Raw genomic sequence first — 144,179 nt, 5'->3', positions numbered from 1 at the left:
GGCAGAAAACCAAGCCATATTGACTTTTTACAGAAAAGGCTTTTTCCTGTCATTCTCACAGTTCATCGTTTATCTGGAGGCACTAAAATTCCTCTTGTTTCTAAATGTACCATCTCCCTGGATGGTGGTGAAGAATCATTGCATTTTCTGGGTGGAAAGAGTCATTTTGATCATACGCCCACTGTTTTATTTTACAGATGAGGAGATCAGAGGTATAGTTCTTAAGAGGATTCCTCAAGGTCACCAAGATATTAGGCAAAACAGGGACTAGGCTGTAGGTCACCTGTGTTCCAGTTCCACTAAGGCAGGGAATATTCCATGGCAATGAAGCCTATTTGATTCTGAAATCAATATTTGGTATTGACTTATAGAATGAGGTTAATCTTCACCCTACATCACTTTTTTTTAACCTTGGATGGTCACTGCTTCCTAGAGTCTTCATAACACTGTTTCAAATCCACTGTGAATATTCCTTTAAAAAATTTCAATTGTACATCTCTAGACCCTATGTGAGACCTTCTAGATCAGAATGTACCATATACACTAAAGTTTCAAACAGTTGATCCTTAAATAAGATAGCTTTGAATTGCATGGGGCCATTTATAAGTAATTTTTTTAATAAAACTTATGTCAAGTGTGCCTGCCTCCCCTTCTACCTCCTCCACCTCTTCTACCTGAGACAGCAAGATCAACCTCTCCTCTTCCTCCTCCTCCTCGGCCTGCTCAACCTAAAGACAACAAGGATGAAAACCTTTTTGATGATCTACTTCCACTTAATGAATAGTAAATATATTTTCTCTTCCTTATGATTTTCTTAATAACATTGTCTTTATCTTACTTTATTGTAAGAATACAGTATATACTGTATATAACATGTAAAATATGTGATAGTGGACTGTTTTTGTTATTAGTAAGTCTTCTAATTCTTTTTTTGTTATTAGTAACCCTTTTGTAGTTAGTAAGACTGAAGCCTGAGACCTAGTCTCTCCCCTCCTACCTGCACTTTGGCCCCTGATTGTTTAGCTGGTGCAGTGGTGCTACCTTCAGGCTTGATGGCATGATAGACATGATACAGTGACCACTACCAAACCCTGAAATGGTGTTGGTTCATAATGGAAATCTGCATGTAGGGTCAGCTACATAAATTGCAGAGCCCAGCACAAAATGAAAATGCATATCCTCCTGTGCAAAAATGATTAAGAATTTCTAGATGGTGATGGCAAAGCATTAAACCACGTACTGAACACTTGCAGTCAACAGAAGGCTATATAAGTAGTTAAGTTTGGAAGGAGTCAAAAGTTATATGCAGATTTTCTAATGTATGGCAGTGGGGTTGGTGCCCCTAATTCCCATATTGTTCATGGGTCAACTGTATTGCTCTTCCCCTATAGCTTTCAGCCTGGGTGGAATAGGTTGAAGGATTATATAGACATCATCGAGGTATCTTTTCTGAACCACACATATTTAGCACTTCTCAAACAGGGAGCGAAGGTAGTAGCTAGGGTACTCTTAAAAAGAATATCCCCCGCTATGAAAACTATTGCTCTAAAGAATACCAGGAACAAAGATACATCAGGTTAAATATTCCACAAGTAGAGTAAATGGGTTCTATGTATTTATTTCCAGCTGCTTGTACTAAAAGCCACAGATATGATAGAATGATTGAAAAAAAAAAGAGCCAATCAATGTAATAAAGATGGCCGGGGAGAAAAAAGCTGTACCAAAAACTGAGGTTAATGAAATTTGCTAAGATAGAGCATGTAGCAACCTCTGAGCTTCGTGGCATCCAATGCAAAAAGGAAGTGCAATATGCCACAGTGCTCTCGCAGTCTAACTGCAATACAAAAGAGTATTGGATTTTTTCCTAAGCATAAAATTCTGAGATATTTTAATGAGAGAATTTATGCACTGAACATCACTGGAGCTGTGTCTGTCCTCACAGCCTTTAGAAAGATACAGAAAGAGGCCAGGAGCAGTGGCTCATGCCTGTAATCCCAGCGCTTTGGGTGGCCGAGGCAGGTGGATCACCTGAGGTCAGGAGTTGGAGACCAGCCTGGCCAACATGGTGAAACCCCGTCTCTACTGAAAATACAAAAATTAGCTGGGCATGGTGGCCCGTCCCTGTAATCCCAGCGACTCTGGAGGTTGAGGCAGGAGAATCGCTTGAACCCAGGAAGCGGAGGTTGCAGTGAACCAAGATCACGCCACTGCACCCCAGGCTGGGCGATGAGTGAGACTCTGTCTCAAAAAAAAAAAAAAAAAGATATAGGAAGATTGTCTGCAGGGTTGTTCCAGCACAGGTCCAGTACATAGGTCAAAGCAGTAGGATTCTGGCCCCTTCATATTCCTTGATCTCATGTTATTGTGCATCATGAGGAAACAAGAAGCAGAAAAGGACACTTAGGAAGGGTAGTACAGCATACCTGGCTTTGCCTGTGTCATGTAGATAAAAATTCTCCGCATAAAACAGTTGCCAGGCACAGGGAATATAGCAGCTCCCACAGCAGCCTCCATGCTGATGATTCCTACAGAGACCCAATCAGGGTAGCTTTGTATTAGACGCATGGCAATTCACCAAGGCCTCACCCATGAACAGGGTCTTAAAGACACAAGCATCCAACCAATCATACACTTTAGATAATTTTAGGGAAATTCAATCTTTACTGCAGTGGCTAACTGCAGCACCCCTTAAATTACCATCTCAAATATGTCAGTGTAAAAACCAAGCTGCTGCTGCCTTTGGCTGAAAATTGTTTGACTTGTTTGTTATTCTGTCAAAATATTTCTTAAAACCTTTCTTAAGGCTATAAAACAAAACAAAATAACTCCTCCAGGTCAGAAGCTCTCCAGAGAGCCATAAAGATAATGTTTTGTTCACCTAAAGGGGGAAAATTATTCAAAACAAAACCTCATAACCTGGCCTATAGGTTTTACCTAACTCCTTTTGAACAGTGCAGTGGAACTCTAAAGTATGGTAAGATTGTCCTTCAAAGGAAGAGGCTATCAAAAGGAATGTGAAGAGTCTAATTTAGTAATATTTTATCGAACAACTAGATTAGGACTCACATAATTTTACTCTTACCATTGCAACTTACTGTGTGTTTTTCAATTTTGTTTTTAAACCCTGGGCCTATGACACCAACAGACATTATCAGGCATATCACTGTATCATCTCCCAGGGAGGAGGTGGCCTCAGGACCAGCAGACAATTTTGTCTGAGCTGCCAAGTGCTCTGGGGAAAGAGAAATGTCATTCCCTCACCAAGGGGATTTCACTGTGGACCATGACTCATGTTGCTAATTGCTCCTATGCCTAATTCTCAGGCCATGCTTGAAATCATTGAACTCAAAGGGGGAACTCCTAAGAGATTATTCCTCTTTTGCAAGTTTGGTACTCAAATTAAAGAATGAAAGTTACAGGTCTCCAGGCCTTTCCTTTCTTTACTGATCTTTACACAGACTTTACTCCTCTGCTGTTCCATCTCAACCAGAGAAGACTGGGGCTCTATGTCAGTCTCGACTTGATACACTGAAGATTTTCCATGAGAAATTCACAACTGAAAGCCAGCACTGAGTTTGGCTACTTTACTCAGGGTTGGACTGAACAAAGAATTGGATGGTTAAATCCAGGAAGCTGTCAGAGCCTTTTGAAGCCTGATGGAAGATGGTGTCTGCATAACATTGAAGACTGAAGCTCGAGACTTAGTCTCTTCCCTCCTATCTTCACTTTGGCCCCTGATTATTTAGCTGGTGCAGTGGTACTACCTTCAAGCTTGATGGCATGATACAGTCACCACTTCCAAGCCCTGAAATGGTGTTGGTTCATAATGGAAATCTGCATGCAGGACCAGCTACATAAATTGCAGAACCCAGCACAAAATGAAAATGCATACCCTCCTGTGCAAAAATGATTAAGAATTTATAGACGGTCATGGCAAAGCATTAAACCAAGTGCTGAACACTTCTAAGCACAGGACCCTGTGACCATGAAGCCAGCCCTATCTGTATGGTTGCTCCCTAGAGACTGAGAAAGTTCTCAGCAGCTTTTTCAACGTAAGACCAGGGTTTTTCTCCTGATCTCATAGACTCTCAGGATGGAGGAGAGCTTGGGGTCAGCAGGTCCTTATCGCTTTTTCGTGACTAACCCTCTTCTACTGCACCCTGCTTTGTGCTCTGCCCCTCATGATTCTAATTTGTAGCCAGGGTTGCAGTTTCTGTTTTAGAGCACTAGCTCCTTAGATCTTCCTGGCCTCCATAGTTGAAGATTCTCTTTTCTTGGGTCAAACATCACTATTGTCTTCAACGATTCATTCTGATACGATTTGAAGTCCCTTTCCTGGGTAATGAGTATTCACCTATGTTTCCTTTATCACGTTGCACCCAGATCAGAGGATAATATTCTTGGTGCTGTCCAGCTCACAGAATTGCCTACTGCCTCAGCCATTGTCCCAGATATGAGTTTTGTACTCTTAAATAACTCATGTCACTTCTCTGAGACCCAAGAATTCTCCCTTAGAAATGAAAGCATTAATAAGGAGGATTCAGTTGACCATTAAAAATCCTTCTGTCATTCTCTCACTCTCCTACAATATTTTAAAGTTATGTAGATGGGTGTAAAATGTTTCCCCAAATCATACAAGAATGTGCAGATTCTCAGAGGCTAAGAGCTCCTAAGATGACACATCCCATAAAATCCTTTTGATGGGACCATTTCTGGAAGAAGTGTAGCCTTGAGCATCTCCTGCCTCCAGTACTAGTGGAAGGGAGAGGGCTCCATCCGAGCACACTTCCCACCTTCTTCACATTGTCTCATAGGGCCAAAAATGCAAATTCCTCCTTTCATTTTGAAGTGGCGGTAACTTCTACCTTATCCCTGCAGGAGAACAGGCTAGAGAGATAGAACACAGGACATCAGGACCACAGAATGGAAAGGGTGGATCCATGAGTCACACAAAAATCAAAGGCAGTGTTTGTCCAAAGATAAAGCTCCTATTTTTAGTATTTTTCCCCAGGCCAGACTAGCTGGTTCCACTTAGACACCAAACAAACAAAAAAAAACTCTGAAACGCTAAATATGATCATCTTATTGTACATTTTACTAAGGAATTCCAGATACAATATTCTATTTAATCTTCACAATATTAACACTGGTCAATATTATTATCTTCTTTTTACGATGAAGCCTGGTACCATTCTCATATGTTGCTTTAAGGATATCATAAAAGGTGTCCGACCAACCCAATAGTATTGTACTTGAAAACACTACATTTATAACAAGAAGAAAGAAAAATAAAATTCATTGAAGTTAGAGGAGTGGGAGAAAATGCTAAGACACTCAGAGAAAGAGAGATAACAATATAAATGGGATGACTACTAAGCACCTTTCTAGTTCTTCAGCGTTCTAACTCAACATTTCCCAAAGTGGTATCCTAAAGAACACTGGTCCACAGGCTATTCATAGATATGCTGAGAACCTAAGTGTTTCATGCTCAAACAGGCTTGAGAGACCAATAAACTAAAACCAGCTAGGTACAGTGGCTCATGCCTGTAATCCTAACACTTTGAGAGGTCGAGGCAGAAGGATCACTTGAGCTCAGGAGTTCGAGACCTGCCTGGGCAACATAGGAAGACCCCCACCTCTACAAAAAGTCAAAAAATTAGCCATGCATGGTGGCGTGCACCTATGGTCCCAGCTACTCGGGAGGCTGAGGTGGGAGGATTGCTTGGGCCCAGGAAGTCAATGCTGCAGTAAGCTATGATCACGCCACTGCACTCTTGCCTGGGGGAAAGAGTAAAACCCTGTCTCAAAAAAAAAAGTAAAACCAGGTACTTTCCTGTATGACTCCTTAGGGTCATGGACTTGTATTCTAAATCTCCTAATGGCAAATATTAGGCATAATTTAGGAAACATTTTTCAAGTTCTTGCAGGCCACTTGCCTGCTTCTTTTTACATCAGGAATCCAGGACCTGTGGTGTAATTGCTGATCCTATTTCCAGATAGCTGATAAAGTATCTCAAAGCACTAACTCTGAGTCATTGCATCTTTGCTGCTCTCCACCCTGAGGAACTTGGTTAAGTAAAACCTGTAAATAATGCAGGAAGAAAAGAACAGCCAGTCACATCTCCATTGGCTAAATCAATGCTATACCCATCCCAATTAAAATGCAACTTCAATCTGATTCAAGGACTTTGTGATCTCATATTTGAAACAAGAATCTCTTCTGGATAAGTAAATGATATTTGGATCTGAGGCAATCGTCATCAGTTCCTTAGGGTAAAAGGCTATTTCCAATGATTTCCATATAATTAGATGTTTAAGGTCTTCTTCCCTCCAACCACCCCACATAAAACCGATGCTCAAACTGAATGTTCATGAAAAATAAATATCAGAAATATGTTTGTATGCAATTTCAAGAATATCTGCTACATGGGCCTCTCATCCTTTTATTCTTGGTTTAAGTAACTTCTCCAAAGTCACTCAAAGCCATTTCTCAAAAACCATCATGGAATTCCAAGTCCTTGGTGTCGGTGAAGGTACTGGGATGGTGCAAAGTGGTAATGGAGCCAGGTGGGAAAGGGTGATTGAGAGCCCTTTATGCTTTCTAGGTGAGGTTGAGTGATGGTCATTAATACGGTGTTACTGGGAAAAATTAAATCAGGCAGACCAAATGGAACAATCCTTTAAACAAGAAGAAATTGTTTGCAGGTGTAAAGAAGCATGAAATAGGATTCTGCTAATGAGTTTTCATTACTAGCTAAATACATAATCAAACAATTTGGGCCCTATTCACAACAGTGAGAAATCAATTATTCATCATAAATCTTAGGGTATGTATTGACCACCTTGGTATGTGTCTAACCTGGTCTATAATGAATGAATATTTCAGTTTGATCAAGGGTATAGTATCATTAGCACATAGGTAATGAAAAAATCAAAAACAGCTGAAAAGTTCTGAGTTTATGAAAATCCAAATAACAGTTGAAAAATTTTCTTCAAGACTTTTCTTAAATAAAAGAAATATTGATCAAGGTGAAAATTAAATGAACTGCTTTTGAGAAATTGCTAGAAGAATTGGACATCTATGTTAGGAAAAATGAACCTGAACCTAGATCGTATACCTATAAAATTTTAACATGAAATGGATCATAGACCCAAATGTAAAACTTCAAACATAAGATTTCCAAAAGAAAACATAGAAGAAAATCTTTGTAACCTTGGGTTAGGCAAAGATGTCTTAGAACACAAAAAGCATAAATCATAAAAGAAAAAAGTGATAAATTGGACTTCATCAAAATTTAAATATTCTAAAAATACTATTAAGAAAATGAAAAGAAAAACAATAGGCTGGGAAAAATATTTTCAAAATACATACCTGATAAACAACTATAGTCCAGATTATACAGAGAACTCTCAAACTCTATAATAAGAAAACAGCCTAATTTTTAAAATGGGTAATAGGCTGAGCATGGTGGCTCATGCCTGTAATCTCAGCACTTTTGGAGGCTGAGATGGGAGGATCGCTTGAGGTCAGGAGTTCAAGACCAGCCTAGCCAACATGGTAAAACCCTGTCTCTACTAAAAGTACAAAAATTAGCTGGGCGTGGTGGTGCATCCCTGTAATCCCAGCTACTCTGGAGGCTGAGGCAGGAGAATAGCTCGAACCCAGGAGGCAGAGGTTGCAGTGAGCCGATCACACCACTGCACTCCAGGCTGGGCGACAGAGTGAGACTCTGTCTCAAAAAATAATAACAAAATAAAATAAAATGGGTAATAGATTTGAACACTTCACCAAAGGAGATATATGATGGCAAAGAAATAAATGAAAAGATGCTCAACATTATTAGTCATTAGAGAAATGCAAATTAAAACCGTAATAGGCACAACCATTAAAATAACTTAATTCTTTAAATTGACAGTAGTATGTGCTGGTGAGGTTTTGAACTCCGGTAGACAGAATAATGCCCCCCCAAAAATGTCCGTATCCTAATCCCCAGGACCTTTGAGTATATTATATTACATGGCAAGGGAGGAATACAGTCACAAAGGAAAATAAATTCGTGAATCATCTGACTTTATTTATTTATTTATTTATTTATTTATTTATTTATTTATTGAGACAGAGTCTTGCTGTATACCCAGGCTGGAGTGCAGTGGAGTGATAGCAGCTCACTGCAACCCCCTCCTCCTGGGCTCGAGCAGTCCTCCAACCCCAGCCTCCCAAGTAGCTGGGACTAGAGGTCCATGCCACCCCACCCAGCTAATTTTTTTTTTTTTTTTTTTTTTTTTTTTTTTTGCTGTGGAGACCGGGTTTTCACCATGTTCCCCCAGGCTAGCTGGTCTTGAACAACTCCCACCTCAGCCTCCCAAAGTGCTGGGATTACGTGCATGTGTCACCGCACCCGGCCCCAGTGTCATCTGACTTTAAAAGAAGGAAATTCTCCTGGATTACGCAAGTATCTGATGTAGTCATAAAGGCCCTTTAAATTTGGAAGGAGGCAGAAGAGTAAGTGTCAGGGTGATGCTGTATAAAAGACTCAACCAGCCATTGCTGAATTTGCAGATAGAAGGGGACACAGGGCAAGGGATGCAGGCAGCCTAAAGAAGCTGGAAAGGCAAGGAAACAGATTCCCCCACAGGCTTTCTAGAAAGGAATGCAGACTGCCCCAACCTTAATTCTAGCCCAGTGAGACCCATTTTGTATATTTGACCTCCAGAGCTATAAGGTAATAAATTTAGGCCACCAAGTTTGTGGCAATTTTTATAACTGCCATAGAAAACAAATACATAAACTAATGGAAACTCTCCAAAATTTCTGATAGGCATGCAAAAGGGTACAGCTACTCTAGAAAAATCCTGACAGTGTCTAATGAAGTTAAAAATACATCCACCATATGACCCAGCAATCCCATTCCTAGATATTTAAACATAAATTCACTGAAATGTTTTTTATGGCTTTTTTCATGATGCATCAACTGGTGAATGAGTAAACTGTGGTACAGTCACATAATGGAATTCTACTCAGCAATATAGAGAGCTGAATTACTGGTCCATGCAACAAGATGGATGATGCTGAAGTGAAATGAAGTAAAGTGAAAAGAAGCCAGACTCAAAAGTCTATAGACTATATGACTCATTTATATGACTTTTTGGAAAAGGCAAACCTAAAGGGACAGAAACCATCAGTGGTTGCCAGGGGCTGGAGTGGGGTGAGAAGATTGACTGCAAAGGGGCATTGTGGAACTTTTTGGGGTGATGGAACCATATCTTGATTGTGGTGGTGGTTCCTTGGTGGTATGCATTTGTCAGAACTCATGGAACTGTACACCAAAACAGGTGAACTAAATTTATGTGTAAGTTTTACCTTAGTAGGCTCAATGATAGGTGATTGATTGATAGATAGATAGATGATAGATAGATAGATAGATGATAGATAGATAGATAGATAGATAGATGATATCCATAAATAAAATTCTCAGCAAACTACCACTTAGAAGTCAGGCTGCACTTGAAGTCAGGGAATCAGAGAAGCCCCATCTATAAATGGCTCCTTTATGCTGTTTTACAATAGTTACTTTTCAGAAAAAAAGAATTTAGAACTGGAAGGAATTTAGGCCAGGAGCAGTGGATCATGCCTGTAGCCCCAGCACTGTGGGAGGCCGAGGCAGGGGGATCCCTTGAGCCCAGGAGTTCGAGACCAGCCTGGCCACCATGGTGAAATCCCCATCTCTACTAAAATTACAAAAATTAGCCAGGCATGGTGGTACATGATTGTAATCCCAGCTACTTGGGAGGCTGAGGACAGGAGGATTGATTGAACCCAAGAAGCAGTGGTTGCAGTGAACCAAAATTATGCCACTGCACTCCAGCCTGGGCCACAGAGTGAGACTCCATCTCTTAAAAAAAAAAAAAAGAGCTGGAAGGAATTTAAAAGATCATTTAGCTCATTGATTTTCAAACCAATTTTAGGTTTCAGAATCCTAAAATTGTTTTGTAGGTAGTGTGTGTGATATGGGTTGGCTATGTCCCCACCCAAATCTCATCTTGAATTACAATTCCCAAAATTGCCATGTGTGGTGGTAGGAACCCAATGGGAGGTGATTGAATTATAGGGGCCAGTCTTTCCTGTGCTGTTCTGACAGTGAATAAGTCTCATGAGATCTGATGGTTCTACACAAGCTCTCTTTGCCTGACGCCATCCATGTAAGACGTGACTTGCTCTTCCATGCCTTTCACCTTTGCCATGATTGTGAGGCCTCCTCAGACATGTGGAACTGTAAGTCCATTAAACCTCTTCCTTTGTAAATTGCCAAGTCTCGAGTATTTATCAGCAGAGTGAAAACAGAGTAATACAGTAAATTGGTACCAGTAAAGTGGGGTACTGCTAAAAAGATACTTGAAAATGTGGAAGCGACTTTGGAACTGGGTAACAGGCAGAGGTTGAAACAGTTTGGAGGGCTCAGAAGAAGACAGGAAAATTTGGGAAAGTTTGGAACTCCCTAGAGACTTGTTGAATGGCTTTGACCAAAATGCTGATAATGATATGGACAATAAAATCCAGGCTGAGGTGGTCTCAGATGGAGATGAAGAACTTGTCGGGAACTGGAGCAAAGGTGACTTTTGTTATGTTTTAGTAAAGAGACTGGTGGCATTTTGTCCCTGACCTAGAGATTTGTGGAAGTTTGAACTTGAGAGAGATGATTTAGGGTATCTGGTGGAAGACATTTCTAAGCAGCAAAGCATTCAAGAGGTGACTTGGGTACTGTTAAAGGCATTCAGTTTTATAAGGGAAGCACAGCATAAAAGTTTGGAAAATTTGCAGCCTGACAATGTGACAAAAAAGAAAAATCCCATTTTCTGAGGAGAAATTCAAGCTGGCTGCAGAAATTTGCATAAGTAACAAGTAGCCAAATGTTAATCCCTAAGACAATGGGGAAAATGTCTCTAGGGCATGTCAGAGGTCTTCAGGCAAGACCCTCCCATCACAGGCCCAGAGGCCTAAGAAGAAAAAATGGTTTTGTGATAATGAATGAGTCTCACAAGATTTGATGGTTTTAAAAAGAGGAGTTCCCCTGTGCAAACTCTTTTTTCACCTACCACCATCCGTGTAAGACATGACTTGTTCCTCCATGCCTTTCAACTTCCACTATGATTGTCAGGCCTCCCCAGCCACGTGGAACTGGAAGTCCAATAAATTTCTTTCTTTTGTAAATTGCCCAGTCTTGGGTATGTCTTTATCAGCAGCATGAAAACGGACTAATACAGTGTGGTAGACACTGTTGCAAGCCCTTTGTATTACCTCTTTTAACCCCCGAAGACATCCCTATGACTACAGTTAATAATAAAAAATAATCAATAATATATCATTAATAATAAGTTTGCAGATATGGAAACTGAGGCTTATATAACTCACATAGCTGGAGTTGTTGAATGGACATTTCAACTCTGTTGATTTGATTCTAAAGCACATTCTTGTAACCATTACATTTTACAGCCTCTTTTCTATGAAATCCCTATGTGATATTCCTTTAAAACAAATATGTGTGGGGCTACTTGGGCTGTGAATGTGTGTGTTTGGGTGTGTGTAGTGGGGGTGGGGGTCTGGATCCTGTTGGTGGTTTCACAATAACAATATAACTTGAATACTACTGATCCAGTCCAACTGATATCATTACATAAGGAAGAATTTGAAGCCCAGAGAGGTCAAGTGACTTGCTCTAGGTCACACATCTGGTTAGTGACTAAGGCACACCTCTTGACTCCAGGTCTGTTACTTCCTCAACATAATGTCAACTTGCAATACAAAGCCCATTTGGAAATGTTAATACAAATATTCCCTTAACGCACCCAAAACAAAAATCAGTAGGAAACTTAACCTGTTAAGTTGGCTTTCCTCTCTTTGTGCCATACTTTACCATTTTAAAAATAAAGATTGTTATATTTAAAGAAACAATGTTGATCTCCCAGAAAAACTGGTTGTAGGCTGGGTGTAGTGGCCCATGACTGTAATTCCAACACTTTGGGAGGCCAAAGCTGGAGGATTGCTTGAGCCCCAGAGTTTGAGACCAGCCTGGGCAGCATAGTGAGACCCTGTATCTACAAAAAATAAAAATTTAAAAATTGGCTGGGTGTGGCAGTTGCGTGCCTATAGTCCTAGCTACCCAGGAGAGTGAAGTGTAAAGACCCCTCTGAAACAGCCAAGTATAAAGGGATCCCTGGAGAACTTCCCACCAGCCCACGCACTGGGAGGAATGCACACTGGGGTGGAGCCACAGAAGTTTGTGCCATTTGCAGGGGTCAGTAGCCTGGCCTCTCCTGTTCCTGGGTGCTAACCTGGGATTCAGTCTGTGAGACAGGAAGCCTATCAGCAGGACTCTCTCTTTGCTGAGAGTCCCTGTTTCCCTTTTTTTTCCTTTTCACCCAATAAACCCTGCCCTTCTCGTCCTTCAAAATGTCGGCGAGCCTAATTTTTCATAGTTATGTGACAAGAACCTGGCTTTTAGCTGAACTATGGAGAGAGTCCTACAACACCTTGAGCCCAAAAGGTAAAAGCTTTTCACCTTTTAGTGTGTGCCATGATTTTGCTACTACACTCTGGCCTGAGTGACAGAGCAAGACCCTGTCATTAATAATAAAATAATAATATAATAAAATCAAAATCAAAACTTTTATTGTAAAATGGTTTTTAAAAAAAAGGCCAAAGTTACCCAAAAGACTTCCTTGACCAGCTGATTCCAAAATCTAGTCTTTGGCCATCTCATGATTATCTGATTCTTTCTAATAGTGTTTGTTACATGTTTTACAATCCAAATAACTTTAATTGAGTTTTATAATGGAGAAACGAATTTAATTTGTATTTCATGGGCAATACTTCCTTGTATTCCTCACTCTGTTCTCAGATACAAATTCTTTCTGTACCCTTGAAACCTGCACTGTACTGGAGTCCCATATCTGTGTTATTTCCACTGAGAACTGCACAGTAAACCTAGCTAGGAACAAAGGTTTGGCTGATCTTCCTGCAAGTAAATTCCGGGAAAATACTATAGTAGTAGATAAAGTAAGGCAGACCAATTTAAAGCTCAATATAGGAAGCTGCTAAAACATGAAGTATGTGAATTTAACTGTGCCTATTCACACATAAGGCAAGAGCAAATGGATCTCTACTTATCTCATTATAGAGAACAGGGATTGTGGCCTTACATAGCTTTCAATAGAAGGTGGGTGTGATCTGGTCTCAGTTCATTAATATGACTCTGATTCTGTTAGTTCTGCTGACTTCTCTTAGATATTCTGGGGTGTAGTCCAGGAGGCATGTCTTTCATTGGGCACTGGCTATATAGTGGGGATATACTCACTTCATTTGCTACATCATTTGTTGAGTGCCTACTATGAGTTGTATACTGTACTCAGTGTTTTACATCTGTTATCTTACTGAACTCTATGTAACATTCCTGGGGTAATCATTGTTATTCATATTTTTGTCCTTTTAACTTTATATTTTGATCTGTTATTCTGATTCTAAAGATGTTGAAGAGAGTAAGTAAATTGCTCAAGCTCACATGTCTACTAAGTGGTAGAGAGAATTTGAGCACAGCTCTGCTGATTTTATATCACAGGCTCTTATTATTTTTTTTTTTTTTTTGGTAGATCGCATCATCTTCAGAGGCAGAAGTGATGGCAGTATAGCACAATCAAACTAAGCTGGCCAAGAATATATCCTTTACCTAAACCTGAATCTTTCTACTCCTTAGAGACCATCCAGTATTTGAATTTTGGTTGGGCTAAGATATTAAAGATTCATTAGTATCCAAAGAATTTGGGAATCAGAAAGAAGCTCAGAACCCATGTGGTCCAACTCCCCTATTTTACAAATTGATTATTTATTCAACTCATGTTTACTGAGAACCTGTTATATGCTGTACAGTGCTGAGGATACAAATTCTCATGCCTTTCAGGAGATTTTAGTGTAGTAGTAGCAAATGACAAGAATAGAGATGCCTTAGAGCCCTGGCAATGTGAGGGTTGGGTGGCAGGGGGCTTAATGGAACACAATGAATAGGCATTCCATGCACATTTTGGAGATTTAGAAAATGTCTTTGTTAAGTACGGGGAAAGATACAAAAGAAATAGAAGATAGCAACTCAAAAGGATTAGAATTAAGGCCCCAGGGATAAAGGGACTTGAATTAAATATCTAAGAACTAGACTGTTTGAATCTAACCTTTCCCTCTTCCCAGCTCCTTGACAGAGGCAAAAGGATGTTGTCATTAGACCCGCGCAGCATTTGCCTTACCAAGAGCCTGGCCAGGGCTGTAAGAATCCGTGTAGCTAGCATGAAGGATCAGGCGAGAAGGAAAAACATATGCAAGCAATTTTTGGTGGATGCTACTGTGGTTTGTGTAGTACAGCCTATATGTGTCATGGAATTCAAGGAAATAAATAGACAAATGGGCAAGGACATGTAGTTGGCTCTTTCGGACTACTCAATACATTTATCACCCATCTAATTTCTTGTGACGACAGAACCCACCTTCTTGACACAGGGTTGGGCACTTGACCCAAGCATGGGTAGTCACCGTGTTACCAGAGTCCAGGGTTCTTTCAGTCTCCCGGGATAGAAATCAAGAGAGATCACCAAACATAGCAGCAAAGATGATTTGAAGTTTATTCCAGCTTGTGCACAAGGTAGCCAGCACTAAGAAATGACAAAGGAGTAGGCTGCTCCCTGAGAACACTGTGTGGGTTAGTTTTATAGGGTCTTTGTATAGAGAAAGGTCACATCAGGGCATGTGTAAGAGGAGTTTTCCTAGTGCCTGTGTAGTGGCTCAACATGCTTCTTCATACATTGTATACAGCATTAATATTTTAAATCTCCACCCTGGGCATTAATTTTAGCATTAAAATGAAGAAGCAGTAACTAGGTTGGAGTTCAAGTCTAGCTGCGCATGCAGGGCTCTGAGGAACCCTAGCCCCCTGAAATAGGAACTTGCAGTAAATGATTTCTTGGATCTCTTGTAACTGATTGGATGAGAGTTACAGAAGATAGAGCTTGAGAAAGGGCATTTATCCTTTCCCTCCAGACCATCTTAAGATAGTAAATAAGCCGGCTTGCCTGTCTCAACAGTACTTCGTTTTCCTAGACACAACTGTTGTCCCAAGCAAAACCAACTACAGTGCTTCTCTGGGATTCACAAACAGAAATTGGAAAAGAGACATTTTCTTACCACTGAGGTTGCTAAACTGGAAGAAGTGAATCTGGTGTGCCAATAGCCATTTTCTTTGCCTCATCAAGAACTTGACTGCTGCATGAATCCAAGCAGAGACCAGCAGAAATGAGAGATGAAGCCCTGTGACTTCATCATCCAGTCCACAAGATGGGTTCCTGTAGTTCTTCTTTCAGTTTTGTGAGCAACTCTGATGTCTCTGCCAGCTGGGTGAGCCAAGATATCCCATTTTTCCTAGTTGGTTGGTTGGTTTCGAACCAGTTTGAGATGGGTAACTGGTCATTACAAAACAGTCCTGACAAACAGGAAATTCACACATAGAAAAAAAAAATCACAAAAGAAGAAATCCAAATAGTCTCTCTCTGTATATGAAAAGTTCTTCCATTCTACTAATTAAAGAAATAGAAGTAAAACAGTAATATTATTAGCTCCCCATCAGACTGAAAAAGAGCAAAAAGTATAACAATGCTCAGGGCTGGTTAGGGTACAGGAAAGGAATTTTCATATACTTTTGGTGGGAGTGTACCTTGAAAAGTAACCTGACCATAGGTATCAAAATGTGAAATGTGCATTCCCTTTAATGTAGCAATTCCTACTCTAGCAAGTGATTCTAAGGAAATCATTGCATAAGCCTATAAAGGTGTGCGTACAAGAATGTTTATCACAGACTTGTTTCTAATAAGAAAAAGTGGAATAAACTTCAATGTCCTTATTTAGGGAACTTTTTTTTAATAATAGTATGATGATAGGGTAGAATTTTCTTCAGTTGTTATTATGATGATTATGGCAGATCCTATGTAGTGATACAGGAAAATGTCTGTAATATACTGTCATGTGATCAAAATAGAATATAGAATAGCAAGTGTAGCAGGATGTATTATTTTATTTAAGATATATGTCTTTACACCTATGCAAAAGCAAAATTGGAAGTCTGGTTATCTCATGGGGACCCAGAATAATGAAAGCAATTTTACTTCTCAAGTTGCTTAAATATTTCACAATATTTTTCCATTATTCTAAATTCATTTTCTTTTGAGAGGTATTATGGATGGAATGCTTGTGTCCCCCCAAAATCCGTGTTGAAACCCTGCCCCCTAATGCGCTGGCATTAAGAAGTGAGGCTTGGGGGAAGTAATTAGGATGAGATGAGACTGTGGGAGTAGAGCCCTCATGAATGGGACTGATGTCCTAATAAGAGTCCCATAAGAGCCTGCTTCATCTCTAAAACATGTGAGGACAAAATGAGAAGGTGCTGCCTATGAACCAGAAAGCAAGTCCTCATCAAACATAGAACTTTTCATAACCTTGTTCTTGGACTTCCTAGCCTCCAGAAGTGTGAAAAACAAACTTTTATTATTTATAAGTCACTCAGTCTATGAAATTTTGTTATAGCAGCCTGTGCTGTTTAATTCAGGGGGAGAGGATATAAGGGAAGCATCAGATCCGTACCCCTGGGAATCATCACATTACGGAAAGAGTAGGCCAGTTAGACTTTGGGTAAGCCTTCCTGGAATGAAGAATAGCTACAGATTGATGGCATGATATGGAAGGAACATGTAACATTTTCATATAGTCCAAAAAATTGGAGCTAACCTAGAAATGGCTTAAATCGCCATGGCTTTTCCTCCTTCTGTGCCAAGCCCACCATCATTAGAAGTAGACCTGTATTCCCAGGTTCTACTACAGCTCTTCACATTTTCATTAATTCATTTCATTGACAGGACTCCATCCTTGGGATTTCTAGAAAGCTGGCGATATTTACTGGGCTACCAGAGAAGTTTCAGGTTGCCACACTTTTTAGTTTGAACCATTTTTGCCTCACTTTTTAGGTTGAACCATTTGAAATGGCTACCACCAAACCACTTTGACCTACAGAAATGAACTATATATGGTTCATTATAACACACACTGATACAGAAATTTATATTCCATATGATGTATGAGATGGTGCCTTCAGCAGCCCATTAGTTAAGAAGTGGCATGTATTTAACCTGACCAGGTATTTGGCTCCCCAAGTTTGAGTGATGTAAAAAGTTGCAGTCACACAGTGGGTACTGTGTACTTTTGCTAACATTGGTTTAAAACCTTTAGTAGAAACTCAGTTGTTCTAGCCATGGGTCTCTCCTCCACTTTATTGCATCTATATTGCAGTGCTCATCCCTCACACTCACCACAAGAAGCTCTTACCATAGGCTTATTGTTTTTACTTCCAAGAACTATTAAACACAAGGCATAACATAAAATCAGACTGTGACGGCTCTCTGAAGCTGAAGGATGCTCTGTCAAAGATGAGAGAGCAAAGCTAAATCAAACAATGACTTGGACCTTTTAGGTGGCCTAAGTTATAAATTGCAAGGCAGCAAAGATAATTGAGAATAATGTAGGAAAAGCTAGAATCAACATAAATCATTTAAAAAGGATAACAAGATATATCAACTGGACCGATTTTGAGGCAGGTTTGAAGTCGAGTATGTTTGGAAGGCACCAAAACAGGTGATTAGATACAATATTCAGCTTAATGCGCAGGAAAAGCAATCGGATGAAGCAAATCAGTTTCCTGGACCCTAATGCAGGGAATGTGGAGGGTTTTATTAAACATCAAATTAAATTTAGATTTATGGCTGCTGTTGATCCATTAGATTTAAACTGACATTATCACACCATTATTTTTTAATTCCTTGCTGTAGATGCTTTATTATACAAACAAAAAATAGACTGGAAGCAAAAGTCAGCACCAATTTCTAAATAATTTTTGCATTTTCTCATAATTATTTCAATCTGTGCCCATTTATTCCCTACATTGATATCACACAGACTGCACTGCTAGTAGAGAACATTATGTTACAGTGTAGATGAGACACAGGGGGAAAGACATTTTTTAACATTGACCTTTTTTCAATAAATGGCCCAAATTATTAACATTAAAAAAAAATCTTTCCATGACTGATGATGCTGGAAGCAATAGAATTTGTCCAGAGAAAGTAGCACTGGGGTGTTGATTTCCTAGGAGGTGGTTTTTAGGAAAGGTGAGATGCATGGAGGCAATAATGCAGCAGCCAGAATGATAGATGTGAGAGTTTTCTGAGAGAAATTGTCATTCCCAAATATGGGGATGAATAGAACTCAGTTGCTTTGTTCCAGGAGATATGTCTGATTCCTAAGTGAGACAAAGCAGTCTCCTCCATTCTTCTGCTTTGCTGAGGAGACCCGGCACAGACGCAACCAGTAGCAGAGTGCAAATGAAGCCAGTATAAGGCAGAACCACACAGAGGGAAGAAGCTGGGATTTTACCCCCTAACAGGAGAAAAGACAGCAGCTAAAAGGAACCTGAAATGTGACTAGGTCATGATGTGCAGCTGTCTGAAGAAACTGGAGAAAAAGAAGTGGCACGTCTACCCAGGAATAAGGTGCCTTCACTGGCCCCACTGCTATGTGAGTTTCCTTTCCAGAGCCATCTACCAGGACTCCATCCTCAGCTCATAACTGGCAGGAATTTCCAATCATTGCATTCTCACCTCTGAATGGGGCAGGTCCACCGAGACACCTTGGAGCATTCCTACATCCTCCATTCCCAGGTGCAGATATCAAATGGGACAGGGCTCCAGTGATGCTGCTCTTATCAGCTTTTGTAGATTTCTTTCTCTCTCTTTCTTTCTTTCTTTCTCTTTCTTTCTTTCTTCCCTTCCTTCTTTTTTTTGTCAGAGTCTCACTCTGTCGCCCAGCCTGGAGTGCAGTGGTGCCATCTCAGCTCTCTGCACCCTCCACCTCCTCGGTTCAAGAAATTCTCCTGCCTCAGCCTCTCGAGTAGCCGGGATTACAGGTGTGCAGCACCACACCTGGCTAATTTGTGTATTTTTAGTAGAGACGCGGTTTCACCATGTTGGCCAGGCTGGTCTCAAACTCCTGACCTCAGGTGATCTGCCCACTTCAGCCTCCCAAAATGCTGGGATTACAGGCGTGAGCCACCACGACTAGCCAGACTTTTGCAGATTTCCTGTACAACCTGGTCCTGCCAGGCTTACATGCCTGGTGCTTCCACGGCTGAACCACCATGGCTTCATGCCTTGGTTCCCTGACCTGTAGTATCTACAAATCCCTTTTGGTTAGCAGGACTTGTAGTCATTACCGTCTCAAGGCTATCTTGTCCTTTTGCCACCTATTGCTCATCAGGGAAATAATTCAATCTTCCTCTGTTCCAAGGGGTAGGAAAAGAGCACCTTCTACCCTGGAATGTTGGAATAAGAAGAGTTTGGGGGGCAGAGGGGTGGAGATTGGTGTTTTTCTTGACCTCTTGCTAATATTGTTAGCATTTAGTAGAAAAGGAGCTTCCAGTCCCTTTCCTCACCCCGTAGCCCCAGCTCAGAAGACCCTAGCATGCCACAGTGAGCCCCCAAATCCCATATTCACAATGGCAGTGTTTGTTTCCCACCGTGCACATGAAATACAAAATGATAAGTTGACTGTTGATGGTACCCAGGGGAGTTTTCAATGGCATAAATACATGCAAGGGACCATTTGAGTAACAGAACTATCCTCTTACATCAAACTTATGAATTTTTGGGTTGTTTAGGGCGAAGCTAAGGTAAAAGAAGTGAGTGTATTTGAAGAACAATAGTACAGGAGGTACAGAGATACAGAGAAAATACTGAAGGGCTGTGCAACTGCCTGGAGGTTAAGGTAACTCTGCTAGAAGATTTTGTGAACAGAGGTGAAACTACCGCAGCAGCTGGCCTGGATGGTTTTATCAGGAGCCTTGTGCCGGGCTAGGTCCTCAATTTCATACACTGCCCTAGAGATTGTCATAACGCCAGGCTGAGCAATCCACAAGCCAGTGTCAGAATGCAAAATATAGATGAGCTCAGGTTGTGCCTGCCAACTAAGAACCCAGACCCCAGCCTTATCCCACCTGATTGGGTAGCTTCTCCTTGGGACCCCAAACATGAAGGTGTTGATGACTGTCCCTCCCAGTGCCATGGCATTGCTGACCTATCCTTCTAGGGATGGCTCCACTGATTGCATCTGGAGAACCTGAGGGGGCAGAAGAAGGAGCTCAAGGGTGAGTTCCACCACCCATCCCCAAGGGGAAATCAATGTAGTTTGGGGATATCAAACTCCATGGAGTCAAAGTGGTGAGAATTCTCTCTATTGGTCTCTATCATAATAAGGACCAACAGTTAGAGTGCTCCTCTGAGTGAGGATCTGTAGAGTAACATGTGAAAATATATTCGTGGATAAACATTGACATGGATACTCAGAAATGTGACTTGCTTTCTTTCTGGTTCTGGTCTCTATTACGATTGCTTGAGCTTTTTTGACTAATAAATGAATAGATACTGAATAATAACAGCAAATACCTATATAGTTAGCATATATCAGTCTCCTTGAGCTGCTGTAACAAATTACCACAAACTTGGCAGCTTATAATAATAGAAACACATTCTGTCACAGTTCTGGACAGCAGAAGTCCCACATCAACCTATCAGTGGGACCACACTCCCTCTGGAGGCTATGTGGGAGAGGCCATTTTTTGCCTCTTCCAGCCTCTGGGTGGCTTTTGGCGTTTCTAGGCATTCCTTGGCTTGTGGCTACGTCTCTCTAAACTCTGCATCCATCTTCCCATCACTTTCCCTTGTGTTTGTCTGTCTTGAAGTCTTCTGCCTGTCTATACGTCCTCTGTCTGTCACTTATAAGGACACATGACTAGATTTAGGGCCCACCCAGGCAATCCAAAGTTAACTCCCTGCCTCAAAATCCTTAATCACATCTGCAGAGACCCATTTTCCAAATAAGATAGCATTCACAGATTTCAGGGAAGATTAGTCAGGGTTCTCCAAAGGAACAGAACCAACAGGATGTGAAGAGATAGATATTGATTTTAAGGATTGGTTCACACAATAGTGAAGGCTTATAGCAAAATCTGAACGGGTAGGCCAGGAAGCTGGAGACCCCAGATCCCTGGGACGAGGGGCACTTTGAGTCCAAAGGCATTCTGCTGGTGATACAGGAGCTAAAAAGAAATTATTTAGGCAGTTAGTGAGGGTAAGAGAGTCCTCAGTAAGGCCTCCCTTTTAACAAAAAGCAGCCCTGAAATCATTTCTTTTATAACAAAAAGCCTGAAAAATCAAGCTGCAGACATAGAAAAGCAAGCTAGAAGCTTGCACAGTGAATGCCAGCAGCTGTGCCAATAAGAAAAGGCTATCTGTGGGCCAGGCATGTTCAACATGGCAGGTTCATCTTCCCTTTTCTTTGTCAACCACATGTATAGTAAGGAACAGAAAACATGGCGCAAGCCAGGTAGAGAACCCATCTGCATAATAAAAGAGTAGAGTGGGATGACCAGCTTCCTCGTACACTACGCAAACCTCATGCCTGGTCCAACCAATCTCTAGGGCCCTATGTAAATCAGACACTACCTCCTCAAGCTCATTTATAAAAGCCTGTGCATTTCACTAGAAAACCAGAAAACCCACTAGGGTGCCCCTCTCTCTGCAGGAGAGAAAGCTATTCTTTTTTCTTTTTTTACTTTCACCTATTAAGGCTCCACTCTGAAACTCACTTCTTGAGTGTCTGTGTCCTTGATTTCCCTGATGTGAAACAAAGAACCTTGTGTATTTACCCCAGACAACAATGCTGCTTCACTGGTAGCATTCTTTCTTATTTAAGGGAAGTCAGTCTTTGATCTATTAAGGCCTTCAGCTGATTGGATGAGGTCCACCCACATTAAGGAAACAATTTAAGAGTTAATCTCGGCCGGGCGCGGTAGCTCAAGCCTATAATCCCAGCACTTTGGGAGGCCGAGGCGGGCAGATCACGAGGTCAGGAGATCCAGACCATCCTGGCTAACAGGGTGAAACCCCGCCTCTACTAAAAATACAAAAAAAAAATTAGCCGGGCGTGGTGGTGGGAGCCTGTAGTCCCAGCTATCCAGGAGGCTGAGGCAGGACAATGGCGTGAACCCAGGAGGCGGAGCTTGCAGTGAGCTGAGATTGGGCCACTGCACTCCAGCCTGGGCGACAGAGCAAGACTCCGTCTCAAAAAAAAAAAAAAGAGTTAATCTCACCCCAAAAACACCTTTACAGAAACATCCAGACTAATGTTTGACCAAATATCTGGGCACCATGGCCCAGCCAAATTGACACACAACCTTGACCATCATACAGGTACTGGATGTGGATGTATTTTGGGGAGCCATTATCAGCCTACCACAGTCAATTAATACATTATAGGCACTGTTTTAAGCTGTTACATGTATTAACTGATTTAATATGTACAATGACTTTGAGAGTAGAATTGCTGTTGTTATCATCATCCCCATTTTACAAATGAGGAAGCTGAAACAGAGAAGATAAGGAATCGGACTAAAGTCGCACCGCTTGTAAATGATAGAGCCAGGATTGGACCAAGCAGTCTAGCTTAATCCAATTAAGTTTGGAAAAAAGGGTCACATTCTGGTAAAACTCCGTCTTTATTGTCTCATGGACAATTCCATTCAATATTTGCTATAGCTGTCTGGATATTTTTGCTTGCTAATTCATTATGTGAGAGTGATCACTACTCTAAGGGTGGGGTAGTTTCTGCAGTAATTTCTTCTTTCTTTTCCTCCTACTGCAGTGATTACCTTACACCCTATTTTGACTTTGTGCAGCTACGTCAGATAATAGCCTCAGTCATTTGACATTTAATAAACATTCACTCAGTGCCTGTCTCATGCTAGACCCGGCTCCAGGCATTTTAGGTGCAGGGAAGAACTCCAAGCTCTATTTCAGTGTTTTCAGCTTCCTCCAAATCCGCATGTTCTATCATTATCTTCCCTTGAGCAGATGCTGAAAACTGGCTCAGAGCTGCTAAGAGGAAGCCTTTCCTCTGACTCAGTTCCAGGGGTTACCTGTAGGCATACGTGAGACTTTGAATATATATCAATCTTGGGGGAAGCTAACAATGTTGTTAAAGCAGATATAATCATCCAGGCTTTTCCTTATCTCAAAACCTGGCTATAGCCAAGATATCCAGCACATCACAAGGATAAGTCAGATGTAAATAAAGACCTGGGGAGGGCTTAAGTAGCTTTATATCATTTCCTTCCAGGCTCTCAGCAGAGCAAAAAGAATCTCCAACTTCTTAAATAGAAATGTTATAAAACCAAAGCGTTTTCATGTCTGTTTCCCTTTTCCTAACCCCCTTCACATCGCTGTTTCAGAAGATCCAGATTTTAATGGCTAAGTAGTTTTGTGTTTTCTATTATGATTAAAGTTTAACAATAATCCTGTTTTATTTCAGTAGGACTTCAGTTTCCTAAGTGCATTCACATGTGTGGTCTTGTTCAGCCTCCCAACAACCTTGCTGGATAGGCCAGGAATGTTGCCTTCTTTTTTTTTTTTTTTTTTTTTGAGACAGAGTCTCGCTCTGTCACCAGGCTGGAGTGCAGTGTACTGCAACCTCTGCTTCCCAGGTTCAAGTGATTCTCCTGCCTCAGCCTCCCAAGTAGCTGGGACTACAGGCCCGTGCCAGCACGCCCAGCTAATTTTTGTATTTTTAGTAGAAATGGGGTTTCACCACGTTGACCAGGATGGTCTCGATCTCTTGACTTCGTGATCCACCCACCTCAGCCTCCCAAAGTGCTGGGATTACAGGCGTGAGCCACCACACCCAGCCGTTGCCTTCTTTGATAAATGAGAAAGCTCACATTCTGAGGAGGGAAGTCCCCAAAGCACACACGCAGTAAGTTGGGCTTTCCCCCTTTAGTCTTTAAATGTCCTGCATGAAGTGAGCACAGTATTAAACACCAGAAAACAGAAGCCCCCTTCCACCTTCTTCTGAACAGTAACAGCAGGCGTCTCTATTATAGAAATGTAAACATTCCTGTGGTCCTTTAGAATAGCTCCACAGTCTCAATGATTTTCAAGTTGAGTAAGTTTTAAGTTCCTTGAATAAAGTTATTGAAAATGACCTAATAAGTTGCATTCAAAAATTTAAGTACCTAATTTCCATCCATTACAACCTATTATACTACAACAAGAGAAACATATATTAAAAGTATTTCTTTACTGCACTTACTTTACATAATGCAGACCTGATGATGGAAACTAAGCTCCTTGGATTAAACTGCTTCAACCTGACCTGATTTATTGGTCCATTTTTAAGTTATAGCTAGCTGCACATGAGTATGAAATGTAACTTTTTGGCCTGAGAAAGTGTGAATGCATATTCTAAACGCAGTGTTTCAAAGTAGTGTTTTACTATTATTTTATTTATGCTAAAAGTTTTCTACATCAAGTTTGATCAGGGTTTCTGGAGCATAGTTCATGATGTATGTGAGTATATCCATCTCTACCCCCACATGTAGAAACTGTTGACAGCTGTTGTGATACCTAGGTTCTTGCCTTCTTAGTTTAAAAGAATTTAAGCAAGAGACACACAGTTAAGGAGATGCAGCATAGAGCAGTTTATTGCAAAGGAGAAAGAATGCTCTGAAAGTTCGGTGCAGAATAGACATTACAACCTGAGAGAGGATTCGGGGCACGCTGCTCCTAAGGATGAGACAGCAAAGACAGGCACTAGGGAGACCCCCTTTGTGGGAGTCTTACATGATGATTCATAGGTGGTTGGGAAGAGGTGTTACTAGTAAGCATGTTCTGGGTGATCCTCTGAGTGCACATGCGCAGTAGCTGTACATACTTGTTCATATGTCACATGTCTCATCAGTATCTTAAATCTCCACCCAGGGTGTGTTTTTTACTATTATAATGAGCAAAGGGTCAGTGTGAGGACCGGACAAATCAAAACGTGCTTGCTCTCTACAGGGGAAGTTTCCCACTGAAGATAGCTTTGCTTGACTGAGCTTGAGTACAATGCGAATGCTGAAGCTTATTGTGTTGACTGTAGGGTTGCCACATCCCAAGATTATGGTCACCACTTTTTTGACTTGCTATCCTGCTTCAACACCTACATACATATGCTGTATGCAGTTAAAAGAATGTCTGTGGTGTCCAGCTGCTTTTTGTGTATCAATCTTAAGCTCTGTGACCTTGGACAAGTTACTTAATCTTTCTAAGAATTAGAGATGAAATAAATAATCTTCTATCTCATGAACCTATTTTGAAGAATAAATTATATAACCACTGGAAAATGATAGATATAATAGCCTGCCCACAGTTAGCACTTAGTACACATTATCTATTGTTATTATTATTCACAGGACAATCTCATTTATGCAAAGTGCCTTAGCAATATAAAGGAGAATATAAAAGAGAGTCAGGGAAGAAAATGGTCTATGTATTACTTTCCTGCCTCTGCTATAACAAATTACCACACATATGATGGCTCAAAACAACATGAATTTACTACCCTACTGTTCTATAGATCAGAAATTAGTTTCACTAGGCTACTATCAAGGTGTTGGCAGGCTTGCATTCTTTACAGAAGCTCTATGGGAAAATCCATTTCCTTGCCTTTTCAAGCTTCTAGAGTGACCCCTTCTTTGAGCTTCAAAACCAGCAATAAATGGATGGTCAAGTTTTCTACTGTATCACCCTGATATTCCTCTTCTATCCCTCTGTCTTTCTCTTATAACAGCAGTCCCCAACCTTTTGAGAACAAGGGACCAGTTTCATGGAAAACAATTTTTCCATGGACTGGGGTTGAGGCAATGATTTCAGGATGATTGAAGCACATTACATTTATTGTGCCCTTTATTTCTATTATTATTACATTGTAATATATAATGAACTAATTATATAACTCACTATAATTTAGAATCAGTGGCAGCCCTGAGCTGCTTTTCCTGCAACTAGATGATCCCATCTGGGGGTGATGGAAGACAGTGACAGATCAGGCATTAGATTTTTATGAGGAGCATGCAACCTAGATCGCTTACTTGCACAGTTTACAGTAGAGTTTGTGCTCCTGTGAGAATCTAATGCCACTGCTGATCTGACAGGAGACAGAGTTTAGATGGTAATGTGAGCAATGAGGAGTGGCTGTAAATACAGATGAAGCTTCACTCAGTTGTGTGCCACTCACCTCCTGCTGTGTGGCCCAGTTCCTAACAGGCCACGGAGCAGTAGCTCTCTGTGGCCCAGGGGGTGGGGATCCCTGTCTTGTAAGGATTCTTGTGATTACATTGGTCTTACCCAGATAATTAGGACTAACCTCAACATTCTTAACTTAATCACATTTGCAAAGCCCACATATTCACAGGTCATGGGGATTCACAGGTCATTCCTTTTGTCATGCAAGCCCACATATTCACAGGTTCTGGGGATTAGAATGTGGACATCTTTGTGGGAGAAACATTATTCAGACTACCACAGTTTATGCCAAATATATGCCATAATAACCACATGAAGGTTCATGGAGTCTGTTCATAGGAGAGTTCTAACTCAGAGCTTTCTGTCTTATTTTGAGGCTATTCCCATAAACTTGATTCTTTATTTCTTTGTAGCCTAGTACCAATTGGAAATAGTCAATTATTTGGTGTTTCAGGATAACGTAAATTTAAAAAATAAGAAGAAGAAATGGTCAATTGTTGTGTGCCTGGGAAAGGCTGGGAAATTAGGAAATTAAGAAAGGCTGGGAAATTCTGCCCACATCCCATTGTCCATTCCTTGGTCACATGCTGCCCACTCCCCAACTCAAGGAAGCATAGAAAATATCAGCTGATGCTCAAGAAAAAAAAATAGTAAACTCCCCCAAACCAGTATCTGTCAATCTGTCACATTTTCTGTCTGTTGTAATAATCCAGTTGGAAAGGAAAGCAGAGGAGAGGCTAAGAGGGTAGAAGTGACTAAAAGGGGATACAGAAGCAACTAAGACAAGCTTTCACATTATAGTTTGCTAAAGGCCCATGAGGAAGAAAGCAAGGGTCTTTAGATGACCTTCGATGCATCTGGCATCAATGACTTAGTCTGGGTTGGTTTGCAGAGCCTTGGACACTGGGCATACTGTTTCCTAAAAGAGCTCAGAACTACTGTACAATGTCCCAGGCTAGATGAGGAGACCAGTGAATAGACCCATGTTCAATGCAAAGAGAACTATTCTTCGGTGCACTGGAAATAATGTAATATCCGAGAGATATCAAATTTATCTTTTCAAACAAGTAAAAGGAATATCCAGCAATACTTTTCACATAAAGGAAAATATTTTGCCTTTTTGCTTTATATAGCTAATTAAAACCAGAAAGACACTAGAGGACTGAAAATTGGCCTCAAAGCACAGGCTGAGTCCAGTGATTGAAATGATCGAGATGAGTTTTCTAGTATATTTCCTTATCACAAAACCTCCCTATTGCTTCTAGAGGCAATAACTTTCCTTCCACTCTTTTGTAATTTGTTTTAGATAGCATTTTGAGTATCAGGTCAACTTTTCTCTGGGTTTGGGGAATCGAGAAACAAAGTTTGAATGCAAAGTTGCCTCCAACTTACTTGGAGTGTCTTGGTAAAGTAAAACAATTGGAGAAGAAGGGAACAAACTGGGCACTCCTAAGGAAAATAAAAACATCAGGCAAGGTTATGAATTTTAAGCCTTGTGTAACCTTTGCAGCATGTCAGAACTTAGAGATCATCATCATCTTCTTCCATACTTTTAAAATGACCATGACAATATATGCTAGCCCACAAGTCCAGTGCTAGAAGAAATTAAGGTACTTGACTGAAGTAGGTTTAAAAAATATTGTTCACTTAAGAGGCATCTAATATCCTAGCTTCTGTGCTTTAAAACATTTTTATTTGGCTTTCATGGGACTTTGAGATTAGAAGAGCCTGGACCCATCAAAACCCAAGAATAAATCAGTCCTCAGTGAAACACCTGGTCATACAAATAAAAACATTTTCCAGCCCTAAAACTGCAGCTTCCAGTTTGAAATGATTAGAGGATATACGTTTCAATTAGAATGAGCCCCTACTGCCAAAGTAAGTTGACTAGATGAGATTAATATTTGTAAAACTCCAGGTGAGCCATTCCTTGGAATCAAAAAATTGCTTTTCTGAAAAATGGATTGTGAAGTACAAACGATATATTAGATATGAAAGTATAAAGTAGCCTAAAATACTACACAAATGCACACTGTAAATGTTTTCAATGGATTTGTTCATACACCACAGAGGTATCCTTGCTATTGTCTCAAGGTGGGCAGGCCTATGCAAACCTATCCTCAGAGTCCAAGGAAGCTAAGAGGCCAAAGAAAGAGGCTGACAAATCCAGTTTCTCAGAAAGAATCATTGAATAGGGACTTACAAACAGAAGCCTTGTCTGGGTCTTAAGCAGTAGCAAGACAAGATGGTAGATCCCCATGCCATTAGCCCCAGACTTGGGGCGTATATGCCATAGGGAAAGAGCATATGTGCTTCAGAAGGGATGCATAGAACAATTGCTTAAGGGTAGGAGTTATGATAAGTACACTCTCTTATACAAGGAACAACAGATAAACTAGAAATCTTGAAGATTTCCAGAACTGGAGTTAATTAGAAATCAACATGGCAGATTAGCATTCAAGATGAAGTTGCTATAGCCTCCACACTCCACCTCCATAATCTAGCTCTGACAATGTCACATGCCGTCCTCTTCCGTGGTGGTGCCTGAGGCTTTAGGGAGGATGATTTACACTGTATAGCTTTAGCAGCAGTGAGTTGGCATTGGAAAACAGATTGGGCCCAGTGGGATTCCAAATGAGGAGGGTTCACAAGCTCTGTTGAATCATTTCTTAGACTTCGGAATACCATGGCTTTGGTTTTCTCAGGAGAAGTAAAACAGTGAGAGATATATAACATTAATAATTTGAATAGTAGAAATATAATGCACACAAAGATTACAATCAAAAGAGAATTTGTATGCCTGAACAAGAGCAACAGAAAAGAACCTGGTCCATTAGGGACCCAACTAAAAGCATCATCAAGAAAATTAAAACCCAGTAGTTCTTTAGAGACTTCTTATAGCCAGGAAATTATTCAGGATTTAAAAACTCAAAAACAATGGCTAGGGCTAGAATCTAATAATTAATGGGTCTACTATAGTTTTCTTCCAAAATGTATTTTTTCTCTTCAGTTTCCCCATTTCTCCCAAGGATAAATTGTAGTAGGGCTAATTTATTTGGAAAATAAATTTTAGTCTCACTTTACTTGGCCTGGTTATTTGCATAAAGCACACAAGAATAGTGATTAGCCATATGGGCTTCCTTTAAGTTGACTTTGCTGGAACTTTCATAAGGAATTTCAGATTAAACTTTTTAAAAGCCTTGAGACTAGAAAGTCAAGCCAAAGATTCACCATGCAATACCTGCATGAACTGGGTGAGTTCCCCACTTCTTGAGTTCCCCAAATATCTTGATGTTCTCGGGCCTATCAAAAAATGGCATTCTTTACTTACCACAGGTCAGGAACCTTGTAAGGGAAACATGTAGACAAGGTACTAGGCCAGTCTTTCCAACAGGCTTTTTATTGGCTCTGTAAAGTCAACATTAATTCCTCAAAGCAGTCTGGTCCTATATGAAAATATGGCATTCCAGTCAAAGCCTTGGTAAAATAACCAGTGTCTCCAATTGTGTCCTGTTACCAAAAAAAAAAAAAAAAAAAAAAAAACCTGATTCTTATTAAATTTATATAAATATATTGCCATAAAATAAGAATACTCATAAATAGTTTCCAAGTTTTGGAGAAATCAGGTAAAGAGAAAAGCAAATTTTGCTCACAAAAGTATGCTTTACCCAGTTTATGTTAAGCTATTAATTGCTCAAAAGAAAAAGTTTTTCTTGACTCTTTTTCAATCAGGGTAGCAGCCTTACAAACAGGATGTTGTCTGTTCACATTGGAATGGCTATCCGCAAACCAAGCAGCTCTTTGTCAGTCAGGTGAGAGCTATTTATTGGGCACTGTAGAATCCAGCATCTCCTCACATAGTCTAGAGTCAGTCATAGGGAAAAAGAGGCTCTCTGCTCATATCTCCTTCTTGCACTGCCCATGAAGCATGGTCCTACATAAGCCATTTATATTTTATTATGGAACTCTTTGGGGCACTTGTATTAGTCAGGGTTCTCTTAGAGGGACAGAACTAATAGGAAAATATATATATATATATGTGTGTGTGTGTGTGTGTGTGTGTGTGTATATATATATATGTATATAGCTGAGTCCCAGACCTGAAGAACTTCGAATTTCATGTTTGAGGGCAGGAAGCATCAGCATGGGAGAAAGATGTAGGCTGGGAGGCTAGGCCATCTTTCCTTTTCATGTTTTTCTGCCTGCTTTATATTTGCTGGCAGCTGATTAGATGGTGCCCATCCAATTAAGGGTGGGTCTGCCTTTCCCAGCCCACTGACTGAAATGTTAATCTCCTTTGGCAGCACCCTCACAGACACACCCAGATCAATACTTTGTATCCTTCAATCCAGTCAAGTTGACACTCAGTATTAACTATCACAGCACTGCTATCCCCATCAGAGTATTTCTCTGACATCACCCTAGACAGCATGGGTATTTCAGGTGCCAAGCTCATGTTATGTCCTCTCGTCATAGGCGTGGCTTCAGTTAATGTCCTATAGCAAGGTAGTAAATTCCCCTCCACTGGAAATTCTCTAGTCCAAAGTCCAATTAGTTGTGGTGAGGAGGGGGCTCACAGGCTTTTGCCATAAACCCCAATGAGTGATCCATAAAGGGATATCAAGTAGATAACTTGTCCCTACCAGCACTCCAGCATCTATCCTACTCTCTGAGGACTCAGGCAGTCTTACTGGTTCCCATTTAGCATGTTCAAGTAATACTGCTTGAAGGGCACATTTACATGCCTTCAGTTCTGCAATACTAGGTAGCGGAAACAGTTCCCAGTCAGACACAATGCCTATTCCCATAAAACATTTAGGTGAAAAAGACACAACTACTTTACATAAAGCCTAAACATTTTAACTTGTATAATCCTATCAGTCTTTACATTCTTACATGCTAGTCCCAGAAACCTTTCCTCTCTACCTCCAGACCATTTTACCCTCCATGGTGAAAAAGGCTGTGGGTTCCCAGCAGAAGGTTGAGCCCAGGCCCCTTGTGTCAATCTTTATCTTGATTGACCTGCCTCAACATTGCCCCAGGCATTTGTGGCTCAGCTTTCTCATTGTAACTTTGCCTTCTGAATTTTTTAAATTTCTCTAATCTGGAGTAAATACAGAAAACTGATTTGGGGCTCTGTAGCAATGGGGGACCAGCAGGGGTTCCCTTTGGCTCACTCAGCCTTCAGTAGTACTGTATTAAGACCTTTGTTTTAACACCTTCAGCTTACATTTTATTCACTTCATGTCTTAATAACCATCTAAAGATTTCCACCCTGCTGAGACTAGTCCCATGACTCTCCCTTTCTTTTTGTGTCTTAGTTTCACCCCATCCGTGTTTTTAAATTTACCCACTTTTTTTTTTTAGCATGCTGATATGAGTTTTATTTTATTTTATTTTATTTTTCTTTTCTTTTTTTCAGACAGGGTCTCACTAACTATGTTGCCCAGGCTGGTCTTGAACTCCTGGACTCAAGTGATCCTCCCACCTCAGCCTCCCAAAGTGCTGAGATTACAGGCATGACCCACTGTGCCTGCCCTAATTTGTCTTATTTTTAAATAACTGTTTAAAATGTTTTACCTTCCTAGGATGAGTTATTTGATTATCCCTCTGCCTTTCCCTATTTAAGATTCAGAGGGGAAAGCTGAGACAGCAAATTTGATAAGACTTCTTGAACTGTTGTTTGATTCTGTAAGCATTTATCATGACTTGGGTAATGGGCATATTCAGCAGGTGAATATCTCTGTTATCATAAAGCCATCATTTTAACATGCTAGTGCATTATAACTAATGTGTAAAGACCTGTGAGTATGACCAGAGGTCACTTTCATTGCCATTTTGGTTTTGGTGGGATTTGGCCGCCTCGTTTGCCACATGCTGTTTTGTCAGCAAGGTCTTTGTGACCTATATCTTGCGCTGACCTCCTAGCTCACCCTGTGACTTAGAATGCGTGACCTTATGGCAATGCAGCCTGGTGGGTCTCAGGCTTATTTCACCCAGCCCCTGTTCATAATGCAGTCACTCTGGTTTGAATGCCTCTGACATTGAGAGTGGCAAGAGAAAGGATAGACAGACAAGGAAAAAGAGAAACAAAAAGAATTCAGTTGACTGAGAAGTTTTACAGAGAGAGCAGAGGCCTTAGAACAAAACATATCTATACATATATAGCCCAAATATTATTTTTAACTAAGTTGACTTTTGACTCTGAGCTCTTTAACAAACATTTTTTCTAACTGTAATTCCTACTGAAGCCATTTTACTTTGCTTCTGCTGCTGGCTAGGCTCCCGTCAACAAATGGGCAGCCCAGAGAAGCAGCCATCTTACTGCAGCAGGGATTCACCGCTCTTCCTTACCACCGTGTGATAGACAGCTCTCAGTAACCAATCACTCTAAACACGCTGGCATTTTCGGCATGTCCCTGTACTTGTGCACAGCCTTCTAAAAAGTGAGCCGTACCACTCCACATACAAAGGGCTGCCACCCTGGGATTTCCCCCACAGATGCTTCACTCTTTTTGCCCACTTCTTAGCCTGTCAGCTCCTGGCTAACTTGCCACATGTTCTGTGGTGGACAAGTAATACGGTTTGAATTTAGATCCCCACCCAAATCTCATGTCACATTATAATCCCCAGTGTTGGAAAAGGGGCCTGGTGGGAGGCGATTGGCTCATGGGGATGGACATCCTCCTTACTGTTCTTATTATAGACAGTGAGTTCTTATAAGGCCTCATTATTTAAAAGTGTCTGGCACCTACCCCGTCACTCTCTTCCTCCTGCTCTGGCCGTGTAAGACCTGCCAGCTTCTGCTTCACCTTCCACCGTGATTGTTTCCTGAGCCCTTGCCAGAAGCAGAAGTCTGTAAAGCCTACAGAACTGTGAGCCAATTAAACCTCTTTTCTTTATAAATTACCCAGTTTCAGGTAGTTTGTGTGAGAACAGACTAACACAGCACCTTCCCTTAAAAGTCTGAGGAAGCTGAGAGGCCAAATAAAGAGGCTGACAAATCCAGTTTCTCATAAACATTTGATAGCGACTTAGATGCAGAAACCATATCTGTGTCTCAGACTATGGTGAGACAAGATGGTGGATCCCCATGCCATTACCCCACAGACCCAGGGCTTATACACCATAGGGAAAGGCCATATGTGTTTCAGAAGGGATGCGTAGGACAATTGCTCAAGGGCAGGATTTACGTTTCCTCTTACACAAGCGACAATTGATAAACGAAATCTTAGAGGCCTTCCCAGAACTAGAGTTAATCAAAAATCAACATGGCAGATTAGCATCCAAGATGGAGTTGCTTTAGTTTCCACAGCTATAGATCAGGTATAGCATGGACTTTGGAATCAGCTGTGGATTCAAATCCACTACTTACTGGATGTGAAAACCTGAGCAAGTCATGTAACTTCCCTGAGCCTTAATTTCCTCTTCTTTTATTGGGAATAATAGGAACCTCACAGAACTACCAGGAAGATTCAATACCAAGGGTCTTCCACAGCACCCAGCATATGGTAGTGCCTTCAGTAAATGTTCGTTTCATTCACTCGTTGCCTCAACACAAGGGATGATGGCTATCATTGAGAAATGCGTGTGCCCTTGATATAAGATTTTGCATGCAACTACCACAAATCTGAACCCATAAATAGGGGTCACCATGTGATCCAGTCTTTGCCTAGCCGAAGCAGGACACTACGACATACCTCCAAGTAAACAAAAGTTTTAGTGACTCAGCAGGGATTTTGCCAACTTTTGTTGGAGAGGATGAACCTTATTAAATAGATCGTTTACCTACCTGACAAGTCTTTGTAACTGAACTTCACAAACTTCTTGAGTCTAAGAAATGAAATTAGAAATGTCAAGGGAAGAAATGGCCTGTGAGTTTTCTACATAGTGATAATTTGAAATAATTCATCATTTTATAAAAACACACAAAGAATTCACTTTTATGAAAAATTGCTAACTAGCCTAGAGAATTGGCCTCAAAGAAAATTCCTAACTAGCCTAGAGACTCGGCCTCGAAGAAAGCCAGACCTTGTTTTTGAAAATTGGTACTTAAAAAAAAATATATATATATATTTTTGACCAGACATAGTGGCTCAAGCCTGTAATCCCAGCATTTTGGGAGGCCAAGGTGGGCAGATCACTTGAGGCCAGGAGTTCAAGATCAGCCTGGCCAACATGGCAAAACCCCTGTCTCTACTAAAAATACAAAAATTAGCCAGGTGTTGAAAGTGGCACACACTTTTAGTCCCAGCTACTCGGGAGGCTGACACAGGAGAATCACTCAACCCCAGGAGGCAGAGGTTGCAGTAAGCTGAGATCATGCCACTGCACTCCAGCCTGGGCGACACTGCAAGACTTCATCTCAAAAAAAAAAACAAAATTTTTTTTTCAAAAGCATTGTTGTGCCAACTATGTTCCAAGCATGCTAACTACTTTACATAAGTTATCTCATGTCATCCATACTGGATAGCTTTACAAAGAGGTACAGCCACTGTCACAGGGACTAGGTCGCAAAGCAGGACTGTTCTGTTCTAGAGGCCATGCCAGCAATGACTATGTAGCAGAACCTACTCAACACACAAGATGTTAACAAACACTCTTTTTGATCAAAAAACCATGAGATAATTCTGATTATGCTCTGACTTCAACATAACAACTTGTGCATGGTGCCTAACTCTTCCCACCCAAACCAGATAAATTCTCAGATAAAGTAGGAAAGTATCTCCCAGAATGGGGGATTGAAACACTGGTTGTTTGAAAATGTTTTTAAGTGGTACATGATATTAAATACCATTGACTAACATGTAACCTCCTGATGGGTTCTTCCTGCCTGCTGCACAAATACAGACCATGGCATTGCAGTAAGGAAACTTTAATTGACACCAGGCCAGCCACACCACACAGGAGATTGTTATTACTCAAATCAATCTCATTGAAGGTTTGTAGGTTTGGGTTTTTTCAAAGGCAGTTTAGGGGAAGGGGTAGGGGTGGCTAGGCAGTGGGTGATTGCTGCTGATTGGTTGGGGATGCAATCATAGGGGTGTGGAAAATGGTCCTCCTGCACTCTAAATTGCTTCTGGGTGGGGCCACAGGAGCAGTGGGTGGGTCCAGGTGGAGCCATCATTGTAGGTGTCAGACATGTAAAAAACCTGAAAAGATATCTCAAAAGGCCAATCTAGAATAGTGATATTGTCTGCAGGAGTAATTGGGAAAGTTGCATATCTTGTGATCAGTCTACACCTTAGCAGAATTTAGGCTTCTCTCCTCCCCCTGGCCTGGTGGTATCTCATTAGCTTCACAAAGGTGGGTGAGTTTTGGAGAAGGGCTATTACTTAAACTATAACCTAAACGTCTTCCAAAGTTGGCTCTGCCTAAGCCCAAGAAAAATTAAGGCAGCTTGAAAGCTAAAGGCAGGAGATGGGTTGGCTAGATCAGATCTCCCCCACTGCCATGATTTTCTCACTGTTATAATTTTTGCAAAAGCCGTTTCAACATAATGAGAAAATCACTCCCTTACATTTTTTATACCCCCATCCTTTGAATACCACAAGGAGAACTTCTCATCCTCCATGTTAGCGTGCCTTCAACACATTGAATACTTTTTAGTCTCTCCAGTTTAATAAATAGAGCACAGACCTTAGGCTATGATGAGACTTCTGCAGCCAATACTATCTAGCTAGAATTTAATACTTTTGCTGTCCGTATATATATTTTTAATTACCTTCTAGTTAATGCTGAGCTTCCATTTATGAGAGTAGATTAAATGTTTCCTTTTAAAATAAATTTATTTCCATTTATAAAGGGAAATAGCTTTAAGAAATATTAAGTAAATAATAGAGCAGGTAGTATATAAATTATCAAAGTTCTTAAAATTAGTACACAATGATGAGAAAACACATCAACAGGGTACTGGGATGACTAAAAATTTGGGAAGTTCTCAGTTGAAATACATTAGAAGAGTCCTTCTAGAAGCCACTAAAAAAGAGTGAATATTACCCTTAAGTAAAAGTCCCAGCCCCAGCAGTACTCAAACAGGAGGGGCAATTTTATATGCCTGGGGGACTCTTGATGATGTCTGGAGCATATTGGTTGTCACTTTCTGGTGTGGGGAGGCAGGATGGAGGTAGGAGTTGTGCTGCCTGCATTTAGTGGTAGAGGCTACAGATGATGCTAAATATACTGCAGTGGACAGGACAACCCCCACAAGAAAGAATTTTCCAGCCCATGATGCCAATAGTGCCAAGCTGTAGAAACCCTGCTGTCTCCTGACTGTAAGTGCTGGAAGCGATCCACAGGCTGACACTCATCTTCTCTGAAGGCCAAGTTCCTATCTGACAAAGTTCATACATCACATTATAATTGGCAATTCTTGTTGGGCAATTTGCCCTTTGGTTGCAATTCCTACTTGTTTTAGACAAATGATTATATTGTAAAGTAGCTTCTATTTTAATTTATAATTCAGAGAGTATCCCAGCAGTGATTTGCAGTTCCGCCCCAGTCCTATTATTACCAGTTGTGAGGGCCTTTTGCTAACTTTTTTAAAATCATTTCATCTTTAAAAAGTGAACCTCATGTGGGTGGATCTGATCCAAGGATTTTGAGGGTTTTAATTTTAACTCTTTAAAATATTTCATTGCAGATTTTCTACAATTTTTTTCTCTTAGTTTATTCTATGCTTTTATTTTTAATCTATATTTTACTTTAAAAATTATTTATAGGCCAGGCGTCGTGGCTCACGGCTATAATCCCAGCATTTTGGAAGGCCAAGTTGGGAGGACTGCTTGAGCCCGGGAGTTCAAGACCAGCCTGGGAACATAGTAAACCCAATTTCTCCAAAAAATGCAAAAATTAGCCAAGCATGGTGGTGTGTGCCTGTAGTTCTAGCTACTCAGGAGGCTGAGGTGGGAGGATAGCTTGCCCCTGGGAGGCAGAGGTTCCAGTTAACCAAGATCACACCATTGCACTCCAGTGTGGGCAACAGAGCCAGATCCTGTCTCAAAAAAAAAAAAAAAAAAAAAAAAAAAATATATATATATATATATATATATATACACACACACACACACACACACACACACGCCTATATATGTATTTCTATAATGACATGCAATTGACCACATGCAATTAAGCAGGTGTGATGTCTGGATTCTGAGCCTCAATTCTTATTGTTGGAGAACGCACAGGCAGTTTGGTCTGAAATTCTACAAACTTTGGTCCATACCTAAAAACTGAATGTTCAGACTAATACATGAGTTTATTTTCTTGTCTTTTTCTCCCAAATATAAACTTCAGAAAGTAAACAGTAGTTTATTGAATACATCTATCACTGAAAAGAGAAAATTAGAGTTTTTCTATAATAAGCTTATGCTGTGTGTGGTAAGTAACACACTCAATGGAGAAGAATCACAAAACACTCAAGCAGAGAAGAATCAGGTAATTAAAGAATATTTGTTTGTTTTTTATCATAGAATTATTTAAGTAAGAGAGGGAAAAGTCTTGGAAGCACAAAAATATTTACTAATAGTTGACTGCTTACAAAATTAGCCCCATTCACAAACTCAGAGACTACTGTCTATGTTAGGTAGCACCTTATTGATTATTTGTCAATTCTGTGCTTCAACAATGAAAAGCAATTGTAGATCCAATAAGTCTTGCCCCCAAAATGCAGGATTTTGTAACACCTATGAAAGAGAGAGAAAGCTGCTCTAATTGAACATAAAACCATTTGACACATAAGGACCTGTAAAGTCAGATGGTTAACAATTAAGAGAAAAATAGACAAGAATGATTGCAAGATAAATGCTTCAGAGGGGAACGAGTTAAGTACCAAAGATGAAAGAGAGGCTCTTGGGAAAATTGATCAAGCCTTCAAACATTTTCATGGAAGTGCCCCTCTTGATTTCCACACTGTGAGAGTCAAACACGAAATAAAAGATATGGTATCTTCTACCACTGAAATTAGTCAGAAAAAAAATATGCTCGTCCAGAATCAATCACTGCTTGATTCATGCTGTGTTCATTCTGACATCTTATGCATAGTTGCGTTTATAACCTAAATGATGGTAAGTTTGGAATCAAATTTTGTAATTTTCTTCCCATTTTTTGAGAGAAAATTCCAATCAAACATTTCGCAATTTGGCATACATTTTTGGTCCCTATTTTAATTGCATTTCTTTTAAGTGGTCTTTTTCCAGTGGAGCATCACTTCCTGTGATGGGACAACTATCACTTCCGGGAATAGAAGCTCATAAAATGATAGAGTTGAATTTTCAGAAGCCATCGTGTTTATCACTCTTTTCCAAATAAAGAAATTAAGACTGAATGAGATCACTACCTGCCTGAAGGTTATAAACAAACTCTATGAAACATTTTAATGGAGTATAAAAATCACAATTTGGCTTATAATAAATAAAATAATTTCTAGACAACAAGGATGATTCTTTTGAAGACGGTGCTTCTAAATTTGAAATCTTTTCTTTTTGTAAGAACCACTACTACTTTTGCCATATTTTTGCCAGTCCCCTTCATGTTTTCAGTAAAAGGGTGAGAGACTAGGATTTGTGAATTCTGTATCTACCACTTCTCTGGAATTGTCATTCTCTGCTCATCCTACAAATCTGTTCCAGCTCAGTGTTTATTTTTATTTTCTCCTTCACTTACTGTAATCTGTGGTGGATCATTATGCAATTAATTTAAATTACCAACATATCATTCTAATAATCATTTTAACTACACTAAAGTGAATATGGTTCTGATTTAGCAGACACTTACTGTCTGGTATAGGAAACCGTGTAAATGTACCTGCTTTGGTCATGCTCCAAGGATGATGACAATATCATGTTCTAACTGTGCTTTTTTCTCCCCATTTCCACCCCACTCAGCATGTCTACCTCTCCAGTTGTCCCAGACTTCTCAAAATGGTGATCCATGACTCAGAAATGGCCTATAACATGTTTTCTTCCCAAACCTATGTGACTTTTAAAAATTTGAATTAGTGGCCAGCTTTGAAAATTGGATTGTTTACATAGAAATCCAGATTTCTGACATCTCTTGGAAAAAAAAAATAGCAGATCTTACAATAATTATTTGCAATCTGCACCAGTCAGCTAAGGCCTGGTAACAACCAAACCCTTTTTGCCCAGCACCCACTTTGAAGTTTGCCTAAGTCCCATCAAGCTCTGTTGTTCCCTGAAAAGATAAAATGTTGATTGTTATTTTGTATTTGTGCTAGTCTTCTTACAGTGTAATTAAGGTGAAATATTTCTTGTATTCATGTCCCTGGAGAAAGTAGGAGAACCAAAAAGACAGGGAGGGCTGTGTGTTTCACAGTAAATGGGAGATAGCCCTCTTACACTCATTTGTTTCACCCAAGGATACTGTGAGTACTACAGTTGGCACTATCTGATTCAGTCTATTGCTTCAATGCCATTTAGTGTCTGTATTAGTCAGGGTTCTCCAGAGAAACAGAACCAATAGGTTATTTTATATATATATATATATATACACATACATACACACACACACACATATATATATACACATATATATATGCACACATATATATATGTACACATATATATATGCACACATATATATGTATATAGTGTGTATATGTATATATCTGTGTGTATGTGTACACATATAGGTACACATATAGGTATATATATGTACCTATATCTCCATCCCTATCTATCTATATGGAGAGGGGGAGGATTTATTATAAGTGATTGGCTCATGTGATTATGGAGGCTAAGAAATCCCAAGAGCTGCTGTCTGCAAGCTGTAAGCTGAGGAAAGCCAGTGGTATAGTTCCAGTCCTGAGTCTGAAGACTTGAGAATTGGAGAGCTGATGGTGTAAGTTCAAGTTCAATCTGAAGACCTGAGAACCAGGAGTGTTGACAGCAGGAAAAGATCGATATCCCTCTAACAGTAAGAGAGAATAAATGAGTCCTCCATTCCTCCATGTATTTGTTCTATTTAGGCCCCCAACAGATTGGATGAGGCTGCCCACATAGGGGAGGGCTAGCTACTGAGTCCACTGTTCAAATGCCAATCTCTTCTAGAAGCACCCTCACAGACACATCAAGAAATTATGTCTGACCAGCTATCTGGGCATCTTGTCGCCCAGTCTAGTCAACATGCAAAATTAACCATCCCAGTTATCTTGTAGTAGGGATGAAGAATATGAATCAATACATGAATTAATGCAGAAAATAGATATGCTTCACCTACCAAGGTGGTGTGTCATCAGGGATATTCCACCAATGTTGGGGAAGTGCACACCACAAATCTTAAAACCAGAAGATTTTCCCCCTAGACTACTGTATATATAATTGTCAGACTGTTTATTTGCAGTCTCATGACCTTAAACCCAGAGAATTTGGGGACCTGCCAGAAATGAAAAGAAGGAAAGGCAACACAAGTATCTCTCTTACATTTAGAGCTTAAGAATTATCCTGGATATATTTACTTATTTTCAACTTCCTTCCCTCCTCCTTTTATATGCTCATCATGAGGAGGCTTCATGCTATCTTAACCTGATTTAAGCTTAAATGGAAACATTTGCCTCTTTGATCATGATAAGAACAAACTAGTACCTTCTTCCTCTTCCCAAGTAAAGAAATCTTTAGAATGTGTGAAACTGTTGACAGTAAGTCCCAATTCCCTGAAGACAGACTGATCATTTACTTAGCATTCTACCTTGGGGGCTACACTGAAGATCTCAGAGGTCAAGTCCCAAATCAAAACTTGAGTGGAATATTTTAAAATACAGCCAGTAACCAAGAGAGTTAAAAGCTCTTTGGCATGTTTATATCTGACCTTCATCTATTAACCTCAAGGAAAGGTAATGAAACTTGCATTCACGAGAGATGGTATTATCTACTTCAGGATAATCTATTTAATGAATGAGTAATAAGCAAATTTTTAAAGAAAATGAAATTCCTGGGGACTCTTAGAAAATTTAACATCGCAATTTGGGAATATGTTTACCATATAACTATGAAAATGATAATGAGCCCACAATTTCTGAGCCAGAAAATTTCTTCATTGCTAAATAATGCACTAGAAAGAAAACAAACCAGCACCACAGGATCTGCAACAGCCAATATGGATTAAATATGGATTTTTAGAACCTTGTTATAATTAGCTGTATTAAAACGCCCTTGTCACAGTATCGAACAGTAATCAAGACACTAGGAAGGAGATGTGAAATAGAAAGACACGAAACAGCTCAGACAGAACTATCTTCATCATCAGTGATGTGTAGGATGATGCAAAGGACAGGAGAAAGTTAACCTTGGTGAGGGAGTTTAATTTGTGTGTGTTTGCCTATTTATACTCAGGTAAGACAAAGATTAAATGAAACCATGTATTCATGCCTTGCTTCAACATTTTCAGAGCCCCACTCCACCCATAACCATCACTTACTGAGGAAACTGGGAACTCCACCGGCATCCAAGACCCTTCACTATCTGGCTGTCACTTCTTTGCTGTAAACAGATTTCTTGCTATTCCCCTCAAGAGGTAGTAAAACCTAGTGGTTAAGAATCTGTGTTTAAATTCTAATTCGACCACTAACTAGTTGTGGGATAAGGTTACACAATTTATTTCAGCCTCCATTTCTCCATCTGTAAAGGAGAATTACTCATCATAGTCTTAAACAAGGATTAAATGAGATTTTCTATGTCACGTGCCTAAGCACATGCCTGACATACAGTAGGTATACCAGACAGCTACTGTGAAGTTACACTTAGCTGCTCTCTATTCTCTGGCAGTTACCCAGCTTCAGGCTTTTGTGGGTTTTTAGCCTTTCCTGTTCAAAGGCTCTGCCCATCTCATGTCTTCAAATCCAAATTCATCCTTCAAATGCCTCTCCAGATAGCTCCCTAACTCCCCACCTCCCCTGAAAATCACAGTTCAGCTCTCCTGCCTCCTCTTCGGTTCCCTGGAAGACACACACTCAGCAACTGACCATCAGCTCCATGAGGACAGGAAGCAGGCTCCTGCCATCTTCATCATAGCCACATGGGCAACCTCAGCATCTAACAAGCATTAGGTACTGGGTAAATACTAGGTGATGAAAGAGGCAGAGAGAAGGAAAAGTGAAATGAGGGGAGAAGAAGGGAGTCTGAGAAAGGAGAGGCAAATGCAGGTGGTAACACAAATGCATGCAAAAGCAGCCACCCAGAGAAAGCCAGGGAAGGAAGGACCAAGTGGGAGAGAGTAGGAAGCAGATTAGAGGTGGCTATGATTTTCGCCTTAGTGGTTGCTGCTGTCAGCCTGTAAATGGCTCCTGCAGCTCTTCAGGGGGATCTCTGCTAGAATAAAGCAGCTCTGTGTAAACAATATCCCTGTGTGGTCATCAAAGAATGTGCAATAGGCTGTCTGTGTGAGGGTATATATAATAGATTCTCTGATGAGATCGCCACTTTGCCCCTTGCTATTTCTGTGTGCTGCTCTGATGAAATCTCAGAATATATTACAACTAGGACCACTGGAATTTTACTGTTGATGGGGATGAAGGGGAGAAGGAGAAGCCTTTCTGAAGCTCACAGATTCTAAATGATGATGACCACCACCACCACCCCTGGCCTGCAGTCAGCCCCAGCCTCAGTCTGTGGAAATCATTCTCACTGTGAAGCTTGTTCACAATTCTGGCTCTTTCCTCACCTGTGCTCTGTAGTGGTTGCTGCCTGTTATCTCTAAAGGATAGATTTGGGGGATTTTTGTCTATTTTCAGCCATCCTGTTAGAATTCAGTAATCCTCTTTCAGGTGTGTCTCTACCTGATATTTTCATTACTTACTGTCTAAACAAGCCACTGGAGAGGTCCTGATAAGAAAGGTCAAGCCTTACTCCCAAATTCTCCCAGATTGGCCTCTGCTTTGTGAATGATCATGAATGGAGGTAAGGCACAGCCTACACATAGCTTGCAATAATAAGTAGAGTTACATCTACTATGTCCATAGTCTAGCACTATGCATTTTACAGACATTATGTGGTTTGAATTAATCCCTATATCAATTGTATGCATTCATATATTCATTTTTACAACAGATAGATACTAAGCATCTACCATGTTCCAAAAAAGGTGGGTAAAGGAGTTTACAAAACCAAGTCCCCACTGTCATTCCTTTACAGAAACAAACAATAAATATACAACATGTCAGGGGTTACAAATGCTCTGACAAAAATAAGCAGAACACAGTCATGGAATGGAGATGTGATTGGAATGGGGAGAACTTATTTTATATAATGGGGTCAGAGAAGTTCTCTCTGATAAGGGCAGTCTTGAGCAAAGATCACAAGGAAAAAAAGAAGTAAATGCTCCTGGGAAACAGAGGTACAAGCATGGGGGCCAGAAGTGCAAAGGCTCTGAGGTGTGAGTGCATCAAGTATTTCTCAGAAATACCATGAAGGCTACTGTGGCAGGAGTGGAGTGAACAGGAGAAGTAGTAAGGGCGAGATTAGGAGTACACGGCATCTTAGTTGATATGGTTAGGCTTTGTTTCCCCACCCAAATTTCATCTTGAATTGTAATCCTCCATCTTGAAATGTAATCCCCCATCTTGAAATGTAATCATATATTGTTGAGGGAGAGACCTGATGGGAGGTGATTGGATCATGGATCCCCACTGCCGTTCTTGTGATAGTGAGTGAGTTCTCACAAGATCTGATGGTTTTAAGGGGCTCTTCCCCCTTTGCTTTCCACACATGCTGTCTTCTGCCACCACGTGAAGAAAGTCCTTGCTTCCTCTTCGCCTTCTGCCATGACTGTAAGTTTCCTGAGACCTCTCCAGCCATGCAGAACTGTAAGTCAATTAAACCTCTTTTGTTTATAAATTATCCATTCTTGGGTAGTATCTTTATAGCAGGGTGAGAACAGACTAATACACCAGTGTTCCACCAGTCCTCTAGCTTTTCTCCTCTGCCACAAGACCAGGCAGGCCCCTTATAGAGGATGCTCCACTGGCCTGGCCCCCATAATAAAAAGGTTAATGCAGCTACAGCAGCAACATAAACCTGCTGATGTGTTACACGAAAGAAAAGTACATGTTTGTGGTTTTGATCCCACCAAATTATTAAGGTTGTTTGTTACTGCAACAAAGCTGTGTGGTACTACAAAGAAGGATTCTGCCTGGCTGTCTTTATATTATATGCCCACCCTTGGAATGAACAGTGTTCTCAGGAGAGTAGGGCACTATGTTACCACAAAGACAGCCCTGGCTAGACTGTGGTAACAGCCCCCCAACTCTCCATGGTTTAGAAGATCAAACTTTATTTCAAAGCACACAAACACCAGTGCATATAGTGCCTAACAGAAAGGGCTCTCCTGCATTAAGTGACTCAGAATCTAGAGTTCCTTCTTCTATGACACTTGGTCTAAGTATCTGACCTGCAAGGTCCCAAGATGTGAGAAAAAAGTTGTAAGTATATAAAGGGTGTCTTAAAGGGCATGCCTGGAAGTTGCATATACCATTTCTATCCATATCCCACCAAATAACATGGCCCCACCTTACAGTAAGAGAAGCTAGAAAATAATGCAGTTATTCTATGCCCAGGAAGAGGGGGAAAAATAAATTTGTTTATTCTAGGACACAATCCCCACAATAAGCACTAATTTGACCGAGCCTAAGCCATGTACCCTTCTCTGTGGTCAAGACTTTGGCTTTATTACAAAAGGAGAATGAGAAAAATGCATAATCCTAAGAAATAACCCCTGTTTACTCTGCAAGGTGGAATTGCAGTGGATCACTAAGGGAGGCACAGCGGCCTAGGAATCAGGAGACTTGAGCTCTGGTCCTGTATGTCTTCTCTTACAGAGAATGATTTACAATAGAGCCCCCTGCTTCAGGAATCTATTTCTTTACGTGTAAAGTGTCAAAACCAACTTCAAAGGTTGTTATTTTGGGTAGAATAGAAGGCCCAGAAATAAACTCTCCATATATAGTCCACTCATTTTGACAAGGGTGCCAAGACCATTCAATGGAGGAAAGGACAATCTTTTCAAAAAAAAAAGGCACTGGGAAGTCTGGGTATCCATATGCAAAAGAATGAAATTGGACCCTTACATAATGTACAAAAATAACTGAAAACAGCTCAAAGACATGAATGTAAGAGCTAAAACCATACAACTCTTAGACAAAAACATAAGGGAAAAGCTTCTTGACTTTGAATTTGGAAATTATTTCTTGGGTATGAAATACAAATATGAAATATAAAAGTACAGGCAACAAAGGTAAAAATGGATAAACTACATCAAAATTTAAAAGCTGTGGATCAAAAGGCAAAATCAACAGAGGGAAAAGACAACCTAGCAGAATGGGAGAAAAATGTGTGTAAACCACGTATCCAATATGGGGTTGATATCCAGAGTATATAAAAGAACTTCTAAAGTTCAACAAAAATAAATAATATGATTGAAAAATGGACAAAAGACTTAATAGATATTTCTCCAGAGAAGATACACAAATGGCCAACAAGCACATGAAAAGATTCTCCATACCATTAATCATTAGAGAAACGCAAATCAAAACCACAATACAATACCAACCACCTACGCCTATTAAGATAGCTACTGTCATTTAAAATAAAAGAAAAACAGCAAAAAAAAAAACTAGTGTTGGTGAGGATATGTAGAAATTGGAACACTTGCGCACTGTTGGTAGAAGTGAAAATGGTGCAGTCGCTATGAAAAAAAGCATGGGGCCGTTCTTTTAAGAAGTTAAAATCACCATATGATCCAGTAATTCCACTTGTGTATGAGTGTACCCGAAAGAATTGAAAGCAGGTCCTCAAATAAATATCTTCGTGCCCATGTTCATAGCAGAATTATTCATAATATTTAAAAGCTGGAAGCAATCCAAGTGTCCATAAAAAGGTAAATGGATAAACAAAATGTGGCATATGCTTACAATAGAATATTATTCATCCACAAAAAGGAAGGAAATTCTGACACATACTACAACATGGATAAACTTTGAGGATATTATGCTAAGTGAAATAAGCCATTCAAAAAAAGACAAGATATTATTCCACATATATGAGGTAACCTAGGAGAGGCAACATCACAGAGACACAAAGTACAATAGTAGGTGCCATGGGCTAACAGAAGGGGGAAATGGGGAGTTATTTTTTAATGAGTACAGAGTTTCAGTTTTGCAAGATGAAAATAGTTCTGGAGATGGGTAGTGGTAACGGTTGAACAGCAATGTGAATGTACTTAACACTCTGAACCATACACTTAAAAATGGTTAAGATGGTACATTTTAGGTTATGGGTATTTACCACAATTTAAAATGTGTGTGTGTGTGTGCGCGCGTGCACGTGCATGCTTGTGATTTAGAGGCTCAGAACCTCTTTGAAAGTCTTAATAGAAGCTTTTAGCCAAAGAAATGTTGAAGAACGTTTTAGAGGCTTCAAGACCTATAAAGTTTGTGGATTTCAGGCTCAAAATCTTGGAAAAGGATATAATAGACCCCTTCAACTCTAACACTCTATGATTCAACTGAATAGATCAGAGGGTTAAAAAAAGGAGAGGTATTTGCAGTGGAGAGGAGACATAACCTATGGGCTATGTGTTCTGCAAACCTGCCCCATAGGCTATCATCCTCTGCTTTCCATCAGCAATAAAATTTACTCAGAGACATTTTTATCATGTCCCGTTGGAACAGGTCAAAAATATGTATGTATCAGGTGGATTTATTTTCATACATTTTCAATGAGTTGACGATCTCTTATTCTTAACTGAGATATGGCGTGGGTGATTTCATCCCATTTGCAATACAGCCTACTTTGAGTATTCGAATGACAAGTGGCTGATCCACAGGTTGGTAAATAAGAGAACAGCCATCAGCTGTGCCATGTTCTTCATCATTAACATGAATCAGTTTTACGTGATGCATCGTACCTCTTAGAGCAGAAAAAAAACAGCACCTATGGAATGCAGCTTTTGCAGTCTGTCTTGATTAGACCACCAACTCCTTTAGGTATTTTGGCACTTATGTTGTCTGTAAGTTGTATATCTGTCAGGAAAATGGGTGTCAGCCCCTTTTATTAACGCATTCTTCTCAGGAAATAAAGACAACTAGTTACCCCTCACAGGGAGGCAGTTGCGGGGAAAGGAGGGGAGTTAGTCTCACTCTTACTCTGTGGCCATGGCTGAGATCCTAGTCTTGGACTAACCACTTTACAAATATCTCAGGTGGATTTTGTGTGACAGAGTATGGATGGCCAGTTTCAAGATATTGTTATTCCTGGAATTTAAAATTTCAAAAAGATCAAAGGGTATGTACCTAACTGTAGCATCTTCACAATTCAGGGTTTGTTCACTCCCTCATCTGGTAGATACCTATTAAGTGTCCAAAGTGCACTGGGTATTATTGTGACGGAGGCATGGTTCCAAAACTCAAGAGTCGTATTCCAGTTGAGGAGATAAGACACGTATCCTGGAGTTACCTAGTTCACAGAGACTACATTCCAAAGCCAGCATTCTTCTTGAGGTTTCCCGGAAAGGTCTTGTCCATGTTAAAACCAAGATATCTTGCTCAAAAAGCCCAACAAAGCCAGTTTTTCCAGTGGTTGGAATGGACCATCAGTTCTTTGAGCACTATATGAAGGAGTTAACTTGCTTGCTATTTTTTTATTTGCCCAGGAAGAGGAAAATGAAATTGAATTAGGTGACCTTCAGTGCTATCTCTGTGGTAGGACCTATCTTTGGTCCAGCCTAAGCCATATGCCTGCCTCTATAGTTCCTCTATGGGAACTTCTCAGTCAACCATGTGGGACTAGTGTTTACAGATACATGTTTATATTATGACATGTTGTATCAGTCTGTTTTCCCAGTGCTGATAAAGGCATACCTGAGACTAGGTAATTTATAAAGAAAAAGAGGGCCAGCATGGTAGCTCATGACTGTAATCCCAGAACTTTCCCAGGCCAAGGCGGGTGGACCATTTGAGGTCAGGAGTTCAAGACCAGCCTGGCCAACAAGTTGAAACCCCATCTGTACTAAAAAATACAAAAATTAGCTGCCGGGCATTGAGGTACGTGCCTGTAATCCCAGCTACTCAGGAGGCTGAGGCAGGAGAATTGCTTGAACCTGGGAGGCGGAGGTTGCAGTGAGCCGAGATAGCACCACTGCACTCCAGCCTGGGCAATGGAGTGGGACTCCATCTCAAAAAAAAAAAAGATGTTTAATGGACTCACAGTTCCATGTGGCTAGGGAGGCCGCATAATCATGGCAGAAGGTGAAAGGCACATCTTACATGGCAGTACACGAAAGAGTGAGAGCCAAGTGAGGGGGGTTTCCCCTTATAAAACCATCAGATCTCATGAGACTTATTCACTACCACGAGAACAGTATGGGGGAAACTGTCCCCAAGATTCAATTATCTCCCACTGTGTTCCTCCCACAACACGTGGGAATTATGGGAGCTACAACTCAAGATGAGATTTGGGTGGGGACACAGCCAAACCATATCACATGTCCTAAAAGCAAGACCCTGGGAACTGGCACTAATTAAGGGTATAGCAGGTTACTTTTATATCCCACCTTGGGCTTGTTCCAGAGCATATACCCATTGAATGGAACGGCAAGTAAAATAGTCTGCTCTATCCAAATTTTAAAAAAGATCACTTGTGTTTTTTCTTTTCTTGTTTGCTAAATACTCTTTTAAAGTTCAAACAACTTTTCTTTTGATTTTACCCTACACATAAATACATTTCAAGCTACATTGTGAAAATGCGGTAAGAGAAAGACGATCAAGTACTGCTGGTCATTGAAAACATGGGAGTAGGTACTTCCAGGTGAGAGAGCTGAGATCATCCTCTTGGAGAAAATGGAATTTGAACTGGACATGAAAGATAGTGAGCCAGAGGGTTCAGCCAGGGGAAACAATCAGAAAAGACTGGGAGATGGCCACGTGTTGCATGTATCCAAATAATATCACAGACTGCATTCATAGGTGGTGGTAGAAAAAAATTTGAAGTAGATAATTGCAAGGCTTGAATGCCATGCTTAGGGTTTTGGATGATTTTGAGAAGCATACGGGAAGTTAGAATAAGTTTTCCAGTGTGAGAAACATGATGAGAGTAGTGGCAGCGGAGTGTTAAAAGTATTAGAAATGGAAAGTTTGGAGATTTGAAGGCCACGTAGGAGACAGTTGGTCCAGAGGTACAAATTCGAACTAGTCAAGATGGAGGAAAGGGCAAGGAGGAGGCAAAGCTGAATAATTAGAGATGATTTCGCTTCCTGTGTGTCTATCTCCTCAAGTAGACCGTTGTGTCCTAGAGGTTAGGGACTCTACATTCTTCTGTTTATCTCCTGAAGTTTCTAGTATAGTCCCTGATACAAAGTGAAGCTGAATAAATGCTTGCTGAATCTCATCCTGCCCCCCAACAATTTTTCTGTCTGTTTCCAGAAACTCTGCTCTCTAGAGGGTAGAAGGTAATTGGTTCCTATTATAAAGCAATCCCAGTCTTTCTTCTTTCTGGGTTATGTTATCATAGATGTTTCTCTAAGGATTAGAGAGACAGATGGAACTGGCCATTGGCATTGGACTGGAAAATTGGTTTACTATATGGGTGGCAACTAGAGGGACTCCTACACTTTCTGTGTTTGTTGTTGTTTTTGTTGTTGTCATTTGAGACATGGCCTCACTCTGTTGCCCAGGCTGCAGTGCAGTGGCACAGTCTTGAATCACTGCAGCCTCGACCTCTCAGGCTCAAGCTTTGACCTCCTGCTTCAGCCCCCCAAGTAGCTGGGACTACAGGCGCACACCATCTACGCCCAGCTAATTTTTTTATTTTTTGTAGAGATGGGGTTTCTCCATGTTGGCCAGGCTGATCTCAAACTCCTAAGCTCAAGTGATCCGCCCGCCTTGGCTTCTCAAAGTGCTGGGATTATAGGTGTGAGCCACCATGCCGGGCCACTTTCTGTGTTTTGATCAATCGATTATTGCTTGTTAGTGATTTGGACTAATAGGAAATTGAGAAACAGTTCAGTAGTCTGACATTCCTTACATTATGAGACTCCTCACTGCTATGGCTAGCTTTTCAAGCCCTTTGAAGATTTCCAGGGTCAGGAGAACACTACCCTGACATTATTGGACTATTCTAATTGTTCAGAAGCTCTAGAACCATTAGCTTCCTCCTATGGGTTTTTTGTGTTACAGCTATGGACACCTCCATACACATACATACCAGCCTTCCCACATCCATCTTCTTGTGGTTGCGGCCCTTTGAACACCTAGATTACTTAAAAATAAGATAACAACTATTTGGAAGTTATCTTGAAAGACTTTATTAACGCATGGCATTCTCATGCAGTAAGAATCATCCCTAGCTCAAATCCATTCCCACTGGGGAGGAAAAGCTTTGTTAAAAATCTTGTTTAAAATAAGAAATAATTTTAATTGGAAATTTTACAATATTACAATAGCTTTCCCCCATTCACCATAACAATCCACATAGAAAAGGGCATGAAGGGAGAGTCATATAAGGAGCCTCATCTCATTCTTTGGTGTTCCTAGATATACAATATCACTGATTAATTTGGCTTGTGGTGATTTGACCGTCCAAATTTTGCTTATCATTGGAGTTGTTTGCAGATAGAAGAAGAGAGATATGTAGAAAATAATAAGAGATATTCCACAACATTGAGTTGAAGCAACAGGAAGAGGAAGAAATCCTGAAAGTCATTTTATACATCTACATCAATTCATGAAAATCCATTTAAAGTCTTTTTGCCTTGAGAAACATCACAGACTTTGGCAGACAATAGGGCAAAAATGAGAGTGGAAAATTTTAGTCAAGTCTGAGTTCACGTCTAGCACTGGACATTCTTATTTAAAGCATAATATTTGGGCTGGGCACAGTGGCTCATGCCTGTAATCCCAGCACTTTGTGAGGCCAAGGCAGCCCAATTGCTCGAGCCCAGGAGTTCAAGATCTGTCTGGCAACACAGTGAAACCCCGTCTCTTAAAAAAAAATACAAAATTAACTGGGCGTGCTGGCACATGCCTGTAATCCCAGTTACTCAGGAAGCCGAGGGTGGGAGGATTACAAAGCCCAGGAGATCAAGGCTGCAGTGAGCCATGATTGTGCCACTGCACCCCAGCCTGGGTGACAGAGTGAGACTTTGTCTCAAAAGATAAAAACAAAAATCAAATATAATATTTGACCAGGTGCGGTGGTTCACACCTATAATCCCAACTACTTGAGAGGCTTACGTGGGAGAATCACTTGAGGCCAGGAGTTTGAGACCAGCCTGGGCAATATAGCAAGACTTCAGCTTCACAGTAAAAAAAAAAAAAAAAAAAAAAAAAAAAAAAAATTCAAAAAGTAGCTGGGCATGGTGGTTCATACCTGTAATCCCAGCTTCTCAAGGAAGATCACTTGAGCCCAGGAGGCCAAGGCTGTAGTAAGTCAAGATCATGCCACTGCACTCCAGCCTGGGTGACAGAGTGAGAATCTCATGTCAGAAAAAAAAGTAATATTCTATAGCATCACATAGCAATAATCTGCAACTCTGAGCTCTGTTTTTTCTAAAGCAAGAAAATTACCTTCTTCCACATAGCAGCCAGCTATTACTTCTCTCTTAATCCTTTTCTTTTTGGGCCCATACATTCTCAGTTCTTCCAAGCAACCAGCTAGTGGATAGACAAAGATAATCAAGGCCCAATCTCTGCCTTAGAGGGTTCACACTCCCAAATTCTCACTCACCCCATCAACCTTGATATGATTTGGCTCTATGTCCCCACCCAAATCTTATCTTGTAGCTGCCATAATTCCCGTGTGTTGTGGAAGGGACCCAGTGGGAAATGATTGAATTATGGGGGTGGGTCTTTCCCATGAGTTCTCATGATAGTGAATGGGTCTCACGAGATCTGATGGTTTTAAAAATGTGAATTTCCCTGCACAAGCTCTCTCTTTTCCTGCTGCCATCCACGTAAGATGTGGCTTGCTCCTCCTTGCCTTCTGCCGTGATTGTGAGGCCTCCCCAGCCTTGTGGAACTATAAGTCCAATAAACATCTTTCTTTTGTAAATTGCCCAGTCTCTGGTATGCCTTTATCAGCAGTGTGAAAACAGACTAATACAAACCTCTTCTATATACTCTCTGATTTATCACTGTTCCCATGAAAATATGGCACTTGGGATTAAATTAGTAGTCTAGATCTGGACTGACCAGTGTAGATGGTAATGGGACAGAAACCTCCCATATTGTGTTAAATATTGTGTTTTTATTAATAAAACCTAACAACTTGCTGGCTTGCAATGAGCGTGTGATTAACTGAAATTCCCTGGTCCAGATACCCATCATGCATTTGTGCAATTTATTTCTCCGAGCTTTAGTAAAAGACTATATATGCATCCCCATCAAATTTTATCTTAATGGTCTGGACTCCCGATCTGTGGTTTATTACTATCAAAATCCTTTTTAAATGCTAGACTCAAGTCTCTTTCTAAGCAGAGAGTAATCCTCTGTTCTGCCAAAAGTGAACTAAAGCACTGTAAGAAGTCACTTGCTGTCAATCCCAAATCCCTTGCCATCGAGCTCTTTAAAAATGGCAACAAGGAGAGTTGAGTTCAACACTGAAAAGAATACCTGCAGCAACCTCTGCCTTTGTTGGAAAAAAAATAGAGCTCTATATGAAGAATTTGAATGTTCCCATTCAGACTGTTTTAAAGATATAAATCTACATTCATCCTTATAACGCTGAATGGTTAGCTTAATATGTGGTGAAATAGGCTCACAGGCTAATTCCTTTCTGCCTGTGTGCATTGTCGCATCATCTGGAAGGAAATAGCATTGTCATCAGCTCTTTCAAGGAATTTAGTGCTCCAGAAGGAGCTATATTTTTCAGGGCTCCCAAACTCACCCCTGAGGTACCATAAAAGATTAAACTTGCCTCATTCATGGAAAGTAGATTTTTAAAAATCTTGATTTATTTCAACTTTGTGTAATAAAGCTTTCTGATCAGCCCCAGGTGTATAAGAAAAACAAAGGGGAAAGAAATTATGACACAGAAAATATTTTCTGAGAATTGTGTCTTCTCTGGTCAAGATGCATTTCAACAATATGCAAATTAGGCAGTGCCATTGTACGGTAATTATGTTTTCTTAATGTTTCCACAACAGCTCTGCCTTTGCCAGACTTCAATATTTTAGCAGCATAATGGTCACTTTGGAAGGGATTAGCACCCATTATATTTAGAGAAGGAAGGAAAACCTTGGAAAATCAAATTCAGATAATGCAGAGAGAATATACTTTCCATTGCTAATTTGTTTCACAGTTACCTTAAGGGAGAAAAACAGACTTCTATCTCCAGGGAAAAAAAAATGGATAAAATGCAAAAGAATTAATTATAAACATCCTGAAATGCAAAATCCTGAAGTTCTAAAACTATACTTAAAAATCTTCACAGGACCATTGGATCCTCAGGCTGAATGGATTTCAGGGTAGCTGCGACTCGTCAAAGTGTGTGCCACAGGATGTAAGTTCTGAGCCATGTTAATAGATGCTGTCTTTCAGAAATATGCTGTTTTTGTCAAGTAAATTTGAAAAATGCACTAGATTAAACAAAGTTAGCCAAGTTTCAGTCCCTATAGGACCTCTCCTGAATATACCAATGTTCAAGGATTGTCCTCCAAAGCCAGATAGATAAAGGACACAGCATTCCCAAATGGAACCCTATTTTCACAGTGATTTTTTTAAGATATGGGTGTTTTAAGAAAAACTCGTTAGGGAACATTGGCTACATCAATCCCTAGTGTTATAATAATAATAAAACTGTAGCCCAAGAAATTAAAGAGACTATTCTGAAGTCACCCAGATAGCTAAAGGTTGGACTAGAAATACAATTTCAGCACTCTGATTCCCGGCACAGCTCTCTGCTACCTCTTGCATATTCACTGGCTGGTAATTCAGTAGAAGCTCATGTGATAATCTATACATTTCCACTTTTTAGAAAATTCCATAATTTTTCTATAGGGAACAACAGATCTGTCATATACTAGCTTATGCTTTTCTTATTCTAAGTGGATTTTACAGTTTAGAAAATTCCAAGTAATCTTGACACATCATTATTACCCAAACAATTACTTCCAAGTCATTGTTTAAATAGATGAAACCCATTACAACAGAGGTCTCAGACCTTCTTGCCTCAGGGGCCAGAGAGATGACATAACTGAAATAGCTCAGCTTTAGCCAGCAATTGCTTAATGGAAATGTGGGATCTTTGTTGCTAGCTCTGATTTAAAAAAGACAGAAAGAAAGAAAGCCAGGTAGGGCATGGTGGCTCATGCCTGTATTCCCAGCACTTTGGAAACACTTTTGGAAGGCCAAGGCGGGCAGATCACCTGTGGTCAGGAGTTCGAGACCAGCCTGGCCAACACGGCGAAATCCCATCTCTACTAAAAATACAAAAATTAGCCGGGCATGGTGGCATGTGCCTATAATCCCAGCTACTCGGGAGCCTGAGACAGGAGAATCGCTTGAACCCAGGAGGCAGAGGGAGGTTGTGGTGAGCCAACATCGTGACACTGCACTTCAGCCTGGGCAACAGAGCAAGATTCTATCTCAAAAAAAAAAAAAAAAAAAGGAAGAAAGCCAGAAATGTATGTTTTTATATGAAACTTACAATTTTACATGTTGGCAAGTAGTTTATATTTAAAAATATAGTAAATTGCTGACCAACAAAATATACCTGCAGGCAGAATTCAACCTGTAGGCTGCCAGTTTCCAGCTTCTTCTTTACATTTTGGAATCAGTCCAGGTCTCTCCCTTGGCTCTGTGCTTATGCAGAGGTATGTCAAAGACTCTGGGTATCCCCTGGACAGAGTCAGACAATGAATAGACCAGCTGTTTCCAGCACCCAGCTTCCATTTTCGATTAAAACCAAATGATGCAAAAGAAAGTGGAAAGCCAGAGATAGGTCAGAGATAAAGAGAGGGAGATATCTCAGTTAAGATCCTGGCTGTCTGCCACTCAACTTGTATCTCTTTTTCTAGTTAATTTTATTTTTTTAATAGACTTTATTTTTTGGAGCAGTTTTAGGTTCCCAGCAAAACCGAGTGGAAAGTACAGGAAGTTCCCATATACCTGCAAGCCCCCAACACACAGCCTCCCTAACTATCAACATCCCCACCAGTGTGGTACATTTGTTATAATCAACAAACCTACTTTGATACATCGTTATCATCCAAAGTCTGTAAGTTTGCGTTAGGGTTCATTCTTGGTGTCGTACATTCTTTGGGTTTTGGCAAACATAGAATCACATGTATCCACCATCATAGTATTATACAGGGTATTTTTGCCGCCCAAAAAACTCTCTGTGCTCTACCTATTCATTCCTCCCTCCCCTCAAACCCTGACAACCACAGATCTTTTTACTGTATCCAGTTTTGTCTTTTGCAGAATGTCATATAGTTGGAATCCTATAGTATTTAGCTTTTTCAAATTGGCTTCTTTTACTTAGTAATATTTACAGTTTCTCCATGTCTTTTCATGGCTTGATAGCTCATTTCTTTTTAGCAATGAATAATATTCCATTAACTGAATATACTTACAGTTTATTTATCCATTTACCTACTAAAGGAAATCTTGGTTTCTTCTAAGTTACAGCAATTATGACTGTAGCTGCCATAAACATTTGTGTGCGGGTTTTTGTGTAGACATAAATTTTCAACTCATTTGGGTAAATTTCAAGGAACAAATTGCTAGATCGTATGTTAAGAGTATATTTAGTTTTGTGAGGAAATGACAAACTGCCTTCCAAACTGGCTGTACCATTTTGCATTCCCACTAACAATGAATGAGAGTTCCTGTTGCTCCACAACTTTTATCTCTTTTAATGCCTGATATAACTTACTTACTCTCAGCTTACTGATGGATATGCATTACTCACCAAACAAGCTGGCAGGTGAAGATTCTGCTTCAGGGGCCTGGGTCTCAGAATACCTGAGTAAGGCAAGCTCTTCTTCTGTTCTTTGTGTATTTGGTTAATTTTCAAAGTTGGACATCTCAAGACAAAGCAGTTTGTCTCACAAGTCTGGCCATGAGACTAGGCTCTCCTGAGTCATCTCTCCAAATTTTGGTTGTGAGAAATCCTTTTCTTGTTACGCTTCTGGGAGGAAGTTGGGCAGCATATATTATTAAATATTGTCCCCTTGGAGTTTTAAAATAGCCCAACCTCTAGTCTGAGAGCTGATAAATTGAGCCGAATAGAGATCTGGATAAAATTAGAAGTCCCTAAAACCTGGATGGTGGCAGACTTTACTTTTTAATTTCTATAACCATTTTCTTACACTGCTGAGCTCAATATGAGGGCAGAAGACAACTTTATTTTCCTCTGTTACTTGTTCAAATTTATGGCATGAATGAAATCTTGGTCAGATCTTAGAACTTTCAGGGGTCACTTTCAGATAATTACAAAAACTCCCCATCATTTTCTGTTCCCGAAACAGTCTCAATTCAAGGAATTTGCAATAATTCAAACTCTTACCTGACTGTAGAGATTTTCAGCCTCCAGCTTAGTGATGCTTTTAGCTCTTTTTAGCTTTGCTGAAGTCTATAGAGAGGGTAGGGAGCTTCTGGGTCTCCTGGTCCTCATTAGCTGGGTTCACCCCTCCAAGCTGGAACCAGAAGGTGATAGGCAGGTGAAAAGGGCATAATTTTATGTAGCTGGTGATGCCATGATTTGGAGGATGTTTTAAAACTGCCTGTTTCTCTTTGGGGCATTTGTTTCCCTCTGGTTGTGAGGCTTTTGTGTGTTTCTCAGAGATTTCCCTCCTACGAACCTTCAACTGCACTTTGGGGACATCTCTCTTGGACCAGTTGCATAGGGTTCCCTCCCTTAGGCTCTGGAGTCAGATCTCAGGGGTTTGTATTGTCAATTTACCCATACCTCAGTGTCCACACCCAGGAAATAAGGATGATAATAGAATCTAACCCACAGGGCTCTGAGGATTTAAGGAAATGATCAATGTAAGTTGTTTACAACAAAGCTTGGTATGTAATAAGACCTCATAATATATTTTGTTATTATTAGGCCATGTATCAATATTTTGAAGGGAGTTTCTGGAAGATTAAGTTACCAAAGGCACAATTTTAGAGTCAGATAAGGAGGGAAAGATGGGAAATAACTACAAATAATTATGGCATAAAAAATAAGAAATATGTTCCAAAGTTATATGTGATGCCATAGTAAAACAGACACTGGGTTCACCTTCAGAAGACCTGGGTTCTAGTCCTGACTCTGTCCCCAACTGCTGCATGTTCTTGAAAATGTAACAGAACCTCTCTGTTCTACAACTTATGGTTTCAAGTCCATCTCTTAATTTGGCTGGTTTAATATTGGCTAAATCACTTAAATTCTCTAAACCTTAGTTTCTTCATCTTTAAAAGGGAATGATCAGCCCAGCCCCCACAGGATTCCAGTAGTGATCAAGTGGGAGAGTATATAAATGAGCATAAACTCTAAATCATTAATTCATTCGCTCAGCAAACATTTCTTGACATTTATTGACCAATCACATGTCCCAGATACTATCAAACTGTAAACCATTGCTAACATCACCATTAAGGAACTGGGTAAACTCTAGTACTTCTTCCAGTTTTAAAATTATTGGAATCAAATAATAAAGGAGGACTCCTTCCTCCCCTTGTCCATGAATGGTTTGCACCTGCCAGCTAGAGAAACAGCTAAGGCAGCTCTGTGCAATAGAACTTTCTGTGGTGATGGAAATACTCCAAATTCACGCTAACTAAAACAGCAGCCACCAGGCACACATGGCTATCCAGTGCTTGAAATGTAGCTAGTGTCACTGGGGAACTGGATATTTTATTTTATTTTGAATATTTTATATTTAAGCACACTCATCTAGTGGCTACCATATTGGACAGTACAGAACTCTAAGACCTTAAGCAAAGGGTGGTGCAGGCAGAAAAGGGAAATGCAGACCATGAAGTCTAATTCAAGAGATATGTTTGCCACTTGGTAGAAGCATACGTTTGACTGTAGATATTTGGTGTTACTGTTTTTCATTATTGAACCCTGGAACTTAGGTCATTGTGATTCATCTGGAAGAGACTTGCCCACTGCCTTTACCTAAAATGGGATGGGGAAAATCCTCAAGACCTCTGTTCTTACAGGGTATAATTTATGTTTCATGAACGATGAAGAATCGAGGATTTATTAGAAATTTTCTACTCATTGGTTTTTAAAACAGGCATGAGTTAAGAGGCATTAAATGCAAACAAATGCATTTCCTCCTAAGTGCTCCATTGATGGAAATATAAGAGTGAATGATTTAGAAAACATATATTCAGAGCCTCTAATTCTGCAATTTCTATAAATCAGACATTGCTAAATGTTGGGAATTCACACACTGAGAAGAACATTGGCATGACTTTATGAAAACATAACTAAGGCTGGGAGCGGTGGCTCATGCCTGTAATCCCAGCACTTTGGGAGGCCGAGGTGGGCAGATCACCTGAGGTCAGGAGTTCAAGACCAGCCTGGCTAACATGGTGAAACCCCGTCTCTACTAAAAATACAAAAATTAGCAGGGCAAGGTGGTGGGCACCTGCAATCCCAGCTACTTGGGAGGCTGAGACAAGAGAATAGCTTGAATCCAGGAGGCAGAGGTTGCAGTGAGCCGAGATCGTGCCACTGCATTCCAGCCTGGGCAACAGAGCAAGACTCCACCTCAAAAAAAAAAAAAAAAAAGAAAGAAAGAAAGAAAGGAAAAAAGAAAACATAACTATGGAAGGTCTGGTGTGGCTGAAGGGGTAATGGACTCCAAGTCCATTCTCATGCCAGGTCTGGGTTTTTGTTTTTCCTTTTACCATTTCTACAAAATGGGTGCACTTTCCCAAATCTATCAAAATGAGATAGCTCAAAGAGACAAATCTACTTAAAAGCACTTAAGAAGTCTGCATAGATTTGAAACCTGGTTCTAACATTTAGTGCCTACACGACTTTGGGAGAATTCCTTAACTTTTCCGTGCCTCAGTTTCTTAATCTCTCTAAAGTAGGGCGCCTGACTCACAGAGTTATTGCAGGGATCTAAACAGTAAATTCACATAAAGTACTGAGATCAGTGCATAAAATTGAAGACTCAAGGAATACTAGCTAATTTACTGTGATTAAGAGCTGCAAAAATAATAACAATAAAAGAAAAATACAATTTAGTGAGAGATTATAGATTCTGTATATTCTATCAGTTCAGAATGACAGAAAAACTGTTGGCAGGGCAGAATCCTAGAAGTTGGGTTTCTGTTACTCTTGGAAATTGGTGTAGGAGCTGTGCATCTTCCCATGTTCTCTAGCAGATCTAAAATGGGGAATCCACCAACAGGTGAACAGACAGTGAACAGGGCCAAGAGCAGGGCAATTTGACTATATCTCCCACATTCCCGGGTGAGCAGAGGAAAAATAAGACAAATATGACAGAACCAGAAAACGACATCATATTGAATACAGGCATACTTCTGAAAATGATCAATTCTAGGAAAGGGAAGAAAATACTTGGCATCTTCAAAAGGATGCAAGAAGAGTTTCTGTGATGTGAGATAAGTTATGAAAAAAACAGACTGCTGTAGAGGACTACATACAGGACAGATGCAAAGTTAGCAGGCTGGCCATGGAGAGAGACCTGGGCCTGTCACAGAAGAACAGTGGCAGGATTGGCATGGTGTAGAACAACTTCAGAAGCCCCTCCAGAGTGCAGAAGAACAGCACACAAGGCTGTGATGATGAGAGGCCATCAGCACAACAATTAAGGAGGACAAAGGGAGAATTCTCATCTAGGGTATTCATGACGAGGGAAACAGAACATTTAAAGCAAAAGTAATAAACAAAGACACAACTGGAAAAAATAAATGTTCCTGAAGAGGTCAAGGAAACGGGCAAAGTTACTGAGTCTGCAGATGGAGAGACTACTCACTTCCAATATTCAATGGGAAGAAGCTGAAAAAGGCAAGGAGACATCCTTCCCTATAGCCTCTTCCAGCTTCTTGAGGCTGCCTTCATTCCTTGGCTCATGGCCCCTTCCTCACATCATGCCAACCTCTGCTTCTGTTCTCACATCTCCATTTTCTCTTACCATTTTCTCACATTGACTCTCTTACCTCCCTCTTATAAAGACTCTTATGATTATAGTTGGTCCACACAGGTCATCATGGATAATCTCCCATTTTCAAGATGCTTAACTGCATCTGGAAAATCTCTTTTGCCACCTGATGTACATAGTCACAGGTTCTGCGGACTCACATATTTGGGGGAGCATTATTCTATTAATACTAGAGCCATAAGCAAGTAACAAGCAGCCTAAACAATGAGAAGTGTAAAGTCAGGTCAACCTGCATTTTACTTAGAGCAGTGGTTCCTGGGGTGCACTTCCAGCAGCATCAGTATCACCTAGAAATTTGCTAGAAAGGTAAATTCTTAAGCCTCACCTCAGACCTGCAGAATGGGAAACTCTAGGGAGGTGAGGCTTAGCAATGAACATGTTAATAAGCCTTCAAAATAATACTGATTCATGGCTGAAGTTTGAGAATCCATGGCCTAGAGGAGGGTATGAGAAGCAAGGAACAATATTCTGTTCATGCTCTCAGCAGCTGTCTTTCATACCTGTTTTGTCAAGGAGAAATGTCACTAAGAGGCCTATAAGTTCTTTGAAGGTTAAATTGCGATAATCTACGTCTATTTTGTTTATTCATTTTATTGTTCCAAATAGAATTTAAGAGATAGCTTGCAAAAGTCAATCACCTTAATAGGTAAGGTGTTATTCCTGATTTTGTAATCCCTGGGGAACTTTTGCAGGGAAGACAGGATTTGGATGAGAGGGTGATGGAGGGCTTGTAACCATAATAGGTCTGTTGTCCTATGTGCACAGCAAGTCAATACGCCTAGACACTGACAGCAGAAAAAGAGGTTTAATTGTAGGACCACCAAACAAGGAGACAGGAGGAAACCTCAAATCCATCTCTCTAAGAAGTTTGGTGCTAGGGTCTTTAAGGGTTTTGGAGTGGGCCAAAATGTGGAGATTGTTGATTGGTAAAAGAGTGTAGGGTGAAGTCACAGGACAGGGAAATGAAGAAATAGTATTCCCATCCATGCTGATTTGGTTTGGTTTCTCTGGAGGGGGTCTTTAAACTGGCATCAGCTGTTTTGCTGGAATTCAAGAATTCCAGATCTCCAGATCTGCTTAAGCAGTTCTTTTTTTTTTTTTTTTTTTTTGGTGGTGGTTGGGGGTGTGGGTAGGGTGGGGGGCGGTCATCTAGGCTGCAGTACAGCGGAGCAATCACAGCTCACTGCTGCCTCGACCTCCCTGACTCAAGCAATCCTCCCACCTCAGCCTCGGGAGTAGCTGGGACTATAGGTGCACATCACTACACCTGGCTAATTTATTTTTTGTGGCGACAGGGTCTCACTATTGCCCAGGCTGGTTTTGAACTCCTGGCCTCAAGTGATCCTCCTGCCTCAGCCTTCTAAAGTGCTAGGATTGTAGGCATAAGCCACCACACCCAGCCTGCTCAAGCTATTCTGAAACAAAAACTTTATGATTCTAATATGAGAGATCCCATCTATAGAAATAATGGGGACGCAAATGGTCAGTATCTAGTGTTACGTGACTTTTGGCTACAAGGGAGTAGGTTGAAGTTCAGCCTGATTAATGCTTAATTGTAACTATACTTCTTTCCATAATTCCGTTTAACGCGGCGAGGATGGCTGTAGGCTGAGTCCCTCCTTTCTCCCAGCCTCTCTCCTCCTGTCCTTCCCCACCCTTCCCTTTAACCTTTACCCCTCCCCCGACCCCCAACAAAGCAGCCCTGCACGTATTAGTTAGGAGTCAACAAAAACCACATTGGAGGATGTCGGGCAAAGTAAGTAACCACTGATTTACAGAATTAAAAAATGTTAGAATGAGAAAGAGTCTCTGAGAGCATGTTTGGAAGGCCCTCATTTTACAAAGGACTCTGAGGCCCGAGGAGGTCATGCCCAAGGTCTCACAGTTAACGTGTAGACGCCAGGACTAGCTGCGCAGATTCCTGATTTTATGCTAGTCAGCTAGACTCCAACATGCCAAATAAAAAAGCATGAGCTGTTTTCACCGAAAACCAAGAATCCTGACTAAAACAGAGTAAATCTGCCCTGCTCTTATTTTCATTATAGCTCCACACTGTGAGGAGAATCAGTTAGCAAAATGTGAGAATGAGGCTATTCGTTCTAATGCCAGGGCAGAATGAAACTGAAATTTATCTGAGGTGTGACCAGAGCAAGAGCAGCCCTGTGAAGTCTTTGTAGTACCATAGGAAGGAAATCCCCTGAGGGCCAAGAGAAGAATTTTAGAAAGTAAGATCACCAAGGGTAGATAGGGGTGATGAAGCCAGTTGCTGGGATGGGAATGGGTGAGGAGTGAGGCAGGGTTGCCTGTGCTGTTTTATGAGAGGAGACGGAGTCTTGCTCTGTCCCCCAGGCTGGAGTGCAGTGGCACAAACTCAGCTCACTGCAACCTCTGCCTCCCAGGTTCAAGTGATTCTCATGCCTCAGCCTCCCAAGTATCTGGGATTACAGGCCTGAGCCATCATGCCCGGCCCCAAGGAGTTCTTGCAATTTATTTACAGAAATGGAAAGAAGAAAAGGATTCACATTAGCGAAGAGAACTAAAAGAATGAAGAGCAGTGATTTTGTTTCCTTTAACTGGGAGGATGAAAATTAATATGATTTGAACAGGAAAGAGTTTAGAAGCATAGTTGTGGGCAGGGCCAGAAGGAGGCTGGGGAGCCAATGAAGGGGCAGGAGAGGATGTAGAAGCTTGTCCCCAAGGTCAGACACATGAAAAATTATGTGCCAAAAGAATGTGGGGCTCTTAAAATAACCCAAGCTCAAGGTATTTCCCTTATTTTTTAATGTTTAAAATTTAACTTCACTTTTTTGTTGTCTTGGTGAGAGGTGAAAAAAAGGTTGTGCGGGCGGCAAATATGTTTTAGGAATTGGTGAATTCCAAGCACTGGCATCATATAGTCAGACCTTCTAGTGAGGTCACAAACCCAGGTAACATCAGTTAGTTTGGGAACGTTTTTCAATCTTTGAAATCTTACTTGGGCATTTATTTAAATGCCTTTCTTTTCTTATCTGCTTTCATTTTCTTCTTCATTTAAGTGCAGAGATAGAGAATGTGTGCGTCTGTTTCTGCATGTGAGCCATTCTCTCAAGTCCAAGTCCAGTATTTCCTCTCCGGCCACTCTCTGTTAAATACCAACCCCGCCATCTTGTGGCTAATGGGTATTTGTGCACCTGGCTTAAAGCTCACTTTGAAAAATGAACAAGTCTAAAAAACACCAATATCATGATTTCTCATTAGCTTCAGTCATTAAATAATATATGAATTCTGATGTTGCGTATATTGACCATACTGCAATGCATTAATGAGCTGGATGCTTGTTGTAAAATATTTATTATGAAATGAAGGGCATTTAAAATGTAATCAATACAAAAAAACACTCACTGGAATTTTATGCATAAACACAGGCTTGAGAATTTAGAAGGGTCTATGGGATTACAACTGTGAAAGCTTTTGTTTTCCACTCGAACTAAAGGAGGTGTCCCTCATCCTTCTCTACTCCAGCCATTCATCATTTACTTCAGATTATTTGTTACAACTTCCTATTACTTTGTTCCCCCCAGCCCCCAGTTTTGCAGGTAGAATGCAGTGAGTTCGACAAGATTAGGGATTGCCTTTGCATTTTTCAGCGTTGCATCCCCAATGCTTAGCATTTTCCCTGGCACACAGTAGACACTCGACAAATATTGGTCAAATGGACTTAATTGATTAAAAATAATAAATAAAATAAGCTCTTAAATAAAAATAAGCACTTATAGGACTACATATAAATTAAAGAAACCTAATCAGGTGGATAAAGAAACTGTGGTATATATACGATGGAATACCACTTAGCCATAAGAAGGAATGAATTAATGGCATTCGCAGCAAGCTAGATGGGATTGGAGACGATTATTCTACGTGAAGTCACTCAGGAATGGAAAACCAAACATTGTATGTTCTCGCTCAAAGGGGTAGCTAAGCTATGAGGATGCAAAGGGCATGAGGATGACACAATGGACTTTGGAGACTCGGGAGGAGAGGGTGGGAAGAGAATGAGGGATAAAAGACTACAAATTGGGTTCAGTGTATACTGCTCAGGTGATGGGTGCACCAAAATCTCACAAATCACCACTAAAGAACTTACTCATGAAGCCAAATACCACCTATTCCACAAAAAACTATGGAAAGAAAAAATTAAAATAGATAAAATAGAGAAATTCCTCTAACCAAAGTGAAATGACATTTTTTCAAGGAATTCAGTGACACTGGTTTAGGTATGTATCTCTGGTACTTTCCAAAGCTGCAGTGTTTCTGGCCATGCTGCTGAAAGTAAAACTGGTAGGAGACTGCTTCCATTACTCAGTGATACGTTGTTAGTATTGAAAAGCCCTCTTTAGAAGGCTGAGGTCTATTAGCAGTAAACTGGTGCCTTTCAAAATCAACAGCCAACTCAGAACAGCTGGGAAATTCATATGTTTTGCCAGATTTCACTGTGTTATTAGGTGACATTTAGATAACTGATTTAATCCCCACCATCGGGAGCTGCATAATTCACTAAGCTTGTGGATTTCAATGCATGGAAGCAAAGTGCTGGGGCTCTGCCTTCTTGGATATGAACTTAATCATGTCACATCAAGCATTCATTTTAAATTATAGCACCACATCTGTATTTTGACTTCTGACAAATGCTAAGTATGTCCTGACACATATTTTTGTCGTGGTAAAAGCCTATTTGAAAACCAGAAGAGATGGTGAAAGGTAGAAAACTGAATTGCACACAGGTTTGAATTTGAGTTTGTATCAATTTTGAGTTTTTTGTTGTCTTCATTCAATTCAGAGAGCAAGTTGGTGGGTTCCCAAATGTTCTCCAATGGGGACTATTTACTTTACGAAAATCTGAGAACCTCCCAAAATACAATGAGGTGCAGCAGAGGAGCCCTGGCTATATTTAGAGAATATAGGGGAGGTACTCTGATTGGCTCTTCTTCCTCCCCCACCCCCACGGTTGCTAGGGGTCCCAGTAAACCAAGGAGGAGAGTGTGGAAATGAGAACCTACCAGCTGAATTGTTTTTATTTTTGGCAGTGAGGGACAAAATTTAACGTGTATTAAAATCATCTAGGAAGCTTGCTAAGATGTGGACTTTCAGACCCAACCCCCTGTGGCTCTGTATACAGACAGAAACCAGGAATCTGGTCATTCTGATACAGGAGAGCCATAGAACACACTTTGGGAAACATTGATTTACTACTTTCAACCAAACAAGTGCAGGGGCTCTGTTTTTTTCACGAATGCATCCCAAATGCCCCTAGCACATGGTCTGGATGCAATGAGTAACTTGTAGGTGTAGACGATGGATACGTGGATAGATGGATGAGTGGATGGATATGTACATTCAGGGATTTAAAGAGAGGATGAACAAGAGTAGAGAAGAGAATTGTAAAGTTTCCAGGGTTTCAAAGATTCTTTGAACTTATTCTTAAGTGTTTGATAGATACGTTGCATTTGCCCCCTGATTTTGTGTGACCTTTATTTAAATACCATCTCCCCTTGGCAACAGAGTAGTTTTGTCACTTGAGATTAAAAGTGATTTTGTTTGTAAAATGGCAAACCATCTTGACATTTCATCTACAAACCACTTAACAAATTTCTGTTCTCATCCAAAACTACTCTTCCAAGTAGAATAGAGACTTCTACCAGTGGTTTTATAAAACAAAATACTTCTTTGTAGTGAAAGTCCAATCAGAGGTACCCCAGAAGAGGCGGGAAGGGGACTAAGCTGTGTGCTGGGGGACCTAGATGCCAGGTGTAGCTGCTTTGCTAACAAGTCGAGTGACCTTGATCAAGCCATGTGCCTGGATGAGCACCAGTTTCCCCATGTGTAAAGTAAGAGATTTAACAAAATAGTCCCCAAGGCCCTTGGAGCACCACATATTATTTACCATCGTTTTGAGGCTTTGGGTTTCCTCACATGTCTCATTTTTGGGTGTGAAAATTAGGCTTTCCTGAAGGCCTCCCTTAATTATATCATGATAGATAGAACAATGGTTCCCCTAAAGATGCCCACATTTAAATCTCTGGAACTTGTGCATATGTTACCTTAAATGGCAAGAGGGAGTTTGCAGATGTGATTAGGTTAAGAACCTTGAAATGGGGAGAGTAGCCTGAATCATACAGGTGGGCCCAATCTATTCACAAATGCTTAAACCCTGGATTATACAGATGGGCCCAATCTAAGCACAGCACCTTAAAATCAGAGAACCTTTGCCACCTGGGATCACAGAGCGAAAGGGAGCTGTGAGGATGGAAGAAGGGTCACAGAGATGGGATATTGCTGCTTTGAAGACTGAGAAGAAGGCCATGAACCAAAGAATCTGGGCAGCCTCTAGACACTGGAAGGGCAAGGTAAGAGTTTCTTCCCTGGAATTTCCAGAATGGAATGCAGACCTGCTGACACCTTGGTTATAGCCCAGTGAGACATGAGCTGGACTTCTGTCTTACAGAACCATGAGACTTTTGTATTGTTTAAACTTCCAAGTTTGTGGTCACTTATGATAACAGCAATAGAAAATTTATAAATACATTCTAAGGATACAGGAAATATTCAGGAGTCTAGCACTTTGCACAAGCCGACCCACTGTGCAAACCAGGGCTTCCTCTACAGTGGTCCACAGGGTCTTTTAACCTGGACCTTATACTTACCACAGTCCTCAAATTTAGATTTCGACACTTATCTCCAAACAATTCCTTTGAAAACTATGTGTGTGTATAAAATGCATGTGTGCATACATAGATATGTGTGTGCATATATAAGCATACATACACATATATTCAGTCAGATATAGTCAGTGAGATTATTTCTTCAGCATCCCTATAAAACCATAGAATGATCTGAAAACACAATCGATAATTTGTAACAAATGCCACTCAAGTGAAGCCAGTTGCGGTGGGTAAGCCCAGTACAAATAGTAAAAGGACACTCTGAGGCAAGTAGTCTTTATCATGCAGCTCTGGATCGGAAAGCTAATTAGTCTGGGTTTGATGAACTCAGAGGCTGAAAGGAGCACCTGGATACACGTAAAATTATAATGCAGAAGGGAACCGTGGAAATTTCCCAGGCCTATACTTCCTTCATGCCACAGACTGAGACTCAGAGGGTCAAAAACTATTCCAAAATCACACCTGAAGTATTCTTTTGGCTACAGTGGAAGTTCCTATAATCAAAAGGAAAACAGAATTGGAAAGTGAGCTGATATCACTATATCTAGAACCTGTACTGCATGAGCCTATCTCAAAAGCCAACTGCTGTGTCATGTTTTGATGACTTGCTAAAGAAACTGGGAAGATGAGCGTGGTTCAAGGAGGCAGCGGGTGGAAGAGGGGCAGCCAGGATACGAGAACTGATTCTTATCTAAGCAATCAACGCACCCTGGCTAGCAATAGGCACACACAGCTCAAAGTCATAAGCATAACCTCTACTTTAAAGTGGTCTACAATCCACATTGGCCTAAATTATCTGGTTAATTTCCATATCATTAAACATTAATTGAGCACCATCTAGAATATTAGAGTTGGAAGAAACCTTAGGAGCATCTAGTTTATCCCAGTTATACAAATGCAAACAGGCCTAACAGGTTAAGGGTTCCTCCTAGTGGCCGAGCCAGGATTTCAGCCCCATTGATTAATTTCCAGACACTTGCGCTTTCTCCTCTCCTCACTAGAAATTGGATTCTCCCTTTTTATGAAGAGCCTCAAAGCATCATGAAATGAGTTTTCAGTGTCAGTTCCATGTACTAGCATTGCCTAACTGTTAGTCTAAAAGTGTGGCCCCTGAAGTCAGAGTTCATGTCCTCTGGTAGAAGGGAAAATGGACTCATAATGTCATCCCAACTCTTTGGTGAATAAACAAAAAACATTCCACTTCTAGGCTGAGGACACAACTTCTTTAAGGAGATTTGAATGAAAAGCACTAATTATTTGCCAGCAGTCTGATATTTGAATCACCCACAGTGTTTGCAGTACTACAGACTTCTGACTTTTCTTTCATCCGTCAAGAAATGCTACCTTAAAAGGCTGTCAGTGATCAGCACAATATATTTTAACATTAGATAAAAAAGCCCATCCAGAGCCATTAGAATAAACTCAAATTTGCTGTTAAACCTAATATGAAGATATTATTCAAACACTTCCAACCTCAGACCTTTGCTGAGGCAATTTCTTAGATCTTTGCTCCTGATATTTCTAAATTCACTCCCCGAATGAAGACACCCACTAAATGTCTCCCTGTCAAATGCTACAGTTTTAGGAAAATTCATTTTACTGTTAATACTTAAGGGACAGAGGGATCTCAGATTTGAGAGATCTGCATTCTGTGGGGATACTTGATGTGTGTCCCTGTGCTAATTTTAAATCTCATCATAGAAATGAAATACATAGATAAGAAAAGTTGTGTTAAATGAGCACTGTACATGGATTATCCATTTGCAAAGACTGATAATGCAATAAAGTACTCTTAACATTGAAAATGTGAGTAATAAAATGTAATCTTTCTTTGATTCTGAATGCTCTTTAAGATTGTGCAGTGCCTTGGACTTACCACAGGGAATATTACTTTTTATGGATCATAGGACCATAGAACTTTGGAATTGAAAGGAACATTTTGGATCATCCAGTTAAGGGTTGACAACTAGGTTTTGCCCAGTTATGAACAACAATTGATTGTTATGGTTCTGGTGTGCTATGCTGAGAATTCTGAGGTTATGTTTGGATTCAGTGGAAAAGTATAATGAGATTGATTAGCAATGTCTGAGTAGGGTGGGAGGAAGAACAGTGGCTGGTTTGGCACTTATTTGGTGTCCTTAATGAGTCCAACTTCTTCATTTAACAATGAGTAGCCTAGTAAAAGGATTTGCCAGACAGAGTCAACCAGCTGGCAAAGTTGTGGTCAAGCAGAACTAACCACCACTATTGCTAACACAGGATGTTAGCTCTACAATTTCAACTGGCAACTTCTAGAAAATAGAAAATAAAATAATTTCTTGGATGTCTAAAAACTTTGGCAGAAAAAAATAACTAAGCAGAAAATATATTTGGATGGTGATATAGTTTACCTAGGAAATTGATGACAATTCATTGAATAGTTTAAAAGAATTTGAAGTCAAATTTTTTGTGAGGCACCATGTAGTTTAAACTATAATTATGCTTTTAGAATTCATTTTTATACTCTGAAATTTGTTTGTTTTCTCTATGCAAGTTACTGCATTAGAGTTGTGAGAATAGTCATGAAATATTTTAGGCAAAAATCCCCTAGCGTTTAACAGATGCTTAGTGAGTACTTGCTGGATTCAGACAATGTACTCAGTCCTGGAAATTCAATGCCAAATGGAACCCTACGTTAAAGGAGTTGTCAGCCTGGTTGGCAATTTCTGGCACCATAACCAATGGTTAAAGCAACTTTGTTTTGTTTTGTATTTTAAATCTGTAGAGAAATCCAAGAAATGAGATAGAAGTCATGTCCTGAAGAAAGTTAAAAAATAGTAAGTGTGGCTCGGCACTGTGGCTCACACCTGTAATTCCAGCACTCTGGGAGGCTGACGTGGGAGGATTGCTTGAGGTCAGGAGTTCTAGACCAGCCTGACCAACATGGTGAAACCCCGTCTCTACTAAAAATACAAAAATTATCCAGGCGTGGTGACAGGCACCCATAGTCCCAGCTACTCAGAAGGCTGAAGCAGGAGAGTCACTTGAACCCAGGAGGCGGAGGTTGCAGTGAGCTGAGATCACATCACTGCACTCCAGCCTGGGCACTAGAGCAAGACTCCATCTCAAAAAAAAAAAAAAAAAAAAAAAAAAGGAATAGTAAGGGAGAAGCTGACAAGACAAGCTGACCATTTTTTTCAAATAAATGCTCAGTGACTATTTGAAACATCAAGCTTTTAAGTATTTTAAATATTTTTACTAAAATACAGCACATGTACAATATATCAAAATACATAGCTCAGTGAATTATCACACAATGAACAGAGTGATCACAGCCATGAAACCATCATTCAGAGCAAGAAATAGAACATCACCAACTCAGAAACCCCTTTCATCCTCCTCCCAGTCTTTACCCCTTACATTAGCCCAAGCGTAATTACCATCCTGACTTCTAACACCAGATTCATTTCTCCAATTTTTTTACCTTTATGTTGATGAATCACATTATATTTATTATTTTATATCTGGCTTCTTTTGCTTAACAGTATTTTGTCAGAGTTATCCATGTTCTGAGGAGCTATAATTTATTTTTATTACTATATAATATCACACTGTATAAATATAGTTTAGTTTGTTGATCCATTCTGTTGTTGGAGGATATATATCTACGTTACTTCCAAACTGGAATTACTACAGATGATGTTTTTTTTCTCTTTTTTTTCTTTTGTGAAAGCAAGTTCATTAGGAAAGTAAAGGAATGAAGAATGGCTACTCCATAGGTAGAGCAGCCTACAAATGATGTTTCTACAAACATCCTTGTACATGCATTGAAATGCATGCATTTCAACTAGGGACATACTTAGGATTATAATTGCTGGGTCATTGGTATAGATATGACTAACATAAATACTTCCAAGCAGTTTTCCAAAGTGGTTGTAACCAATTTATACTCATATTTATAGCATAGGAGAGTTTGCATTGTTCTACATCCTTGTTAACTTTGGTTATTTTCAATTAATATTAATTGGTCTAGTAGGTATTTCATTAGAGTTTAAATTTGCATTTTCCTAATTATGAAGAAAATTGAACATATTCTCATGTTTGGGCATTTGGAGACCCTTTTATAAAGTACATGTTAAAGCCTCTTGCTCAATTTTCTTTCAGATTGTCTATTTTTTTAATGTATAGATTGTTTAAAGAAATTGGACAATATTCAAAGTAAGAACTGAACTACAGTTCATCGACAAACACCGCAAGAATGTGCATCAGTCGGGGATAAGTCAGGTTTCATAAACCACCCCAGTTATATGAAAAGAGAGCTTAATACAAAGAATTGCTAACTAGTTACAGAATTGTAACCAGGTAACTGAAAAGGCAAAAAGAGAACATTAAGGTAACATGGAGGTAATAATTGCAGGTCTAGAATATAAAGGGAAAGGTTGGCATTATTAAACTCAGAAGCTGGAAGCAGGGGCCTATTGAGCTGAAATTCAGTGCTCTGAGAAGGTGCTGGTCAGCTACAGCCAGGGTCTCTTGACAGGTTGAAAGGCTGGTTCTGCAAATGTTGGAAAAACTACATGCTGGATGTGATTGCTGCTACAGGAACACAATGACATTGGAGAAGTGGGACGAGCATGATGTTCCCAGGAGCAAGAAGCAGACAGGAAGGAGTGAGTCCCTTCTTTCTCCAGCCTTGTGGTTTCCCTCTAGTACCTCCTAGGGGAGCACAAAGCCAAATACCTCCCAGAGAGGTTGGAGCTAAGAGACAGTAGGTTAATTACTGGCAAGAGATCAAAAAGGCAAACCAATGAGTGGGAGAAGATGCACAACAAACAACGGACTTGGCTCTAGATTTGAGTGATATATAGCAGGTAACAATAGTGTAACCAAAATGTGGGTTAGTTGCTTATCACTTGCAGAGTTCAATTAACAAGAGTGAGGTCTGGTATAAAGAAAGTGATTTATTTCCAAAGCTAGCTTAGAGGATGAAGCACAGGCATCCCACCTTTAAATGTACCGCTTCCCTCTTGGAGAAGAAAGTGAGCACTTTTAAAAGACAGGGGAGAAAGTGAGCAAGGGCAATGGTCCTCATACTAGCTTATCTACCACGCAGTAGAGCTGGTGACTGCTGGTGTTTTCCTGGGCAAGCTGTTATCTCTCAAGACAACTTCCTGGAGGGTGAGAGTTCCCTAGCAAACATGCTGTGGTTTGTAAATTAACTGTTAAGAGTTCTGTCTTAGAGCACACAGTTACGTGAACTTACCCAGTAAGAGATGTCTGAAGGAGAGGTAAAAGCCTATATAGTTCCATTTCTGAAGGGCTAAATAGGATGTGGGGAACCAGGAGAACAATAAGAGAGAAAAACCACCTCTTAGAAAAATGGGGGTACTGGGTTACAATTGCTAGGCTTTGAGATAGTGCTTACCACGTGCCAGCTCTGTTCTAAGGCTTCACCATGTTATTATAATTCATCTCACAAAGGCCCTTTAAGAGTAAATTATCTTCATTCCCACTTGAAAGATGAGGAAACAGAGGCAAGAGAGTTTAAGTAAACTGCCCAAAGTCTTACAGCCAGGAACTGCCAGATAGAATAAAATTCAGATAGATTTAATTCATTTTTGTCTTCATACTCAAATTCAAAAATAGGATTTACTGTTAAAACAGCTATAAAAAAATTATAGTAAATGAGACATGAAAAGTAGTAGCAGGTCTCCTGACTTAAGGGAACTTTTACAGTAATCAATAATTTCTAGTCATAAAGATATGGCTCATAAAAATGTGGCCGATGGCATCAAAATCTTTTATCTTTTACCTTCTAGAAAATTCTTATCTGCTTTTAGTTGGTCTTTCAAGAATTCTTGTCACTATAGTGAAAAAACATAGATTTTAGGGATGTGGGTTGTTTAAAATTATGTTTACTGACTGTTGATCTGCTTTCTGCACTTTGTTCTTGCAGATGATAATTGTCTGGGTGAGAATAGTTCTTCTTTGCCTTCTCTGGAATCAAAACTTAGGCTCAAACTGCTCCCAAAGCAGTAACTCATAGGAAAACTCCAGATTATTCATTGCCTGTGCATGATTGTATGAATGTAACTGAACTGCCTACAGGCCCAGTAATTTCACTTTTCTCACCTGTGGATGCAGCCTACACATGCTGATCGGTCAGAGATTTGGAGAAAATAGAATTCATTGATTTATTTATGCTTGCTCTGAAGTGTAGGGTAAGCTGAAAACCTGACTTTCTTTAAAAGGCAAGTCAGTGTTGGCAGTCTTCTAGAATTTGAGTGGGGAACTAAGGCTTATTGGGCCCCCTCTGTGTCTCAAGCACTGTGTGGCAAGTAATGCCACTGCCTCCTTATTGGTGTCTCCTAGTCCACACTTGTCCCGATTCTTCTGTTCCTCCACCCTGCAGCCAAATACTGATTTCCAAATGCAAAGCTAATCATAAGATTCTGCTTTGGGGAGGGTGAAAATTCTTAATACGGTCCACAGGAGCTAATTTTCTTGTAAACTGCAACCTCAACCTCCTGGGCTCAAGCAATCCTCCTGCCTCAGCCTCCCAAGTAGCTGGTACTACGGGTGCATGCCACCATATCTGGCTAATTTATTTTTAATAGAGACAAAGTCTCACTGTGTTGCCTAAGCTGGTCCCAAACCCCCAAACTCAAGCGATTTTCCTGCCTTGCTCTCCCGAATTGCTGGAAGTGCTGGGATTGCAGATGTGAGCCACTGTGTCCAGCCCTGCATCCTTCTAATAGGGACCCCTGAGATTAGATTGAACCCATCTAGATATTTCAGGAAAAATTCTCCATCTCAAAATCCTCAACTTAACACATCTGCAAAGCCTCTTTTGCCATGTAAAGTGATGTATTCACAGGGATGTAGATTTCTTCAGGGGACCATTATTCAGGTTGCCCAAACCCTACCTCATCATTCATTCTTCCCTTCTATTTCTAGTGAAGAAATGCCTCTTGCATTTGCCAAGGCTTACATCATAACTTTCCCATGTTCTGTCCTTTACCTCCTCCCACACAGTGTGCTCCTCCTCTCAGCAACTAATTCCCCTCATTGTCTTCTAATGGAGTTATCAAGTTCTCTGAATTTGCATTCCCAGCTCTGCTACTTTGATGCTGTTAAGTAGTCACAGAGCTTTGACTCTCTGGTTGCCTTTAAGTTGCCTTACAGATAACAACTATCTGTAAGGCAGATATTTGGGACTATCTGGAGGATTAACTCAAATAATGAATGAAAATCTCTCTCCCAGAGCATGGCTGGTGGAAAGCATTCCACACATGTAGGTTGTTGGATTCATTACCTTCAATATCGCCCTGTTTCTTCTGTCCTATCCTGGGGACTGGAGGTCTATACTACTTTTACTGATGACTGGGTTCTCACTCTAAGCCATCATTCGAATAGCACATATCATGACTGTGTAGACATAAGCTGGGCTTTCTCCTCTGAGTTAAATTCAGTCCAACAATTGTTTATCAACATTTCACTCTGTGCTATCACTGAGCATATAAAGATGAGTGAGGCGTGGTTTCTAACCTCAACCAACATTCTGCAGAGCTGTGGAACTGGATGTGGAAAAATAAAACTTCAAAATAAAGTGGTAAGTGCCTGGAAGAAAAGACATTTGAGCTGAGTGAGCCAGGAAATCCTTTTGCAGAAAAAAGGTTAAATTATAAGCACTATTGCTGGTTGTATTCATTGATTATATCTCTGCCCGAGGCATTGGGCCAATCTCTGTCATCAGAAAGATTCATGCTCAAGTGTTTCAGAATAATGAGAGCTTCACCACTCTCTTATTTCCTGCCCAAACCTGGTGAAGAGAGCTTGTTGGAGGGGCCTGGATAATCCCCAGATTCCCTACTTTTTCAGCAACAGGCATGATACAAATTTAAAGCAGCACAGTCAATTTGCTTTATCAGAATATGGTGGCTGCCTAAGGGTCATCAGCCAGCACAGAGACTCCTGCCAACAGGAAAATGGCCATGTGATGAAGCTCAAAAGACATCCAGCTGGACTGTAAATCAGCAGTGCTCTGACTTTCTAGATGCTGACTCATTACAGCAGAGCAGAAGACCTAACCCTCCCTATCCTATGCATTCCTGCTTTGCAGAGCAAAAGACTTCTGTGAAGACCAAGAATTGGAGTAGTAACAATAAAATCTCTAAAAATGCATCAGTCAACCAACATAACAACAAAAGCAAGTTCCAATACTTTTCTCAACTCTATTAATTAATGCAATAAGAGCAACAACCCAAACCCAAACCAACTTAAGACAGTGCTGACGCTGTATAAGTAATACAGTATCCTTCCAGAAAGTTGTGGGAACCCCTTGGTCTATGCCTGCACAGTCTCAGTAGAAGCTTTGCAATATTGTCAAAGCATTGGTTGGCTGCCAGACTTCTTGAAACAATATAAAATGAAAGTGTATAGCAAACTCTAATAATGCCCTAATTTTTGTTTATGAAAACCAAGTTTTAGTTATTCATATTTTAAATTTGTATTAATAAAAAAATCTTTAGTTGCACATCAAAATGAAAGTCCACAGGCTTGTCTTCAGTCCCCAAAGAAAAGACTTAACATTCAGGGATACATTTGTATCTATCCAGGAGGACCCCTTGTAGAGTACAGTGGCCTCATAGCCCTACCCTGAGAAACACTGAGACCAACATCCACTCCCTATCTCCCAGACCCCTTGATGTCTCGTCCCTGGCGTCTGTCTTGGGGGAAGCTGAGCAGTGTCACATAGGACTGAAAGAAGCAAGAATAGGACCACAAATCTAAAGCAAGAGGAAGAATCTGGAGGTTGACCCAGGCAATGGTGGAAGAAGGACCAAGTGAATAGGTCAAAAGTTAAGGAACACACAGTGAGTTAAGATATGAAGAGGACTAAATTCACAAAGCTGTAGAAAAAAATGAAAGCTGATTGAGACCTGGAAAATCATTTATACTGAACCTGTGTTTTCAAAGGGAGAAAGTGACTTGTGATCGCAAAAAATAGGGATAATAGCACCAACCTCTCAAGATGGCTGTAAAGTTCAATGAAGGAACATATGCAAAACACAGATATTGATTTTGGATTAGAGTAAGTGTTTAACAAGTGTTTGTTCATTCATGAGTGACAGAACCTGAACTAAGTCTTCTAATTTAGAAGCAAGTACTCTGTCAGGCTACCAGAAATCCCAAGTATGTAGGAGATTCATAATAAAACAATGGTAACCTTTAGAGCCTGATACTGGGCCTAAGCTATGGTCTATTTACAGGGATCCTGTTCAGACAGGAATGGATCTCAGGTCCAGGATGTGACTCCATCCAGTAAAGTTAAAGTCATTTGCTATGTGGTATACTCTTATAACATAAAGTTCTTATAGACAGCACTTGCCACATTGGGATGTATACTATTATTTGTATATGTGTGTCTTAGCTACTAGTATGACCTCTTTGGAAGAAAACATACCTCCTTTTAATTTTTTTATAATGAAAGTAATTACTTATAATTATGTTTATTTATAATTTCTTATAATTATGATGTCTTAGAAAAATAGAAAGCTTTTAGAAGCCAGTAGAGAAAAAACTCCTAGTATCCAGAAGTACCCACTGTTTCAAAGTATTTATTTTGGTGTGCATTATTCTGTCTGTGCATTTCTTTTTAACGTATATATACACAGATGCAATAAGCATACAACTTGCTGAGAAAAAAAACAGCTTTTGTCTAAGCATGCACCTCTGTGGACTAAATTGGATCTAAGCCCCAGTAACAAGTGGACAGGGAAGACATGCGTGAGTGTGTGTGTGTGTGTGTGTGTGTGTGTGTGTGTGTGTGTGTGTGTGTCTGTATGTCAGGGTTTTCAGTAATGAACAACAGAAACTGACTCTGGCTTACCAAAGCAGAGAAATCATTTATTGGAAAGATATCAGATAACTCACAAATTATTTTATCATTTAGCTTCTTTCTGTCTTGCATGTTTCAAATAATGTTGATATAAACATCTTTATGGATCAATTTTGTCTGCTTTTTGCATTATTTCCATGGGATAGATTTCTAGAAGTAAAAAATAAAGGTTAATCCTTTTAGATCATGAGATTTCCTATTTTGGATCCTTAATTTTTATTAATATCTTAGATACAAGTAATTTTTATGAAGGAAAATGAGTGATAAATCCTTTCAGTGTGTGTATATCCGAGATGCGTACACTATAAGGCCTACCAACTGCTCATTGCTCTGATTGTAGCTGTTGCTATGGGTACACGCAGAGAATTGATGACATCCCTGAAATTTAGTTGGTAGAGAAGCCTCCATGTTCTGCTGCTGCTGCCACCACACTAACTAGCCTGGTGTTCATGCTGAATCCAGCAGTTGAAGCAGTGTGGCTGAAATAAACCCTCTACTTAATCTTGCTTCTCTAAGATGATCCCTGCACTCCTTCACCAGCAACCACCATGGTTCATACTGTTTCTTTGGAGAAAAAACATATAATATATCCTACTTAACTAGATACCTGTTATGCTGTTTATATGTCTGCTTCCCAACCTCTACCCTCAAGCTGTAATCCAGCCCAGGGCAAAGGTTACATTTTAGTCATCTTTCTCCTCTGCTAGCTTATTAGCCTCATTCACCCAGGGTAATGGACTCTTCTGTTTTCTTTTCTGCTGTACCCCTCGTTCCTATAAAAAATACCCGGTGCATAGGAGACATATAGTGACTATGTTAATTAATTTGAGTTGAAGAATAGACAAGTAATTCAGAGTCTACAGTATTAGCATGGTTTTTGTCTCTGAACACACTGGAGTTTTGTTCTCATCTTGGTCTTGCAAGTCACTTTAGCTTTTTTCTGTCTTACGACTTTTCAGTTAGCTCCTCTACTGAAACACATTATTAGACTCTTATATCCATTTTTCTATTTTTCATTAATGAAAAGTCACATTGCTCATGCATCCATTAATAACTTCATATGCAATATCTTCCCCAATTAACACCTGGGATCTAAATTTTTCTGTTTCCTCATATACAAATGGTAAGCTAATGTCAGTTGCAGCAAAGGGTATATTTACTAGGATTTGGGGACCCAAATCCTCTTCATGCTATTGGGAATGATATTTATTCAGACTGGGATTTGACCTGTTTTTTGTCTCTCTTCTCAGTTTCTTTGTGAGTTGGTTAACTTTTTCATACAGTATAGGTCTTCTCAGTTACATGATTCTACTTACATCTGATTTTAATAATTGTGCTGGTCTGTTATTTTTAAGCGAGTTTCTTAAGTTATTCTGTTTCTGACCACTGAATAGCATCATAGCATTTTACAACTGTCCAGGGATTGTGAAACATTGGTCTTCCTCAAGTATAGAAGGGTGATGAAAGCCAAGAACATCATCCTCAGTAGTTCTTTCATTTGTTATACTTACGTTTCCATGTAAGATTTCCTCTGAGCAAATAATTTTGAAGCTTATATATGTGAATATATATGTGTATACATGTTTACATTTGTATGTATATATGCATATATCAACATATGTACACAGATATGAAAATCACAAAGTTAGTACCACCCTGTGGCAGACATTACAAATGTAACCAAGTTCCACTTCTTCTACACAGAGTATTAGACTACTCTGCTCCCTTGAAGTTAGACTGAGCCCTGGGATTCACCTTGGCCAGTGAAATATGAGTGAAGGTGATATGTTTCACTTCCAGACAGAAGCATTTAAGAGACAGTGTTCAATTCTCCAAGCTTTTTCCTTCAGCCATGGGCAATCTGCGATTATAGAAGCACATACTGATGTGAAGTTTCCACAAGACCAAAGCAGCCTTCGCTGGTGATCTGTCAACAGAGAACATGATGCCCTGGAGAGTCACCAAATCCATAGAACATTTGATTTGAGCAAAAAATACACCTCTGTTGGTTAAGCTGCTGAAATTTTTGTTACTGTAGCAAAACTTCACATATCCTGGCCTTTGTAAACCCTTATGTGCAAGACCAAGAATACAAGTCCAGGGAGGAAGACATTGAAATACCCCAACCAAAGTTACAGGTAGAAAAAAGGCAATGACTAGAATTGAGGTCTCCTCTCTCCCTGCTTTGTGTTCACCCCTCTGCAATATTCTGTACGCTTTTGCTTCCAGTGGAAACAGCACATAGTGTCAGGACAAGCTGTTGGGTGAGTCATGAACACAGTTTTGCACACAAGTTGAAAAACCATAAATTACCCAACATTTTACTTTCTTGCAAAAATCTTCCCTACTTTACCTGTCAAGTCAGAGATGGATGTAGTGGCAGGAAGTCTCAGTAAATTGCAACATTAAGTATCATCACAAATAATCATTTTTGGCAAATAATCCAACATGCCTGGGACTTGTATAGGCTCTGGTGTACCTGAAAATATTACTGTAGCAGGGAAAGTCGCATATAAAGGTATTTTTTTCAAATCCCAAATTATTCACCATATTACTGAAATATGAAACTGAATCATTAATAAAATTGTCAACATTTTGAAGGGGCTATGAAATACCCTTACTACCTCTGGTTTTCTGCCTGCTAACAGAGCAGGCTTCCCTGTTTTTCCTCTTTCTAGGTCTGCATAAAGCTGACAAGATCCATCTTTCATTCCCTCATAACTTTGGGATTTACAGGATAAGATGCTGCCATACACATTCTACAGCCATGGCTTCCAGCCCCTGCACTTGATGGTAAGAAGTAGACTTTTAAAAAAAATGCATTCCTGAATACGTTACTATTTGTCCTGATATATAGGTTGCCAAAAAAGTTTAAAAGATTTTTCCAGTGGGACAAGTTTAGGAAACTGTTTGTAGCCTCTGTAGACTGGGAACTTGAGAATTACCCTGATTTAATTCTAAAGACTTTTTAAGTTAGTGACAGCACGACTAACATAGTTCAAAGAAAGTTGATGAACATGATTCTCTGTGACTGAATCAGAGAGAGCTACAAAGGAGTTAAAGAGCCATAGTTATGATCCTTCATTGTCAAGGGAGGCTGAATATGACTGGGATTCCCCAGGCAGATAACGATGTCCACATAGCCCCATCACAGTGCTGCAAGCACCTCTGCCACTCTATATGTAGGACAATTTATTGTACAAACTGGCACACTTTGAAGAGTGGAATGGGGCAAGGGGTGGGGCTGGTCTGGTAGTTATGCTGATACACCAAACACATACCAGGGTTGTCCTGGGCAAATCCCAATGTGGGGTTGCTCTATCACTTGCTACACACTCATACATGTGGTTGCACACACAAATGCAGGCCAGATCAAGGCAGGTAACACACACACACACACACACACACACACACACACACACACACACACACACACTGGCTGGTTGGCTTCTGTGACCAACAGGGGCTGCCCCATCTAAACCAGGCATTGTTATTTAGTCGGAGATCATTGTTCCCATGCATGAATCTGACTCATGGTTGCCAAATCTTCCCAGTTTTAAAGAGAAGCAGGAAATCAATATTGGTATATGTATTCTTCAATTGCCAAATGCTGGCTGGCAATCGTATAATTCAAATACTCAAATTACCACACAGGGCAAGAAAGTCTCTAGCTTGGGAGGTCACCTGTTTGGGACCCGTGTCTCACAGAGTGGCAGAGGGAACTGTGGCACTGTGAGAGGAACATGCCCGTGGAGCTGCTTACATCTCACCTGTGCTTTTGCCTCAAGGGAGAAAGCATTGGAAGATTTATGCACTTCCAAAATTAATGAATTCATCTATTGAAAAAATGATAACCAAATATGCCTACAAGTTAATCTAGCTTTGCTTTTTCTAAAATCCACAATTTCCTTTAAAAACAATTTTGGATCTTTGGACTAGGTTGGCTGGTTTTATCCATCAAACCAATATGGGTCTTAATCTTCATCCCAGATGGAAGTGGGGAGGAATGATATCTTTGCCTTTCATCATGGAGGAAAATCTCTTCTAAAAGTTATCTTCCCTCTTCATTCTCAGAGGCTACCAAGCTGACTTTCTCTAGGTGTCATTAGCCAGGACCAGATCAGGTGATACCATCAGCCATAGAGGAGCTTGGAGGAATAGAGTGGGCTCGTTATTACAGGCTTACAGCAAACACGACCCCATAGCAGAGTACACTATTGCCCCAAACAAAATCAGAGTTCTTGGCAAGGAAGGAAAGAGGAATTGCTGTTGAGTAGGTAGGAAATCGGTGTCTGCCAGAACTGTGCAATTCATCTTTCATTTAATGAACATTTTTTGAGCAGCTTTTAAATGCCAGAACCTGTTCTTGGGAGCAGAAATTCCCCATTCAGACCTTATACCTTTGAGGGGGGAGAAATGAGACTGTTTTTAAAAGTAAGCCTCACAGTATTTTATTATTCTATTATTATTATTTTGGAGACAGGGTCTCATTACGTTATCCAGGCCTCATAGTATTTTAAAAGTTGAGAAATGCTTTGATGAAGGCAAATGAAGCAGAGAAGGGTAGAAAATGGTGGGAAGTGTGGGAAGAGGGTCACAATCTGACACTGGGTAGTGTGGGAAGGACTCCCCAAGGAAGGGGTATTTGACCCAAGACCTGGAAGGTACAAGGGGAAAAGTCACGCATCTATGCAGGAGGAGAGCACTCCAGCCAAAGGAAAAGGCAATTGCAAAGGCCCTGAGGTGGCCATGGGTCCATGTGGTTGTGGAAGAAGAAGATCAGTGTTGATGGAGGGGAGGGAGAGCCCACAGAGCAGCAGTGAAGTGACATCAGGGCAGGATATTGGGGGCCCACTGTGCATTATAAGGGCCACTGCAAGGGAGATGGGGAGCCAAGGAAGGGTACTGAGCAGGGGAGTCACATAATCTGACTTGTGTTTTAACAGGATCGCTCAGACTGCTTTGTTGAGAAAGCACTGTGAGAGCTAAGGGTAGAAGCCGAGAAACCAGTGTTGGTGCTATTGCCATACTCCAGGCAAGAGATAATCAACCGCTTAGACCAGAGTAGTAGCATTCTTTAACACATTAAAAAAATATGTAGAGGCTGGGCATGGTGGCTCATCCTTAATCCCTTAACCCCAGCACTTTGGGAGGTGGAGGTGGGCAGATTATTTAAGCTCAGGAGTTCAAGATCAGCCTGGGAAACATGACAAAACCCCATCTCTATAAAAAATACAAAAATTAGCTGGCCGTGGTGGCTGGTGCCTATGGTCCCAGCTCCTCTGGAGGCTGAGGTAGGAAGATCACTTGAGCCCAGGAGGTGGAAGTTGCAGTGAGCCAAGATTGCACCACTGCACTGCAGCCTGGGACAGAGCAAGACCCTGTCTCGAGAAAAAAAAATTTTATATATATATATATATATGAAGAGAGACAGAGAGAGAGAAAATACAATATAAAGGGAGACAGAAATGTCCTCTCCCAGTCTATGTGCTCCTTGCTGCTAATATTGTGTAGAAGCCAGAAATGGAAAGAGCGATGGTCCTTTTCATTTACATTTTCTCCCGTCTTCTACCACCCTTAATTCTGTACTATTAAAGTTAATTCTTGAGCTGTAAGACAGTGATCTATGAACATATATATTTCTTTTCCCTCTGGCTTGCAGAGCTCCTTATCCATTGATACTGCACGCAAGCAAGAGGAAATGTTAGGAACAACTCAGTATGATATCTTCTTTCAGGATAAAGTTACCAAATTAAACAAATGGTAAATGACCATGTTTTCCTTTTGGTTTTAATAACCAGTGCTTAATCCAAGAAACCTGCTTGCTTAGATATTTTTGTTCAATGATCATCTGTTATCCCTACTGAAAGGTGTAGCTGTGGATGACTAGGTAGACTCCGGAGGGATAAAATGAAGGAGGGAGCAGGTGGTGAATGTGAAGAGTGGAGAGGAGAGGAGGAGAATTGGGGAGTAAAAGATACACAGATGTGAGCTCCGGTGATCTGTAGCAATGCACAAAAGAACAGAGAAAGAGCCAGTGCTTCTCCAGCCACATTTGTAGACTCCACCAGCCTTGCAGCTGTGCTTTCTCGTCCGGAGAAGTCTTGATTGACCCAGGGTTCAGACAATTCTGGTATCACCTCTGGGGAGAAAGACTGGAAAGTCAGAGCTTACTTATTCAGAAGCTAGATGCTTGTGTAAAGAAAATTCTACTGCACGTAAGCACAGGTTATTGAAATTCTACAAACTGTAGTGAGACATAATGTTACAGCATCAAACACACACACATATTACTTAGTGCATGCTCCCTGCTTGCTTGCGTTCTCTCTCTCTTTCACGTGGGCACACACACACGCACACCAATACACCGGCCATTCCCTCATCGTTCTGTGCTGGCATTCTGGCATAGAATCATCCTTCAATTGACTGGAGTGATCACCTTAACTCCGTTAAATCATTACGTAGTATATGTAATTGTTATTAACCTCATCGTAAAAGGTGATGCTATGATTCATGTTGCAGACATTATTAACTGGAACAAATAGGCGACACTATTTGGTTCGTTCTTATTTTGCAAATGGGCGAATTGAGGCCCGCAGCCATAAGTGATTTGACGAAGACCACAGACTGATTCGGAGACAGGAGGCAAAATGACACAGGAATGATTCACAAGCCTCTGTCACAAGGGAGTTTTCTGCTTGTAACTTATCAGGGAGGCAAATTTTCTGAAATCATTTTTTCAAATCTCAGATCCATGACTTTTCTGTTGAGCAATGCTGCTGCTTCCTCTCAGCCTCCGCCCACCACCACCACTACCATGTTTAGATGTTGTATTTCATTTAAGGATTTTTCAGTTTTCCTTCCTCGCTGAAAAAGTGATACTGAAATACACTACGAAAACTTTTGTCCTCCCTCCAAAACAAATATCTTACCAGTCACAACTCCACCATTATAACAGAATTATCTTCATTTTTTACATAGTCTTTCTTTTTTGCCACAGTGACTTGTTTTTACATAGCTGAAGTCATAATGAGTAGGCTAGTTTATATTCAGACAATTTTATTTACCAATTATAAGGCGTTTTCCATTCTGTGCAATCATCATTTCAAGTATGTTTCTGATTAATACTTGTTAATTTTGGAATGTAATGTACATATATGGAAACTACTGAAGTTATTGAAGTTGTATGTACATACATTGAAACTACTGAAGAAAATCAGCAATAATTCAACCACCCTCGGAATAACTGATGGATTTCCCCAGCCTTCACATATATGCTTCTTATTTTAAGAATTGAAACTAATGCTGCATGAACAGGTTTCTATTTGCTCCCTGCCCCCTTCGTTTAAAAACAAGGTGGAGACTAAAGGCTCTCAGCCTCAGTTTCTCCATATGCAAAATATCAGGATTAAATAAGTCATGCTAAGGGCTGGAACAAAGTGAGGGCTCTGCAGCGTGTACGCCGGGCACTCAGCCGTGGATGGCAGGGGACGGCGTTCTGTCCCCGGGACGGAGCGCAGGCCTGTAATTGTCCCTCCCGCCTAGGCCATCACTTTCAGGCTTGGGTACGCGCCGCCGTCTGCTCCCCTGGGGCCGCCAGGGGGCGCTGTGGCCCCGGTGCGCGGCAGCCGCGCGACACGGGCCCTCCCTCGGAGTCTTCGGCACCGCCCTGTCCCAGCCTCCTTTGCGGGTAAACAGACATGGCCGGCGAAGGAGATCAGCAGGACGCTGCGCACAACATGGGCAACCACCTGCCGCTCCTGCCTGGTAACCGCCCGGAGTAGTTCCCTGTAGTCGGGAGTGGGGCGAGGCTCGGAGCCGCTAGCGGTGCAGCTGGGCCTGGGAGGCGGGCGTGGGGGCGCCAAGCCTGGCGAGCCAGCCCAGCAGGGCCGCACCGGAAAGCTGCTTCACGTCGGCCCTCGGCCAGCGATGGAGTCGCGGCGCTTTCTTCGCTGCTCTGTTGCCCCGAGCCGTGAGCCAGGGTGTCGGGGGGAGCATTTGCTATTAAGAACAGGAAACCCATCCTCTCCATCCTCCTTGTGTTCTGAGTTTAGCTCCTAGGAAATGCTCTGAAACTAGAGGACCGGGTCAGATTCACAGCGGTTACTTTTGCTGGTCTCCTTCCTTTTAATAAGAGTGACAGCTAACATGTACTAAGCACTTACCATGTTACGAGCCGTGCAGTTAACGCTTTGCATGCATGTCGCCTTTTAATCCTTCCCACATCAGTTTTCAGTTTCCGATTTGATAAGCGAGTATTGGATTTGCAGATTAGTTCAATGACTTGCCCAAGGTCACACAGCAGAGTCAGGATTCCAACCCGGGTGTGTCTGTCATTATATCTCTAAACCACTTCTCTGTTTTGTTTTTCTTACTATCGGTCTTTCTCAGGCATGTACGATTATGCTTAATCAGAGATACTTAGTTTTTCTTTTTCCTGTATGTTGTGTGAAATGTTTAGACTTTGGCCTTGTGTTGAAATACTGAACAAAAAAAAAAATGCATGGAATATTGCATAAACTTTTCATGGAATGCCTTTCAAGAGATGCTTTCCAAAAGGTGTATCATCCAAACTTGAAAGTATTACTTGAGTCCCTTCGTTATATGACAAGTATGTTAGGTGTTGTGGAGATGAAACGAGAGGTAATACACAATCTGATAATTGAGGTTTACTGTCTAGGCGGGGCTGCTGAGAATATAACTAAACGTAAATCAACTGCAGAGGCGGTTGATTTAGGGCCAGATAAATGAATGCTGTTGTGGCTCTTCAGAGGCAGAGGTTGTTTAAGGGTCAGAGGATTTGGGAAAAAGCCTTTCAGGTAGATCAGGAGACATCTAAAAGCACATATTTAGGATATGGTTGTGGGACATAAGGCCTAGGAGGTATATTGGGTCTAAGTTGCTGGGAAACTGGCATCTCTTGCCAGTGGGTTTGGGTTTTTCCTGTGGATTGCCAAGAAACAGTTTTAGGTTTCAGGTAATTGCCTAAAGAAATCTATGCTTGGAAGATTAATTTGTCCACTGGTAGCAGCATGGATTAAAAGAGGAAGAGACTGAGTGCGTGCCCACCATATAGGAGAGAACTTTTCTGTAAAAATAAACCATAGTCACTGGTTGTTCTCGAAGCCATTCTAGCTGAGTTGACACAAGGGTAAGTGTGCCAGCCTTTGATGGAAAGCTGAGCTATTTTTTCAGAGACATTAGCCCTACTCTCTGTGCCAAATCCGGTGTTTCAGGGAGAATGGTGAATAGAAGAGGGAGGATACTGATCTTCTGTCGACATTCACATCGTGCCTCTGCATGAGATGAGTCATCAGACTTCACTGATAGCTCTGAACAGTCAGCGTGGTTTTTTGTTTGTTTTTTTTTTGTTTGTTTTGTTTTGTTTTTTGTTTTTCAGAAAAGCGTCGGGAGAGGGCCCAGAGATGGTGTAGATATAGCAATAATGCCTCTCCAAATTACGTAAATTTTATTTGTAGGGAAACACTGGGCTTTCCATAATTCCATGTAGTACGAGTTGTTCTGAAGAGTAAATCCTCTAAGTTCCAACAAAAAGCTTTATATTTGAGATGTGAAGAGTTTATCCTAGGCAAATGAAACATTAATAAACATAACTGAGTAGGGGAAAGTGGTTTTTAGCCATATTTATGAAAAAAAGGTTACTAAAGAAATTATTTAGAGACTAGGAGTCAGAACAGTTAAAATGTAAATTTTTAACAATATTAATTCCAGCCTTTGAGCTAATAGTTTATCTTTTAAACTTTCTGTAGTAGAGCAATAAAGTGGGTTGTGCTGCATGCCAAGTGATAGCCATACTGTCAGAGTTGGAAATACAAACAATTTGATGCAGAATATTTTTGTCATCCATTTAGATAGCTCTTTTTTTATCTCAGTGAAACTTACATGTTCCAAGGAAAATTTGTATGAAGTGTTAGACCATTGGCTATTTACATATAAGTTGAAGTAATTCTGTTTTTGACAAAGTTTTATATCTAGGAAGTTGTAATAATAAATAGAAAGTCCAAGGCAGTTACCATATTGAAAATCATTTTTATTTTCTGTCAGGGGCCTGGCTAGAGGTGGTTTGACTTAAATAATGATATGCAAAGGAAAACAAATGATTATTTCGTAATGACATTTTATCGATTTAGAAGTTTATTTGGGGCATTTAAAAATACATGAACTGGGAGGTGAGAAATGAGATTCAGTAATTCTTTATTGTTAGTCTAGGCCAGGGTCTCCCAACCTCAGCACTGGACTTTTGGGCTGGAGAATTCTTTGGGTGGGATTGTCTCGTGCATTGTAGGATATTTAGCTGCATCCCTGGCCTCTACCCACTAGATGCCAGTAGGACTCCCTTAGTTATTGCAACCAATATCCCCTGAGGGGCAAAATCACCTGTGGTTGAGAGTCACTGGTCTAGGATAGGAAATTTACTCATAGTTTGTATGAAAAGGACAGACTCACAGTTAGTACAATAGCATATGTATTGTGTAGCGTTTTCTAATTTTCTTTGCTGTCATTGGTAACATCTGGTTTTCTAAGACATTCTTTTAAAATGTTTTATGCTTCATGCAAACTTTATTTTTAAATTTAAAATTAAGCAAAATAGTATGCAAATGATTGCAAAATTTTCTTTGTTTCTTTCTTTTGAGATGGAGTCTTGCTCTGTCGCCCAGGCTGGAGTGCAATAGCACAATCTCAGCTCACTGCAACCTCCACCTCCTGGGTTCAAGCGATTCTCCTGCCTCAGCCTCCCCAGTAGCTGGGATTACAGGCACCTACAACCACACCCGGCTAACTTTTGTGTTTTTAGTAGAGATGGGGTTGCAACATGTTGGCCAGGCTGGTCTTGAACTCCTGACCTCAAGTGATCTGCCTGCCTCGTCCTCCCAAAGTGCTGGGATTACAGGTGTGAGCCACCACACCTGGCCTTCATTTTAAGATAATGTAGCGACTGCCAGGGAAATGTTGTCACTAGAAAAATGCTGTGAAATTCTTCCTGCTAGGTTATCTTTCTCTCAGTTTTAATTAACAGATCTTGCCTGCTTTGTTTCTTTTCTTACTTATGTAGGAACTGATTGAAGTTGAGAGTTTGAGAGAACGTTAGAGGTTGACTTGTTGAAGCCTATCATTTTGCAGATGAGGAAACTAAAATTTAATTGGGCAGAATGAGTTGTCTAAGGTGTTAAAATTAGTTACTGGTGAGGGAGAAGAGAAAAATCTCCCATATAGAAGAATTTTAAATAACTTACATTTCCTCTTCAAGGGAGTGGAGCATAACTCATCACCCCTGAAGTGGAGGCTACACCTAGTGATTTGCTTCCGAAGGGTACAATGTGAAAAGGAGGGGGGAAAGGAACTTTACAGCGGAAAAACCTGACACACACTGCTGTAGCCAGGTGATCAAGGTTAACAGCAGGAATAGTTCATAATATATAGGCTGGATATGTAATAAAAACAGCACATTGGCAACAGACCCCATTTCTAAAAAGGAAAAGAATAACAACACTTCACTTCTGTGGTCTTCCTCCCTAAAACACGTATCCTCAGTCTAATCATGGGAATTACATCAAACAAAACCCAGTTGAGGGATACTCTACAAAAGGCCTGACCAGTACTCCTCAAAACTCAGAAACAAGCAAAGTCTGAAAACCCCCCTAGCCCAGAGGAGGGTAGGGGGACCTGATAACTAAATGTAAAGTGGGATCCTGGAACGCAAAAAGACTAGATAAAAACTAAGGGAATCCATTTAAAATATGAAGCTTAGTTAGAGTAATGTACCAAGACTGATTCCTTCGTTGTGGCAAATGTACCATACTAATATAAATTAACTATAGGGGAAAAGGATGTGTGACACACGGGAGCATTCTGTACTATCTTTACACTTCTCTGTAAATGTTAAACTATTCTAAAATTCACAGTTGACTTAAAAAAAAAAAATAGCTACTGACAGAGCCCAGCACGGACCCCAGTCCTCTGGCTCCCTCTTCACGGTGCTGTAGAGTTTACCAAATGCATGTGGTTTTAGAAGTACCCCTCTTTTGAAGAAGGAATTACATGTTTGAAAGGTTTTCATTCATCTTTTTTTTTTTCTTACAATATTCTACTTTTATAGCAGAGAGTGAGGAAGAAGATGAAATGGAAGTTGAAGACCAGGATAGTAAAGAAGCCAAAAAACCAAACATCATAAATTTTGACACCAGTCTGCCGACATCACATACAGTATGTAATTTAGTGACAGATCTAATATAATAGATATACATTTAAATGTAGATAAAAGTTCATAAAAACAAGTGACTGATATTTGTATTACTAGATATCAGAAATTGTGGATGAGGACATGGGCTATTTGCCAGTAGATAAACATTTAACTGTAATTTTTAAGAAGCTTAATACTATGTTGTGGTAGAATTGTTTGAGGAATTGTTGCTCTTTATACTCTTTCTGGTAATTGAGCTATTAAATACTTCTCTGTACTTCTAGGTACTAGAGTGTTATTGAACATACTAACATTTTATACTTACTGTTTGTGATATGTGGGCATAGAGATATTTCTTGGTAAAAATAATACTTTGTACTAAAAAAATTCTTGAATTTCTGTGTTTGTGATATATTCATAAAAGATTAGAAATTCTTCTAAGAGTTAAAGTTAGATTAAAAATTATATTTTAACATGGGATGCTTATATACCACGTTTATTAAGTGTTTGTAACCCCATTTGTATTTTTTTCTTTTTTTTTGAGACAGAGTGTTGCTCTGTCGCCCAAGCTCGAGTGAGTGCAGTGGCACAATCTCAGCTCACTGCAGCCTCCACCTTCCAGGTTCAAGTGATTCCCCTGCCTCAGCCTCCCGATTAGCTGGGATTACAGGTGTCCACCACCACACCTGGCTAATTTTTGTATTTTTAGTAGCAACAGGGTTCCACCATGTTGGCCAGGTTGGTCTTGAACTCCTGACCTCAGGTGATCCGCCTACCTCGGCCTCCCAAAGTGCTGGAATTACAGGTGTGAGCCACTGTGCCCGGCCTGTATTTCTTTTAATGTGATTTGCTCTTTAGTCTGTTGAGCTTACATTTTTATTACATATCGATCATGACACTATACCTATATATGTTTTTATATAGTACCTAGGTGCTGATATGGAAGAATTTCATGGCAGGACTTTGCACGATGACGACAGCTGTCAGGTGATTCCAGTTCTTCCACAAGTGATGATGATCCTGATTCCCGGACAGACATTACCTCTTCAGCTTTTTCACCCTCAAGAAGTCAGTATGGTGCGGAATTTAATTCAGAAAGATAGAACCTTTGCTGTTCTTGCATACAGGTAAAATATTAGAGTCCATTTGCTTAATACATTCCCTCTCATGGGTAATTGCAGTGGTCAGTGTTGAAGCCAAAGCAGGCTGTTATTTCGCATGTACAGGAGAGGTTGGGTAAGAATGTGAGGTTAGGAATTTGGTTAAGTAGAAGTTTGATAGTGCAAGTTGGAGTATTTTTGTTCATTTCATTACCATCTAACTCAGCTCTTCACCTTCATACACAATTTAACTTTCTGGTATTTGAAAAATTTTTAATCATTTATATTTGATGAAAAACATTTCTGGAATCTTAGTTTCAATAACTGTCTTCATTATAGAGAAGTAGTGCTTTTTTATTTTAACGTAAAGGATTACTTTTCCAAAAGAGTGGTCTTTTCTTTCCCTCTCTCTCAAAATTCATAGGTTGTACCACTTTAAATTGAAGCTGAATTTTAAGTATCCCATGGCAAATAAAGGAAATCTGCGGTAGAGGCAGGAAATACATACAGGAAGCTCCCACCCCAGTACAGTGCTGCCAGTAAGCAGCAGAAATGATAAGTCATTTGACAGAGTGAAAGAATGTTTGGTTTGGGAAATGAGTTTAAACCCCTGTAAGTTCTAAATTATTTTCAGTGACTAGAAATCTATTATTTTCCTAAAGTTCTCTAATTGTACTTCCTGAGTCCTTCTTGTATATCCCCCATGTGATTTAAAAATAAATAAAATTGGCCGGGCATGGTAGCTCACGCCTATACTCCCAGCACTTTGGGAGGCCGAGGCGGGTGGATCACCTGAGGTCGGGAGTTTGAGACCAGCCTGACCAACATGGTGAAACCCCGTCTCTACTAAAAATACAAAAATTAGCCAGGCGTGGTGGTATGTGCCTGTAATCCCAGCTACTCAGGCAGCTGGGGCAGGAGAATCACTTGAACCTGGGAGGCAGAGGCTGCAGCAAGCCGAGCTCATGCCACTGCTCTCTAGTCTGGGCAACGCAGCGAGACTCCATCTCAAACAAATAAATAAATAAATAAAATTATCCTAGCTTTGTAGTAAGGGTTGATTCTATAAATTGTTTACCTGTATTTATTGCTTTGCCTACTTTGCATATATTTAAAACTCAAATGTTCAAAATTCTTTCCTTTTAAAATTTTCTTGGAAGCAATGTACAGGAAAGGGAAGCACAGTTTGGAACAACAGCAGAGATATATGCCTATCGAGAAGAACAGGATTTTGGAATTGAGATAGTGAAAGTGAAAGCAATTGGAAGACAAAGGTTCAAAGTCCTTGAGCTAAGAACACAGTCAGATGGGTAAGAAATAACATATACCTTAATGCTCTTTGAATGTTTCCTAATGAAATAGTTTTCTTGTACTTTTTCTGTTCTACTGAGCCTTCATATTTTGTAACTTTTAACTAGTTGTTCTCTTTCCCTTCTAAGGTATAGCCCAGTGGTTTCCAACCTTGCTATGCATCAGAATCACCTGGGAAGCTTTTAAAACTATAGAAGCTTGAGTTCCAACCTCATCTCCCATCTCCAGAGAGTGATGAGGCTGCAGCATCTTTTAAAAATGATTTTCAGGTGATTCTAATGTCTCTCCAGGTTTGAGAACAATCATGTAAATCCAAAGGGAAGTGTTGTTTGGGATTTGGCTTCTTTAGGATTGAAGGCCTCTCGGAGCATAAGAGGATAGGGAGACCAGAGGCTTGTGAGCTGTTCGTGTGCTCACCAGGACAGCTGTGGTTTTTGTAGCATTGCTATGATGTTTGAAAGCCACACTGGTTACATCTGCCTACTGCTCCAGCTGAGCTATAAAAGCCATTTATATTTCGTGTCCCTCTCCAGTGTGAATTTTATATCACCCAGAAATGCTATTTACATAATAAATGATCAATAAATACTTGTAGTCTATGTGCCTTGTGACATTTAGAAATTCCCTGAGTATACTGTTTCAGCAGTAATTCATTTTGACAAAGCTGTCATGGCTGGGTTTTGCACAAATTCAAGGGATACACATTAAAACAGACACAAAAAAGTCCAGTTTATTTTATCCTCTTTTAAAAAGGAAACAAAGCATTTGCCTTGATCACTGGATATTACCTCTTAACGGAGTGCTTCTAAACTGTGGCATCACCCGTGAGGTCTCACAGATACACAGTCCTGGTACGCAATACAAGTACTAGTGAATTGGTTTCCAATTTATACCCACAGTTGAAAATCTCATCAGACCTCTGTGTTGCCCAGGTGGTATCTTCTGAACACATGCAAGTTCTGAGTATTTTGGGGTTTTTTTGGGCGGGGTGGGGGATTAAGACTGAAAAAACAATGTGAGCAGCATGAGGGCAGGAACGTTTTGTCTGTTTTGTTCACATGGTGGGCGTTCCTATATATTTTTGAATTATGAAAATATTGACATGTCAGGTAGCTCCTTGGAGCTAAAGAGAGCATAGAGGCATGTGAGATGGGATTGCCAGAGCTCTTAGGGTGTTTAGTTCTCCCCAGGTACTTTTCCAGAACATTCACTGTGCAAACTTTGATAGCCTTACCACATTGCACTGTCCTGACAGGATTTTATGTACGTCTCCCTCAATAGATAAGCTGCTTGAGAACAATGACCAAGACTTATTTATGTTTTACATTTAGGACCATAAATTTTATATAAATGAATGAAAGAATGATCTCCTGGGGCGGGTGGGGGTGGTCTGCATTATGATAATTAGCAAACTGTTTTGTTACTGTGGATTTTGCTAACAGTTCCATTTTTAAAGTACTTCTTATCTTCATACAATTTTGATTATTTGTGAATACTTTTATAGAAATCATTAAGGAAAATTGACTTGGGGAAAAGTATATTTCTCAGACTGTCTTGACATTAGTGACTTTTGATTGTGGAAAAACTATTGAACACAAGATGGCAGTATACCGTTAACTCTGAAAACAAGACAAGGAATGGATTTTTGACTCTAGTAAAGATTAACATCAGGCCGCGCACAGTGGCTCATGCCTGTAATCCCAGTATTTTGGGAGGCCAAGGCAGGACGATCACCTGAGCTCACGAGTTTGAGATCAGCCTGACCAACATGGAGAAACCCCATCTCTACTAAAAATACAAAGTTAGCCGGGCATGGTGGCGCATGACTGTAATCCCAGCTACTAGGGAGGCTGAGGCAGGAGAATCGCTTGAACCCGGGAGGCAGAGGTTGTGGTGAGCCAAGATGGCACCACTGCACTCCAGCCTGGGCAACAAGAGGAAAACTCCATCTCAAAGGAAAAAAAAGATTAACATCAAACTGATACAGGTGGACAAGACTTGGAAAGGGCACATTCTCTCTAGTATTCTGTAGACCCATTATTAAGGCCTCTCATAAGGGTATGTCTGTCTTCATTTAAAAGGCCTCTGTGGAATGAGATTTCTCTTGGCTCCACTACTTCTCTGGCCCTGTAACCACCTTCACTGGAAATGGTGAAATGAAAGAAATTCTGGAGTTGATTTAGTTCAGTCTCGTCTTTTTCTGTATCAGAATGCCAGGTACTAGAGAGGTTAAGTAATTTGCTTAAACAGCAAATAAGCGACAGACCTGATTGGTTCTAGGTCCCATGACTTCCAAACTGGTACTCCTTCCATTATACCAGAATTTCTCTATAACACATTTGAAACTCAAGCCAGCTTCCCTTTCTCCAGTAAAATATTTAATATTCATTTGTTTTTCTTAGAGAAATAAGCATATAGAAAAATAAAAATTAAAAAATATAAATATCCATCTTTTACCTAAATGACACTTCATTTATTAAAAGTACACTACAGAGGCCAGGTGTGGTGACTCATACCTGTAATTTCAGCCCTCTGGAAGGCCAAGGTATGTGAATCATTTAAGGCCAGCAGTTCAAGACCAGCTTGGCCAACATGGTGAAGCTGCATCACTACTAAAAATACAAGAAATTAGCTGGGCATGGTGGCCTGTGCCTGTAATTCCAGCTGTTCGGGAGGCTGAGGCATGAGAACCACTTGAACCTGGGAGGCAGAGGTTGCACTGAGCAGAGATTATACCGCTGCACTCCAGCTTCGCCAACAGTGAGACTCCATCTCAAAAAAGAAAAAAAGTATACAACCCCCAAAGTCATGAGTGTGTGTGGGTTGGGGAGGGCGGAGGGGGGGTGGGCATCTTCTGAACACATAGAAATTTTTTTTTAATAAAAACAGGTCTCACTGACATAGGACTCTTCAGAAGTTCCTACTTCTTAGCATGTAGAGAGGAGGAGGGGATTGATATCCTATTGGCATCACAAGAGAAGATCTCTTACCTGTCTAGACTGAGACCAATAATTGTTAGTCAAAAAGTTAGCTGAAGCTGGAAATCACAAAATGTTACACATATATAGCTTAAACATTTTATTTTAACTTTATAAATTCATTCATTTTTCATCTGGAGAGACCAAGGTCTTTCCATTGAAGCAGTTCTGCAGATTGGAGATGACTGTAGACTTTCTGGCACTTTCATTGTACATTATCCACAGTTTATACTGCTAGTTTTTCTTTAAAGAGGGATTCTAAAGATAGTCACAAGGCAATTTGAGTGCAGAATTTTTCCAGATTTGTGCGGTTTTTTTCCTATTAGAGTAGTCTGTACCTAATTTGAAAGCAGTTTATGTCTCAACTTAATGTTCCTTGAAGCAGTTTTATTGTTGAAGTCATATTTCACTGGTTTTTATAACATTTATATAAATTATGTTGCTGTAATCACAAAACAACTGTGATAAACAAGTTGGAAAGAAAAAAAACTAGCTTATGTTAAAAACAAAACTCAGCTGCTGGGAGAAGAACCAGCCACTGCATATGCAGTGGACCCTGGCCATGTTTAACCAGGTAAAGGAGAGCATTCCTTAATCCTTCAAGGCAATTCAGACAGTTTGTACTGCAGACTAATTAACATGATCTGTAAGCCAGGGGATCAATAATGTTACTGTTTTTATCATAATCAAATCTTATACAATAGTTGGGTAAAGCATAGTTCTTAATTCAGTTACCTATAACCTTGAAGAATCAGATTTCTAAAAATTTCTATAGGATGGTATATACTTTTACCTTCATAATGTAATTAACAAGTTATTTGTGTTCATGAATCAGGTGAAGAAAATTGAGATTTTGTTTCTAATGAGCTCTAATAATAATATAAGAACACTTGACCATAATTTGACTATAGTAAAATTTTTTAACATTTTCCGAAGTCATGTAGACAAATTTTCTGAGTATTTCTAATGAGTTTGCAGGAAGGAAATAAAGTTAGTAGAGTGAGTCTACTATTATCATTAAATTAAACTTAGATACTTTCTAACACACTCAGTTATTTTTCCTTCTAATAAATAAGTAAAATGTCAGAATTTCATCCATAATATCTTGTGGTCAAACAGTGGTTATTATGAAAGACTACTTTAGAAGTCTTAAGTATAACTAATAAAGCAGAGACTTTTAATATATTTGACTTTGTCAGTCTGACAGTGTTATATACTAGCATTTGAATATAGTTACATATTCTACATTTCAGAAGCTACACTCTAAGAGATAGAATGCCTCACAGGAAGATAGCTCATAGATACAACCTTCCTGTTTGCACTAGTTCATGATAAGATGTTTGCAATTATGATATTCTCAAGTAGCATTTTGGAAATGACTTTATTATGACATTTTAAATAACTTTTAAGAAAAAATCTAATTTATAGTTTGATCCTTTGTACAGTTAAACTCTTAAGAACGTGAAAAGGAATGCACACAGAAAGGTTGCATGTAACTCTCTAGTGTTATTTTAATTCATCCATGTAAATGCATTCTTGATTTTTCTCTTCCTTTCTCTACTTAGATTAGATGACTTATGAGAAAGGATAGATGTAAGAGTTAAGCAGCATAAGAAGTGGGGGGATAGAAGAATTTGGGTGTCTTAAGAATGTTTAAGAAAGTAGAAGTATCAAGCAGTAGTTGGTTGTATGTTGGTTTTTTTAAAACTTTGTTTCATTTATAGACTCTGTATTTATCTGAAATGTGTAGATCTCCCTTTCCATTCCACAGTGACATTGAAGATCCGTACCTTAGGTTATCTTTGGTTTTAACTTTGGTATGATTTATGAAATAAAATTATTTTCTGAAAGTTTCTGTATCTTAACATCAGTATTTGATGAATATGTTTAAAAGATAAAACTTGGAAAATCTTGGTATTTAAAATTATCACTGTTTAGAAACTTATAGTTTTGAGTTAGTCAATCTTAGAAATGAATACCATGCTTGGTTCTCTTTATTTTAGAATCCAGCAAGCTAAAGTGCAAATTCTTCCCGAATGTGTGTTGCCTTCAACCATGTCTGCAGTTCAATTAGAATCCCTCAATAAGTGCCAGATATTTCCTTCAAAACCTGTCTCAAGAGAAGACCAATGTTCATATAAATGGTGGCAGAAATACCAGAAGGTGAGAAACTAATTTTTTATGCATCTTCAAAAAATGAAGACAGGTTGTTTTTTTTCCTGTTTTAAGAAAGAAACACAACTTTCATGATTCATTACCCAGCCACCTTGTATGGCAATATTCCAGCTACATTTGATCCTCTAAAAATTGCACAGGCAGCTACTTTATGTAAAAGCAGTTTACAAAAGCAATAAAATGTCACACAGCTGTAAGGTATCCTTGTTATTATGCTTATCAGCTATATTAATCGCTTTTGATTTTTAATTCCATGGGAAATGCTTATTAAACTATGATCAAATTAGATGTTCGGCTCTTGAGTTATAAACATCCATTATCTTAAAGAAGGGAGGATTCTTTTGGGGTAGAGTAGTAGTAGAGAAGTAGAGTCTGTTTTCCTTCTTCCAAACCAGAGAGAAAGGTTTCTTTTGCTATGTGTTTTAATGAAATACAGTTGACATCGCAGAAATTGACTTGAGACTAGGTGCTCTTTAAAAATGTTGCTTGTTTGGGCACTAATTCCTATGTTATATCCTTTGACTAAATCATAATTGTCATAGGAAAAAAAAATTGAGGGAGCCTGTTTCTACTCGTTTGTGAGATGTGCAATTTTAAGTATAGTTAATATTTATAATTGCTACCTAAAGAAAAAGATTACTAGTTTCTAAATTTAGAATAATTGGGCTTTTTGAGTTTTTTTTTTTAATATGGAAAGACAGTTTCCACTGTAACCTTAAAAATTCTCTATTAATCATTCCTTTGTTGAGTGGTGAGGATTTAATATTTTAATGTAAATACAGAATCCTAATTTAATGTAAATTATTATGGATAATTAATGAAGTGGACTTATATACTAGTCACTGTACCGAATTTTTATTGTTCTTGCAGTAGAATTCCTCCAGTTTTCAGTGAAAACTTGTGCAGAATGGGCACTTGATGGGCATCAGGGTTATAACCAGGTATCTATAAGACTTCCTGGTCTTTATCTCAGTTAACTGATCTGTTTCATGGTACAGTGTGTTTTGACTAGTGTTTCTAAGGAAGATTCTAATAAGGAAGATATAATTAGACTGCTTTAAGACTCCCAAACAACCTTGAAACTAGTATTTTTTAACGTTTAGTAATATTGATACTGCCTTTAGTTAACAGGCAGCTTTTGTGTAGCTGTATTAGTCCATTTTCACGCTGCCGATAAAGACATAACCAAGACTGAGCAATTTACAAAAAAAGAGGTTTATTGGACTTAAAGTTCCACATGGCTGGGGAGGCCTCACAATCATGGCAGAAGGTTGAAAGTCAAGGAAGAGCAAGTCACGTCTTACATAGATGGCAGCAGGGAAAAAGAACTTGTACAGGAAAACTCCCATTTTTAAAACCATCAGATCTCATGAGACTCATTCACTATCACAAGAACAGCACAGGAAAGACCTGCCCCCATAATTCAGTCACCTCCCACTGAGTTCCTCCCATGACATGTGGGAATTGTGGGAGTTACAATTCAAGATGAGATTTGAGTGGGGACACAGCCAGATCATATCACCGTGCAATACTTTCTTCCCCATACCAGATACAGACACTTTAAATACATGTTTACCCTTGTTTCTTTTAACTGAACTGTGAGAAATTTTGCTCCCATAGTCATTTTAAATGTTACTGTTGAAATAAGTATGTCAGTGATCACTGTCAGTATGTGGCCCCCAAGGAGTAGATTTGGAATATATTAAGTCATTTAGTGCCTAAAAGTATGTTTGGCACTGGTTTGCTACTGAAATACGTGGCAAGGTAACTGCATCAAGTTGTTCCCTATGTGTCATCTGAATATTCACGTAGTGATGTATTTCATACTAGAGATTTTTTTTCAGGGGGTACAGGCATACCACGGAGATATTGCAGGTTCAGTTTCAAACTGCTGCAATAAAACAAGTATCACAATAAAGTTAGTCTCATGAGTTTTTTGGTTTCCCACTGCATATAAAAGTTTTATTCACACAATACTGTAGTCTATCATGTGTACAATAAGATTCTATCTAAAAAACAGTGTACATACCTTAAATAAAAAAATACTTTATTGCTAAAAAATACAAGCATCTGAGCCTTCAGTGAATCATAATCTTTTTTGCTGGTGGATAGTCTTGTTTTGCTGTTGATGGCTGCTGACTAATCAGGGTAGTGGTTGCTGAAGGTTGGGGTGACTACAGCAATTTCTTAAGACAGCAACGAAGTTTGCCCCACAGATTGACTCTTCCTTTCACAAAAGATCCCTCTTTAGCATGCGGCGCTGTTTGATAGCATTTAAGCCACAACAGAACTTTCAAAATTGGAGTCAGTCCTGTCAGAACTTGCTGCTGCTTTATCAACTAAGTTTATGTAATATTCTGAATTCTTTGTGTCATTTCAACATTCACAACATCTTCAGCAGTAGATTTCTTCTCAAGAAACCACTTTATTTGCTCATCCATAAGAAGCAACTCCTAATCCATGTTTGATCATGAGATCACAGCAATTCAGTCCTATCTGTGGGTTCCACTTCTAACTTTAGTTCTCTTTTTGTTTCTGTCACATCTGCAGTTACTTAACTGAAGGCTTGAAACCCTCAAAATCGTCATCCATGAGGGTTGGAGTAAACTTCTTCTAAATTCCTGTTAAGGTTGATATTTTCACCACCTCCCATGAATCATGATTATTCTTAATGGCACCTAGAATGGTGACTCTTTTTCAGAAGGTTTTCAATTTACTTTTTCCAGATCCATCAGAGGAATCACTATCTGTGGCAGCTATAGCCTATGAAAAATGTATTTCTTAAATAATAAGATTTGAAAGTTTAAATTACTCCTTGATCCATGGGTCACAGAATGGAAATTTTGTTACCAAGCATGAAAACAGCATTAATCTCCTTGTATGTCTCCCATCAAAACTTCTGGGTGACCATGTACATTGTCAATGAGCAGTAATAATTATAAAGAGTCTTTTCTGAGCAGTAGGTCTCAACAGCAGGCTTAAAATATTCAGTAAACCATTATCTAAACAGATGTTCTGTCATCCGGACTTTGTTCCATTTACTACAGAGCACAGGCAGAGTAGATTTAGCATTCTTAAAGGGCCCTAGGATTTTTGGAATGGCCAGTGAGCATTGGCTTTAACTTAAAGTCACCAGCTATTAGCCCCTGAAAGGAGACTTAGGGACTTTCTCTGGATTAGGCTTTGGCTCAACGGAAATTTGTGGCTGGTTTGATCTTCTGTCCAGACCATTAAAACTTTCTCCATATCAGTAATAAGACTTTTTGGCTTTCACCAGAGTAGCATTTCATATTCACAGCTTTGCTGTTTGCCCCAGGAGGCCTAGCGTTTGGCCTCTTTCAGCTTTGACATGTGTTTCTAACTAAGCTTTATCATTTTTAGCTTTTGATTTAAAGTGAGAGATGCTTGACTACTCTTCTTTTCACTTGAGCACTTAGAAGCCATTGTAAAGTTATTAATTAGCCTAGTTTCAATATTGTTGTGTCTCAAAGAAATAGGGAAGCCTGAGGAGAGGGAGAGAGATGGAGGGGCTCGTCAGTGGAGCAATCAAAACACATTTGTTAAGTTTACTGTCTTAAATGGGTGCAGTTTGTGGTGCCCCAAAACAGTTACAGTAATAACATCAAAGTTCACTAATCACAAATCATCATAACAGATATAACAATGAAAAAGTGTGAAATATTGTGAGAATTACCAAAATATGGCACAGGCAGGTAGTTAGCACATGCTGTTGGAAAAATGGCTTGATAGACTTGCTTGAAACAGGGTTGCCAGAAATCTTTAATTTTTTTTTTGTTTGTTTGTTTTTAAAGGCAGTATCTGTGAATCACAGTATGCCTGTATTAAGTATTTGGGTATATAGAATAGTTCTTCCGCACCAAGATGGCTTAAAAATTCTTAACCATTAAAAATCCTAAATTAACGCTTCTTTGCAAAGTTCTAAGTATAGAGTGAGAGCAGTGGTAGTTAATTCCTGACTCAAGTGCTCTGTACAGCTAGTTCTGTGACCTGCCTGTAGGATCCTGCAGTCTTAAACCTGAACTTGGGCTAAGCAAGTAAGACTGCTTTTTAAATTTATTTTTTATGTGAGTTACTACTTAAATTCTTCCTGTTCTATGGTTAAAGCATCTTGTTTACATTACATTCCGAATTTGGCCCATGCAACTGGGTTGCCACTGGCTTAATAAGACAAGAAAAGATAGAGCTGGGAAGACCAAAGAAGCACATATTTGCCTGGGTTCAGATCCTCTGAATTTTTCCTCTTGTCTTAATTAGCCCTTGGTTATTTTCATATTCAGAGTTGCCAAGGGCTAAAGAGACGATGCTAAGGAATGAGAAGGCCTAAAAGGTTTTAGGTGATACAAATAACTCCATCCCATATACGTCAGGTTATCTACAGGGTTCCCTTGCTTAAACATTGATAGAGTTTCTTAGGTTCTGAAATTTGGAATCTAGATCACTAGGCCAAGAGAAACCGCTAGCTGATCTATTTTGGACTCCAAGTGACCTACAAACTCTGTTCTGCTTTAGAGAGACCACTTAGAGCCATTCTGTGTGCATCAAAAAGGAATCCAACAGGGAAAGGGGATGGCAGATATCTTTGGTAGGAACTCCGTATGCAGTGGGACCATCTGAGTGGTTTGGCATGCTGCACCTTTAGTGGGACGCTAGCTTACCATGAGGGCTGGATTATGTAACAGTGTTTGTCTTTAGACAGATACAAGGTTCAGTTCATTCCTGTCTTCATAGAGCTTGCTTGTATCTGATTTGTCCATCCCACCATAATCTGAAGTACTGCATATGTGTCTTCTGTCTCTGTGTCTGAGTAGTAGTTAAAATGGTCAGAGTTGGGAGATGCTTACATAACTAAGCTAACTCAAGCTAATAAGGTTGCCGCGCACTTTTCCTGCAGAAAAGGAACTTAAAGTATCGAGGATTGTAGTCTTCCTGAGATATATTCAATTAACTTTGAAACTGCACACAGCATTTGCCGTGGAAACCTAAACAACTCAAATGACATGAAATAAAATTATTTAAGCTTCTGGAAGTGTTCTGTGTTATCTACCATTCTGACAAGGAAGCATTAGAGAAGATTCAGCACGTGTCTCTCATGATTAAGGAGTTAGGCCAGTGTAATTAGGAAACACTTTCAAAACCCACTCCATCTAGAGACATTTCTTGTTCTGGAATTTGAGCTCTGAAACTGTTTACTTCTTCTCCCATCACAGTGCCTTTCTCTATTCACTGGTTTACTGTAGGGGGATTTGAGAATCCCCCTACAGTAAAAATCCTCCTCAAAAAAAAAGAGGAAATTTTGTTTAAACCTGTTTGGAGTATGACTTAAATGTTTCTAAGTATATTCCCTGCTTGCCCAGACCATCTGCTTATTCATATATCAAGGCTTACTATGTTAATCAGAAAAGAGTTGAGTATGAAATGTAAAGATAAGTCAAATGGGAAACAGATACTAAGAAAGTAATGAGTCTCATCTTTCTGGCCTCTGTTGAACTTAGCCATGGTTGTTCCTGTTTATTGCGTAGAGCAGGGAGGAACTGAGCATGAATTTGGAAGGGCAGGGGTCTCATACGTAATCTCCCAGATTAGTGTTTAAATCTCCTCCTAATTTTATCTAGATACAAATGTTCTTATTTCTTTCTTATACAGAAGGATACGTACCTTTTTCTTAACGGTGTATCTTATAGGAGATTCTTTTGTATTAGTTTATAGAGCATTGCTCATTCTTAAAGCTGCTTGGAATTCTTTTGTATGGATACACTGTATAACCAGTCCCATACTGATGATAGATCTGTACTAAATAACATGTACAAATGACCTTTTATATAGGTAAATATTTATGATAACTTTTAAAGAGTGAGGTTATTGGCTCACAGGGTAAATGCATTTATAATTCTGTCAGTTTTAAAAATAATTTTGAGGCCAGGCACAGTGGCTCACGCCTGTAATCCCAGCACTTTGGGAGGCTGAGGCGGGTGGATCACAAGGTGAGGAGTTCAAGACCAGCCTGGCCAAAATGGTGAAACCCCGTCTCTACTAAATATACAAAAATTAGCCGGGCATGGTGGCGGGTGCCTGTAATCCCAGCTACTTGGGACGCTGAGGCAGGAGAATCACTGGAACCCGGGAGGCGAGTTATTTTCAAAATACTTAAGGTGTTTGTACTTATTTTTATTGTTTCATCATGGCCTGACAGGCAATGTAGTATCAAACCTGATGTTTGCTGATCTGATAAGTGAAATATATTACATTGAAGGTTCAATTTGAATTTCTCTGAGAGCAAGGGTAAGCATTTTGTTGTAAGAGCAGTTTGTGTTTCCTTTCTGTAAAGTGTTTGCCCATTTTTCTACGGCTTGTTGATTTCTTGGGAGTTCCTTGTAAGCTTTATAGTCTCTGTAATTAATGAGTTCCAAACATTTTTCCTAGTTTGTCTTTTGTCTTTTGTTTTTGGTGTGGTGTGTCAAACAGAACTGTTTTTTTGTTGTTGTTCTTACATAGTTTAATTTTTAATGCTTCTGTATTCTAAATCATAGCCAAAAATGACGTTCCCATGCAAAGGAATGTCTCATGTTTTCTTTGGATACTTGCTGTGGTTTCATTACTTTTCCGTGGAAAGCTCTGATCCTTGTGCAGTTGATCCTGATATAAATTCCACTTTACTTTTTTCCAGATGGCTCCCTATTGTCCTACTACCACTTTTTGAATAGTCCATATTTTCTCCCATTGATTTGAGATGCCACCATTGTCACAGACCAAATTCATATGTTTATTTTACTTTTCTTCTCTTTTGGTCTGCTTGTGTGCCATCATCATATTGTTGTTAATGTTGGCACTTTATACTTTGTGTAAATAAAAATAGGGCTGGTAAGCCCCTCACTGCTTTTTTGTCAAGCTTTTCAGTGACTACCATTGATTAACATTTCCTTGTGAACTTGAGAATCTGTTTCACCTTGTTCCAGGATAATAATCGTAAGAACAGTAACATTTATTGACTATTTTTATATAAAGAAGAAAAGTCTTGAAATCTTAGGCTATGTATAGTCAGGTGCTTCCTCAGAAAGACTGGTCATTTCCCAGGCATACATCTTGTATGTACACTTGTGTATCTGCCATTAGCGTATAAGCCTCAGGAGTAGGAAAGAGCTTATCATTCCATCCCAGTTCTTATTACCATGTAGGAATTTGGTTCATGAAAGAAGGAAACAAAAACTGGTAACTTTTTAATTATTTATATAAATTATTTCTGTCATTTACATTGCTGATTGTAATAGGATTTAACACAATAAGTGACCACTTTTAGTCACTATATAAAGGAAGTCAGTGGTAGTGATTTACTATTTATGTTTAGCTTTTCACATTACTCTTTCCATTTTCATTGCACTTCAAAGACTCACTTAAATGGAGTTTCACATGTTTTGAACATTCTACGTTGTTGGGAGGCAAAGCCGAAGCCATAGTTATGAGGCTTAAGAATGGAGGACTGTGATAGATTACCTCCAGGTAACAGATTCGTTTTAAGGGCTTTTATGCCTGCTTTCAGTAGTAAATCCTGTTCCCAGAGTGAATACTACTCTGCTGGAGAATCCGTCATTGGTCACTTTTAAGTGCCTAAACTTTTTGGCTAGTATTAAAATTTTCTTGAGGTATAACCATTTTATGACATCAATCATGGTGTTGATATATTTAAAGAATGCCTATAAATTGCTAGAACTTATCATCCATTTTACCCAGATATAAGACAGGAGCCTTTCCTATTGTGCCAGAAAGCTAAATGGGACTCTTAAATTTGAGGATGTTGAAATGTCTTAAACTTTGGCAGTTGCTCTGTAAAAGCTAGCTAGCTAATCTGTTCTGGTATATGTCTCTTCAGTGTGTCTAATTGACTAACACACATCACAAATATTAAGGATGTATTATGCATATTTGAATCTGTCAGGATGCTCCAGATAAAGAATTTTAGAGGTCTTCTGACTCTGAAAAGAAGCTACCTGAAACTGTAGCTTGCTCATGGGCATGGTGGCAGAGTGAATGCCTGATCCAGTGCATTGCTCTTAATATGCTAGTGTGCCACATTTTATTCTCTTTATACTTGAAATTTACATATTATTTCAGATTCTTTTTCTTGACATGGGTGCCAAATGAAATTACACTTTTGTACTACACTTTTTTACATTTCTTTTGTATTACAAAAGTGACCATTCTGATATGTGAAGTATATTTTAATAACTGAATGAGGAGTGTGTCAGCGAAACTAAAACTTTCAGTTGGGTCTTTGTCATTTTGTAATTCTAAGAATATATAGCTTCTTCTCTCTAAAATATAAGCTCGACAGGGTATTGAATTTTGTTGGTTTTTCTTTCATTCACTGGCATAGCCTAAATGTATAAAAATAGCCTGACACATGTTAGGCACTGTATTAGTCTGGTCTCACGCTGCTAAGACGTACCCAAGACTGGGTAATTTATAAAGAAAAGAGTTTTATTTGACTCACAGTTCAGCATGGCTAGGGAAGCCTTAGGAAACTTACCATCATGGCAGAAGGGGAAGCAAACATGTTCTTCTTCACATGATGGCAGGAAGAAGTGCCAAGCAAAAGGGTCAAAACCGTCTTAATAAAACCATCAGATCTCGTGAGAACTCACTATCATGAGAAAACCATGGCAGTAACTGTCCCCATGATTCAGTTACCTCCCACCAGATCCCTCCCACGACACATGGGGATTATGGGAACTACAATTCAAGATGAGATTTGGGTGGGGACACGGCCAAACCCTATCAGGCACTCACAATATTTGTTGAATGAATGATGGTTAGAGTCAGACTCCCTGTATACAGATCCTAGCTCCTTCCTATTTACTGACTCTGTGACCTTGAGCAAGTTATACCATCCTTGTGTGCCTCTGTTTCCTTACTTTAGAATGGAGATAATAAACTACTAACCTTAGAGTATTCTTACAAGAAATGTGAAATTCTTGGCACAATACTAATGGTTGCCATTGCTGTTCCTGAAGATTCAGAGCTACTTGATGTGCTCTTGGTAGTATTTTCTTAAATTCTGTAACTGGACTGTGACAATAATCTTACCATTAGGTATTTAGTCTTAAAAGTGAGGGACAACTTATTGGAGAGTACCTGAAGGGTCTCATGGTCTGACTCCTCAGGCTTTAACCACTACCAGAGCACACAGTAGGAGGCCATCTCAGATCACCTTTGGCAGGGGTCCCCAAATCCTGGCCCACGAACCAGCACTGGTCTGTGGCCTGTTAGGAACCGGGACGCACAGCCGGTGGTGAGTGGTGAACGAGCAAGTGAAGCTGAGCGCCACCTCTTATCAGATCAGTGGCAGCATAGATTCTTATAGGAGCGCAAACCCTATTGTGAACTGCGCATGGGAGGGATCTAGACTGCGTGCTCCTTATGAGAATCTAATGATAAATGTAATGCACTTGAATCATTCCAAAACCATCCTCCACCCCATCTTTGGAAAAACTGTTTTCCACGAGACTGGTCCCTGGTGTCGAAAAGGTTGGGGACGGCTGATCTTTGCATAGTCTCAAATATAAGGATTATATTAAGCCAGAAATGTTTCTCATTAAGGAATCCTTTGTTTTGAGCTGTAGGTCGTGTTTTAGAACAAGTCTGTCCTCTTCCATATTGCAACTCCTAAAATATTTGAAAACCAGTGTGTCCACTTGAGAGACAGCTCTAAACTGAACATCTCTGGTAACAAGACATTCCCTTTGATAATAAAAGTTCCCATATTTGAACAGCATGGAATAGAATAACATTGTCTCATAGATTCTAGTCTTCTGTTAAAACCGCAGTTACTTTTGCACCAAACTAACATAGCTAGAATAGGATTGGAGTGGCGGGGAAGTCGAGGGTGTGAGTGGTGTAGCACATTGTACAGTTGCGTAGTACAATTCCAGCTGTCAGCTCAGTCCCGAGTCCCTTTTATGTGTGCTGTGTTCCCACGTTTCCTGCAGATCTTACTCCGGCACTTGCAAGATCATATGACTAGGTATGAAACATACCTAGGGTAAGTATCATTCAGCGTATGAAACATACCTAGTCATTTGATATTGCAGGTGCAGGAGTAGGGTCTTCCTCTTGTTTTGTTAAATGTTACCTTGTTTTTCTTGTTCTGGTCTGTTAAAAGTGCCTTTTGATCTACCTTATTCCTTTTCTCTCTCACTTTCATGTGTCATGTCACATGTCAATTAACATTTTATTTACAGTGAAATTACAAAGATTTGTACGTATGTAGGTTTTGTTTTGAGAAAAATGTGATAATTCTTTATATTCTGCTATACCTTGTTCTTTGATCACTTGCAGAGCATTCCTTGATATAAACATATTCTAATGTATTTCACTCTATTTTTGATTGATGTTTAGGTTGTTTGCAATTTGTTGCTATTAGCACTGCTGCAGTGCATCCCTTCAGTAATATTTTTGTGTCCTATAGACCATTTGCTTCTCTTTCAAAAATTTTGTGGTTACTTTTGCAGTTATGTTTCCAAACGAACTTTAAATTATACTTATAAATTCCATTCTCACTGGTATTGCACTGAATATGTAATTTGAGGACTGACATCTTAACAGTATTGAGTCTCCCCCTCAAATACTGAAATTCTACAATTTCTACAATTCACATTTCTCCCCCTCAAATACTGAAATTCTACAATTTCTACAATTCACAATTCAACTGAAATTTCTACAATTCACATTTTTATATGGACTTAGGCATGCTCCTGTTTGGATTTCAGTTACAATTAGAGGTGATAAATAATCGGTTTCCCCTCTCCTTGAGTTTTATGAAATGAGGAACTTCATCATGAAGTCTCAAGTAAACGAACATTTTATCTTTCTTGGGATTCTATCACTTCTTAATGTTTGCCCTTATAGTGATTCAGCTGATTCTCATTTAAAGTTTTTACACAAAAACAGTTTGGATTATATCTTGAGGTTTTCACTTCAGATACTGGACAAGTAATTAGTATAAAGGCAACTAACATGGTCATAATAGAAGTATGGTGTTTACTCTCAACATTTATCTTCCCAAAGTTGTCTTCAGCATTGAAATTTTAATGTTTGACCTTTTTAAATAGGAATGAAGATTCTAGTTACAATATATATTTGAAGGATATAGGAAGCATGATTTCACACTTCATAGATAGTCACGTCATGGGATTATCTACAAAATTTTTTATCTTTTTAAAATTAGATGTTTTCCTAGGCCAAAATCATTTTTCAGATGTTGCTCATTCCAGCATTAGAATCTTTATTCTGTGGGGTTTTTTAAGTGCCTTTTTGTTTTGTTTTCAGAGAAAGTTTCATTGTGCAAATCTAACTTCATGGCCTCGCTGGCTGTATTCCTTATATGATGCTGTAAGTAACTTACCTTAAATTTACTTTATATATGGTAGGCCATGTCATAATTAAGGGTCATTAAAAAACAAAGGTTTAGTTTTTCCAGTTTCTAGTGCCTTATAACTTAAGATATCGTTAAGAGTGGTGGCTCACACCTGTAATCCCAGCACTTTGGGAGGCCAAGGCAGGGGGATTGCTTGAAGCCAGGCATTCAAGACCAGCCTGGGCAACATGGTGAAACCCCATCTCTACAAATACAAAAATTAGCCAGGTTTGGTGGCATGTGGCTGTAGTCCCAGCTGCTTGAGAGGCTGAGGTGGAAGGATTGATTGAGCCTGGGAGGTCAAGGCTGCCGTGAGCTGAGATTGTGTCACTGTACTCCAGCCTGGACAACAGAGCAAGACTGTCTCAAAAGGGAAAAAAAAAGGTATCACAAGACTCTTTAGAGTTTTATTAAGCATGTGAAATTTTGTTGGGTTGGGTGATAGTTACATTTAGAACATTAAAGCATCCATATTTTACTGTTTTGGTTTTTCTCTAAACAAGTATATTAACTTACGTCTCTTGATCATTAGTCTATTAATTAATGCATCCAGGAGGGTTTTTGCTCCTTAAAGTTTAACACTAGGCATTGCCACATTTTGCAAAACTAAGGGACAGTGCTGAAATGGTTTAAAGAATCTGGATTTCAGATCAGAGACTGACTTCAGAGTCTGATTTCTGTCACTTACTCTGTGGGCCTGGAGCAAATTACTTCTCCAAGGACCTATGAAATGGATATAATGGTAGCTATTGTACCTGGTGTGCATAGCGGGCATTCAATAAATGCTAGCCATTTCCCTTAATGAATCACTGCCCACAAATCTGGAGTCCTGGGAAAACTCAACAACATGCACGACACTAAAGGAAACTGCAGTTGATCTCCGCTCTTTAGCAGCTTTTCAGCAATTACAAAGACACAATATATGAGTTTTTGCATGTTTTGCATATGCTTGTGAAAATTATGTAGTAAATAGGTGCCAAGTAAGGTATGTAGATAGCAAGTGCTAGTGCAATTTATAGGTGCCATAATCCCTATGGACTGGGTCAGAAATGGCCTAATAGAAGGCAGAAGAGAGGCCAGTTCCAAGCAGGGGCATAGAACAGAACAATCTGCAAGGGAGTTGGGAGCATATACCGCTGGGTTAAGACAGTGAGTGAGAAAAGGCTGGAAGGCAGACAGTGCTGGGCAAAGGAGCTGGAGCTTGATCATTGCTGCATACGAAAATGGAGGCATTTAAACTGGGACTGAGATGGGACTGAGTGATTAAATTGCTACCAGTGTTAGTTTTAAGAGTTGAAAAGCTTAATAGTAAATTTTAATAAGCCCATGAACTTGATTATGGCTACCTTTATTTTAAACAAGGAGACCTTAATGGACAGAATCAAGAAACAGCTACGTGAATGGGATGAAAATCTAAAAGATGATTCTCTTCCTTCAAATCCAATAGGTATGAAAAGTTAGTTTCCTGCCTGGAGCCTGGGATGTCTTGCTATAAAAAATAGCTTTTTCATGGATGCGATCCAATCATATCTTCTAGGTTTTAAGACTGATTAAAACATTTTAATTCTGAAAAGCATAATTTCCTTTGAGCAGTTGAAAAAAAATGAGTATTTTAAAATTAATTGCAATAAAATCCTCATATTCTGTGAGCACTCCAATTTTAGACAAGTTTTCCATAAAAAGTTCAAATTGCAGGAAGTGGCTGTCATCCAAAAACACTTCCTGTGTAAGGACTCCTTTCCCTGTTCTTCAAGGTGCCTTTAAAAGAAGTGAGTCTAGTTCCAGGACTTGCCTTAATTATAGATACTCTCTTTATCTGTTTATAAGGTATAGTTTAGTTATTTTTCTAGTCTCTTGGCAAATAACTTCTAACATGGATTTGAGTTCATGTTTAACATAAAAGGATTTTACCAAAAAAAGTATAAGAAAAGCAATTAAATTTAGAGCTTCTGAAAAGTGTATCTTTGACAGCTGGTATATTTTTGTATTGTTTATACTTGTATAAAATGTGTAACCTTAAAGAGAAGGGTTTATTTCAAAAGGATATTATCCGATTTGTAAGTTCTCTGATGCTTATCTGACTCCTAAGTTTAAAACTTGAAAAACCATGTCTTGAAGATTTTTCTTACAGAGTAGCTGCTTGTCTTCCTATTGATGATGTATTGAGAATTCAGCTCCTTAAAATTGGCAGTGCTATCCAGCGACTTCGCTGTGAATTAGACATTATGAATAAAGTGAGTAAAGTGAATATGTTTTTGATGCCCATGTTTTATTCAGGCTGGAGAACTAGGATGCTCTGTTGGGGCCAATGGAGCTCTGTATAGAGTCCAGTAATGTAGTCATGCAATTCAGATTTCAATTGGGATCTTACAAACAAACTCATTGTTTTGTGTTTGTCAAATATGAATACATTTATCAACTTAGTGAAAAATAACTTGATTTCTGCATGGAAATATCCAAGGTTATATATCACTATTCCTTTACTCTAGAGAAGGTCATTTAGTTTTATGTAAATATGTGGCAGATCTCAGTTTCAGTGACTTTCGTGCTCCATCTTTAAAAGTGTTTTTGAATGCTTGGAAGGAAAATGTGATATTCAGAGAGAGCAATATCTTTATAAGTAAGTTTCTTGATGATCTATGTGATTACATGATAAAGTGAATGCCAGTTTTTCCTACCAATAATTTTTCTCTCAAATCTTTTAGTGTACTTCCCTTTGCTGTAAACAATGTCAAGAAACAGAAATAACAACCAAAAATGAAATATTCAGGTAAGGTCTTTATTACGTTTTTAATATACTTGCCTTATCAGAATTATAATGAAGACTGTATTTCTGTTTTCCATAAACTTTCCTCCAGTACCTTAAAGTTACAAACATTTAGCAAATGAAATATAGGGAATTAGCTCACTTTTGCTAAGACCATCTTCCAGATTGGGTACTCAGAGCAACAATGCATGTCAGGGATTATTCACAGGTAATGAGCATGGTAAAGTAAAACAACTGAGAAATTCTTTTCCCCCTAATTCTTGTTGACAATCTATATATTAGACTGTCTTCAATTAGGCCCTAACATAGATGCTTCAGAAATTACATTTCAGTCATCAGTTTTGCCATATAGGGCCAAAGTAGGACATGCTTCTGAACACATACTGATGCTCTGATATAACAGTGTTTGAAAATCATTTTATGACAAATCCATCAGTTGTAAATCAAGAAGGTAAGGAAACTGCTTTCTGCAAAATAATCAACTGCCCCAAAATGACCACACAGGACCTTGTCATTGCACTTACACTCTCAGACTCCTTTAGAAGCATTTGAGTTTTATATTCTTTACAATGTCTGTCTTGAGGAGGGTTTTAAAAACAAGTACTATTTCCTTTGGGTCATCACAGAAAACATTTAGACATTTAGACAAAACAGGCCTGTCTGCCAGCTGTACCCCCACCCCATTTTCATACTAAGATCCTGGTATTATATAAAACTGAAGGATTAAAAACTGTATAGCTCATACCTCATTTCTTGGTGAACTTCAATAAAATTCTAAGCATTTAATAAAATTAGACTTCTCGTTTTGACGTGTTCTCCATGTTGATTCTTTGTTTTAGTTTATCCTTATGTGGGCCGATGGCAGCTTATGTGAATCCTCATGGATATGTGCATGAGACACTTACTGTGTATAAGGCTTGCAACTTGAATCTGATAGGCCGGCCTTCTACAGAACACAGCTGGTTTCCTGGGTAATATTATGGTGGTGGTTGCTTTTTTTTTTCTTTTTTTACCTTAATTGGGCAGAAAAATCCAGAGTCCTAAGCAGAGTTGCCACAATCTTTATAATAAAAAGTAGACAGACAAATGAGTAATTTGCTACAAAAATTAGCCGGGTATGGGGGCAGGGGTCTGTACTCCCAGCTGCTCGGGATGCTGAGGCACAAGAATCTCTTGAACCTGGAAGGCAAGAGTGTTGCAGTGAGCCAAGATTGTGCCACTGCAGTCCAGCCTGGGTGACAGAGTGAGAATCTGTCTATTTAAAAAAAAAAAAAAATTTATTTAAATGTCCTTCATTCCACAAATAGCTAGAAACATCTGTTGCACTTTTTGTATCTTTTATCATTGAATGAAAGGAAGAAAAGGTTGACAACTGCAGTTGTCCTCAGATTACTGTATCCAGTTAAATCCAAAATTGTTTTTTTCTGTCAGTCATGTAATTCTGAAAATCAGCTGTCTTATGACCCAGTAGAACTTTATATCTGGACCATATTCTGTAGTAATGTAAAACCGGAGAATGTTTACAAAGCAATGATAGACTAAGAAGGTGCAGAACCCATTGAATCCTGCTTTTCTTCTAGTTTGCCTTTTGTTTGTTTGCTTCAGCTTAATGATTCTCTATGATCCTGGGAACCTGTTCAGTTCCCTCAGCTGTACTATCTTCAGTTTTCAAAGAGGGATGCTAAGAAGGGATTACATGCTACTCTGGGGTTAGGACTATGTATCTTGGATTGCCCTATCTTACTTGGCACCCTATGTGAGGACTAAAACTAGAATACATTTGTTACTATAAATAAATGTGGCATGGTATACCTAGGGAAAAAAATAAGGAAACAGTTGCAATTACATGGTTTATCTTAAGAACAAAATACCATGGTTTGTATTTCTGGTTGCATTATCTGACAATCGTTCTTATTTTAGAATATAAATATTTACTTTTTGAGACGTGTCCTTCCTGGCCCATCCAGTTTAACTCAGACAGAAGTGCATTATTTCTGCAGGTAATTGCTGTTTTCTAACTTGACTGCAATACAACAAAGGAAAAGCCAGTACAAGTTAGAATGTGGTGCCAGTACAAGTTAGAATGTGGTCTTGGCAACCAGCAATTTCTATAAAGAAATTCTTAAGATTACTCTTTATTTCTATGCAGTAGAAGAAAAATGTAAACATGGCTTAAGAGCATAAAAGTCATACATATTACAAAATTAGAAAATGTTTTTAGAAATGTTTTTAGGTTTCAGGGAACTGTATGGATCAAATCTCAACTTAGAATCTCTAATCCTTAGAATTTGCCTCTAAAGTCTGTCTTCATGATAGGTTTATATGATAGGCTTGGAGTACAGAAATGTTTCCTTAGCTGATATCTTTCCTTAATTTCTTAGGTATGCCTGGACTGTTGCCCAGTGTAAGATCTGTGCAAGCCATATTGGATGGAAGTTTACGGCCACCAAAAAAGACATGTCACCTCAAAAATTTTGGGGCTTAACGCGATCTGCTCTGTTGCCCACGATCCCAGACACTGAAGATGAAATAAGTCCAGACAAAGTAATACTTTGCTTGTAAACAGATGTGATAGAGATAAAGTTATCTAACAAATTGGTTATATTCTAAGATCTGCTTTGGAAATTATTGCCTCTGATACATACCTAAGTAAACATAACATTAATACCTAAGTAAACATAACATTACTTGGAGGGTTGCAGTTTCTAAGTGAAACTGTATTTGAAACTTTTAAGTATACTTTAGGAAACAAGCATGAACGGCAGTCTAGAATACCAGAAACATCTACTTGGGTAGCTTGGTGCCATTATCCTGTGGAATCTGATATGTCTGGTAGCATGTCATTGATGGGACATGAAGACATCTTTGGAAATGATGAGATTATTTCCTGTGTTAAAAAAAAAAAAAATCTTAAATTCCTACAATGTGAAACTGAAACTAATAATTTGATCCTGATGTATGGGACAGCGTATCTGTACCAGTGCTCTAAATAACAAAAGCTAGGGTGACAAGTACATGTTCCTTTTGGAAAGAAGCAAGGCAATGTATATTAATTATTCTAAAAGGGCTTTGTTCCTTTCCATTTTCTTTAACTTCTCTGAGATACTGATTTGTAAATTTTGAAAATTAGTTAAAATATGCAGTTTTTTGAGCCCACGAATAGTTGTCATTTCCTTTATGTGCCTGTTAGTAAAAAGTAGTATTGTGTATTTGCTCAGTATCTGAACTATAAGCCCATTTATACTGTTCCATACAAAAGCTATTTTTCAAAAATTAATTTGAACCAAAACTACTACTATAGGGAAAAGATGCCAAAACATGTCCCCTCACCCAGACTAAACTTGATACTGTATTATTTTGTTCAATGTAAATTGAAGAAAATCTGTAAGTAAGTAAACCTTAAGTGTGAAACTAAACATGTTCTTTGTTCAAATAATGTAAAATATCTACTCATAATTTTAAAGTTCTAAAAAGGCTGCTTTGCCACCTACCTCTTTGCTTATATTCAAGGGTTTAGTGGGTCCTTCCTTCCACATTTGTATGATAACTTTCGTTTTATTGGTAGTCCTTTGCTACTTTAAAACTAATCAGGTTAAATGTTTACTCAAATGTAGTAATAGTATGAGGCCAAAATACATGCCTTGAAGGTGGAGTGAAATCAGTTGAGTGTCACACTGCATATTTATGTAAATAGAGTAAATGAAAATTCAAGAATACTTCCAATCAGGATATGCCCCTGCCTTATTTTTTCTAAGGTCTACTTTTACTACTTTAATAATTTTGGGTTTGTGTGACTTCACTGGTCTGGTTTGTTCCTATAGTTCTTACACTGCACTAAAACTTACTTACTCCAGGAAGTTCCTGTCAGTAGCATAGTACCTCTCTGTAGGCTGAACTCTAAACCAGTTGCAATGAGTTACCTTGTCCCTCTGAAAAGTTAAAATTTCAGTATGTCCCATACCGTTTACTAGCAAATAAAATTTTCTGATCTGTAAAAACACACATATACTATACTACTACTGAAAATGGTTTTACACATGACAAAACCAGACCTGATAGCTAAATCTGCATACTTTCTATACAGAAATAGTATGTATTATATGACGTTGGGTCTAAATCTGTATTTTGGCAGTACTTAAATATTTTAAGTAAGTATTTCAAAGTATTATTTTATAATGCATCTAATTACTGACCTGTATGCAGTCATTTCTGAGGCTTTCTTGCATCATAGCCCCTGTGACATTTCCTCTTAGAAATATTACACTCTACAAAATTGTTTTATCAAGGTCCAAAATTACTATTTGCTCATAGAGTACAAAGATGTTATGACTGGCTACACAGAAAGGAAATAAATTATGAAATGTCAGTATAGCAGCTGAAATTATAGCAGCTGAAATAAACAGTTTGTATTATACATTTTATTTACCTGATGAAAGCATTTAGGACTCAAATCTTTAGAGAATATATAATAATAGCCATATCCTTTTAATTAATAAAATAACACTTTAAAGACAGGCATATTACCATTGTATATGACACCTAATACACATTGTCAGATACCACATAAACATATTTATCTTCCAATACCAATGTTTGTTTTATTAAAACAATAATTAATTAATAGGCTCAATAGTGACCCTCAAGTTAATCCCATGACTTCCCCAGGCTCTGCATGCATAAAGAAATCATTGTGACAGAAAAATATCAACCACATACTGAAGCATAGCTTGCTAGAACAAATCCTGTACATATGAATGCCAGCAACTGGGGACACATTTAGTATTCACATTTTATGCAAACTTACTTGGTCAATTATTTCTTTTTTAAGCACAGGTTTATTTTGGAATTCAGATAAGAACTGACACATCATAGACAGTCATTGTTAAGGTAACCCTGTTATTTCAATTGCAAACAAACAATAAACGTTTTTTCTTCAAGACAGTTACCACTTTTTAAGATCTTAGTACTACCCTATGCAAAAACAGTTTTTTTTAAAAGCCTGAACAGGTTAAGATAGATAATAGCCAACTATGTTTTCTCAGGTGAAACTATTCCAAAAGAACTGTACATTTCAGTGATATAAATCAGATCCAGAAAGGTGGATCTCTGTTTAGTTCTTGAAATATATAATTCACAAAATAAGACCCTTGTTGTTCTACAGAGGTCCCCTAAACTGTCTTTTATTCTGGTGTAGTCTCTAAAACCTCATTAAGAGGGAGGGGAGAAAATTTAGTCTTACCAGAAATGCTCTGCTTTTTAGTAGCCATCAGTTTTAGGTCTTCTTTATGTAACTCAGAAGTTCATCTTTTTCCATTTGGTAACCACTTTTTTTCCACTGTTCTCGCAACTGTTGTAATAGAGCCCCAATTTCTTTTCCTGAAGAAATGCCCACTTTTCTGATGTCATGGCCACTTACAGGAAATGGAGGAATGGACCACTGCTGCATTTCCTTTAGGAGACAGTGCTCTCCTTGGTACTTCAGTAGTTCACATACACGAGTAGTTGCATCAGGTTCCCTAGACTACGTGTCAAAATCAAACATTTAGTTTCGTCACACATGAAAACATACACTTACAATCTTATCCTAAAATTTAAATACTCAACATAAATTTTTTCATTTAAAATAAGTAAAATTCACAGATTTGTAGATCTTAGTTTTAATAAATTAATTCTAAATTCGTGACGATACTTCATATTTCTGACCAAGCCTAGTATATACTTACATCTATAATGAAGTCTTGATAGGGTTTCAATGGGTCTGAACTATCTGTTGCTTTAATTAAATCTTTCCTATTTTTAACTATAAATAAGCCAAGGTTTTTCTCCTCTTTTGCGATCTTCAACCTCAAATCCAATTTTGTGACATCATCTTGTACTTTGAATAATGAGGCCAAAAGAGTCACTGGCTTTGGTGAAAAACCATCAACATTTTTACTGACTTTGTCAAATTCTTCTAAACTTGCATTAGCAGGTAAACCTGTAGGGACAAAAGCATTTTTCACCTGTTTTTAGTGGGGATAAAAAACCACTCATATCCTAAACCTTGCCACCATTTTAGTATCCAGAAATGCTTTGTCACTAGGATACATTATATAGGTTCAGTCTGATGTTCCAACTTAAAGGCGAACCACTAATATATTGTTATTCTCTCCCCTGTCACCTTCAAAACCTCTAAAATGTTCTTGTTTCCATTAAAGCTACATCAAGAGTTCCAGGGGTAGTGGTGACAGTGGTGTCAGACTCACAAGGCATACTCTTTCTAATCACAAATTCCTGACTTTACACTGATACAAGATCCACCCCCCATTCAGTAATGTTACTGAAATTTGAAATATGCCCAAGCTTACCGAAGTGTGATAAACCATATAATCCCACTATTCTCTGTGAAAATGAATTACAACGTTTACTGAACAATTTCTGTGTACAAGTCACTCTTCTAAAAGAGCTTTACATGTATTAACTCACTGAATCCTTTTAGCTTTCCTATTAGATAGAGGCTACATTACTTTTAAACCGCTTTTTTGGGTTAGAAACTAACCCAAGTTGCAAAGACTAGATAAGGGGCTGAGCTTCCTTCAAACCTAGGTCTGACTAGAGACTACTCTACAAGCACCACAAGCTGTCTTTGAGCTCTTCCCTACTCACGACAAAACTTACCCCATAACCCAAACTTTGTCTTATTTTAAAATACTCCATTTCTCCAAGAATTCTTCAACCAAATGAGTCAAACATTTTTTCCTTATGAAATTTGAAACCAGATATTTCACTGCCAAAAATTCAAACACTTTATAACTTGCTCTCACCTATATAAGGAGCCACATCAAGATCATAGATAAGGTGAATCAAATGATTTACATGGTTACCAACAAGAATTTTTTTCAGTTCCACCCAAATCCTTTCTCCTGATATTCCAGCCAAGCCTTTTGCATTTTCTGCAATTGCTTCCAAAGTCTCAGGATCATGGTCACCAGGTTTGTCTACAATTCTCCCATAAAACCTACAAGACAAAATCTTCACAGGGTATTACCTCTATATTGGCATATCACAAGCAAAATCTGTTTTTCATTTTTATTGGTACTATCCCATACATCTGCTTAATGAAAACAACATATAATTAGTTAGGTCTAGAAGGGACCTTAGAAAGCAACTGGTCATTTCTCCACCTCCTCTTTCTTTTCCCAGATAAGAAAACCCAGGATCGAATAAAATATAAGTAGCCTTTTTGAGGTTAGCAAGAACTAAAACTTCAAGGTCTCCACCTCACTTCCAAATTACTGACTCAAGACATTCCGAATGGTCATCAAATGCAATTCCTGAATTGGCACTTATACTAGATGAAAAAAAAAACAGCATTCTTGTAAAGGCAGCAAACCAAAACAAGACTGCAGTGCCTTAACAGAGTAGTCTGAATTCCTCAAAGCTTGCCTGTCTGTACACATTAGTACTTTCAAGGAAAACCTTCAAATACGACTCATCTAGTTGCGCACCCTGGAGTATATTTCGCGGAATCTTAGAACTGGAAGCCCTAACGTGCATGTGTTTCCCTCTCATGCCCTTAAAATTCTAATGAATTCATCAGCGGTCCAAAGTGATGCTAAATAAGTAAATTAATGCTAAATCTGGATTAGTGATACAAATACAGCTAAGTCTTAATCTATGTTCTATTATTTATAAGACAGACTACAAATACTCAAGTTTAGAGAAACTACATTGACAAAATATCCATGTTCTGTTATAGAATATTCTGAGAGCAATCCCAACCAGTGAAAAATGAATATTACTTGACATAAACTAGCCAATTCGGATAGTTTTTTAAAAAGGTTAGTGTGTGACATTTAAACATCATTGCTACCCACAAAACTAGTCATGCGTTTCATATTTACCAAGTTTATCCAAGATCTTCTTTTTTTTTTTTTTTTTTTTTGAGATGGAGTCTCGCTCTGTCGCCCAGGCTGGAGTGCGGTGGCACGATCTCGGCTCACTGCAAGCTCCGCCTCCCGGGTTCCCGCCATCCTCCTGCCTCAGCCTCCCGAGTAGCTCGGACTACAGGCGCACACCGCCATGCCTGGCTAATTTTTTGTATTTTTAGTAGAAATGGGGTTTCACCATGTTAGCCAGCATGGTCTCATCTCCTGACCTCGTGATCCACCCGCCTCGGCCTCCCAAAGTGCGGGGATTACAGGTGTGAGCCACCACACCCGGCCCATCCAAGTTTCGATTATGTCTTTATGCTTTGATTCTTTAAATCATATAACAGGTATTTCTTTTCACCAAAATCATTTTGTTGTGAACCATCACCGATTTCCATGACTACCTAAAACCGTAAGCTGTATGAAGGCGAACACTTTCACTCGTTCATTACCACGTTTAATGCACCTAACACAGGGATTGACCTGTGGTAAGCATTCAAACATCTGTGTAATTAATAAATCAATGGAGGAAATATCAATCAAAAAGAAAAATGGACATTTAAAAAGATGACTTAAAATTGTAGGAAAGATGACATAAAGTATATGTGCGTTCTGGGAATGAAAATACAATATGAAGTAGCTAAGTAATTTTCACTCATAAGTCATAGGGTGCTAGGTCTCCACTGGAGACAGACATTTGGGATGTCACCATTTTGTACACTGACCTGCTGTGGGTTTCGTATGACCACTGTTATGCTCTAGTCATGATATTAAAACTATCATTTTTTATTTTTAAAAATTCTTACCTGAAGTATCTTAAAATTCTAAGATAATCCTCTTGTATTCTCTGTTTAGCATGTCCAACAAATCTAACTTTCTTATTTTTTAAATCTTCATAACCATTAAAGTAGTCAAATAAAGTGCCATCAAAACCTATTCATTAGAAAAGGAGGGAGAAAAATCACTATTGGCAAATAAGAATTTGAAAACACAAGAAAATCAGCTAAACACTATCACAAACAGTAAAAATTCAGCAGAGTGAACAGTTATTAAAACACATACGTATTCATACATATCAACTATCAAATGGAAGACAATAAAAGACTGTCTTTTAGTCTGTTTAGCTGCATTTACAATTGCAACTAAAAAGATAATCCAAGAATAAACTAAACAAGAAATATGCAAAACTTGTATGAGGTGGAGTGGAGCCAACAAGACACCATACAAGCTAATTTTCACAATATGGGAAAATAATAGCCAAAATAAAATGGAAAAAATACGTAACAGGATTAACAGAAGAAACGAGGAAAATATTTTTAATCTTGGAATCTTTATAATCTTGAAGATCTTTCAAACTCAGCAAGAAAACAGAAAACGCAACACAAAAACAACAGGATTTTCGAAGAAATAATTGAATGACATAAAAAATGAAATATGCCTGTATGGCAGAAACTACTATCACACACAAAGTCATAAGTGACATTTTTGGAAAAATATATGTAAGTCCATATTTTAAAAATGGCTAATTTCCATAATATATAAAAGTTCTAATAAAAAGGCCACGTAAATAGAAAAATAGGCTACCTATAAAGGAAATATAGAAATCTCTTTAATAATGAAGATTTTCAACCTTAGTCATAAATCCTTTTTTTGTTCTTTGAGGCGGATTCTCACTTTGTCACCCTGGTTGGAGTGCAGTGGTGCAATCTCAGCTCACTGCAGCCTCCCAGGTTCAGGTGATTCTCCTGCTTCAGCCTCCCAAGTAGACCTGCCACTACACACAGCTAATTTTTGTATTTTTAGTAGAGACAGGGTTTCGGCAAGTGGGCCAGGCTGGTCTCGAACTCCTGACATCAAGTGATCTGCATGCCTCAGCCTCCCAAAGTGCTAGGGTTACAGGCATAAGCCACCATGCCCGGCCAGTAAATACCCATTTCCAAGATAGCGTCTTTCAGATCGGCAACGATGCAAACACTTGATAACAGTGTTAGCAAGGGTGTGGTTAAATGGGCAGTCCTGTTCATTACAGATCAGGAGACTTCACTGTAGAGCCTTTAAAACTTTGTGAATTTTGAACCATGTTAATCTATTAGCCATTCACAAAAATGGTAATAAACAAATGTTCTCATATGTTGAATGAAAAAAGTGACATAAAACTAATTTTATATATATGTACATAAAACCTCAAGTATTAATTAGTAGAGTGACCACTTCATACTGGTTTGCCTGAGACATTCCTAGTTTTAAAGTTGAAAATCATACATCCAAGGAAGTATTTCAAGCTCAGGCAAACTAAGACAGTTGGTTACCATGGAGACTTAAAAAAATAGAAAAAGGAATTTAGAGCCGAAACACAGACACCATTCAGCTCACCAAATGGGGAGGTCAGTGATCTATGAGATACTTCACTCTGTAGCATTACAGAAAAGAGGCACTGACAACTACTTATCAAAAATACCTCTTGGCTGTGTTTGAACTTGAATGTTCTCTGATTATCCCAAAAGCAACAGTACATTGGTAAGTTCACACTTAATGCTTAACTCTTTCCAAGCTGTTAATAGTTTTATATGCATAGTAACTTTTAAAAGGGAACCATCTTGACATACATGGCAAATTTCGAAGGCTCCAGATTCAAAAAGACATAAAAGAAAATGATAAAAAGAAAATATGTAAATAGGCAAAAATATGATCACAAAGTAGCAAATAATATGGTATATCCATCTTGGTGTTATTTCTCCTAATGAAGAGACTTGTAACCGTCCCTGGGGAACCTAAAGGCAAGATCAAAATTTGGAGGAAAAAATCATAGGAATATGATCAAAGCAAAAATAAGCGTTTGGGAAGCAAAGTAACCAACCATAAATGCCAGAACTATGAATGCTTGATCCAATAAGGCTTGGAAAAAGCCAGGATAGAAAACTACACAAAGCTTAGTAAGCATCATACTGGTGTGTATTTTGTTTTGCTCTGAATATCATCCTTTTAAAATACAGTAAATAAAAATATGAAATATGGTTGAGTTGCAGGGAATAATGTAGTGGTTAAGAATGTGACCTCTGGAGTCAGGCTGCCTGAGTTGGAATTCTGATCCTACACTTTACAAGCTGTGCAACTTTGGGCAAGTTACCATCGGTTAAATAGCAGTATCTGCTTCGCAGGGTTGTCAGGAGATTAAATTTACATAATGTGCTCAGAACAGTGCCTGACATGTTATAAGGGTTCAGTAAATGTCAGAAAATGATAGTACCAATAGGAACAACTTTTATTTTATAAACTAGGACACTGAAAAAGAGTATTAGTTTCTCTCTTTCAGTATGCTTATGAGAAGCCAGTTAGACAAGACTCTATATTGCACTATTTGGAGCAGCTTCCTCTATGAGTAAATATGAGAATAAATAAATACCTGGAGCTCTGACTACATTAACTGAGAGAAAAATGCACCAATTGGGCTCTCTATGGTCATATATTGCCTAGGCCTTGGAAACAAGCCAAAATCATGGTTCTCTGTGACTTAAACTAAGTTACTTAATATCTCTCAGTCTCAAGTTTCCTCTTCTATCAAGTGGGCTTAACATACTTTATGAAGTTTTTCTGAGAGTTTAATGAAATAAAGTATATCAGGTACCCAATGTTGTACCTAGAACCCAGTAGGTACCCTAGAAATTGTATCTGTCATTACTGTAATCAGCAAGAGATGCCACCTTAGCTTATAAACTTCTTGCCCATCTATGCATGAAGCAAATCCTATTACTTCATCCTTTTACCACTACTATTGCTACAAACTAGGTTATGAACAGTGGATGTTTCATCCTTTTTTAATCCAAAATCTTAAACATAAAGGGCTTGTCTTAACTTTAAAGTACAACATATGATGCATCAGTAATGTATCAAAACACTAACCTAATTCGTATCTAGCCCCCATATAATTCCCAGTGCTTTCATTAAACAAAAAAGTTAAGCTGAAATAAATAGGTTTCATCTTACATACCAACTCTGATTATTGATGATTCCTAGAATACAATGCTAAAAAAGAATCTGAGGTTGTGTGTAGGCTCAGCAGTAAAAAGTGCTGAAGTCATTCACCATTGTTTGCCAGGGAAGCAGAAGAAAGATTGAATAAACATGCATGAAAGATAGTGCAAAGGAAAAAGAATGATCCTGGGTGTGTGTGTGTGTAGATGTGTGTGGAGTATGTACATGTACCATGTGTGTGTGCACTTCTCTTCCCTGAAATCATGTTTATATGCAGTTAAGAAGTTAGCACTGACTGAGTGTGTACATGTGTCAGGCACTGTTCTAAGCATTTACAATTAACTCTCTTAAACCTCACAACAGCGGTACAAAGGAAGCCAATATTAATTAACGTTTTTGTTTTGTGGCTAGTGAGTGACGGAGTCAGAATTTGAACCCAGGGATTTTGGCTCCAGAGTCTATTCTTTTTTTTTGAGATGGAGTCTCGCTCTGTTGCCCAGACTGGAGTGCAGTGGCACAATCTCAGCTCACTGCAAGCTCCGCCTCCCGGGTTCACACCATTCTCCTGCCTAACAGCTGGGACTACAGGCAGCCGCCACCACGCCCGGCTAATTTTTTATATTTTTAGTAGAGATGGGGTTTCACCGTGTTAGCCAGGATGGTCTCGATCTCCTGACCCCATGATCCGCCTGCCTTGGCCTCCCAAAGTGCTGGGATTACAGGCGTGACCCACCGTGCCCGGCTGAGGGACTATTCTTTGAAGCAATCTGCTAAACCATCTCTTAGAAGAAATTAATGCAACTTCTCAAGTTGAAGAACATTTCCAGAATGTAGGTTTTACTTGAAAAGAAGGCATTCTGATAGACTCACAATATGGTTTTATCTGCAAATATTACCTAAAAACATAGAATTTATAGTGAGATCTCTGCGTTCCGCATCTTTCTGCCAGTCAGTTGTAAATTCTACCTCAGCATGTCTTCCATCAGTGGTGACATCAATCCGTAGTGTAGTAATCTCAAAATTTTCTTCATGAAGCTGCAATTAAATACATGGGGTTTTTGTTGTCATTTAAATTAGGTTTTCATACTACTGAATTGAAAAAAATAAGTTTTTGTCTTTATAAAGGGATGGTACTATAAGCCCTGACAGTTATAGTCTTTTTAACGTCAACTACCATACCTAAACATTGAAACAGAAAGATATCCACATTATTCAAAAACAGATCAAAAGACTGATTTTTTTAAAAAAAATCCATCATGATTAAAAAAGATGAGTTTAACACACAAACATGTCACCTCTGCCAAGTGATGTGGAGAAACTCCACATCAAACTCAAAACTGTTCTTCAATTTCAAATCAAGCTATTATCAGAAATATTTTTAATAGCTCCAGTTTGCAAAGAGGTGAATGTCAATTTATGGAACATTTGCCATTGAGCGAAAGACTGATAAAGAATAAGTACAGTTAACAGATCTTGCAACTCCCTTACTGATAATCCCCAGTGAAATTAAAATAAAGGCTGGGGGTGGTGGCTCATGCCTGTAATCCCAGCACTTTGGGAGGTCAAGGCAGGCAGATGACTTGAGCTCAGGAGTTCAAGACCAGCCTGGGCAAGATGGTAAAACCCCATCTCTACCAAACATACAAAAAAACCAGCCAGGTGTGGTGGTGCATGCCTGTGGTCCTAGCTACCTGGGAGGCTGAGGTGGGAGGATCGCTAGACCCCGGGAGGCAGAGGCTGCAGTGAGTCGAGATCACACTGTGCACTCCAGCCTAGGCAACAGAGTGAGACCCTGTCTCAAAAGAGAAAGAAAGAAATTAAAATAAAGAGTTACCTCTATCTTGGGAAGACAGACTACCTCCAGCTGGGGAAGCTGAGTAACTTCATGTTAGGGTGGCGTCTGTGCCAAGCCTTGAAAAAGCAGCAGGGTTTGTACATGCAGGTGTGGTAGAAAAACTTCAAATGAAGAGAAGAGATGACCAAAGGCACGGTGGAGGAAGAGGAATATATGTAAAAGAGAAAGTATATCTGACAGGTAGCATATTAGCATTTAGGAGTAGAGAATAAAGTGTTTTATGTGCCAAGAGTTAGGAATGTCTTTATTTAGGAAGTGAAAGCCGTTAACGATCACCAGAAGTCTGTTGTAGGATTTCTCTCAATTTGATACATACTCTTCTCTAAATACAAGCTACATCTATCTCTCACTATAGAATTCCAGAACTCAAGAATTTGAGGCACAAGTATCTCTGAAGGCAAAGAATAAGGTAAGGTTTGAAATAGGAAAACTGTTTGCAACTCATTTTAAGAAATAATCAGACCCACCTAGAATGACTCCCTTAATGAGGCAGAAAACCAGGGACTGATTCTCTAGAAAGGTTCAACCAAAAATAATCAGAACTTGTTGCACCAGGCACAGATGCTCATGGGAATGAAGCATCATAATGAAAACAAGATTCAAGTGAAAATTAACATGACCCTCATCCCTTTCCCTACTTGGTTTCAAGATGCTAACAATCAGGTTCATTCCCTGGCATAATACTGGAGTATTCTTCTCTGATTTCTCCTAATGAAAACTCCTACTGAGACTTAGACTGGGAGTCCCAGTTGGCTGACACTTCCCATGCAAAACTACAATAAAGCCCTCAGATACAGAGCATCACCCAAATTCAAGGAAAGCCAACCTGAAAGAAAACACTCGGAGGAAACAAAGACACTGTCAAAATAACTATAGTAGATATCCTAAGAGAAATAAAAGATCTTCCATCTGAAACATGAACGGGAAGCTTTCCAAAGAAATATACTAAGAAAGACCTCTTGAAATTCTACAAGACCACAGAAGTTGTCAGTATTATACAATGACTGGGAGATGAAGTTAAGGCACTCTCATAGAAAGTAAGACAGGAGAATATAAAATAAAGACAAAAGATAAAACTAGAAGGTCAGTCCCAGCAATCCAGGATCCAAATAATAAGAGTTTCCAAAGGAAAAAGCATTTAACAAAAGGGATGAAATTATGAAAGAAACATGAGGGCCCACTAAGTGCCCTGCACAGTAAGTGAAAAATCCAAAACAAGTTATATCATCTTGAAATTAAAAACATTAGACATGAAAAGATCAGAAAGACTTCCAAAAGGAAATAATGGCAATCAGGTTTTTAAACAAAAGAGAAATCTAAATGGAACTAGACTTACTGGCAGTACTGGAAGCTAGAAAACAATACCTTTAAATTTCTGAGTAAAAATTATTCCCTGCCTAGAATTCTATAACCGTAACTATCAAACCACCATGGAGGTGAAATAAAAACATTTTCAGACGTGTAAGGCTTCCTCAGGTTTTGGATTATTAAAATGAGGGCTTAAGCCAAGAGAGAACAGCACATGGGACCCAGGAAACAGGAGGCTTAACAAAAAAGAGAGGCCAAGGAAATTCCTAAAAGTCCATATTGGAGCAGGAAGACAGCACCAGGTAAGATGTTTCCCAAAAACCCAATTGAAACTTGATATAATGTGTTTAAATCTTTTGAGAGGAACTCTATAGCTCTGGCACAGAGTGCAGGAATAAATTGGTAGTATATGGAAAGCTTATGTAAAAGAAAAATGCCATTAACTGCAGGAAAATTTAAAAACATGCCAATAGAAGAAATGTCATCACAATATACTCCACAATCTGGCTGTAAACAATACAGAGTCATAAACGTGAACCCTGAATATTGACTTAACCAAAAATTATGATATAAATATACTAGGAAGACAGAAGAAGGAGAATTATACGTGCTTGTTGTTGAGAAGGGTGTGGTAAGAAAGCTAAATCATCTTCCCTTATGGAAAGTCAATACGTAACACATCTTAAAACTGGGATAGTAAAAACTGAAAAGTAAATACCCGTAGCATACAAAGGTCTTTTTAGAAATGGAGAGGTAACATAAAAAGTAAACATGGCTGCAAGAACAGAGGACTGCAGGGTTTATGACGGGCATAGAAGAGACTGACTTTTTTATTAGACTTTTCGTTATTTGCTTTTAACTAGAGAAAATTAAGTTTTTAAAAATTACCAAAAAAGCAATGTAATTACCTGTCAAACTTTTGACTCACCCTGGCAGTAATTGTTCCGTGCTTTTCTCCTCTGTTGTTTATCATCCGAATCCCAGCCGACTGAAACATCTCCTTCATTTGAGTAGGGGTAGCAGTGGTGGCAAAATCTATATCCTGAGGCTTTACTCCATTTAATAAATCCCTCACTGCTCCTCCTGCTATTCTTAATTCGTGATTCTCTTTGACAAATAATTCTGAGATGAGAGAAAATAAGATTTTTATTCCCAAGTTCTTTATTTCAATGTGTTTATTTTAACCACAAAAGTACAAGGCTTTTCCATCTAGTTGGAACAGCAGAGATTCATTTAACTGAGGCTTTTCATATGAAAAATGAGAACAAGGCCCAAAGAAGTAAAAAGACTTGTCTACAGGAGAGTGCCTCTGAGGACCAACAGGAAACAGAGAACTTGCAGAATTCTTTGCTTATTCAGAAGATAATTCAGAATTCCACAATGCCTCAAAGTGATCAATATAAATTTGAAGTATTACTAAAGACTAAAGCAGGTCAGGCGCAGTGGCTCACATCTGTAATCCTGATACTTTGGGAGGCTGAGGTGAAAAGATCACTTGAGCCCAGGAGTTCAAGACCAGCCTGGGCAAAGAGCAAGACTCTATCTATACAAAAAATAAAAATAGCCAGGTTCAGTGGCGCACACCTGTAGTCCCAGCTACTTGGGAGGCTGAGGTGGGAGGATGGCTTGAGCCCAGGAGTTCAAGGCTGCGGTGAGCTATGATCGTGCCACTGCACTCCAGCCTGGGTGACAGAGCAAGACCTTATCTCAAAAAAAAAAAAAAGAAAAAAAAAGAAAGTAAATCAAACAATTCTGCTTTCTTTTCCCCATTTATGTGCATACTTTAGAAATGGTAACATGTTCTTGTATTTCTCTGTGTTTACAGATAGATGTTGAGGCAGGATGTTCACGCATGAAACTATCAGACATTAGTCTATACCACTTATGATTAATGTTTATAGCTAAAAATCTTCAAGAAATGGTCTGTATATAATTCTAAAATCAACTCCTATCTGTGCTCTAGGTAGAACCATTTGAACACTGAACAACTATAAGCAACTACATAGCTGACTCCTCTATATGTAGAGGATAAGGCAAAATCCACTATAACTATATCCATATGTCCACATGGAACCTAGTGAGAATGGCATCCAGGAGCTAGCCTGCCACAATATTAGGCCCTGGGGTCTGTGGTACAGAAACATTTTCACAAAACATCAATATCAGACAAGCCCATTCTGTGACCACGATGGATCGATCAAGACAACTCTGTAATCACCTAAACATACACGAAACATGAACACTGTCCATGATACACCCTACAATAGTTGGTAACAGTGACTGTGCCTTACCAATTAGGTTTAGTCTCACAACTGTACTCAACTTCTAGGAAACCATTATTAAGACACCCAATCACAGAATTACTTCTGCTTCCTGAGAGCATCTAACCCGCTGCAAAGCTCTACTACCTTAAATGCTCTCCAAAATGACCCAATACAAGCCCAACTCCTATAAGAAGTCATTTCTAAAGCCCTCTTACTGAGTATACCTCCAGGTTCTCCAGTGTCAGCATGCTACTCCTCACTCAGCATGTTGCTCCTCACTGCCAGGAGTAACAACCCAACTTGTGTCCCTGTTGGTCTTTGGCTAGCAGACAGCAACACGAGCATTCAACTAAACTCATCATACATCAAAGTTCCAGCACCTCTAATCACAACTCAAAACAGAATCCTCTATCCCTACCTCAACATCTGTTTTCTGTCCTGCCCACACTCCTCTTCCACCTACTCTTCCCACATCTTTTCAGCCCCATTCTCTGTAGACTCCTTAAAATGATGTACTTAAAAGTAACAAATGCTCCCTACCCTCTTGACTTAATTAAGGATATCTTTTCCACAAGCTCTCCCCAAGGGGAAGTGTTCATATTCCCCTAATGCCACATTTCCCATGAAAGCCCACTTCTGGGACCACATCACCTCCCTTAAATCCAGCCTCCACCATCTAGACATAGGGATTTAAAACACTAGGTTAATTACGCTACGCATTAACTGCTCCTCCTAACTACTCACAACACAGTACCCAAATTCCTCAGTGCTATATCCAAAGGCTTCCATGACCTATTTGTCTCATCTCTTGCTAAACTCTGCATCACACTGTCTGTACCAGCTGTCTGCACAAAACTCTCCCCACAGTTTTCCTCCATAATTTTGCTTGTGTGAGTCACTTCACTGAAACACCTCCCCAACTTACTCCAGCTCAGTGGCTGGCTGTCACACTTCTTAGCCCATAACCCACACTAAGACATTCACATAGCAGTCACCAAAATTTGTATGTCTACATGGCAAACAAAAGTATCATAAAAGAAAACCTACCCTTCGTACCATGCAATCTATTCTATTCTCTCTTTTTTTTAATTACTGGTCATGACCACTAAATTGACTTCATGGCCCACTAAGAGGTAACTACCCAGTTGGAAAACAATGATCTAGCTCACTCTTACTTATCTGTTGTGACTCACTTTAGGAAGCCTCACCTGAAGGTAAGGTTAGGTGAATTTCTTCTAAGCGACTAGTACAGCATATCTTTATACATACCAATTATATTAAAATTACCTGTTTTATGTCTTTGTCTCCCCACTTCTCAGGGTAGAAAACCTATCTTATTCATCTTTATACCAATCTGGCTCATAATTAAACTGAATTATGATATTCTAACTATTAAAAAAAAGAATGACTTCACTGGTAAGTATTGGGTTTTTTTAAGTTTTCTTAAAACGGTATCAAGTAGCTGTTCTGAAATTCAAGCAAATAAAGGACAAGTTTTACGTTCACTTGAACTTACTATAAACAGTGGGATGAAGAAGGTCAAGGCTTAATTTATACAGATAACTACTGTTTTAAGATTCTCATGCTGGCTTTACTAAAATAAAACGATAAGTTCAAATTTACTCAGTAAGCTAACTGCATTACAAAGAGATCCAGAACTCAAAGTAATATATTCACCATTTTGATTAGCCTATGTTATTAAACCATTCCAAAAACCTTGCCATTCAGGATTTTTAAAATAACATTTAAGACAACTGAGAAAGACGTATCAAGGCATATTTGTCTATATGAAAGAGCAGTCATAAAAATTATAAGAAAAGCATAATTTCACATTGGCCTAAAACAGCAGGGACTATCAAGCTTCAAGATTTATTTATTCCTGTTACTGATATCTTCAATCTTACAGAAACAGGGAGGCAGTCAACATTTCAAAAGACTTTGCGAGCTACATTCAATGAAATAATTCAGTGAAAATAACACCTAATGTAACTAAATTTAACTGTAAACTTAAGCCTAAAAGTCAAAGAATGCAGAATCTCATCATCCCCAAACTACGTTTATTTGCTCCAAATGCCACCTCTGATAGTAAGCAATTGTTAATTATTATTAGCAATTCAAAAGACCATACATTAATGTGTCAGAAAACTTTTATAACTGTCACCTCTTTTTAATGTTAACTTTTAATTAAATTTTCATGAACGTCTTCCCTTTACAGCTTTAAATTTTGACGACTGGAGGCTGGGGTGGGGTAAGGGGCAGTGAGTGGGAGCTATGAGTGGGAAGACATGGTGTGAGCATTACTACAGAAAAACAGACCATCTGTTCTAAGAGCTCCGGACTTCAAGAGAGTGATCAGTTGTCCCTATCGTGCTATATTTTAACATGATGGCCTTCTGACGTCACATAACACTGAGCGCTATCACCCCCTGTGGACAACAGCCAAAGGACTAAACAAGTCCTTGCTCATCCATTAATGCTGTTAGCTCAGGCAAAAATCGTCTGCATTGGGAACTTCAGCCTCATCTCTAGGACAGAAAAATAGTCTCTCATTTTTTTTTTTTTGAGAGAGGGTCTCACTGTCATCCAGGCTGGAGTGCAGTGGCACCACCACAGCTCACTCTGCAGCCCTGACCCCAAGTTCAAGGAACCCCCTGCCTCAGCCTCCTGAGTAGCTGGGACTACAGGTGTGCATCACTGTAACTGGCTAAATTTATTATTATTATTTTTGTACAGATGGGATTTCACTATGTTGCTCAGGCTGGTCTCTAACTCCTGGGCTCAAGCAATTCTCCCATCTCGGCCTCCCAAAGTGCTGGGAGATTATAGGCATGAGCTACCACAGCTAGCTGGGAAATAATCTTCTATGCCACTAGCATATGATTGTACTGAAGCAAAAAGATACATAAAATAACCTGACAAATTATAAAACCCTTATGATATGACAATAATACACTATTCTAGTCTCTCATATTCTTGCATACTGAAAACTAATTTTACACATGGCAAAGCAGCTATTAAGATTTGAAAATTGGTACAGGATTTAAACTCCAAGTATCACTATATAGCAGCCATCAGAAAGGCTGTGTGTTTTTGTACATTTTGATTTTATACAGAACATTACATTTTACCAGGGCACCCAAGTCTTTGACATTCTAACTTGTTGATCATTGCACTAAAAGATTCCATTCTTGCCACTTCTCCAGTAGCCTAGAAAAAGTCAACTTTAGAATATATCCATGTTCTCATTTGCCAGTCCTTCAAGGACAGGACTCTGGAAGCAATCACCACCTCTACCTTACCACACCATTTAGGCTCTAACTTCCTTAGGACCTCATTTCTCAGGGTGGAGAAAATCCAGTGTTTTTTTTTTGTGTTTTTTTTTTTTTCCTTCAATAGGTATATGTTTTTTTTTATTTTTTTAATTTTTTTTTTTTTATTATACTCTAAGTTTTAGGGTACATGTGCACATTGTGCAGGTTAGTTACATATGTATACATGTGCCATGCTGGTGCGCTGCACCCACTAACGTGTCATCTAGCATTAGGTATATCTCCCAATGCTATCCCTCCCCCCTCCCCCGACCCCACCACAGTCCCCAGAGTGTGATATTCCCCTTCCTGTGTCCATGTGATCTCATTGTTCAATTCCCACCTATGAGTGAGAATATGCGGTGTTTGGTTTTTTGTTCTTGCGATAGTTTACTGAGAATGATGGTTTCCAGTTTCATCCATGTCCCTACAAAGGACATGAACTCATCATTTTTTATGGCTGCATAGTATTCCATGGTGTATATGTGCCACATTTTCTTAATCCAGTCTATCATTGTTGGACATTTGGGTTGGTTCCAAGTCTTTGCTATTGTGAATAGTGCCGCAATAAACATACGTGTGCATGTCTCTTTATAGCAGCATGATTTATAGTCCTTTGGGTATATACCCAGTAATGGGATGGCTGGGTCAAATGGTATTTCTAGTTCTAGATCCCTGAGGAATCGCCACACTGACTTCCACAATGGTTGAACTAGTTTACAGTCCCACCAACAGTGTAAAAGTGTTCCTATTTCTCCACATCCTCTCCAGCACCTGTTGTTTCCTGACTTTTTAATGATTGCCATTCTAACTGGTGTGAGATGATATCTCATAGTGGTTTTGATTTGCATTTCTCTGATGGCCAGTGATGATGAGCATTTTTTCATGTGTTTTTTGGCTGCATAAATGTCTTCTTTTGAGAAGTGTCTGTTCATGTCCTTCGCCCACTTTTTGATGGGGTTGTTTGTTTTTTTCTTGTAAATTTGTTTGAGTTCATTGTAGATTCTGGATATTAGCCCTTTGTCAGATGAGTAGGTTGCGAAAATTTTCTCCCATGTTGTGGGTTGCCTGTTCACTCTGATGGTAGTTTCTTTTGCTGTGCAGAAGCTCTTTAGTTTAATTAGATCCCATTTGTCAATTCTGGCTTTTGTTGCCATTGCTTTTGGTGTTTTGGACATGAAGTCCTCGCCCACGCCTATGTCCTGAATGGTAATGCCTAGGTTTTCTTCTAGGGTTTTTATGGTTTTAGGTCTAACGTTTAAATCTTTAATCCATCTTGAATTGATTTTTGTATAAGGTGTAAGGAAGGGATCCAGTTTCAGCTTTCTACATATGGCTAGCCAGTTTCAGGTTTAGAACGTTAAACACAATTGTTAAAATGATGTTCAAGAAACTATAGTAATCAATATTTAGAACCTTATTTCCAAAAAATGCAGAATGACCTGAGTTAGGCCATCAAGAGTTAATTACTACTCCTTCTTCCAAGAGGCCTCTTGCAATTGAAGTTGAAAAATTGGGGGCTGTGAAGGGCATACACAGAAAGAAAAAAGCTTCAACTCAACCCAAAATCACAGCTTCAAAATCTGCACTATTCAAACAGCAGCCACTTGTACTTACTGAGCACTTAAAATGTGGTAAGTCTGAATTCAGATGTGCTGTATTAAATGCATGCCAGACTTCAAAGACTTCCAAGTAAGAATATAAAATATCTCATTAATTTTTTTTTTTTTTTAAAGACACGGTCTGTGTCGCCCAGGCTGGAGTGTAGTGGCACAATCTCGGCTTACCGCAAGCCCCCCTCCCAGGCTTCAGTGATCCTCCCACCTCAGCCTCCCAAGTAGCAGGGACTACAGACACATATCAGTATGCTTGCCTATTTTTCATATTTTTAGTAGAGATGGGGTTTCACCGTGTTGCCCAGGCTGGTCTCAAACTCCTGGGCTCAAGTGATCCACCCACCTCAGCCACTCAAAAGTGCTGGGATTACAGGTATGAGCCACCATGTCCAGCCTCCCAAAGTGCTAGGATTACAGGTGGGAGACACTGTGCCCGGCCTCATTAACAATTTTTATACAAAATTCATACTGATAGTATCTTAGATATATTGGATTAAATTAGATGAACCAAAAATAATTATTAAAATTTATTTCACCATTTCTATCTTTTTAATGTGGTTAGTAAAAAAGTTTATATTACATATGGGCTCATAAATTTCTATTGGACAGCAATTTTTAGCAATTTTCACTCTCTCCAATTAAAAAAGATAGTGAAGCATCGGCAAAACCAAACATGCATTTAAGCCCTCTACTTAAAGTCTGCCTAAAACAATCTAAAAGAATCAACATATTCTGGGCCATTTATCTCTGGCACGTACCTAAAAAGCCATCATCCAATTTCAAGAATGGGAAAGTAGCTTTGAGAATAAGCTAATACAAGGTGAGTCATGTTAAAGTAATGGTTCGTCTATCTTCTGTGCATCAGAATTAACTTGTGGAGCTTTTATTAAAAATATAGATGGTCATCCCACCCAGAGATTCTAATTCAGTAGGCTGCAGGTAGAACCCGAGCATGTGTGCTTTAAAAGCTCCCCAGGTGAATCTAATAGATAGCCAGTGCTGTATAGGTCATATTTCTACATATACTACTAAATATATTTATGAAGGTGCTATTAAAATTCCCACAGGCTTTGTAATGCTACTGTGTGGCTGCTTTAGCAACATCAGCAGACAACATTGAGAATCAACACTAATGAAACTGTGGCAACAGCAAGAAGCTACTGGCACTTAGCTAAAGCCATTTCCTATGCTCCTTCCAGACAGGTTTTGCAACGTGCACAATGGAGGCAACTCCTATTTCCTTCTTCCTTCAGTTCTCATGGAAAGCATTTATACCTAGGAAGGAAACAGAGCTTAGCGGTTGCAAGCTGGGCTCTGAAATCAATCTGCGTAAGTTCGAAACCTAGCTCTCTAGTTAGTAGTTACAGAAACACAGGCAAAGCACTTCACATGCCTAACAATCTGTTTCCTTTTTCACGTAACAGGTCAAAATGTGCGTACTCATTAAGTTAGTAGCACCAGTCCTGTAATGAATGGCAAGTACTTAGCACAGCATACAGAAAAGCCATGCTTTTTACTGCAGTCAACTTCTTGCCTTTTCCAGTGATTTAGCTATATTTTTGGATCAGCCATATGTAAGCCTTTCTCTTTTAATATTCCTTTCTCTTTTTTTGAGACAGGGTCTCACTCTGTTGCCCAGGCTAGAGTGGCATGATCATAGCTCACTGCAGCCTCAAACTCCTGGGCTCAAACAATCCTCCTACCTTGGCCTCCCCAAGAGATTACAGGCTGGGTACACCCAGCCAAGCCTTTCTTCCAACAATGAAAACGTGCACATTGGGCACCGTGGCTCACACCTGTAATCCCAGCATTTTGGGAGGCCAAGGAGTGAGCCCAGGAGTTTTGAGACCAGCCTGGGCAACACAAAGAGACCCTCTACTTACGTTTTTTAATAAAAATAATTAAAACAACAATGAAAATATCCGAATGCTGGCTTAAAAAGTTAACCCTCTACTTCTCCATTTATATAGGTTTCCAATCAAGAAAAGGTATCCTAATCTCTCACCTGTCAGACTCTTCAGTCCTTCTGTGAAAAGTGACTGGAATTCGGGAGACTGCAACTTCATTGTGAATAGATACTGCTTCGGAAGGCACAGCCTACTCCACCTACGGTTCAGCACTGGCCTGTGCCAATGATACAGGCACCTCAGCATCTGGAGAGGCAGTCACCAACTACACATCTACAAGGCAAATACACAGGCATACCAATGAAATTAAAAGTGAAGGTAAGTGAAGGAAAACAAAGGGGGACACATTTCAAGTTTATCAACTCAGAAATTCATCTCTTGTTCAGATGAAAAAACTGAAAACGGTGTCAGTTTGAGGGATTACGACTAGGTCTATGTATCTACCTGGTTTTGTTCTCCAGAAGCACTTACTGTGGCAGGCGGGGTCTCACTAGCGCAGGCCTCCATAACTGTTTCAGTACTGACTGACTGGTTGAGTTACATATTAAAAGCTGAAAGAGCCAGCCAGTGCCCTTAAACAAGGCTAGAATGTAACAAAAGCCCCCCAAGAGTTTTGCCTAGGCCTTTCCTGGACCTTGAAGCATGATAAAATAACAAAGGAATTCTTTTTTTTTTTTTTTTTTTTTTTGAGATGGAGTCTCGCTCTGTCGCTCAGGCGGGAGTGCAGTGGCGCGATCTCAGCTCACTGCAACCCCTGCCTCCTGGGTTCAAGAGATTCTCCTGCCTCAGCATCCCAAGTAGCAGGGATTACAGGCGCACACCACCACATCCGGCTAATTTTTTATACTTCTGGGTAGAGACGGGGTTTTACCACGTTGGCCAGACTGCTCTCGAACTCCTGACCTCAAGTGATCTGCCCGCCTCAGCCTCCCAAAGTGCTGGGATTACAGGCGTGAGCCACTGAGCCCGGCCACAAAGGAATTCTTAACAGGACCCGTTTAGAATTAAACAAGTTTTACTGGGGATCTGAGGAAACTCCCCAGGCCTCCACGAACAAGTTTATTAGGGGTCTGAGGGAACTCCCCAAACCTCCATGATTTAGCAGGAGAGAATATAAGGGTAATCACCCCAGCACCTGGACCCATTTAGATTAAGTAAATTTACTCAGGCTCCAGAGGAAGGTCTTCAGGACTCAGATCTTATGGGTAAGAAGTTAATCACTTGTATCTTTAGATCAATGCACACTTACACATAAACATACAACTTACAAGGTATATAAGCTCTGGAAAGCTCTGTAATTCTGAGTCGGTCTGGGATATTTTCCACGCCTTCGCCCCGTACCTGGTTACAGAAATAAACTCCTTTCTTTCCTAGTTTATCTGCATCTCATTATTGGGCAGCGAGAATAAGCAGCCCAACCCTCGGTTTGGTGGTTTGGTCGGGGAGCATTACCACGACACTCGCATGCCACATGGTACTGTGATGACACTCTCCCCAGAGCAGGGCTTCAGGCAGTATGAGAGGGATGCGGGGTTCTAGAAACTCTAACCGAGTTTCTGGTCTCCAAAACTTGTCATGGTCACAGGTGGGTATCACCCTACTTCCCCACCTGCACTCGAGGATTCACGACCCTGGGATAGCTCCTAGACATTGTATTTTCCCATGAATTTAGTTTTGCTGCCCCCATTTTCCTGATTCTTTTCCTGCCATCTTGCAATCTCCTCTGATTTCTGGCACACCGCGGCCTTCCCTTCTACATATCACATCCTCGTTCTCCCCATACGGGGGTCCTGCCCATAAGGAGGCCGCAGCAGCTCTCGAGTGACCCCGGTGTAAACCTGCAGAGAAAAACCATTCCATTCCACGGAAGCGGGTGGAGGAGCCGCGCTTCCCGGCAGGCCACGTGGGGCGGAAAGACCCACTCAGTTTCCTCGCACCTCCGCCTCGACTTAGGAAAACGCTCTGGGGAACCCCAGCCCTGAAAAGGCGCGTCTCACCCCCCACGCCGGGTGCTGGCGACAAGGCCCAGTGAAAAAGCGTCTCGGGGCCGTCCGCGCGGAGGGGAAAGTGCTGAGGGAAGCCAAGGAATCCGCGCCTGCGGTCGCCGGAAACGTGGCGGGGACACGACCTCCGCGTCGGGGCTATTTTGCCCACTGCTGAGGAGGCCTCTCGCCACGTCCCGCTCCCGTCTTCCTCGAGGACCGGGCGCGGTGGCGCCTCTGGCCCACAGCAGGAAGGAAGGGGCAGCAACTCACGCCACCAACTCTGCCCCTCTGAGCGGCGCGCGCCCGCTTACCGGCCCCGCTGTTGCCGCAGCCGCCACCGCCGCCACGCGCACTTCCGGGCTGGTGAACGCGGTGACGTCACCAACGCACATGGGTTGGCGGCGAATGGGAAGTCGCGGCGGGGCGAGGGCGAGTGCGGGGGCGGGGCCCGGACCGAAGGGCTTCCGCCTCCCGTCGCTCCTCCCCACCGTGAGGCGAACCTCAGCCGGTTTCCCAGCCCCGCCGAGGCCCGCTGGGGCGAAGCGGAGCCCCGGGGGGCCCTGAGGAAACCGGCGCGGGTTCGTTTAATTACGCCCTTCTCGCCAGACCTCTGGCTGGCCCTGAGCTGCTCAGAAGCCCATCTGCGCGGCATGCCCGTGCGATCTGAGACAACTGGCAGCTGTCTTCCTTTGCAAAACGAGACTGTTAATAAAACCTACCCCAGGGTAGGACGGACTGTTCGGTAAATGTTAACTTATCCGTGTTTGACTATTCTCTCCTCTAATCTCTGCATAGGGTTAAGTCCACAGTTGACAGAGTCACGCGCATTCGAAATCTAAGCCCGCCGGTCCTATGAACTTACTGGGCATATTTTATTTTCTTACCTGGTTTGTGTAACCATTGGCCTCCTTGGCCCGGAGGCTTCCCATCTGTAACGTGGAGAACTTAGATTTGATCCAGTTCATTAATTCTTTCTAGAGCGGAAAAGAGCAAAGAGAGTGGCAAAGGAGTGGGAATACAGCCGTTGAGCCCTTAAAGTGCGAAAATGTGTAGTTTTTGTTTTGTTTTGTTTTTGAGACGGAGTTTCGCTCTTGTCGCCCAGGCTGGAGTGCGGTGGCGCGATCTGGGCTCGCTGCAACCTCCGCCTTCCGGTTTCAAGCGATGCTCCTGCCTCGGCCTCCCGAGTAGCTGGGATTACAGGTGTCTGCCACCACGCCCGGCTAATTTTTAGTAGAGACGGGGTTTTGCCGTGTTGGCCAACTGGTCTCGAACTCCTGACCTCGTGTTCCCCAGGCCTCGGCCCCCAAAAGTGCCGGGATTACTTTTGCCGGGATTCGGCCACTGCGCCCGGCCGAAAATGTGTAGTCTTTTAAGTGTAACTTTACATCACTTAGCTTTCCCTAAAATTTTCCTAGAAAAATGCTTGTGCATGTTATTTCTGTTCTTTTGCCCTCCCCACATGCCTACCTGTTCTTCCCAAACTTTTCAGCCCCACTCTCTGTAGACTTCCTAAAACGTAAAAAGTAAGATGTGCAATTACCACACCTCTTCAAGGTGTTGAATATCCTGTTTTTGGAAGCACAGGACTGGCTTTCCAAATGGACATTCAGAGGCACAGCATTGATATCATCCGGTGCAAGGATTTTCTGTCTCTCTCTCTCTTTGGGGCAAGGAAAGCCCCAAATCATCCTTTCAGGCTTGTCTGCTATTTCTCACCACCATGACCCTAGACAAACTGGACCAAAGCCTCCATTGCTGTACCCACCTAGAATAGATTCTCCAAATCACCACCTATGAAGGCAACGCTAATACAACTATTATGATGACTTACTTCGTGCCAGTTACTGTGCTGGGCACCCTCAACAATTTCTGGCCTTGTAAATATATAGTTTATATATGCAGGTGTATATACAGTTGTCCTTCCGTATCCATGGGGTATTGGTTCCAGAACATCACCCCAGCCAGTGTTCAAGTTCTTTACATAAAATGGCATAATATTTACATATAGACTATACACATTCTGTAGTACAAATCATTTCTAGATTACTTATAATACCTGATATAAATGCTGTGTAAACAGTTGTTATGCTATATCGCTTCTTTGTGTTTTTTAATTGCTATTTAATTTTTTTTTTTTTTTTTGAGATGGAGTTTCACTCTGGCGCCCAGGCTGGAGTGCAGTGGCACGATCTCAGCTCACTGCAACCTCTGCTTTCCAGGTTCAAGCGATTCTCCTGCCTCATCCTCCCAAGTAGCTGGGATTACAGGCACCCGCCTCCACGCCCGGCTAATTTTTGTATTTTTAGTAGAGACGGGGTTTCACCATGTTGGCCAGGCTGGTCTTGAACTGCTGACCTCAGGTGACCCACCCACCTAGGCCTCCCGAAGTGCTGGGATTACAGACGTGCGCCATGGTGCCCCAGCCTTATTTAATATTTTGACCTGTGGCTGGTTGAATCCACTGATGGAGAACCCATGGCCATGGAAGGTCAACTGGAGAGAGAGAGAGAGAGAGAGAGAGGAGAAAGAGAGAGAGTAAGAGAATTCCTCCTGTACTGGCCAAGACAATAAAACAAAAATAGGGGTATTACTACAGATCATGTAGATATATATGAGGAGGTATTATAAACAATTTTATGCCAATTAATTTGACAATGTAGATGCAACGCACCAATTCTATAAAAAAGACAATTTATCAGAACTGAAATAGGGTAGAATTTAAAAATCTGAATAGCTTTTCATTTTTAAAGAAATTGAATTGTTGTTCAACAGACTTCTCACAAAGATAATTCCAGGCCCAGATGGTTTCAGTGGTCAAATTTATCAAACGCATAAGGAAGGAAGAACTCCAGTCTTGTGCAAAGTTTGTTTAGAAAATAGAGGAGGAAACAGTTTTCCTCTCATTTTGAGGCCAGCATAACCCGCATAACATAAAATCAACACTACAAAAAAATTAATATACAGCTTAATATACCACATGACCATAGAAACAAAAACAACTTTAATAAAATGTTAGGAAATTGAATCCAACAGTATATAGAAAGATAATACATCATGATCAATTTGGGTTTGTCCCCAGTGCAAGGAATGCAAGTTGTATTTAATGATCTAAAACCAATCAACGTAATTCACCATATTAACTGAAAAAGAAAAACTGTTGTCATCACAATAGATGCAGAAAGACCACTTAAAATTCAATCCCTACTCATAAAAACTGCCAAAAAAATTAGAAGGGACTTCCTCAATATAGTAAAGGTCATTCATGAAAAATCCATAGCCAATATCAGACTTAGTGGTAATATATTGAACACTCTCCCCCTTATATCAGGAAGAAGGCAAGGATGCCTCATCTTACCACTTCTTAACATTTGTCTGTAGTTTATAACCATTAACAAAGCAAGAAAAAGATATGGAAAGTGTAACAATTCAAAAGGAAGTAAAATTGTCCCTATTTTCAGATGACATGATGGTGGTTTATACAGAAATCATAGGAACTGACAAAACTACTACTAGAACTAACAAGTAAATTTAGGAAGGTCTCAGGATACCAGGTTAATATACATAAATCAATTCTATTTTTATATATTATCAGCAAAAATATAGTACATAAAAATATATATCACATATGAAGAAATAAGCGTAATAAGAGAAGCTATATGGTTAGCAACCAAACATATATAAAGATACTCATCAATCGCTAAGAGGCCAGATATGGTGGCCCTTGCCTGTAATCCCAGCACTTTGGGAGGTTAAGGTGGGAGGATCATTTGAGCCCAGGAGTTTGAGCCCAGCCTGGGCAATATAATGAGACCCTTTCTCTATAATTTATTTTTTAATAGCCGGGGTTGCTGTTGCGTGCCTGTATTCCCAGTTACTCAGGAGGCTGAAGTGGGAGAAACACTTTGAGCCCAGGAGGTCCAGGCTGCATTGAGCTGTGATTGCACCACTGCATTCCAGCCTGGACAACAGAGTGAGACATTGTCTAAAATATTATATATATATATATATAAAATCACTAGGGAAATACAAATTATACAACAATGAGATACCTTTTTGTTTTTTTAAGACGGAGTCTCACTCTTTCCCCTAGGCTGGAGTGCAATGGCATAGTCTCGGCCTACTGCAACCTATGCCTGCCAGGTTCAAGCAGTCTGCTGCCTGAGCCTTCTGAGTAGCTGGGATTACAGGCACGTGCCACCACACCTGGCTAATTTTTGTATTTTTAGTAGAGATGGGGTTTCACTATATTGGCCAGGCTGGTCTTGAACTTCTGACCTTGTGATCTGCCGCCTCAGCCTCCCAAAGTGCTGGGATTACAGGCACGAGCCACCACGCCTGGCCAACAATGAGATACCTTTACATACCCATTAGAATGTCTAAAATTGAAACACCTGGAAATATCAAATGCTGATGAGAATGAAGAGCAACTGCAACTCTCATACACCGTGGGTGGGAATACAAACTGGCCCAGCCACTTTGGTAAACAGTTTACTGGTGTCTGATAAGACTAGCTATACATATAGCTTATGGCCCAGCAGTCCCACTCCTAGATATTTACCTGAGAGAAATAAAAACTTATGTTCACACTAAAACGTGTATGTGAGTGGTGTAGTCACTTTATTTATAATTATTCCAAACTGGAAATAACCCAGATTTCTTCCAGCAGATGAATGGATAAGCAACCTGGAGCATATCCATACAATGGAATACTACTGAGCAAGATGAAAGAACAAACTGCTGATACACACAGCAACACATCTGACTCTCAAGTGAAGAAAGCCCCTTTCAAGAGGCTGCATATAATAGACTCCATTCATATGACATCCAGAAAAGGCAAAACTATAGGTCGGGCACAGTGGCTCACGCCTGTAATCCCAGCACTTTGGGAGGCCGAGGTGGGCAGATCACGAGGCCAGGAGTTCAAGACCAGCCTGGCCAACATGGTGAAAACCCATCTCTATGAAAAATACAAAAATTAGCTGGGCGTGGTGGTGGGCACCTATAATCCCAGCTACTCGGGAGGCTGAGGCAGGAGAATCAATTGAACCAGGGAGGCAGGGGTTGCAATGAGCTGAGATGACACCATTGCACTCCAGCCTGGGCAACAGGGCAAGGATCCATCTCAAAAAAAAAAAAAGGCAAAACTGTAGAGAGAAAAAATGATCAGTTCTTGCCAGGGGGCTCAAGATGGGATGAGGTATTTACTACGAAAGCGCATGAGAGAATTTTGAGGGGAGAGAAAGGTGATAGATTTGTTCTATGTTTTGATTATAGTGGTGATTAAATAACTCTGTATTTGCCATAATGCATAGAACAGTATTGTATTAGTCCATTCTCACACTGCTATAAAGAAATACTTGCGACTGGGTAATTTATAAAGAAAAGAGGTTTAAGGCCAGGTGCGGTGGCTCAAGCCTGTAATCCCAGCACTTTGGGAGGCCGAGGCGGGTGGATCACGAGGTCAGGAGATCGAGACCATCTTGGCTAACACGGTGAAACCCCGTCTCTACTAAAAATACAAAAAAATAGTCGGGTGTGGTGGCGGGCGCCTGTAATCGCAGCTGCTCGGGAGGCTGAGGCAGGAGAATGGGGTGAACCCGGGAGGCGGAGTTTGCAGTGAGCCGAGATCGCCGAGATCGCGCCACTGCACTCCAGCCTGGGTGACAGAGCAACACTCCGTCTCAAAAAAAAAAAAAAAAGAGGTTTAATTGGCTCATGGTTCGTTCGGTCGGCTCATGGTTGGGGACGCCTCAGGAAACTTGCAGACATGGTGGAAGGTGAAGGGGAAGTAGGCTCCTCTTACATGGCCAGAGTGGGAAAAAGGAGTGGTGGGGAGGTACTGCACACTTTTAAATTGCCAGATCTCACTGCAACTCACTATGAGAAGAACAGCACTGATGGGGAAATCCACCCCCATGATCCAGTCACTTCCCACCAGGCCCCACCTCCAATATTGGAGATTACAATTTGATGAGAGATTTGAATGGGGACACACACCCAAACCATACCAAGTACATTTAAAAGGTAAACTTTCCTGCTTATAAATTATACCTCAATAAGCCTCCCCCCAAAAGTAATTACATTTTTATATATTAGCAAAAAAAATTAAGAACATGAAAATTCAATTATTGAAGTATGTACCTATGAAAGCAGGACAGAACTTTGAGGTCATTAAACTAAAGGGTGAAAGAACTCTGGACAGAATGCCCAGTTCAACCCCTTAGGACATGGTGAAGACAACCAAAGCGGTCTCAAACTCCTCTCTCCCACACAAGACGTTTTCTATTATCTCTTAATATAGACCCATCCTAAAGGAAATAAAACTTTATCTGCAAAGGAACTGACATTTACTGCACAGAAATCCTACTGGAAATATTCTCTCTCTGTAGAACATACCCAAAAGTAAATACCATAGACAGGGAGTGCTGTTAGCATCTGGCAAGTTTATACCTTTCTGTGGAAACACCACAGTCATGAATATTACTCTTCAGTTAGAAGGCTACACATTATTAAATAAATTCAGGAGGCCAGGAGTGGTGGCTCAATTTGGGAGGCTGAGACATGCAGATCACTTGAGGCCAGGAGTTTGAGACCAGCCTGGCCAACTTGGTGAAACTCTGTTTCTACTAAAAAAAAGAATAATAATACAAAAACTATCTGGGCCTGATGGCACATGACTGAAATCCCAGCTACTCGGGAGGCTGAAGCAAGAGAGTCGCTCAAACGTGGGAGGTGGAGGTTGCAGTGAGCCAAGATCCCACCACTGCACTCCAGCCTGGGCAATAGAGTGAGACTCTGTCTCAAAAAAAAAAAAAAAAAATCAGAAAAGTAAGATAAGAACAGCTTAGAAGTATATATCAATATTTCTTAGATACACCAATGTTAGGTCTGAACACTGGTTCGAGTGTCCTTCAGTGCTTACTAGAGATGCCCTCAAGAGTTTAGCAATTGCCTCAAAGAGCTTCCATCTTTCTTCATAGTAAACCAGATCTTAGATCCGTTCTTTGTACATCTAGTAGCCAAAATGTGGCTCCCCAGTGTTCAATTGTCTCTTGGCTTATCTAAATTTTGACTATGTGTCTGTGACACTGATTCATTCTGCACACTAGAGAGAGAAGCAATGGTACA

At 39.8% G+C, this 144,179-nt stretch overlaps 2 protein-coding genes and 1 long non-coding RNA gene across 33 annotated transcripts, besides 5 other annotated features; 2 read left to right on the top strand and 1 right to left on the bottom strand.

The window, feature by feature from the left end:
* Window positions 62,422-62,601: an enhancer, noted in NCBI's record as "active region_19345". NCBI's record gives its function as "activates an Ori minimal core promoter by ATAC-STARR-seq in GM12878 lymphoblastoid cells {active_cell/tissue: GM12878}" and the evidence as "EXISTENCE:reporter gene assay evidence [ECO:0000049][PMID:35858748]".
* Window positions 84,429-84,598: a silencer, noted in NCBI's record as "silent region_14010". NCBI's record gives its function as "represses an Ori minimal core promoter by ATAC-STARR-seq in GM12878 lymphoblastoid cells {active_cell/tissue: GM12878}" and the evidence as "EXISTENCE:reporter gene assay evidence [ECO:0000049][PMID:35858748]".
* Window positions 84,636-114,720, top strand: CRBN (cereblon). Of its 6 annotated transcripts, none has more exon segments than NM_001173482.1 (11): window positions 84,636-84,732; window positions 89,087-89,190; window positions 90,092-90,294; window positions 91,428-91,577; window positions 96,560-96,719; window positions 108,072-108,134; window positions 109,522-109,606; window positions 110,278-110,393; window positions 110,865-110,929; window positions 111,766-111,897; window positions 113,308-114,720. In NM_001173482.1, coding segments are annotated over 11 exon segments (1,326 nt in total). In that variant the 5' UTR covers window positions 84,636-84,665; the 3' UTR covers window positions 113,489-114,720.
* Window positions 110,918-137,413, bottom strand: TRNT1 (tRNA nucleotidyl transferase 1). Of its 26 annotated transcripts, none has more exons than NR_159937.1 (10): window positions 136,335-137,413; window positions 135,165-135,339; window positions 126,900-127,093; window positions 123,705-123,843; window positions 119,643-119,769; window positions 117,730-117,937; window positions 116,650-116,903; window positions 116,166-116,447; window positions 115,120-115,259; window positions 110,918-113,813 (listed from the first exon to the last, which is right to left on the bottom strand). NR_159937.1 is itself a non-coding variant. In XM_047448240.1 (9 exons), exons 2-8 carry the CDS (start codon window positions 135,310-135,312, stop codon window positions 116,199-116,201), a joined length of 1,305 nt encoding a protein of 434 aa, XP_047304196.1. In that variant the 5' UTR covers window positions 135,313-135,339; window positions 136,335-137,413; the 3' UTR covers window positions 110,918-113,813; window positions 116,166-116,198. The 26 variants fall into 26 exon arrangements, 7 of the variants coding, with proteins under 7 accessions (XP_047304196.1, XP_047304197.1, NP_001354250.1 ...); XR_007095685.1 differs by having other exon boundaries at window positions 117,730-117,923; XR_007095687.1 differs by having other exon boundaries at window positions 110,918-111,939; window positions 117,730-117,923.
* Window positions 136,352-137,082: an enhancer, noted in NCBI's record as "NANOG-H3K27ac-H3K4me1 hESC enhancer chr3:3168955-3169685 (GRCh37/hg19 assembly coordinates)". NCBI's record gives its function as "activates a minimal SCP1, AML or CMV promoter by ChIP-STARR-seq in primed H9 embryonic stem cells {active_cell/tissue: H9 hESC(primed)}" and the evidence as "EXISTENCE:reporter gene assay evidence [ECO:0000049][PMID:30033119]".
* Window positions 136,850-136,929: an enhancer, noted in NCBI's record as "active region_19344". NCBI's record gives its function as "activates an Ori minimal core promoter by ATAC-STARR-seq in GM12878 lymphoblastoid cells {active_cell/tissue: GM12878}" and the evidence as "EXISTENCE:reporter gene assay evidence [ECO:0000049][PMID:35858748]".
* Window positions 137,290-137,709: a silencer, noted in NCBI's record as "silent region_14009". NCBI's record gives its function as "represses an Ori minimal core promoter by ATAC-STARR-seq in GM12878 lymphoblastoid cells {active_cell/tissue: GM12878}" and the evidence as "EXISTENCE:reporter gene assay evidence [ECO:0000049][PMID:35858748]".
* LOC124909339 (uncharacterized) lies at window positions 137,522-142,356 on the top strand. Its single transcript, XR_007095786.1, has 2 exons — window positions 137,522-137,793; window positions 141,715-142,356. It is a non-coding gene; the product is annotated as an uncharacterized LOC124909339 (long non-coding RNA).

Source organism: Homo sapiens, chromosome 3 (genome assembly GCF_000001405.40).
Source record: "Homo sapiens chromosome 3, GRCh38.p14 Primary Assembly".
In the NCBI taxonomy this organism is placed as follows: Eukaryota; Metazoa; Chordata; class Mammalia; order Primates; family Hominidae; genus Homo; species Homo sapiens.
This window is presented reverse-complemented; position numbering and strand designations above follow the sequence as displayed.

Bases quoted from the DNA above. Each gene is read 5' to 3' on its own strand.
- CRBN (NM_016302.4), top strand. From the start codon at position 84,666: ATGGCCGGCGAAGGAGATCAGCAGGACGCTGCGCACAACATGGGCAAC. The intron at 90,295-91,427 runs GTAAAATATTAG...TTTTCTTGGAAG, and splicing joins TTTGCTGTTCTTGCATACAG to CAATGTACAGGAAAGGGAAG. The intron at 109,607-110,277 runs GTATGAAAAGTT...CATGTCTTGAAG, and splicing joins TCTTCCTTCAAATCCAATAG to ATTTTTCTTACAGAGTAGCT.
- TRNT1 (XM_047448240.1), bottom strand. From the start codon at position 135,312: ATGCTGAGGTGCCTGTATCATTGGCACAGGCCAGTGCTGAACCGTAGG. The intron at 119,770-123,704 runs GTAATATTTGCA...TCTAATGAATAG, and splicing joins TATAAATTCTATGTTTTTAG to GTTTTGATGGCACTTTATTT. The intron at 116,448-116,649 runs GTAAGTATATAC...TTTGACACGTAG, and splicing joins ATCAAGACTTCATTATAGAT to TCTAGGGAACCTGATGCAAC.